The following is a 144,179-nucleotide window of genomic DNA, read 5'->3' as shown; positions in this document are numbered from 1 at the left end:
CCACTAAACCCTACGATTCCAAAGGGTGAAAAAGTCCTTCTAGAGGTTGAGAAAGAATAGATTTTCAATATTTTAAGGTTCTACCCTTTACACAACACATTTTCCACCAAACCCTTGGTTTTGGGGTCACTAATCTAGGGCTTGTTCAACAGGACCTCTAACCATATCACCAGAACAAAATAATTGCATAAACACTTCATAATTGATCCCCCCATACACATTTTATCACCAAACATCTTCAATCATGAAGTAAATAACTTTTAATATGACTAGTGTCTATCTAGGGCCTGTTCTCAATCAGCAACCAACTATCATTGTAGTTCTTTCAATTGGAATTGAATTAGTTGCAATGGCTGAAGAACTAGGACTTGAAATGGCCATTCATTCTTTGGAGCATCTCCTATAGTATGGAGAGTAGAATATTAGAAGAGCAGTCCCATTGGCTCTAGGCCTATTGTCAATATCAAATCCAAAAGTAATGTTCATTGTTTTGTCCTTCTGTTTGCTTAAATACTCAATTCTTGGCCCCTTAATTTGCTTGATTATTTATGTGATAGAAGTTTATTGCTGAAATCTGACATGTAAACATCTATATTAGGTCAATGTGATGGATACTTTGAGTAGGCTTAGTCATGATACCGATTTAGAAGTTGCTATGGTGAGTGGTATTCGTTATAATATTTCTTTGTAATCTTTCCAATTTCCACCAGATAGGTTTTTCTTATGAATTTGCTTAAAATTTGACAATCTAAATAACAATGTTTATTTATAGGCTGCAATAGTGGCTCTAGGATTAATTGGTGCTAGAACAAATAATGGTCAATGAGCTAGCATGCTATGAAATCTATCGAGCTATTATTACAAAGATCCCAACCTTCTATTCTGTGTATGCTATATTGCTAATTATTAATGTTGATGCTGCAATTTTATTTTCTAATTTTAACAATGTCTAACAAATCTTAATTCATGAAATCTGACATAAATAGATATATTGTAGGTCTGCATTTCTCAAGGTTTGGTTCATTTAGGAAAAGGGTGGTTAACATTGAGTCCATATCATTCAGACCGCTTTTTGTTGTCATAGTAAGTACCTACATATTGCATTCCTGAAGCAAGATTTTAAAATTGAAAACTTCTAAACCCATCTGCTTGTATTCAATTTGCTTCACTCTTTGCACTTGTTTTATATTGATTTGGATATGTTGGGACTTTAGCAGCTTGTTATCTATACAATTGGCCTACTAGGTTCTTTGCACTCTTTTTCTATTTATTTGTTTCGTGTCTTGCTAATCTAAAACCTAAATTGATTTTCAGCTCTATAGTAGCTAGTATTATAACTTTTCTTCATGCATGTTTGGACATGAAGTTGATTATCTTGGGAAAATATCATTATGTTCTTTATTTCCTTGTATTGGCCATGTAGGTGTGTATCATGTATTGGATGCATGTATCATGTATTGGATGCGTGTTTTTTATAATTTTAACTTGACATATAAACAAATTCTTATAATAGAATTATCTTATATTTGCATTGACACAATATTGGCAATGAAATCATTGATTAACTTGCATTGATTAAAGTATGAAATTCTCTAAGTTAGATGAAGTTTTTGCAATGAAATCATAAGCATATTGGCTATATTCTTTACACTGGTGCTGAAGCGTTGTGGTCTGTGTGATAAGACCTAGTGAAATCCATGAATACCACTAACAATAATAGTTGGCTTGCATTCTCCCTCTCACCCCATTTAGGGGGTAGGGATCCTCTTTCAAGTATAACTCATCACAGTTATAGACAAGGTGGAGGGGGACCATTCTATACTACTATGCCTTTGAGCTCTGATGGTTCTCTCTCTATCATGGAGGTTCTCAGCAGGTCCCAAACTGAAGGTAAAGAAATGGTAGCCAACAAGTCCATAACCAAAACCTATGGGTTATGTTCGTGAATATCTAAGGCTCTTGAAAAAGCTAGTAGGAATGAATAGTTCTTTTAAACATGAACTTGGATTAGTTTTAGGTTATAGAGTGATGATTTGGAGTTGGTTTTGTAAATATTATGTATTTCCAAAACCATTTTTTTTCCTTTCTTTTGGTTTTGTAGATTGGAATGATTTGAAGCCCCTTGGACTACAACCAACAAGTCTTCAATCGACAAAAATGGTGGACAAGAGGCTTTCAAGAGTACAGGCTACACAATATGATGCAGAGGTAGCGCTTTGGAAGCACCAAACAAGTCTAAGCACCTTGGAGGTATCAAGAAAAATCAAGTTGCTACTCCAAATTTCCTTAACACCATAGGGTTATTCAGTGTTTGGCTCACATCAAAAGGGACAATATTGCTATTTACCACTATCCAATAGGTTTAACAACCCAATACTCCACATTAGGTTGAACCCCAACTTCTTCTCCCTTGCACCAAGCAAGACTCCCTCCACACTCAACTTTAAAAAAAGTGTTTTCAACCCTCTCAAACCTTCTAATAGTAGTAGGGGCCTAGAAAACATCTATACCAAATAGTGATCAGATTTATGAGCAGCTTGACTGTTGTCAACACCCAAATAAGAATGCAACATTTAGGCTTGTTTCACAAAGTAGCAAAAGTGGGATTTTTAGACTTCACAACTTCCAAACACTAGAGATGGTTTAAGATACATTCATAATGATCCAAATAAGGAATACCACTGATTAGAATCTTTACAGCCAACAAATAATGAACATTGATACCACAAACCTAGTAGGCAATTAGGTCTCTCAACGCTATTTTTCACCAACCACTTAATTTTTTTACAAAGGAGTTGGCAATCTAAGACCAGTTTCAAATACCCTTTTCAAAGTGCTAAAAGACTCTAGAGTTTTTAACCCTAACTCCACTCTGGCATGCATTAACCCAACCATGCACTCAGGCCTAATTAGCAAGTTTAGGCTTGGTCTACAAGGAAAATGGCCATGATATGGGTTCATGGATCAAACTCCCAACTTTAGAGTGTTCTTCTAGTCCAAATAAAGGTTCTTTGTCTTCACACCAAGTCCCAACTTCCCTCTTTCACACCGATTCATCAAATTGCATCAAATAAGGTCTAATACATGGGCATATTAGACCTAGGGCTTGCTCCCATAAAGCCTTGCTGAAACCTCCTACCTCCAAACCTTCAAAATATGGAAGTTCAGTGCCCTAGCTTGCCCCATACAAATTTGGAAGGATTTCCAATGGTGGGAGTTCAAACTAGGGCCATTTCTTTGGCCAAACCCTTGTTTTGAGGGTTTCACAGGTAGCGAGGAAGAAAATTTTGTAACTTTCAAATGGAGATTGATCTTCCCTCCAAACCAATTCCAAAATTTTCTAAAATAAAACCTCCATCTAAACAATGCAAAACAACAACCTTACAACCATTAAAAATTTGTATAGTACAGAAAAAAGAGTGAAAATGTTGTATCAACAGGTTCTCTATTAGATTTTGGAAGCAAAATACATTTGAAAACTTCTCTTGCCCTCTCATTCAGGTGTACAAGGCCTATAAAGGCATTTTCCAATAGTTCTAAACAACTAATGATAGTTTTATGGTTATTTGCAAAAAGTTGCTAATTTCTTACAAAAATTGCTAATGCAATTTTGCAATTTTTATGCATTTTTGGAATTCCAACTAACATCCAACCTAAATGGGTTCTAACTATTCCAAGTGATCATTCTAAGACTCAAAACTACTAAACCAACCTAGAAAACAAAATCTAAATCAAATTCCATCTTTGGACTAATTGATGCCCAGGTTCATATTGTCACCTTGGACTATTTTTGGTATTTCCTTTTACAAGATTTCTTACATGCAAAATTATTTAAGACAGATTTCTTATTGTCACCTTGGACTATTTTTGGTATTTACTTTTAAGAAAGATTTCTTACATGCAAAATTAGATAAAGGAGAATAAGTATTATTCTGAGCTTTCTCAGAGATTAAAATGATGGTTTGTATGCATACACCTTTATAATTGATAGACAACACCACTTAGAAGTCAGCAATAGCCCTATATGTGATTAATTTCTAAGAATGCCCTATAGACTACAGAGAAGGCGATGCTGGTAGACTTGGAGCTCAACTCCAAGTTTACTGATCGGGGCAATGCCCTTGCATGCTTATGGTATTATTTGTTTCCTTTTATAGGTGGCAAAAGAGTAGTATATTTCTACTAACACATGTGCGACCTTACCTCGAATTGCCCCCACATCCCTCTTAGATCTGACATGTCCCCAAAGGATATATGATTTTGATAGTTAGGGGCGACTGGCACCACACCTCAATATTTATTGAGTGTTTGTAAAACTTCATGTCCCCACTTGGAGCAGCTACCTTATATCCTCAAATGAGCCTGCCAAGTCACCTTAATCAATCATGTGTGTTTCCTTTAATTTCTAAATAGTATTCATGTAGAGTGAGTGGTTTATGGCTTTTGCTCCTCCAAGTTTTGGTAACAAGATGTGTTTTTGGTGCAGGCATACTTTTGGGCCATTTTTAGGAGACAGCAAGGGATAGCTATTAGAAGATAGGGAAAATAGGGAGATAGCATTGGTGTAGTGGGAGACAACATGTGTGAGTAATCCATAAAGTAGTATTAATCAAATGTTTTAATTGATTATAGGTCAAGATGCCAAAGGACTCCATCGACTTGATTGTATTTAGAGAAAAATACCAACATTCAAAGATGTCAAAGCAAATGTTGAAGCTTCCTTGGACTTTTTTGTTGTCTGGCAAAATATATCAATGATCTCAAAGGTGTTTAGTGCCTTTGCTTAATGCCCACTTATAGGTAGGTAGTTATTTGTTATCTCTGCACACTAACAATTGTTTGAGTTTTCAATGAGAGTTTCTCTATGGGAATGTGGCCTAATTTGAGCTTGTACTTTCAAAAGAACTTCCAATATTTTATGGGTCACATTCTCAGACCAGGCTTCATTCCCCTTACACTTCACTCTTATTTCTACAAATGTGTGTTTTGACTACAATAGAAACGAAGAATTTTAGCTTCTATCAGGTTATTGATAGTCTATAGAATAATAAATCTTGAAATCCTAAATTGTTAATGATTGTTTGGAAACTTTGATGATGTATTCATATATTTGTAAGAAATGTATCTTTTATCAGAGAGATGAAGAGATTTTTGCAATCTATAATATTAAATATATAATATTTTTGTATACAATTTCTTAGCATTTATTTACTTTCTACTATAATGAATCATGAAATGTAATCTAAATAATGTTAGAAAGTTGATTCATATTTTTATTGTTGATCTTGATTTATCACTTGATATTGATATTGGGAATTTAACTAAGCCCATCTTCTATAGTCAAACATTGTTGCAATATGACAATATGTACCTAATGAAAAAAAAGCCACACCTATATTTTATCCCAAAGACATTTAACAAGTACTATTTGTGAACCCTATGAATGAGATATTTCTTCTCTACTTCAAATGGCAGTATGTTTTACACACTAATTTATTTTCAGGATTATGTGTAAGTGTCTGTTTGGTATCTAATGGTATTTTGAAAAATGTATTTCCTTGAGCTTATTGTCTACTTTACAGAGACTGAAAGGATTTAATACTATATAAATTATTTTGGTATCTAATGGTATTTTTCTTGACCTTATGTTATGCACAAAGTTTTTTTTATACAAGTTTGTTTTATCATACAATTATTTAATGAATGATTGTATTTACATTTTATTACAGTTTCTTTGTTTAAAAGCACGTTTATTTTGGGGGGCACATTAATTTTTAAAATAGTTTCTTGATAGTTGTTCTGATATGGAATTGGAAGAGATCTTGATATACAAAACTACCATACCATGAATTCCAAACCTGATCTGAGTTTAGTTTGAGTAAAATATGTAAGTCCAGTTTTTGTTTATTTAGTTTTGTACCTGATTCAATCTAAATGCTATTTTTAATTATTTAATTATGTTTCTCTAATATCTTTTCCCAAATTCCTATATTGTGAGCACCTACTGTATTCAATCTCCTATTCGCATAGTTTTCTACTCAAATTATATAGCTTAACAAATAATAACTTAAGTATTCAAGAATTCATGCATTCATCTGCTACTATTCAATGTTTGTGTGCTTTAGGAACAAGAATTTGGATTGGATATGCTGATGGGAGGGTGCATTTCATGGAACAAGATGCATGTCATGGAACGAGGAGCTTCTTGATTAGGGTCTTGCATTGAATGAGAAATTGGATCGTGTGCTAGGAAAACATGACTCCATTACTACAAGGTCTCATGTTACGTGAAAAAGAACATCAACTCATGTGGCTCCTCTTGTCAGTATCAATTCATGAAGCTTTTTAGATGTTTGATTTGTGTTGTGGAAATCAGGTAGATTGGCAGCTAATGCATTTTAGTTTGGATCTATCAAGCTGAATGGCTGAAAGCAAAACCTCTCCTTTCAAACTGCTGTATGATTTAATCAAAGAAGTTTTTTTTGGGTGAATTGTTGATGTTTGATGTTATATTCTTAAATGGGTGTTTTTTTCCTCTCCTCTTTTTTCTTGTAGGCATATGTAACTCAAGAGGTTACTCTAATTGGGACCTTGACAGTGAGAGAAAGCATAGCATACTCTGATCGTGTAAGGCTCCTTGATAAAATGCCCTGGTCAAAGAAATCAGCATTAGTAGAGTCTACACTTGTGGAAATGGGTCTTTAGGAATGTGCCAACATTGCCATAGGAATTTGGCACCTGAGGGGAATCAATGGTGGAAAAAAGAGAAGAGTGAGCATTGCTTTAGAAATTCTAATGAGGCCAAGGTTGTTTCTGGATAAACCAACAATTGGCTTAGACAAGTATGAATCTTTCTAAATTGGTGCCAAATACTTAATCCATCTTCAAGGTTTTTGTTTGTTAGAAGTTTTGTGGATGTTCCTCAGATGATACCATTGGTTCAAGTTCATCTAATAAGGAACCTTTCAACCCAACAACAGTTGGCTAAATTGGTTATATTGTGAAGTCTTATATATGTAAGAGGGAGCCGCTATTATAGATATATAAGAGGGAGTCGGTTGTACTTGAAGAGAATGTTTTGAGACTTGTTCGTGCAAGAAAGTAATAATAATTTATACAGTAGTCAGCTTCAATTTTATCTTTCCATTGAAGCTTTTAGTCCAAGGCAAAACTAACGGCATATAACAACTAGATGCTTAATTGAGAGTATACCATTTAAGCAAAACATTTTCAGATTTTGTTCAACAGTTCCACACTTTTTTTTGCTTGATAAACCTTAGATGTGAGGATGAAGATGCTCATGTTATGTCTTGCAAGCTATAATGGACTATTCCTAAGGTTTTCCAAGCTCTTAAATAGCTATGTTTTAGTGATTTTTCATTCTCAACACCTGAATCTACTTTAAAAATCTTGGGTGCAGCCTTCATTAAGGTGGATTCTAACCACTAAATGCTATTCACAAGTGTTTAGTCCTGCATATGATCAATACCAACAGCATATGATAAAGGTGATGCTTTTAATATGGATGATATAGGAATCAAAGGTGATTGAATCATAGTTAACTTGTGTTTAAAAAATTGGCAATATTCAAATTGGAAAATCATGAGCATTGTGGAGGAACATTACATGCAGGCATCTTGTCAAATAGTTCACATGACTTATCTATGCTTCCATTTTGCAAGCATGTCTCCCAAGACAAATGGTACTACTTCATCTACACTGTCTAAAAAAATCCTTTATGCTTTGATGGATGCCTATAGCTTATCCTAAAGCTCTCATTCAGCAATTATGAGATGATCAATCAAGAGGAAATAGTTGAGAGCTTAAAGTGACACAATTTTTAGAAGATCATATGAAATAAAATGGGTGTGCAAGTAGAAAGAAACTAGAAAGACATTGTGTATAGATGAAGGTATGAAATGGATGGTTTTCGAGCACTCAGTACAAACACTTAGCATTCAGTACATATCATTCGAGATCAAATGGGTGTGTGGGATTATATGCACAGTAAATAATAAAGGAGGGAATTGAACCCTCCCTGATGCTCGCACTTGTTGAGGTCCACTTTAGTAATGGCCCTTCTTGTGAAATTGCTGTCTAAAAATTTTCTAATGAGATAATTTGTTATGAGCTCTTCATCTATGGGATGGAACGTGAATCTGGGAGGCAGTTGTGCATTACCCATATCATGACTATATATAACTAAATTTAAAAGCCTCTATTATTGAATTCTCTTCCCTATCACCCATATTCATTTCCTTTTCTATTCATGCTTCACACGGGAGTCTTTTTATATGATGATTTATTGTCAATCATGTCCATTTTCTATGAAACAATTCTTATTCTACAAATTTGAGATGCTGGAACTTTTGTGGATGTGTAGGCCATCAGAACATACTGTAGGGAGGATGATGAACTTAATCTCAATTGTCAGACTCAGACAAGTGATACAAATTGTAGAATCTTAACATATGGTTGTTCAAATTATCTCTTAAATGATTTCATTTTAGTGTATAACTTGATGTGCATAGTTGCCAAGTTTGGTTATTGTATCAGGCATAGTAATGAAGAAGCATATTAGTTATTGTCAGTGATTATGACAGTTTGATTAGTTATTGTCGATATTTTTTAGGCATTCCATAAAATAGTTCACATGCCTTCCATATGATATGAAATTTTGCATGCATCCTCCACTCTCTCATCCGGTTGATGATGGATTACGGAGAGTGATCTGAAATGATGACGCTAAAAAACACACGATCAAATCCAAAATGAACTTGCATTACAAATGGATTATGGAAATCTGATATTGTTGATTTTGCATGCATGTCTACCAGGACAATCACAACTTCAACATAATTGAAGTTGTGATTTTCCTCGTAGACATGCATGCAAAATCAACATGTTGAAGTTGTGATTGTCATAGTAGACATGCATGCAAAATCAACAATATATGATTTTCACAATCCATTTGTAATGCAAGTTCATTTTGGATTTGATCATGTGTTTTTTAGCATCATCATTTCATATCACTCTCCGTAATCCATCATCAGTCGGATGAGAGACTGCAGGATGCATGCAAAATGTCATATCATATGCAAAGCATGTGAACTGTTTTATAGAATGCTAAAAATTTCTTTTACACCCAGGCGTTGGTAGAAATTTCTACCTTTGACCTTCATTGGTCAAAATTTCTACCTTTTTTAGTCAATATTTGCTACCTTCAATGGTCAAACTTTTTGACCATCATTGGTCAAAATTTCTACCTTTCTTGGTCAACATTTTTACCTTCAATGGTCAAAATTTTTGACCTTCATTGGTCAAAATTTCTACCTTTCTTGGTCAACATTTCCTACCTTTATTGGTCAAACTTTTCGACCTTTATTGGTCAAAATTTCTACCTTTATTGGTCAAAATTTTGACCAATTCTGGGCAAAACTTGCATTATGGATATTGAAGTTTTTCGACCAAAGTATTGGTCAAAATTTTGACCAACCAGAAGGTTGGTCAAACTTTTGATTGAAAAAATTCTGACCAATGAGTTGGTCGAAGTTGGTTGAAGTTTGGTCGAAAAGTGGGTAAAAATTTTGACCAATAATGGTCAAAAAATGGCCTCAGATGTAGTATTGGGTAAGGAATTACAAAATATACAATTATTTTGATGAATGCATCATATAATTTTTGGCTAAGTTAAGATAAATGATTTATAAGTGTAGGATATTTAACACCTTTGACCACAATCATGCACACTGACATGGATCGACAAGTATAAGTCAATATGCCCTATAGATATAATTTTTTATTTGCATATCTTCCCTTTACCATTGACATCAACTTTAGTCCTAGTATGTCTCTCATTTTATGGATTGTAGGTATTACCAAATAGGTATTTTTCTGAATTGTCTTCCTTGAGTGAGGAAAATGTGTAGTAGGTCTAAGATAGGGAGATCAACTAGAGGTCAAAATATTAGAAGAACATTCAATAAATAAATATATTTTTTTCTTGCTAAGGTGGGGGGGGGATCATTTTCTTATGATAATGAAAATGAAGGAGATAGTAATATTCCCTAAAAGTATGCACATCTTCAAAAAGAATGGTTACCCAAGGAACTACCTCTAGTTAACAATAATTTATCTATTAATGAAAGGATATATCACATAGCTCCATCTTCATTACATGTTGTGGGCCTATTTTCCATGGATGGCATAAAGGTTAGTTATAATAAAGTTGTTGAATTGATGGATTATGTAGGACCTTGTTACAATACAACAATATGATGTGGATTGTGCAATATAAAAAAGGTAGGTATGCATTGTCACTAAATTATATATAATGCAAAGAAAATAACCAAAGTAAAAGGCTCCCTATGTATATTGATGGAAGTTCAAAAGCAAAAGGGAATATTGCATGATTTATAAATAGTTCTCAACCTGTGTCAACTAATAAGTGGTTATATTGCATATTCAAGGCACATGATGGAAATCATGTTTTTGTATGTGCAATAAAATCAAGTGTAGAGGAAGATTTTCTCATAGATTACAATTTGAATCATGTAGATACAAAAAAAATCCTTATCATGGGACTAGTAAGTATAACATTTGAACTAATTGCCTCCAATTAATATTGACTCCAATATACAATCTACTATTTTATTAATAATTTTTTTGGGTAATTTTATTACTTTTATTTTGCTATTGATTGCTAAGAATTACTAATCTTTGTCACAGGGTGACATGGATCCACCAAGGGACATAGGTGGGGATGTTCCTCACACAAATTCTTCATCAAAGGTAAACCTTAATTAGTGTAATTATACAAATTATATAGAAACAAAATTCATATTATTATTTTCTTTTCTCTATGGCTTTGGAGATATTTTGATGAAATTTTAATGATATTGATGTCACAACTTGATACTTATTGATAGGGAAAAGCACAAATAAGAGCAGATCAAATATGATCTAAAATAGAGGCATCATTTTTAGATGACATATTATGTAGCACTAACCCCATCTTCATGGCTAGTCAACTTATAAAAAAATATAGTAATGAAATTCTTAACCTTGTCCTCGAACGAAAGAAAACTAAGGAGATAGAGTCACTCAAAGATGAATTGGTATGAAGAGTTAGTTCTTTGAAGGTAAGTAGTAATTAATCCTAAGCAATAATAAAATTTCAATAGATTTTTATATTCTATACTATCTTATGGATCATAATCTAAAACATTATGTGTTCTTATAGGATTTTGTGACACTTGTGAGACCACATGGCCAATATGGTGAGTGGTGTAGCACATAACCTTCAGGTAAATAATCCTTAAACATGTATCATATTAAAATGGTTAAGAAAATTTAACCCTCTGAGTAAGTGGTCTAGGGTTATGTCAAGCTCTTTGAATAGGCCTTTGTATGGATCTGGTTGTTTCCCACCTATTATGCTTCTTTCTCCCTATTTCCAGCTTCTTTCTAACAACTTGCTCTATGAAATTGAGGAATTTTACTTTCTAGGTCAAGGATGACCTCAAGGTTCAAGATTGACCTTGACCTTGACCTTGGTCAATTTTGACCTTGACCCTAACCTAGGACAGCGTTGACCTCATCCTTGACCACAGGTCTAATTTTCAATTTTTGGAGGTTTTAGGATATTGGGCTTTGGAATGTTTCATTTTCCCACTTTGGGGTCGGTTTTTTTTGGTTTCAAAATGGTATACTCTTAAATTACATTTAATATAGGTCCATTTCTAGGGGTTAAGTCTAATAAGGATTTAATGTTCCCACATCAACCTTCTCTAGAAGTTTGTGCCCTAGATCTCTATATAAGGAAGTCTTCTCCTCTCATTTTTTATATTCATAATAATGCATAAGAATAAAATATATTAGATGATACATTATTTCAAGAAAGATCAAGAAAGAATTCCATCAAGTGTTTTCAAGGAAGTATCCAAGCCATTGTCTCCATTCAAGTTCTCCATTGAAGATCAAGGATTCAAGCATTCAAGCCTTTGAAGGGATTTGGTTCAAGCATTCAAGATTCATCATTCAAACCATAGATCTATCCATCATGGTGGTGTGATCTTCCTTCAAAATCCTTTATTCATCTTCTAGATCTATTCATTCTTCTCTCAAGGTGGATTCCAAGTAGACAATCATGGAGGTTCTTGATTTACCTTTGTTAATTTTATGTTCAAGCTTTTATCTCAATATACTTGGTTACATTTCAAATACAATTACATATCTATTAGATATCGTAGCTTCATTATTATATTTATTATACTACTTTCTAGTATTCCTTATTTCAATTTCATTATTAGGGTTGATTCCAAACTGGGGTTTCACTAAGGCAAACCCCTCATCCAAAATACAAGACCATTTTTCTTGCAGATATAGGTGTGGAACAATGAATTAAAGTGCATATTTGGATACCCTTTTTGCCAACTTGTAGGATCCATAAATATAAATTTTTTCTGAGCAATGCAAGTCAACACTAACTTTTTGGGGTACAATTGTGCCCAAGGGTAATATTGTGCCCCAATATCTGGGTTAAGGTCAACCTTCCTTCGAAAGGACAAAATTTCTCTGGGTTTTCTCCATCTCAAAATTTCTAGTCTAGAATAGGTTCTAGAATTTCCCAAAACTATACACAAACATCAAAAATCATCATTTTCTAGATTCACTTTACTTTGAGGTTAGTATTTACCTTTTATTCATTCAAGATTTCAAGCACATACTTTCTATGATTATAAGATTTCCTCCTTTCTTCATATTCTCCATTGTTTGATTCATTGGTGTATTGATCACTTCCTTATGGTTAATTAAACTGAATAATTCCTTTTGGGAATTTAGGTTAAGGATAGGTCATATATTCCCCCTTTACACACATTTCTTTCTATCATCCATATTTTTCTCTATACATTTAGGAGAACACATATTTCACCTTATTCATTTTGGTGAACTTGACATAATTACTCTCTTTTCATTTGTGGAATTAGATTCCCTATTGTGTTTTATGATGTTAAATTTCATTGATCTTTTCTTGCATTAAGATTATATTTACTCTATGCTCTTGCATTTTAAAAATACAAAATACAAAAAAAAATATTTCATTTCATTCACTATGAACATTACTAATATTCTTTGGTGTGTGGTTATATTCTTTATTACCCTTCTTTTAGCATCTCTTTACCATAATTATGATGTTTATGAGAGTATCATTCATTTTATTATGTTCATGATCCTTCATTTTATTCTCACTTATGCTTTTGTGGATTTGACTGATACTAGTCTTCCTACATCCAAAACTTTCATTAAATATTCATGTGGTAGACTTATTTTTCTCTTGGATTATGTGAAGGATTTGGTATATGATACATCATCTCTTAATCATCTTAATCCTCATTCTATTATTCCTAATCTGATACCTAATTCTCCATCTATTAATCCTTGTTCTTCCCATACTTATGATGGAATTCAAGCTATACTTTAGGATGTAAGTGTGAAAGATTTCTTTAATTTACCTTCTTCTCTTATTCATGATGATATTAAAGGAAAGGGTAAAGACACTTCTTCATAACCTATTTTTCCACCTTATACAACCTTCTCTCATGAACATGATAAACAATCACCTCATGTTGACCCTTTACATGATAAGTAGACTATAGGATATAATATGATAACTAAATAAGGTTATAAAGGTTTAGGGCTTGGAGTTAATGATCCTGGTATTAAATATCTTGTTAATATACCCTAAACTAGATTTGTGTCATGTTAGTTGTTCAAAATCTCATTTAAGGTGGGTGATGTTAATCATTGTCCTCCTCCTCATAAACTTCTCTTTACATCTTCCTTGGATAACTCTGATATTCGTCAAGAGGTGGCTACATAGGTGTATGTTGAATTAATGAATTCCAAAAAATAAATCTTTAAACCTGTACCAAAAGATTTCTTATCCAAGTACAAATGTCCTTGTCATTATTTTAATACGCACTTACTTATTGATTGTAGACATTTTTAATTGAATGTTTGTGAAAGAGCTACTTTAGGAATATCTCACTCACACACATTTTTACAATTCCTTCATAATTTTGGTATAGGGAATTCTCCTCATTCTAATATAATATAGATCTCTTCTTCTCTTGTGTCTAGACTGGGCACAAGAGGTGTATTTTCATCCAGCCTCCCAGGATCCATTAGGTATTTTATTTGGCTTAATTGGTATTCTTTCTTCCTATTTTTTATTATGCTTTGTTCAAGATATATTTTCTAAGAATTTTTTTTTGTATGGACATCCATTGTCTTCCTCCCTAGGAATAAAGGTTCTACCTTTTTTCTCGTTGTCTAGGGAATTGCTTTCATTATCTTAGTAGCATTTTTTTATATTGCAATATTATTTCTTCATATTGATAGATGTTTTGACTATGGATAATATTTTTTGAGATGTTGTTGTCCTAGGTCATCACCTCTTTTTTATGTTTCAAATTACATTTGTTATAAATTCTTACCCTTGCATTGGTGTTAGAGTTGTTCTTTGCATTCCAAAGATTCTTTTTCCTCTTCTTTATAAGAGACTTGGTGATTGAATCTTTGTTCCCATTTGGTTTAGCTTTGAAACATGATATTTTATCTAATAGCACTTCTCTATGGTGGGAGTCTTTCTGATAAGATCTCTTTCTTTGAGGATCCTTTTTCCATAAGTGACTTCTCTATGGTGGGAGTCTTTTGATAAGATGCTCAAGGATGTAGGGATAAATATTACTCACTAAGAATAAGATATACATTGTTGTTAACAAGATATCTCCTTACCTTGTGAAGGAGGTATAATCTTCCTCTTCCTTATCATGTCTAGTAGACAACAATGATAAGAAGGGGGGCATATATTAGGGTCTCCCTTATACTATAGTTTTTTCTTTATATATTAAATCCTCTAAAGGTAATGCACATAAGTTGCTAAATATAGAAGAGATGTGTATTGCTAAATCCTCTAAAGGTAATGCATAGAAGTTGCTAAATCCTAAAGAGATGCACATTTTTTAATTTTCAATATGCTAAGTCTTCTAAAGATAACATACATAAGTTTCTAAATCTTGAGAGACACATATTTCATATTCATAGTGATACAAGAAGTTGGATCTATGGGTATTCCAAAAGCTATCACAAGATGCATTACAATTGAAAACACTATTTATGAGTGAACTATTAGGTTTGGCCACTTTTTTGGCTCTCACTCTCTATTGGTGATTCATGGTAAGGTGGGCATCTTACTTGGTGAGGTAATCACTTCTTCTCTTCTTTATTTTCTCTTTCATTTGAGTAGGACTGGATCATGAAGCTATGTTATTTATAATGTTGCTCTTATATTTCTTATGTAATCATTTATGATCTTATGATATTTTTACAAATATGATATTAGAGTGAGAAATGTTTCTTATCAAGGTTTCTTATGTAAATTGATTTGGGTTTGTTTAGTGCTAACCCTTTCTTTTGTGTTTTTTTGGTTTTCTTCTTTTTTTCACACCCTCACATGTTTATGTTGAGTTATAATCCTTATCTTGGGGGTTTTTTTCCTTATCTAAGTGTTGTTTTATCTTGTTTTGAATCCACTTCGATCTCTTCTTTCTTCTCCTTTGCCAAGAGTTCACATTGAATTCATACACTTGCTAAAGTGGGGGCTTAATGTATCATCTTAAAATGGAAGCACTTCCATGTTAAGAGTGTTTAGCCCTTTGAGTAAGTGCTATGGGGTCATGTCAAGTGCCTTGAATAGGTATTTTCATGGATCTAGTTGTTTCCCCCCTATTCTACTTCTTTCTCCCTATTTCTAGCCTCTTTTTGACAACTTTCTCTATGAAATTAAGGACTTTAACTTTCTGGATCAAGGATGACCTAAAGGGTCAAGGTCAACCTAGACCCTAACCTAGGTCATGGATGACCTTGACCCTAACCTAGGGTAGTGTTGACCTTGTCCCTAACCCCCAAGTCCAATTTTTAATTTCTAGAGGTTTCAAGATATCAGGCTTTGGAAAGTTTCATTTTCCCACTTCCATATCGATTGTTTTGGGTTTCAGAATGGTACACCCTTAAATTACATTTAATATAGGTCTATTTATAGGGGTTAATATTAATTGGGATTTAATTCTTCCATATTTTCCTTCCCTAAAAATTTGTGCCCTAGATCTCTATATAAGAAAGTCTCCTCTCAGTTTCAATTTCCATAATAATGCATAAGAAGATAATATATTGGATGATCCATTATTTTAAGAAAGATCAAGAAAGCATACCATCAAGTTTTTTTAAGGAAGTATCCAAGCCATTGTCTCTATTCAAGTTCTCCATTGAAGATCGAGGATTTGAGAATTCAAGCCTTTGAAGGCATTTTGTTCAAGCATTCAAGATTCATCATTCAAGCCCTAAATCTATCCATCATGGTGGTGTGATCTTCCTTCAAGAACCTTTTTTCATCTTTTAGATCTATTCATTCTTCTCTCAAGGTAGATTCCAAGAATACAATCATGGAGGTTTTGATTTATATTTGTTAATGTTATGTTCAAGCTTCCTTATCAATATACTTGTTTACATTTTAAATACAATTTCATATCTATTTAATATCATAGCTTCATTGTTATATTTACTTCTACTACTTGTTAGCATTCCTTATTTCAATTCCATTATTGAGGTTGATTCCAAACTAGGTTTTGACCAAGGAAAACCCCTCATCCAAAAAACAAAAGCATTTTTCTTGCAAATACATGTGTGGAACAACAAATTAAAGTGCATATTTGGATACCCTTTTTCCATACTTATGGGATCCATGAATAAAAATTTCATCAAAGTAGTGTAGGTCAAGGTCAACATTTTGCAATACAATTGTGCCCTAGGGTAAGATTGTGCTTCACTATCAGGGTCAAGCTTGATCTACCTTCAAAATAAAACAAAATTATGGGTTTTCTCTGTCTTAATATACTCTAGAATAGGTTTTAAAATTTCCTAAAATCGTACATAGACATTAGAAATTAGCATTTTCTAGATTCACTTTACTTTGAGGTTAGTAATTTTCTTTTATTTATTCAAGATTTCAAGCACATATTTTCTATGGTAGATTATAGGATTCCCTACTTTCCTCATATTCTCCATCTTTTGATTCATTTGTCCATTGATCACTTCCTTGTGGTTAATCAAATTGGGTCATTCCTTTTGAGAATTTGGGTTAAGGATAGATCCTATATTCCCCATTTACACACATTTATTTCTATCATCCATATTTTCCTCTATTCATTTATGTGAACACATTTTTCACCTTATTCAAAATCTTTGACCATTCATTTAACCTCTGGGATGCTTCTAGCTAGTATTCCATTTGATCTTTAGCCATTACAAATGTCTTTGAAAACAATGTATTATTCATCTCATGATGAAGTGTGGATGCCTTCTTTGGTAATTGCTTCGATATTTTTGACTATGTTTTTGGTAATAATGATCTTGTGTACATCTTCTATACCAAGTACAAATGGTAAAACCTTATTTTGCTATATTTTGTCATGTGCTAATCAAGGATTGTTTTTTTTGGGTTAATTTTATTCTCATTGACCTATTTTTAGCACTGATAGATACACCTACAGTTGATAAAACAACAAAGACCACTACTAGTGAAGCTCAACCATTTCCTAGAGTAGCCTATGTGACAAGTACTAGTTCATTTGTGGGGACATTGTTGTTGAACAAGAAAACTATGTTTTTGTTAAAATTACCAAAGCTTCTAGGTTCTTTAAAATTATTATTATTTGCAATGTAATTATAGTTTACTTATACATAGCTCATTTTGGAATAATAATCCCATTATGTTTTTTCTAGGAAATGATGTTTATCTAGGAAATGATGTTTTCTATGATACTCTTTTTGAAATGACATTGAAGCTATTTTGACCCACCATACGTAAAAGGTGCGTAGTTTCATATCATTACTACAATATTTTTCTTTTCTTTCATTTATTTTACTATATTAAAGTTATTAATCTAACATTTTTTATTCCTTTTTAAAGGTGGAATGAATAGGGTCTTGAATTAAAAAATTAGCTCATTACATCTTTTGAGGACATCTTTGGAGAAAATATTTCTGGTAGTTCCCTACTTCTTAAAAGAGCATCTAAACATATAAAGATTGTGAGGGGACAATATAGAAGGGCTCTAAAGGTTAACCAAAAGTACAAGCATCCTCCTATGATTCCACCAATGGAGTTGTTAGGAACCTGTGTGTTCCTTCTATTTATTTTGTTAGAGTAGTGTTGTTGGACGCATATGCTTTGTAAGTCGTCCCGTGAGTATATTTTATTATCCCACATGCATAGGTAGTATTACTTTTCTAGATCGTACTCAGTATATAAGAATAGGTTGAGGCCCTTGATGGGCACGGACGAATTTATTGTATTGAGCTTGCTCAAAGGAGGTTACCCCCTCGAAGTGGCCTGCGATCAGTAGATTCATTCTGAGTTCTGCTATCACTTTGTATTCTGTTATTTCAAGCATTCTCACGATATTGCTATAAGGAGGTTCATCACATCTGGTATCAGAGCACTCTCTTGGGCTCGCTGGGTGGAAATTACATCAAATTTTTTTTCTGTCGTGGCCTTCAGGTTCCTCTCACTTCTAATATCTCTTGTTATTGCAATAACTCTTTTCAGTTGTTCTGTCTGTGAGTGAATTTTTCTAAGTAAAAATTTTTCTATTTTTTAGTCGTAGCTTCCTTGTTTGCTTTCTGTTTCTGCTCATACTTCCGCAGAACGTCTGCAATATCATTTCGCATACTTCCTTCCTTGGCGACCCAACTCCAAATTTTACATATCAAAGCCCTAAATCCCTCATTTATCTAATTTTAGGGTTTGCCCTATCTTTTTCACCTCTCATCCAATCGCCACCAAACTGAGCCACAAGATTCAATTCCTCATTTTGCTTGCTTATCCCTCTTGGACTGTTCGCCTCATTTCGCCTCCCTACCCTTGAAACCCTCATTTTTCTGTTTCCCTTGTCCCCAGATAGTCTCCCACCACCCGTCGAACACCCATTTCCTATCTGAGTTTTACCCAAATCCAAGTTTGCCGTAACTAAAAAAGTTTTTGTTTCTCATCTTCTAACCATTCTAAAAAAAAAAAAAAAAAAAAAAAAAAAACCTTGCTTTATGGTTGTTACGCGTATAGGAGCAAAAATCATGGAAGAAGAAATGGCATCCCTCAAAATCAAACTTCAAGATCTGGATGACAAAATTCTGGGTCTTAACTTTCAGCAGTCAGCCATGAGCCGAAACCATTCAGGAGATACTGGGTCCTCTTCTGGCAATTTCCGTGGACCAAAGCTTGATTTTCCACGCTTCGATGGTTCTGATCCGACTGGATGGATCTATAGGGCAGAGCAGTATTTCAGCTTGCATAATACTTTGGATAACCACAAATTCCCCCTTGCATCTTTTCATTTGGAACATGAAGCTCTTCAATGGTTCCGTTGGTACATCAAGGCTAATGTAGGCCCAACGTGGAGAGAATTGTGCACCCTCATTTTGGAGCGCTTTGGCCCTAGTTCCTTTGATGATTTCACAGGAGCACTCACTAAACTGCGTCAAACAGGCACTGTAAGAGAATACCAGACAGAGTTTGAAAAATTAGCTAATTACACAGAGGGCTTGTCTGATGAATTCTTCCATAGTTGTTTTGTCAGTGGTCTGAAGGATGCACTTCGCTCAGAAGTCAAAATGTTTCGACCTACTACAATGATGGAAGCCCTTGGGTTGGCTAAGTTAGCGGAAGACAAGATTAGTGCTCTACAACGCTCCAGATCTAATTTTGTTCCATTTAGAAATACAGGTTCTCACAACCCTCCAGTCATACCAGCTCCCAGAACTACTCCGATCAAGCACTTGTCTGAAACAGAGATGCGAGTCAGGCGAGACAAAGGGCTTTGTTATAATTGTGATGAGAAATGGTCTCGGGGCCATAGATGTGTCCAGCAAAAGCTCTATCTCTTGGATGTGGATTCTCCACCGGAACTGGAAGAATATGTAGATGCTCAGGAAACAGTGGATGATGAGGTTGAGCCTCACCAGCCTGAACCTCCTTCACCAGAAGCTCCACCAGAGATATCTGTCCATGCTTTGGCAGGAGTCACTACTCCACAAACCATGCGGGTCCAGGGTTTCTTCAAGAAGATCCCTCTTACTATACTCATTGATTCTGGTAGCACTCATAACTTCATTGATCCACGAATAGCCAAACAGGCTGATTGCTTTATCCATCCCTGCTCTAGCTTTGAAGTCATGATTGCCAATGGGGGCACTTTACCTTGTAAAGGGAAATGTCGCAATGTGCGTCTCTCTATTGGAGATTATAACATGCGCTCTGACATGTTTGCCTTACCCTTAGGTGGCTGTGATGTGGTTTTGGGTGCCCAATGGTTACGCACTCTTGGCCCCATTCTCTGGGATTTTGCTGAACTTTGGATGCAGTTTTCAGCCGAGGGGCACCAACACACTTTGAAAGGCTTACAACCAGGGTCTCTCAGCATCATCAGTTCACACCGTATGGAAAAACTTCTTAAGAAGAATTCACATGGTGTCATCGCTCAGCTCCATTCCATTCAGATGCAGCCATCAGCAGTCTCTAGCACTCCTGCCGATCTCCAACACATTTTGGACAAGTATTTTGGTGTATTTGCTAAACCTGTGGGATTACCTCCTTCTCGTCCAGAGGACCACCGTATTCAGCTCCTTCCTGGCAGTGTTTCGCCCAACATCAGGCCCTACCGCTACCCATTTCATCAGAAGACCGAAATCGAGATACTTGTCCGTGACTTACTGAAGCAAGGTATTATTCACCCTAGTACCAGTTCCTTTTCTTCTCCAGTTCTGCTTGTTCGCAAAAAAGATGGGTCATGGCGACTCTGCATTGATTTCTGAGCACTTAATTATCTCACTATAAAGGACAAGTTTCCCATTCCAGTTGTTGATGAACTTCTTGATGAACTTCATGGGGCTCATTTTTCTCCAAGTTAGATCTTCGTTCTGGGTATCATCAAATTCGGGTTAATGAGGAGGATATACCTAAAACTTCCTTCCGCACACATGATGGTCACTATGAATTTTTAGTCATGCCCTTTGGCCTCACGAATGCTCCTTCAACATTTCAGGCAGTGATGAATAACATATTTCGACCATACCTCCGAAAATTCATTCTGGTCTTCTTTGATGATATCCTCATATATAGCAAAACTTGGGCTGAGCATCTCCATCATCTGGAGCTTGTCTTGCAACTTCTCTCTGATCATCAACTCTGTGCAAAACTATCTAAATGTGTGTTTGGCCAGGAGGAAGTGGAGTATCTCGGGCATATTGTTGCACACCATGGAGTGCGGGTGGATCCTACAAAAATAGATGCCATGAAAACTTGGCCACATCCTAAAACTCTCAAGAGCCTTCGGGGTTTTTTGGGGTTGACTGGCTACTACCGCAAGTTTGTCAAAGATTACGGGAAAATTGCAGCACCATTGACAGCTCTGTTAAAAAAGGATGCCTTCTCCTGGACCCCTGTTGCTGAGACTGCATTTGAACAACTGAAACAGGCTATGTGCAGTACACCTGTTCTCGCAATGCCAGATTTTTCCAAACCCTTCACTATTGAGAGTGATGCTTGCGGCAATGGATTGGGTGCTGTTCTCTTGCAAGATGACCATCCTATTGCGTTCACTAGCAAAGCCCTCTCTGGTAAGAATCTAGCCCTCTCTACTTATGAAAAAGAAATGATGGCTATTTTGCATGCTGTACAGAAGTGGCGGCCATACCTCTTAGGGAGTCATTTTTGCATCAGAACCGATCACCAAAGTCTGAAATACTTCCTGGAACAACGGGTATCCTCTCCTACACAACAGAAATGGGTCAGCAAACTCATGGGGTATGATTATGAGATCACCTACAAGAAGGGTAAGGAGAATATTGTGGCAGATGCTCTTTCTCGCACATTTGATAATCAAGCTTCCCTTTCCGCTATTTCTATGCCCATTCCCAATTGGTTAGCATCTGTTCAGCAGGGCTATGACAGTGACTCTTCTTTATCTCAAATCATTCACCAGCTAGCCAATAATCCTTCTGCTATACCACATTACTCTTGGGATGGTGCTTCTCTTCGATACAAGGGTCGGCTAGTGCTTCCTCAGAACCCAGCTCTACATCAGGCTATTTTTTATGAACTCCATGCTTCTCCTTCAGCAGGGCACTCAGGCTTCCTCAAAACTTATGAGCAAGCAAGGAGAAACTTCTTTTGGAAAGGGATGAAACAGACGATTCAACAGATGGTGGCTGAATGTGATACTTGCCAACGCCACAAGGGTGAAACGACCCTCCTTCCTGGCTTGCTCGAACCATTGCCCATCCCTACACGGATTTGGACTGATATTTCTATGGATTTCATTGAAGGGCTTCCTAAATCCGGTGGCAAGACAGTGATCTTGGTTGTGGTTGATCGTCTCTCGAAATATAGTCATTTTTGTGCCCTCAGCCACCCCTATACTGCCTCCTCTGTTGCACAAATCTTCATGGACCAGATATTTCGTCTTCATGGACTCCCTTCTTCCATTGTCTCTGATCGTGATGCAACTTTTACCAGTCATTTTTGGACTGAACTGTTTCAAAAAACTGGCACCAAACTGAAGATGAGTTCGGGCTATCACCCACAAACTGATGGTCAAACTGAAATTGTCAATAAATGCTTGGAAACTTATCTTCGTTGCTTCACTTCCGAACAGCAACATCAGTGGGCCAAGTGGCTCCCTTTAGCTGAATGGTGGTACAATACCTCTTACCACACTGCCTCTAAAATGACTCCATATGAAGCAGTCTATGGTCAGGCACCTCCAGTGCTCCTTCCCTACACTCCCAACAGCTCACCAGTCCAGGCAGTTGACATAGTTCTCCGCAGCAGGGATCAGATTCTTCGTACCTTACAGGATAATCTTCACATGGCCCGTAATCAGATGAAACAGCAAGCAGATCAACATCGTTCTGACCGCTCATTTCAAGTTGGGGATATGGTTTTTCTTCATCTACAGCCATACAAACAATCCTCCCTAAAGCTGAAAGGGTGTCATAAGCTGGCCCCAAAATTTTATGGGCCTTATAAGGTTCTGCAGAAGATTGGTTCAGTTGCTTATAAACTGGAACTTCCTCCTTCTTCCCGCATTCATCCAGTCTTTCATGTTTCTTGTCTAAAGAAAGTTCTGGGTACCACTATCAGAGCACAAACTACTCTCCCTGAAATGGATACGGAAGGATCCATTATCCTGGAGCCGGTGGCAATCATTGACCAACGCACTCGCCAGCTTCGCTCTCGCTCCATCTCTGAGGTCTTGATTCAGTGGCATGGCATGCAACCAGAGGATGCTACCTGGGAACCCCTTCTTCAGATTCAACAACAATTTCCACACCTTAAGCTTTGAGGACAAAGCTTTTTTCTAAGGGAGAGGGGATGTTAGGAACCTGTGTGTTCCTTCTGTTTATTTTGTTAGAGTAGTGTTGTTGGACGCATATGCTTTGTAAGTCGTCCCGTGAGTATATTTTATTATCCCACATGCATAGGTAGTATTACTTTTCTAGATCGTACTCAGTATATAAGAATAGGTTGAGGCCCTTGATGGGCACGGACGAATTTATTGTATTGAGCTTGCTCAAAGGAGGTTACCCCCTCGAAGTGGCCTGCGATCAGTAGATTCATTCTGAGTTCTGCTATCACTTTGTATTCTGTTATTTCGAGCATTCTCACGATATTACTATAAGGAGGTTCATCACAGGAGTTGAATGAAATAATGGAAAATGAAAAAGAGAAAAGCCTATAGGAATGAGGAATTCAACCAGAAAAAAAATAAAAAGGTATGTCATGATAGTATTAAGTAGAAAGTAGTCATGCAATAAATAGTGATCATTTTAATTATATAATCTAACATGTTTCAAACTTTTCATAGACTATAGGACACATCAAAAGCTACCTAAGTGAGACTACAAAAGGTTGGCCAACACAAACTTACCTTTGGTGGCTATACAAATCTTCAATCTCAACTTGTTGCCTATTGGAATTCTTTAGAATAATTCAAAGGGGGGTGAATTAGTTATCCAAGGTCCAGATGTAAAGATAAAACTTTTCATAGCTTAGTGAACTCATAAAACATTTATCATTATGCATGCATCCATAAGATAATCTAATAACTTAACACTTGTAGGTTACTATCAAATCATTTTGCAGAAATATAAACATGAAACATAACAGATTCAATAACACACATGACACAATGATTTACATGGAAACCCTAATTTGGGAAAAACCACCAGTAACATGCTACTCTTTTTTATTCTTCTAAAGTGATGCCCTATGAAAGGCCAACCCTGTTAAAGGTTACAATACACACTATTAAATGTGACCGTATTAAATGATTTCAATCACCCTGTTAAGAGTGACCTTTGTTAGAGGACTTTAGATCATTCACTTGGAATGTCACCCAATTAAAGGATTTTACAAATGATTATTAGGTCAACCTTCATCCAAAGGATTTTTCGTAGACTAATACAATTATTAGAGATTAATAGTAAGGTTTCATCTAATTACAACTTACAAATCCATTTGTAGATCATAGATCATTATTTTAGTCCTCCATTCTACTTGGCTTTCACACATTTTAGTTCTGATAGCTTGTTCACTCTTCAAGCATTCATACCCTTAAGCCTTCTTTCTTAACATGCCAATGTAGACTCTTCACTTAGGTCACTTGATGAAGCAATATACCTTGATTTCGTGTCTTCCTTAGGTTCTCACACATGACAACCCTTGCTTCTAACTAGCCATCCCTATAAATAGAGAATTAAGATCTTTTGTTGTTCATTTTCCATCATCCAATTTAGGGTTAGGATAGATTAGGTAGGATGTAATGAATCTACCCCTAATTCCATATCACTTCTAGAAACTTCTCCTTCAATCCTCTTTCAATTCTCCTCAAAATAGTTTACTATGAATTCTATGCCACCAGCTCATCAATATTATCTTCCACCTAGTTCACAAAATCCAAGAAAACAAACTTATCATCTTAGATTCATCAAATTCATGATTTTTTAATAATTTTGGCACTTAACATTAACTTTCTTCTAATGCTCATCACATACTACATTGCTTAGTACCCACTAAAAAATCACTAGGCATGAACCAAATTTTATTGATGATCGGCATCAACTAAACTTTATTCGACATCCACTATCTTTTTCAGCATCCACTAGAATAAACTTTTACTTGGCTCCAGCTGATTTTCTACTCAGCCTGTGTTGACTTTGCTGAGTAGCTACTATATTTCTAGCCAAGCTTGGTAGACACACTTAGTTTAACTTGTTCTTCTAAACTTGCTTAGTGTAGCCAACCTTTGAAACCTTAAGAAGATTATCAATGCACTATGATATCACTATCTAGGTTGATTCTTGTGCTCCTTTATATATCATAACTAAAAATTTCCTCTAGGTGTTTTTGTTACATCTTTTTTATCAAATCCTCTTCATCAATCAAACAAGTGATAGTACTTAAATCATATAAGCAGTTGCCTTACCAGAAAAAAATATGTTTGACATCAGTGCCAAAACAATGTTTCAAACACATTTATCATACTTGTATCAATCTATTTTCAACAATCTCCATCTTTTAGAAATCTCCCTCTTTGGCATTGATGGCAAACCAAATAGACTAGGTTAAAATAGTAAGACCAGAAAAATACCAAAAAAGAAAATAATTCCTTGTATTGAAATTTCTCCCTCTATTAGCAACTTTCATCTTCTTAATAGTTTACAAAAATTTAGAAAATCAGACGATCAATTCATCCTTATGACTTCCTCTAAATTACTTCTTATATCTCCCTTTTATAATTATCTCCCTCTTGCTAGGTAGATGTTATCAGCAAATACACTTTCTTTCTATCAACATTTCTCCCTCATACTAGGTGTTAGGATTTCTCCCTCTTTGTTCAATCTCCAATCTCTTGTATCTCTCTTGATCAGTAACTATCTCCCTTTTTGATGACAATGCCAAAGAATTTTCATCTTAATATGTAGGTATGAACTTGTCACCTTGCTTGTGACTAATTTTTACTTGCATCTCTTTTATTACTTTAGGCAGCTCCTAAAGTAAGATCCACTCCATCAATTTGTAACATATGGCAATCACCTTGTTTCATTCAGGGCAATACTTTTGTTACTTAAATAGTCTTTGACAGGGTATCACCCCTAGTTTACCTCTTAGATACTCATGAGCATTCTTAGGTACTTCTTTTGTGAATATATCAACAATTTTCTCTTTTGTGTTAACATATTCCATCTTCACCTCTTTGTATTGAACTAATTCTCTCAACTAATGATACTTGATTGCAATATGCTTAGTCTTTGTGTACATCACTGGATTCTTTGATATGTTTATAGCACTTGTATATTCCAAGTGAATGGTCTAAATTCCTCTAACAAGGATCACTCCTAATAGGGTGATTGAAATCCTTTAGTAGGGTCACATTTAATAGTTTGTATTGTAACCTTTAATAGGGTTGGCCTTTCACAAGGCATCACTTCAGAAGAGTGAAAAAGAGTAGCATGTTACTGGTGATTTTTTCCAAATTGGGTTTTCACATAAATCATTGTCTCAAGTGTGTTGTTGAATTTTGTATGTTTCATGTTTACATTTCTTCAAATTAATTTGAAAGTAACCTACAAGTTTTAAGTTATTACATAATCTTATGGATTCATGCATAATGATAAATGTTTTATGGGTTCACTAAGCTTTGAAAAGTTTTATCTTTACTTCTAGACCTTGGCTAACTGATTTACCCCCCTTTAAATGGGTGACATTCCAAGAAAATGGTCTAAAGTCCTCTAACAAGGCTCACTCCCAATAGGGTGATTTAAATCCTTCAATAAGGTCACATTTAACATTGTGTATTGTAACCTTTAACCAGGTTGGCCATCCATAGGGTATCACTTCAGAAGAGTGCAAAAAAGAGTAGCATGTTACTAGGTTTTTTTCCCAAATTGGGTTTCCACATAAATCATTGTGTCAAGTGTGTTGTTGAATCTGTTATGTTTTGTGTTTACATTTCTTTAAATTTATTTGACCATAACCTACAAGTTTTAAGTTATTGCATAATATTATGGATGCATGCATAATGATAAATATTTTATGGCTTCACTAAGTTGTGAAAAGTTTTATCTTTACATCTTGACCTTGGATAACTGATTCACCACCCCCCCCCCACCCCCCACCCCCCCCCCCCCCCCCCCCCACTCTCAATTATTTCTATTGAAAATTAATTACGCAATTATGAATAGAATTTAACATCTTCAATCACAATTTAATGTGTTACCTTTTTTTGAATATTTTAGAGCATGTTGAACATCATGGTAAACAAGTGGAACATGTTAAAAGTGTTCAACATGTTAAGGTGGTGATGGATCAAAATGTTATCGTACATGATGTGGCACTATCATGTAAGAAAAATTCATGTTATATTCTATTGGTTAATGAAATACTTGTGATAGTAAAAAAAAAAAGAGTATGACCATTTACTTGTTATTGCAATAGAGCCTCCTTTAGTGCAGCAACCTTGTGCTCCTCAAAATAGGAGGAGGCATCATAATTTAACATTACATGTTCCAAAAGAGGAGGAGAATGTGGAAGATATTGATACTCCTATCAACCTTTTCCTTAAGAAAGATAAGAAGAAGAAAAATATTATTTAAAAAAAAAATACTCTTTGATAAACCTTGTTTGATAAACTTTGTGGGATAATGAAAGAACATTGTTTTAAGTAATTATCTATGAATTTTGCATATTAATATTGATTTTTATGTCATGTTAATGAATATTGTTATGTGTTAATGAATTCTTGATTAGTATTGTGTATTAATGAATGTTATGTGATTGTATTGATTGAATGTTATAGTTCATAAATGGATGAATGAATGAATGAAGTATGTAACTAGATGTTAATGGAGGATTTAGATTGATGTTAGGAGGAGGTAAGGTGATTCCATATGAGTTTACATCTTCACATGGCTGGCCTTTTTAAGTAGAGAATATTAAAGTATTCTTGAAACCAAGTGAAGCTCAAACTAACATACCTTCATTAATTAATCAATTTCATTCATTGTAGTTCTAGAATAATGGGATGATACTCTATGATATATGTATGAATATCTAGAGGAATATTAGATACTCAATCTTCAAGCTTCAATAGCTTTACCACTTGCCTCATTTTTGGTCTTGCAGCTAGATCTGGAAAGGAGCACCACAACCCTATCCCTACCAATTGTTCCATTTCAGCCTTCTCGAACTCCCCATTTAACTTTATACTTGTAGCATCCAAAACTTTTACTTGACCATAGAGATCAGATATCCACTCCACAAGCCTCACATGATGCTCTTGTAAGCTCACATCTATTGCTCTCTTTCCTGTAGAAAGTTCTAAGGCCATAGCCCCAAAATTATAAACATCTGATTCTATGCTTGTTTATCCTGTCATCACACACTTGGAAGCTAGGTAACTGAGGGGTTCTATCTACAATTCTAATCTAAGAAAATTTATTTTGCTCCAAAGTTTGGGCCAAACTGAAGTCCCCAAGCTTTGCATTAAAGTTGCAGTCAAGTATAACATTACTGGATTTTACATCCCTATGTATGATACAGTAAAGATAGTTGAATGGTCTGGTTGTAAATAACCCTACCAATTGTTGTGTTAGTCAATTTATAATGAGTATTTGTACTTTTTGTGAAATGGACCCCATAGGTACTTAGATTTAGTGCCCAAAATAGGTGCACAAAGTTACATTTAGAAATTTGAAAGGCTAGGTGCTACAATTTGTGACAATATAGAAACAATAAGGACCAAAAACATTTTTCATGCTCAACTTAAAAAGGGATTTTCTAGCCTCTTTAATTATGGAACATAAGGTTTTCAAAATATTGATATGACGACTAGTCTTGCTACTATCCTAGTTTCCTCTAGGGTCATCTTAGGTCCTCCACTTGACCAAATAGGGTTTCTAGTTACCCTATTTTCCTTAGGATCCTAACAATGAGGACCTAGTCCATTCAATTAGTGCACACCAATTAATAAGAACAACTTTCCATAATCATTCCCTAAGCTTGAATCAACCTTTCCACTTCTTCACACAAAACTACAACCAACCCCAACAACTCACATGACACTCTAAATGGAGGAATGACCATCTAGGGAGGCATTTGGATTCCCTTCAAGGTCCACAATTATCACCAAACTTAAAACCCTAACTAAGTTCCAAAAGTCATGCAAGATTATACAAAAATTCTTGTAATAGGGCTATAAGCAATTATCCCTCTAAATGAGGAAAATCCCAAGTAGTTTGAAAAAATTCTTAACAAGGGGGTGAACTAACTCTTGATCCAAATACCCTTTTCATAAAAATTAAGGATTATGGTGGTCTTGAGTTCCCAACTAGTCTGTATAGTACAAACATAATTTTACCCTAAAAAGTAGGATTCTCAAGACCTTAAACATGTCTGAACAAGAATGAAGTATTACCCTCCATGGGGCCTTCATTGATGCCTCCCATAGATTTTGTGTATTCTCCACACATGCTACTACCATATAAAAACTTTTATTGAATCAAGTTATGCCTTCAATCCCACTTATAAGCTTTGCAATTGACTGTGATCCCTAGTCATGCATCACTTACTCAACTAGGGAGTCACCATAAAAATGCTTTTCTTGCTCCTAGGGCCCTTCCTTCACTATAAAATATGTAAAAGGAGTTATGTACAAAATCCCAAGAGGTTGTATAGATCCTACAGTGGGAACAAGGTAGTAGTATACAAAAATTATAATTTAAGAAACTAAAACCTCACAAAAACACAAGCTAAGATTATAAAAAATCACTAATAAAACTAATTTAACACTTTCCAACACTATAGATCAAATTCAATCCATTCAAATTCCAAGATCCTCAAAAGCATAAAATTGTAACTAATTATCTTGTTGATAGTCCATACACACAAGAATTTCTCACACTTCCAACCTTGCAAAAAGGTCAAGAATAGCCTTATAAACACATCCAAAATCCTTTCCTAACCAATTTTGATAGATATTTACACCTAACTACAAATTTTATTGAATGCAACAAAAATTTGTCAATGTTGCCAATGACAACATTGACAACTTTCGAGCAATTTTCATATCTTTAAGTGTTTGACCCTCAAACTTGCTCCAATGGTTTCCAAGCCTTGCCAAAAGAACCAAATGGATGTAAAACATGTAAGAAGTACATAAAAACACTTATCTAACCATTCTACCCTACTAAACACAAAGATGCTCAATTTGACCTCATTGAACAACTATGAGCAACTTAGGCTTCATTAGGCTTTCACACTTTAACTCACCTCAACCTAGGATTAAGTTAGTCATATTATTTGCCTAGTGGTGTGGCTAGAACCAATCCTAGGAGCCCTTGGTCTTTCACAAGCCTACCTAGGTTCCTATGTACCATACTCCCTCACAAAAGAAAACTATGTCACTCCTGTGGACAATAGGTTTTAGGGGATGCCTAACTTGTTGAAATATTCCCAAACAAACCAAGTTTATTTAGAATTAGGATATCCCTTCCACTTAACATGAGGTGCTCCATATACATTTGGTTCCTAGCGGCCTTCTTAACTTTGGAATCTAACACTTATTCAGCTTCCAACTTGCTTGATGCAGGTACTACTATAGGCTCCAGATCAGTACTAAAACCATGATTGCTTTGAGATAGTGTACCCTTGAATTCAACCAAAAATTTCATGTTGAAAATAGGAGAGATGCCCAAATCTGATGGAAAATCAATTTTATTAGAATTGGCTCCATATTTGGCTATGATTTTGGAAGGTTCCACTCTTTTCATTTGTAGCTTGGTCAGTATACCTTTTTGCAATCTAGACTTGTTCAAATGCACCATAACATAGTCACCAATAAAAATCTAAATCTCTTTCCTTCTTTCATCCACCTTGTCTTTCAATTTTTTTGTATTATCTTGGATTTTTTTCTTTACTTGTTCTTGGATTTCTTTCATGGTTTGGGAAAAATATTTAGCATGTTTAGTTCTATGCTCAATTCCTCCAAGATCCCTCAATTCACATACACCCCTTTGATGCATTCCATACACAATTTCAAAAGGCTTATGCCTACGGTCCTATTCTTATTGTCATTGTAAGCATACTGTATATGGGGAATGATCACATCATATGTTTTCCCATACTCCTTAGTCAGGGATCTTAAGATATTACCTAGCACCATGTTAACTACCTCAATCTAGCCATTAGTCTGAGGATTGTATTTTGAACCAAATGACAAGTTTGTACCAAGTTTGCTCCAAAAACTCTTCCAAAAGTGGCTCATGAACTTGACATCCCTATCAAAAACTATGCTTGATGGAAGTCCATGAATCCTTACAAAATCCTTAAATAACAGGTGTGTAATGTGGCTAGCATCATTGGTAGTCTTACATGGAATGAAATTCCCCATCTGACTGAATCTATCAACAACTACATAGATACTGTCATAGACCTATTTTTTTCTTGGGAAGACCTACTATGAAGTGCATTCTCACACACCCCCATGCCTATTTTGGGACAAAAAAGGGCTGATGTAGACCTAGATTACTCATTCCACCTTTAGCTTTTATACATATCATGCACTTCTCTACCTACCTAGTTACATCTATAACTATTTTAGGCCAATAATAGAACCTTTGAACTATTTCTAGGGTTATTCTCACACCAAAGTGTCCACTTAGGATTCCATTATTCTTCTCCTATATTAGGTTCTCCCTTATTGAGCTCCTTAGTACTCACAACTAGTTTCCCTTAAGTAGAAATCTATTCTATAAGGTAAATTTAGATAACTTACTATCAAAATGGTTCTCAAAATTAGAACATACCTCATAATCCTCTGCAAAACCTTTATCCTCATGATAGATATTCTTGAATCTCTCTATCCCAACTCTATAAAACTAAACCTCTTAGACTATTAACAACCATCTGCTTATTACATCTTCCACCTTATTCATCTATCATTTCTTATTCTTGATTATAAAGGTGAAATCTTGCAAGTACTCCATCTACTTCAAGTGCCTATTTCTCAACTTCTCTTGAGTGTTGATATAACTAAGAGCTTGATTTTCAATAAGCATAACAAATTCCTTGGGAAATAGATAGTGTCTCCACTTCCTAAGAGACTAAACTAGGGCATAGAGTTCTAAATCATAGGAAGAATACTTCTTTTATGCCTCATTAATTTTTTCACTAAAGAAGGCTACTGGCCTACCTTCTTATGTTAACAATCCCCCTACTACTAGGCCACTTGTATCACACTCTATTGTAAAAAGATTCTCAAAACTAGGTAGTTGAAAAATAGGTTGGGTAGCTACTTGTTTCTTTAGCATCTCAAATAATTTCTTAGCTTCTAAGATACATTTAAACTTAGACTTGACCCCACCCTTTATGGTATCTAGAAAAGGTGCACATATGCCACTAAAATTCCTAATGAATTTCCTTTAAAATTGAGATAGACCATGAAAACTTCTTACATCAATTGATGTAGTAGGTGGTGGCCAATTAAGGATAGAAATAGCCTTCTCTTGATCTATCTTCAAGAATCCTTTAGACACCAAAAAGTCCAAGTACATAAGCTCTTGCTTGAAGAAGTCACAATTCTCAAGGTTTATAGCAAGCATCTCATCATGAAATCTCTACAATACTACTTCCACATGCTTGATGTGATCCTCCTTGGTCTTTCTAAACCTCATTCATGAGTCTAATGAATGTGCTACAAGTATTAGAGAGACCAAATAACATCACTATCCATTCATATAATCCATCTAATTCTTAAATGTTGTTTTCCACTCATCTCCCTCATTAATCTTGATTTTGTGGTATCCACTCTTCAAGTCCAACTTTGTGAAGTACATTGCCCCTCCAAGACAATCCATGAGATCGTCAATCCTAGGTATGGGAAACCTATACCTGATTATGATTCTATTTATGGCTCTTAATTCCATACATAGCCTCCATTTTCCTCCCTTCTTGGATACTAGTACAATATATATTTCACATGGGTTTATGCTCGTCTTGACCTAACCTTAGTCCATCAATTCTTGCACTTGTCTTGCCACTTCTAAATTTTTTTCTAGAGTGAGCTTGTATGCTACATTGTTTGGTAAGGATGCACAAGGAACAAATTCTATTTGATGTCTTATGACTCTTCTAGGAGGTAGGTGTTGGAAATATAAGAGGAGTAACCAAGAAGGGAGGGGTGAATCAGTTACCACTAAAATAAATCTTAGAACCCTTTAGATGTTAGTACAAAATTGTAGGACCAGAAAAATGGTTTAAAAGCATAACATACTATGAGCAAATCACAAACTCAATAATCATATGTTAGCACCCACTAGTCTACCATGAAAGCCAAACTAAACAAAAGAAAGCAAACATAATCAAAAACTCCCTTTTCTGTTTGTAGCTCCCATGTTCTTCTTTCTTCTCCAAATGATTCTAGCTCCAATTTTCCTATAGTGCACACAAAATTGAAACAAAAGTCTATGATGTGGATAATGCCATGAGAATACTCAAAGTGTGATTTTATTGTGAGAGTGAGAATGCAAAATGAAAATTAGTAGAGACTCAAAAACTCAAAGATTCAAGGACTCAAGACTTAAGCATTCTAGATTTGAAATGAGAGGAAGGGTGTCCATTTTATAATTCTCATGAAGGGTGAGAGCATTGATTTTTAGCCCACAGACATGCAATGTGGCAAGAGATTCCTTTGACGCATATGACAGAATATGCCAAAAGTAAGATTCTATGACACATGAGAGTCAAATTTGGAAGAGAATCTATGATGCATCATAAGATTCCTCAACCCACTTAAAGCCAAGAATCTATGACAAAGAAGCCAAATAGAGACATGTGTAAGAGGTAATAATGTTTGATTATGAAAAATCTTAGCCAAGTGTCAAAGGAGGATCCATGAGGTGTCACATCCAAGTGTCATGATGATGGAATAGTTTATGGAATATTTGAATTAAAAATCCTCTTATTCCACAAAATAAGAATTAGTAGAAAATGGATTTAATGATGAAGAATGGAAATTAGGAAATTAAGAATTTCCATGGTTTGCAGATAATGAATCAATTAATTAATAAAATTAATTAATTGAGGATGATAATTGGGAAGAATAATTAGAAAGAATAGGATTAAATTATGGGTTATTTAATCCTATAGAGAAAATTAGCAGATGATTGGCCAAATTGATTTAATGAATGCGACCGTATCCTTTGATGAAAATGTGACTATGACGGATATCGAATAAGATGTTGAAAAGGTAGACCAAAACCATGGTCAAATTAATTGATAGATCTAAATTGATAACATGCCAAGGACACATGACATGAATAAATTGATATGTAACATTTAACCAACATTGTAAATGCTACAGGATTGAAATTGATTGATAAGGTTCGATCATAATAACACTGATGGACATTGTCAATATTATTAAAATGGTTGATGATGCCATGATCTAACATTGAAAGCCTCAAAAATGTCAAATATTGAATGACATGAATGATATTTTGACCTAGCACTGAGAGCCATGACAGTACTAAGGTCAGATTGATAAGATTGATAAGTTGATAGGTTTCCAAGGCACTGAAAGCCACAACAATGCCTAGGAGTGGATAAATGATGATTGATTTGAGATGTTTGATATGTTTTGGTTTGATATGGACCAATTTCAAGTGATTTTGAGTTGATTTGGGGTGATTCTGAGTTGATTTGATATGATTTTGAGTTGATATGAAATTGATCCGAAAGGGGATACAAATGACGAAATATGGTCAATCTTGCCAAAAGATCAAAGTTAGTAGAATGAGAAAATGGGAAAAATTAGTATAAATAAGTGATGAATCTGAAGATGCGAACCATTTTTGAGCATCTACATTTTGCCCCTCTTTGATACAATGTGATTTAGAGCGTTGTATCAAAGAATAACTGATGAGAAAGCCTAAACGTACCCCAATAGGGATGATATATATGGGTGACCCCTTGAGAAATTGAATAAGATAAGCATATGATAAGTCAATTTATCAACAACAAAAAGACAAAACCATAGCAATTGACGGATCGCAAATCAGAGCTAAGATGTAAAAATTATGAGGTCTAGAGTGCAAAATAGGGTCAATCGGGAGCTCGAGAGTGATTGCATAAGTTACCACTCAAGAAAAACACAAAATTATGAAAATGATATTTCATGTTTTCCACAATGAAGATATGAATCCAACACAACTGACAGATTGCAATTCTAAATTAAAATGCAAAAGTTATGGGCTCTGGAGTGCAACATAGGGGCTCCGGGAGCAATTCTGGGTATCCTAGGTCCCCAACTGCGCCCAAAAATCAACCAAGTGTGTCATTGATGAACTTAGTAAGACCAAGTGCTCTATTATAGTACCAAGTGCATCAATGATGCACTTTGGAAGTCCAAGTGGTCTTAGAAAGTGAAAAATGTGCCCAAGAAGGCCTTGGGAGCCAAAATCAACACGATGGGGGGCAACTAGGAGCCCAAGAGTAATTGAAAGGATTAACACTTCATATAGTGACAAAATAATAAAAATTATAGCTTATTTTTTTCAAAAAAAAGATATGATTCCAATGCAATTGATGGTTCATAAATCAGAGTTGAAATGCAAAAGTTATGGCTTCCAGAGTGCAACCTAGGGGTTTCGGGAGCAGTTATGGATAACCTAGGTTCCCAAGTGTGCCCAAACTCTACCAAGTGCATCAATGACATAACTGGCATGACCAAGTGCATCAATGATGCAGTTTGGAATCCCAACTACACCCTAAAAGTACAAACTACACCCTAAAAGACTTCAGGGCCCAGAATCAACCCGATTGGACTCAGAATGACCCGAAACTATGCGTGCATGCCCAAAATGATTGAAAGATGTCATAACATGAGGGAAATCAACAAAAAATTTCATATTTGGGAAAAGATGATGAGCCAAATGTCAAACTAAGGTTGAACTAGGTGGAAAGCCATAGAAAGTTGATTGACAGTGCAGGATGATGCAAGAATGCATGAATGTGAGATGAAGATGATTTGGTGAATTGGAAGACATTATCATGGTGATGGAGAATGAGATGAAAAAGAAAGATGAGATGATGAGATGTTAGTATGATGGAAAGGCTTTTTCTTCTAGAAAGTGTACTATATGTCAAATAGAGTTTTATTTTGATATGGCAAAGGGAATGCAATGCATCATGGCATAAAGGGCCAGAGCACAAATGCAAGCCTTTTGCGTAAACAAGCACGATGTAGACAGAGAATGACCTTGTCCTTTCTAAGGCATATGTACATGCTCTAGAATCTCAAAGGTACATTATAATAGATAGAAAGGGGAAAAAAATGACCATGAACCATCCCGACCAATCTCATAGATTAGTTTATATCATCGAGTAGCATAGGGACATGATCAAGGAAAAAACAAAGCAAAAATAAATCACTCACTAAATAGCGTGAGCCAACAACTATTCTTGTCCATTATTACATTCTTGTTAATGTTTAAGGTGTTTAGATGGTGTTTGACATGTTGATAATGTGATAGTTTTGGTTGTGGATTTAGTTGATAAGTTCATAGTGACTGGTTGCATTTATTGTTGGTTCATGTTGCACAGATATTGTGATTGGTACTGAAGCATAGTGCTTTGATTTTTAGTCTGCAAAGTGCAAGTGTTTATGCAAAAGGGGTGGTTATCTACAGTGAACATGTACAAGGTTTATTGCAAATTTTTGATGAGTTTTATGATTTTTAGGGTTTTGTGGGGATATTTGATGTTTTTGTGTAACTGATTTCTTCAGGACATTTTATGATTTTTAGTGCTTTTTTCAAGACATTTTATTATTTTTAGGGATTTTTTCAGGACATGTTATGATTTTTAGTGATTTTTTCAGGATCGTATTTGAATGTTTAGGATTTTTTCAGGACATTATGTGATTTTTAGTGATTTTTTCAAGATCATATTTGAATGTTTAGGATTTTTTCAGGACATTATGTGATTTTTAGTGATTTTTTCAGGATCATATAGGCATATACAAGTGTTAGCTCCAATCTATTATGCGATAGATCCAATGGATAAAATGCACTTAGGGGTATGCCCCTAGTTCAAATTCAAACTTATGCACCATGTAGGTAATATGCCCCAAACAAGATGCAAATTATGTACAGAGCCCAATGATAGAGTGTGTGTGTAGATAGGTGATACTTTAGCAAGGTAACGAAGGACATTAACCAGTTCGTGAGCCATGATAAGGAACCAAGGATGTCTTGCAATATGAAGGGTATGATCAAGGAATGATAGAGGGGGGAAAGACCAAATGGAATCCTAATAGATGGAGGAGCAATAACTGATTACACATGGTGCCTATTTGCCAGGTTTTCACCATGGTACTTGCCCAAAGCACCTGTTTGCCAGGTTTTCACTTTTGGACGAAATTTTTCTCTTGACTCAAATTTTTGTGCCAAGATGCCTATTTTCCAGGTTTTCATCAAGGCATCCATTTTTTCATGACTTTTTTTACTTTTTTCTTTTCTTTTTTCATGACTTTTTACTATTTTTTTGATATTTTTTTAGGACTTTTAGATGAAATCAACAATGTCACTAACAAATGCTGAGAATATATATGTTATTGGTGCTGCTAGCTGATGAGCTCTGGATCCATGACTAACCATAATTATGGAGGATTTGTTCCAAGCCTGTAGCTAAAATCAAACCACTAGAAAGGCCTCAAGAGATACCATCATGTACCATATGTAAGACAATGTCTGTCTCTTGTGAATCAAGGCATCTGAAGATAATTGGGTCAAAAAAAATGTCATGTGGGATGTAACTAATGATGACATATGCAAAGGCTTGTTGGATAAAGGATTGATGTTTCTTATTGGACAAATTAGGTAGCTAGATTTAGGGATAAACAAATGGGTATAAGGGAGGGTTGGGAGGGTTGAGACCAATGACCTTCCATATGAGCGCTGATTGAGAGAGCTCCAAAAGACTTTTTGGCATGTTAAATACTACAACACTGATATTCATGGCATCATATTTTTCATTTTGTATCAGTGGGAGCTGTTTAGCTTTTGATTTTTTATAGTCTAATGGCACCTTTTGATTTTCACCAAGAGACCTATGCTTGCTATTTCTTTCTCTTTTTTCTTTGTAAATAGAAGGTGGAGTTGGCTCCCCAAAATATGCCAATGTGTTCTCTTTAGAAGAAATTGCTTCTTTATGATCTTCAATCATAATTCCTTCAAAGTCTATTATGAGAGTGTCATCATCGTCGAATTGATCAAAAATTGGTGGTCCGCATTGGTCCCAATCCAAAGGTTCAGGATAACTTGAGGAGATGTCATCATCAATGTTGAATGGGCTTTGGTTGAAGGTAGATATATGGGTAACTGATTCAACTGGGTCATTGGGGTTATGCTCAGAGGCTAGGGGATTGTTGGTTTTAAGTGGGATATCCTTAGATGCCTTTTCATCGTTCAAAACATTCATAGTCTTACATGTAGGTACCGTGGTACTAGGAGGACCTATTTTAAACGGTTTAAATCCAAGCCCCAAACTAGGAGGTTGTCCTTCTATAGTGATAGGTTCAATGATTCCTTGTTTTTGAGATCCAAGACCAGTATAGCCATCATAGCCTTGTTTCTGTATGATAGTAAACCCAAGTCCATACTTGCTAGGAGATATCAAAATGGGTTCTCATTCTATTTTTGCTTTCTCAATACATACAGATGTATTCTCATTGATAGAAGTATCATTCTTTGTACTGATGGGAGAAAGTGGTCACTCCCTAATGTGAGAGACTTGAGACATAAAGTACTCTGCACACCCATTATCTTCAATCTTCATCTTTTCCTTAGCTTTACTGAGCATTATATCAGCATCCACATACTTACAGGGATTTGTGGGTTGTGCTTCATTGTTTATTGGGATTTGGAATGCAGTAGCATCTCTTAGATTAGCACAAAACTGGAAAGGATTTGGATCACCATGGATGGTAACCTCTATGTTGTGATAGGAAAACTTCAAACATTAATGATATGTAGAAAGGACTGCTTTCATAGCATGAAGCCACGGGTGTCCTAGTATCATGTTGCAATTCATTTCAATATCTAGGACATGGAACAATGTGTCTTCAGTAGCTGGACCAACTCTGACAGGTAATGTGATGATGCCCCTAAAGAAGCGTTCACCATCATCATAAGCTTTTATTGTGATTCTTCAAGAGGGATCCACATCATCTTTAGAATAACCCAAATTTTTGACAACCTTAAGAGTAAAGATGTTCATTCCTACTCCTCCATCTATTAAGACACATCTAACTTTGGGATTATGGATGAAGACTTCGAGATAAAGGGGATCATTATGGTAAGGTATCTCGGGGTGAAAAAGTGATATGTTGTGATGCAGATAGGTTCCCAACCATGGCTTGGAACTGGGCAACATCAATGTTATCTAGGACTACTGATTCTTTAAGGGCTTGCTCTAAGATATTTTGGTGTTGGGGGGATGCATGCAGGAGGTCCAAAATGGATATTTGTGCAGGGGTTTTGCCGAGTTGTTCAACAAGGCTATAATCAGCTGAAGTAGGAGCAATAGGTCTAGATGGGGGTACGGGTCTAGTAGAAGTAGTAGGTCTAGTTAGGGCTCTAGGTAGGGTAATCTTGCTATGGCATGTAGTGATAGCACAACGAGGGTCTTTAGCCCTTAATGTGAATGTGGATATGTGAAAGTCAGACTCATTAAAGAAATTGATAGTGTAGTCATAGCTGGTACGTGTGTAATTCACATTACCTTGCGAGTTTGAGTTTGAACTTGAGGGTTTCTCTTTATCATGATTACCCAAAGGATCTTTGAAAATAGTGTGATTAGAGTTGGATGCTAAAAATGATAGATCAACTATGATGACACCATCATCAATAAGGTCTTGTATTGCATGTTTCAATTGGAAGCATGATGAAGTCTTGTGTCCTTTGGCGCAATGGTAATCACAATACTTTTTGTCATCCCACCAATCAACTTTAGTCAATTGTTCATCTTTGATTGGGGGTAATTGTAGGAAGTTATTACTCAGTAACTATTGTCATGTAGTCTCGAGTGGTATTCCCTATGGTGTGAATTTCCCATCTTTGGTTCTAGGATGTCTTTTGTCTTGCATGGAAGTCTCAGTTTTCTGTTGTTGAGGTGTTGTTTGATTAGGAGTTTGTGAATTTGTAGGGTTTACACCTTTCAAAGTTAGTTGAGGTTCTGATATGCTAATTCTGTGGGCATCCACAATGCCATCATTAGTAACTTTCTTTTTTTTGGAGAAAAATTTTGCCTTGTCATTAGATGAGTTCCTTGTCATTAGATGAGTTGGTATTGGTATTGTCCTTGTTTGTCTTGAGGATTCCCTTACGGATAAGAGCATCTTCAATACTAGCCCCTTTTTTCATCAGTTTAGAAATGGTGCTTGGGCTCTTGATTTTTAGTTCATACATTAAGTTAGGGACTAAGTTTTCAATGCACAAGTTTACTTGTTGTTCTTCAGGAATGTCTAGTGATCATTGACTAACTAGGCTTCTCCAATGCAGTAAGAATGTGATGAATGATTCTCCCATCTTCTGTTTAGTTGAGCACAAATCAGAAAGTGTCACCTCATTTGTAATGTTAAAGGAAAAATGGGAGATAAACTTGTCTGCTAGCTCTGACCAAGATTTGATATTACCAGGAAGTTTGGAGTACCATTCAAGTGCAGGCCCACCTAGAGAATGAGGGAACAATTTCATAAGGTAAGTGGGCTCATCACTGAGTTCAGTACATGAAGCACAAAATTCTCGAATGTGATCAACAAGGTTTCCTTTTCCTCAGTATTTTTCAAACCTTGGAGCCTCAAAGTGTTTTGGGAATGGAGGCATATACAAACTTTTACCGAATGGATTAGGACGTAGGTCCCTTTCTATATATAGAGCCTATTTCTTTTGGACTCCCAATGCCTCAACTTGTTTGGAAAGTTGTTTGAATAGCTATAATAGTTCTTCATTGGGGTTTTTCATGATGGTCTTTCCTTCAAGTCTTTTATATCTGTAAGTAGACTGTTTGTTGTGGCGAGAACTATGTCTACTTGGTTCTGACATTTTTGTGTCTGATGAGTCTAATGAAGTGTCACTAGGTGATGGAGGTATGTTGGCACCTTGAAGACAGAAAGGTCCTTGTTGTTGGGGTATTTTTTGTGGTATTTGATATGGCACTTGTTGTGGGATTGACTGTGATTGTTGCACCATGTATTATTGTTGTGGCATGTGTTGTGGTTGTTGTTGGGATACCTCTGTTGGTTGTATGTGAGACCATGTGCGTGCTTGTTGTTGTAGAGGTATTTGTTGAGGTTCTTGTGGCACATGTTGTTGTTGGAAAAAATGTTTCTCGTATGTGATCTATTGCTCAAGGCATCTTTGGTATTCCAAATATTGCTTGAGTCACTCTTGTTGTTTAGCAAACATCATTTGTTGTTGTTGGAATTGCTGCTGAAATTGTTGTTGATAAATTGTGTGTAAGTCAAGTGGGTTCACATGGGATTCCATATTAGGAATGTTGGATGTTTTCCCCACTTGAGGTTGTTGTCGTGGTAGTTGATGTTGTTGTTGATATGTGGGATTTGTGTTAAGTGGATGTATACTTGGTTGCACCCTTGAAGTGTGGAGTTCTTGTACCATTGTAGGTTGTTGTTGTTGTGGGGGTTGACTAAGTCCTTGAGAATTGAATGTCATGTTTGGATTATGTTTTTGGTACCTTTGTGTGTTAGATGTTCCTACCTGTGACATCATATTGACTTGACTATGAGATGTGTCCCTGTTAGGAATGGGCATAATGTCAATAAGACTTTTCGTTTGTGCATCTATAGGGATGGTTGCACTTGATGTTTCACATGTTGTATTTATGAGAGGCTCCATAGTGTTTGATTTCATAGCATGGGGTAAAGTTAGAAGCAAAGGTGTACTTTGTTGATTTGCCTCCAAAGAAGTTATCTTTGGCATTCCTAGAGAACAAGTCCCTTTAGGTGCATCTTGTTGTTGCATCATGTGACTAAAATCAAGTCTTAATGTCCTTTTGGGGTATTCAAGGATTGGTGGTATTTCATCAAACAAGGGGTTAACGTTGATATGTTCAAATGTACTTTGGAGGATTTCAATTGTTGGTTCTTGATGGGACCTTATAGGTTCCATTATTGTGGTTGAAAACTCCAAAGGTTGTTTTCCCTTGTCTAAGTCCAAATTTATCATGGGTTGGATGTTTTCAATTGTTGTGTTGGTTTGATTTTTGGACCTAGGACCTTCCAAGTTTGGATTAAATTTGACAATTTCTTTTGCTGCCAAACATTTGAAGTTTTTGCAAAAACTTTTGTCTTGACATGCCCTAGCCATTTATTCATCAGTGATGCCATAATCAATGTCAGAGTCATCACTTAGGTGTATAATACCTTGTTGTATGTTTGATGTATTACGTTGGCTGAATTCAAATGCATGTGATTTTTCATTTTTAGGTGAGGTTGGTATAGTCCCTCCTCCTGGTGGCATTGGCATGAATATAGGTTCAAAGTCAGGACTCCATTGAACCATCCCATGTGTGGGGGAAGTGTTTGGAGGAAATCTCATGGTAGGTGTATTGTTCAAGGTTTGTTGTGCCATAACTTGATTATGAGGATCTTGCGGATACATATTCAAGGGGTCTACTAGTAATGGTTGTGATGCCTCGATTTGGTCTTCATCAAAGGTTTGTTGGATTTTCTTGCTCTTTCTTTGTCTTGGATGAGGTTTTGGTTGTGCTTGTGCCTTAGAAAATAAAGGTTGATAGAGTTCCTCTGGTCTCTGAGCTGCATGTCTCCTAGTAAGTGCTGGCATGATACCTAAGAGTGCAAAGAGTGGTGGGTATGCAAGATATGAGTGTTTTTTGAGATTTTTTAATTGTTTAGGAATGTTATGAAATGTGACAAAATACTAAATGAATTATGGTTTTGATGTGCAAATTGATACAACTATGTTAAGAGATTTAGATCACTACTACAATGGTTAGAGAGTAACAATGAGATGACCTGATTTCTAATGCAACTAAATTTTTTATTACATATCTCTATTATGGCTTGTACTTGATCCTTCCTATTTGAATATATCTTTTCTACTTCACAAGTATATTCTTCTTATCCTTCTAATTTTTTTCTTTGTTGCATCATTACATCTTCAAAATCTTCCATGAATTCACACTCTTGCATACTTTCAAATTCTCAACTTGACCTTATACTTATATCATTCATGTTATCAAGTCAGCTTATATATAACTTAGAGTAACTAGTATTCATCACTTTATTTAGGTAGAACCAATAGATAAATCAATTAAACTTAATATGCCAAAATAAAAAATCCTTTGTTAGTCGAGCCTACTCAGTAAACACTAACTCAAAAATGATTTTCCTATGTTAACCGAGGGAACTAGGTTAACATTGCATATTTCCAAAGTTCCTTTGGTAACCAAGTGAACTTGGTTAACACTGGTTCCATCCCATATTTCCTTCATTAACTAAGTGAGCTTGATTAACACTCATCTTCTATAGAATTTCCTTTGGCACCTGAGTGAACTTGGTAGACACTGCTATTTGAACTAGGCAAACACAAGAAGACTTGGTAGACATAGAAAACTATCTTCACTTCTTGAGTGAGCTTAGTATGCACTAACTAATAATGATATGACATTTGTGTAACATCAAAAGCAATACACAATTAATCAATTATGTCCAACAATCTCCCTCTTTGGTATTAATGGCAACACAACATGTCATATCATAATGAAATTTTTGGAACAAGAATAAAGTAAGGGACATATCCTTAGTTTCATTATGATAAACATCTATAGAAACTTCCTCTATCAGTGTGAACTCTATTTTCCATCAGTTTCTCCCTCTATTAGAAAAATTTTGTTTGTAACAACTTCTACCAAGTTCATTCTCTTTCATAGACATCTCTATGATAGCATACTTCTCCCTCTTACAAAAAAATTATTCTTCTTCTATAAAATTTCTTATGAGATATTATAGTAAACTTCTCCCTCTTTTACAACACATGCCAAAGACAACAACTTTTTTAATATCAATATATCTTAAGTACTAATTCATTTGCAATATGCCCTTGTCAATTCTACACCAAATTATTGATCTTCAATTTTCTTTGGTTGATGCATCACTAAACTTCATTTAGTGAGTTTTAGATAGGGGAATAACCCCTAGCTTGCCTCTTAGATACCAAAATTCATCCTTAGGTAATAGCTTGGTGGATATGTTTGTAATCTATTCTTTTTTATTTACATATTCCAATTTGACTTCTTTATCCTACATCAATTCTCTTAAGAAGTGATATTTTATGGCAATGTGCTTTTTTTGGTATGCATCACTGGATTCTTTGATATATTGATTGCACTATTGTTATCACAGTATATGACTACTAGATCTTTGATCTCTATCTTCATTCCTTCCAATAATTGTTTGAACCAAACAATTTTAGAAAAATTAACTATTACTACAACATATTTTGCCTCTATTGTGGATTGCAAGATGTAATTTTGTTTCTTGTTTGTCCAAGTGATGAAGACACAAGCCAAGAAAAAAATGAATGCAATAGGAAAAGGGGAATATTATTATCACAAATGATATGCTACTACATTCAACACAACAAACATAGCCTCCACGACATGCCCTATGGGTTTACAATGTTATCAGATTCTGGAGAAAACCCTTCTCATAGTACCTTCTCTCAAACTCCACCAAAATTGCCTTTACAATGCCAGAAGTGACATTAGATAAATCAAATTAGGTTTAGGGTTAGGAATAAAATTTAGAATATTCCATTTTGCATACATTGAAAAAATAGAAGGTTCTATAAAACATGTCAGAAGTCAATGTAAAATTAGAAGAATCTAGAAATGGTAGTCCAACTTCTCTGAGGCATAACTTTTGATCTGGGACTCTGATTGACAAACCATTTACATTTTCAAAAAGATCTCCAAGAAATCTATAACCCTATGGAGCATATTTTATTGTCTCCCATTATTTTTGGCCCATAAAAGGCCATTTAATGCCTCAAATCTGACTTTGAAGCAATCTTAGGAGGTCTCCAGGCAATTTAAAACTACAATAACTTTCAAACTATAAAGCCTTTTGGCTTGATTATTTTCTTGGAGTGCTTTAAATTACAACCATAATCATCCCTCTAACTCACACCCTCTAACTCATTATGATTATGGCTCAATTACAAAATAAGCTATTTTATGTATTGGCATATATCCCAAGGTGCTCAAAAACTCTAACCAAAAAGCCAATAGTGGAGCTATGAGACTTCAAATCTTTATTTGACCCAAATGGATATCCAAAAATGAAAACACTTTAAACAAAAACTAACACTAAGCATAATTTTTGGTGATACAGGATTTCCCTTACACTACTGGATGCTCCTGCATTTGACACCCTAGGTAGATTGAAAAGTGACCCCATCACTTTATAGCTATTAGAGGAAAACCCAAATGGGAAAATTTCATTGCAGATATTCAAGTTGATTCTTCTATTAGTTGTCCTTTCCACTTCACTATTCTTCATACTACCTATTTCTAGTACTCTAGCCCACACGACTATCCAAAATTTCTTCAATCTCTTCCTTCACAAAAGTAGGAATTGGACATGGCTCTAGCATCAACTCCTCATTTGCACCATCATCATGATAGTTTTTCAAGTTTATAATATTAAAAATAGGAGAAATGTGAATCCCATCTAGTAGCTCCACCTCATATGCATTCCCTGAATCATGTTTCTTCAAAATTTTGCAAAGGCCAAATTTCTTCATCTTTAGCTAGTTATTGTAAGAATTTTCCTTAGGGAAAAATCACCTAAGATCAAGGAACTCAAGCACAAGCATAGAATAGACTAATAAAGTATGATGAGAATAACAATATCAAAATAAATTGATGTAATCCATGTACATACACACTAGGATTACCTAGATATAAGGCCTCTAGACTGACTAGGAGTCAACACACTGATAAGTCTTACAATAAGGAATATGTCCACCAAGAGTGGATTATCCTCCATTAAGCATCGGAGTTAGTGCAATGATGAGAGGATAATCCTAGAAAGGTGTAGTACATAAAATTAATTTGTAGACACCATATGCTAAAATAAGAGTGCGAATAACTATGTTGTCAACATGACAACTCATATGAGTACACAAACTCCTAAGTGTCAAACTAATAAATAATAAAATAATGCATTGACTTAAGTAAACTTAAGTAAAGCATAATAAGTAAATACTTATTTACACCAACACCCCCCTTTAAGTGAAACTTAGGGGAATGCACTTAAGCTTACAAAAGCTAAAATGAAAATGTATGATGGGTCCCAACTACTAGGCCATGTTAGGTACCCATGTACAAAAACAATGCAATCTCTCATAAAGTAGAGAAAGAGGGAAACCCTCCTGGGAAAAATCCTCCCCCAAAAAGAGAGATGAAAAATCAATATGCATGGATGGATGGAGTAATCAAAACCCCCCAATTATGGCATACATCAAGTATATACAATAGAGAAGTATGAGAAGAATACTATCCCAAAAGAGGAAAAGGTCCCCCCCATAAAAGAGAAGAAGAAGAAGAAGAAGAAAGGAGACAAGGTAGTCCCACCCCAAAAAAAAAAATTGCAGAATTCCCATCAGTGCTAGCTACTCCACTGTAGAATTTGATCCATGACTATTGAATAATGTTCCTCCCCTTTGGAAGAAACAATATCATAGGTACAAATGAGATGATTCCCCAATGTGTAGAAAGAATCCCAATGATGAATGGTGTCTTTGAAACCTGTTCAACTATCTTTGTGTCGATACTAACTATCATCCCTTCCAATGCAATTGAAAAGAACAATGTTAGATCTAGCAAGCATGGATGTAGAACATATTCCAAAGAACCATGTGTCTCCTCAAATGATAAAGAGACCTCCTGTGACTATTGTACATAAGGATAAAAAATCATATCAACATGGAAAGACTAATTATGTAGAGAATGGACAAGAGGGTCAGAGTGAGCCCTCGCAACAACTGAAGAAGAATCTTCTTCATCAAAGAGAATATGTATATCATCAATGATGTCTCTTTAATCTAATATGTATGACTCCACAAACAAACTTGAAATATCTGCCATGTAGTCATCCCCTAATGTTGGAACTGAAAGACAAGGTGTACTCAACTATTTTGAATTGTATGGACCTATAATTGTAGCAATGTATACATGTGGAATGTGTTGATGTTGTTACATAATGTTGTATTTTTCAATAGGATCCCACATATCTAAATCAGTTGAATCACTATCACTACTTTCACTATCAGTTTCCACAATAAATAAATTATGGAGAGGATTAGAGAATAAGCTAGGTGAACTTTCCTCAAAGTGAACATTCCTCTTTATAAGAATCTCATGAGTCTCAAGATCCAAAATTTGATATGCCTTAACACTATCTTCATATTCAATGAAAGTAAAAGGCCTTAGTGGTGGTGCCTTGCATTTCTGTGAAGATATATTTTCCCATGCTAGACAACCAAAATCTCTAAAGTGTTTCACAACTAATTTTCTACCACAACATGCCTCAAAAGAAGTTTTTCCATCTAATACATAATGAGGAGACCTATTAAGTATGTGATTGGCACTACTTATAGCTCCAACTTCAAGTGATGGATCAAGAGACTTTGATTGAATCATGCAACTTTCCATAAACTTAAGAGTTCTAATCCTCATTTTTGCAACACTTGTCTTTTGTAGATTGAATGCTATTGGATTCTAAAGATCAATACCCTCAAGTTTAAAAAAGTCTCTAAGTCTTGAGTTCACATATCTACTTTCATTTTCCATTCAAAGAACCTTGATGGCTTTCCTTGATTGCTTTTCAACATGACTCTTGAAGGCTAGAAACTTGTCAAACACTTCATTCTTGTGATCAAGAAAGTAGACCCATGTGTAGTGTGAAAAGTCATCAATGAAAGTGAGGATGTAGCAACCCTCACTAACTGATGTTGTTGGAAAAGGACCTACTAGAACTATGTGAACCAACTCAAGTGAAACTGATGCTCTCCAAGACTTCCCTTCATCAATCTTCTCTTCTAGATGCATATCCATGGAACAAGTTTAATATTTACCCTTAGAAAAGTTGATTGTTGGTAGACCTTTGACCATATTTTTTGAGCTAAGTTGATGAAGATAGAAGAAGGCAAGATGACCATACCGATTATGCCATAATTTTCTTTATGAAATAAGATTGAGTCAACAAGGCATGTGAAGGAGACTTAGGCACAATGTGGGAGAAAGAATAAATCCTTTTGTGATGATCAACCTTACCCATAGCAACCAATAACTCATCTTTAAGATTGTGCACCATTACTGAATAAGGAAGCAACTCAACTTTATTGACATCTCCATAGTGAGTAACTTGGTAGATTGAAGAGAGATTAGAGCTAAGGTTGGGAACATAGAGAACTTCTTTAAACTCTCCAGTTGTCCTTTCCCTTCAACTTCCATTTTATATCATCTCCTACAAAGATGTGTAGTACCTTTGACTACTTCAATGATGAAAATTCTCTTTTTGAAGAGCCCATATGATAGGAGGCACCTGAGTTAAGAATCCATTCCCCTAAAGAACTTGAACCTACCATAAGTGCTTGTCCTTTTCCCTTTGAAGTGGTGGGAGTTGAATCCTTGGAAGAAATTGGTGCATTGATTTTGTTCTTTCTAAGTAAGTTTTCCAACTCATCGATTCTCTTTGTCATGCAATGATGCTCATCATGATTCAATTTTTCTCAGTATGTACAAAATATTTTGTCCTTCTTATCATTGTTTCCCTTCTTGTTGGAATAAGATATGCCTTGTTGTGAGGAGGTAGATTGTTGTGTCTCTGATTGTGATTTTTGCTTCCACTACTTTTTCTTGATTTTGGTAGAAATTTTTCCCTATTGATTTGATTGGTTTTCATTGCTAGCCACCAATGCTTTGGCCTTTGATGACTTGAGAATTCCCATATCTATCAACTTGGATTGTTCAAACATCAACATTTTTGTAAATGCATCAAATGTAGGCTTAGTGAAAGCACTTCTCATGGTCAACCTGTGAACCTTGTAACTTGACACAAAAGATGCATACTCTAAAGGTAGTCTCTTCAAGATGTGATGAATCAATCGATCATCCTTCATGGGATTACCATAATCTTTAAGTAGTGCTCTTAATTCATTGACTTTGTTGATATAGTCTTGAATTGTGTCAAAATTCTTAGGATATAAGAGAAGTAGATCATCCTCAATTTGGAATCCCTTTTCCTTATCCACCTTACCATACAACCTTGCAAGTTTGTCCCAAGAACCCTTGGCTTCTTTAAAGCATGAAATGTGGAAGAAGAGATCTCTATGAACACAACTCTGAATAATTCCTAAATCCTAATTGTCTTTAATTTCCCAATCAACTAGTACTATAGCATCAATGGGTTTGTTAATTGTACTGTCAACATATAGATTTAAACCTTTTTCCATTAATCTACTCCATATAATATGTTTCCATGTAGTATAATTGTGTGAAGTTAGCAGTGGAGCTTTAGGTGAACCCATGATGTAAAAAATTAAAAGAGCATAAAAGAAAGAAACAAAAACATAAGAGACACCCCCCTATTCACTCAATCAAAGAACCCCCCCCAAAAAATGATGCTTTTGGTACTTTATATGTGGTGCATTTACAATAGGCCACTTGTCAGAATGTACAAAGTGGGCTTCTAATTTTTCTATTTACAACTGTCTTTTGAGGTTCAAATTTGGCACTAAGCATTGTAGCTTAGATGCACAACAATTTTGAAGAGTAATCAAAGTGATACAATGCAAAAAAGGACCTAATTTTGAAAGTGATATTTTTGTCCATACAAACCTATAGTTTGATTACAAATCTGAAAAGTAGATGAAAAATTAAGCACTTTCAAGAAAAATAGAACATAAAAATGTGTCCAAATGAGCTTGTATGGAGCATTTGAAGTTGTAAAATGTAGGATTAGATAGGTACAGTAGCTAAAAGACACAATTTATGACAAATTTGTGCACCAAAACTAGAAAAGAATAGCACCGCTAAAAAGTTTAAGAAATTCTATCCAAACTCAAAAAAATTACACCTAATATGGAGTCTAGATGACTAAGTTATGGCCTCCCAATATCAAATCAAAACTAAATCTAGAGAGGGGTCTAGGCAGCAAATTGTGAGGTTAAATTTCATATTCAAATGGTCATCATGGCAATGTATTCTAAGCTACAAATGATGAAAAATTGATAATCAATTTTAATGTCGTCAATTACTAACATCAGTGAAAAAGCCCCATGGCTGACATCGTAGATGATGTGTCATACAGACCATACAAATTGGCCATGTGGCAGGTGAGTTGGTAGATGTTGATACTATGATGTAGATCTACTGCTAACTATTTGGTTGATTTGGTAGTTGACACTATGTTTGGTTGTTTGTTGTTGAATCACCACATGGAGGGGTGGTTGTGGCTTGACGTCGACATGGTAGGGGTTTTGAACAATAGCTCGAAAGTGCAAAGTGCCATGTGGAGCTAGGCATATATAGTGAAGCCTACATGGCCACTGATGGGCACTATAGTGTACCAAGCCAAAAAAATTAACAGTCAACAAATCTTGCCAGAGGTTGGTGCAATGGTATGTGTCTGTGTGACAACCGGTAGTTGAGGGTGGGCTGGTGCCAGAGTTCCAAAAATGGTTGGTGGGATATGTAGGTCACCAGAGCTATGAATGGCCAAAAATCACAATGTGGGGGCTAACAAGAATTTTTAGTGGTCAAAAAATAGAATAGTGGTAGTCAAAAAGAGTGAAGACATGTCAAAAAAAGTATGCCATGGATGTAGTAAAGTTTATCATGAGGAGCGTTTAAGTTAGTCGGCAGTGCCAGGAAGTAGTATGTTATTTGGGCAAGTTTCTACCAGTGGTATGGGATAATTATCCCACATGCACCTTGATTTGGAGTGCAATGTAATTTAAAATGAAGAGCCTGTAAGTGTAAAATAAACAAGACACTATGAGTTGGGTTGTGGTCGTCAGTCGCTATCTAGAAAGTGGTTAATCAACTCTACCATGAATGAATTTCTCTTGCTAGATTGTGAAATTCCAATTAGAAAAAGGAATATACCCTACAAATATTACCTATAAGGGCTAGGGTTTAACCTCTTGGTTCTTGCCAAAAAATTTCTCTACAAGCCGAGTAGGCCTAATTTTTTTTGAAAAATTGCTCCAAAAAATGCAGAAAAAATCTAACAAAAATTGTAAAGAAATAAAATATCAATCTAAAAAATAAAATTTTAGATCTAATAAATGATCATACCAAATTTTTAAATTGGGCCTTCGGGTGCCGATTTGCAAAAAAAAATTCTTCAAATTTGACTATGGCCTATGGTAGAAGAATTTATAGTCAAATTTCACCAAATTGATGCTCTAGATCCAATGGCAAGGTCTGCTTTGGCTCTAGATGCTCCCAATGACTATGATACTCTAGATTTGAGTCAAGGTACTCTGAGAGGTGAAGCAAGAAGATGGTCTCCAATGGCTATGTGAAGAGAAATTCCCTAAGTTTTGATACCATGTAAGAATTTTCCTTAGGGCAAAATCACCCAAAATCAAGGAACTCAAGCACAAGAACATAATAGACCAAAAAAGTACGATCAAAATAACAATATCAAAATGAATTGATGTAATGTTATGTATATACACACTAGGAGTTCTTGAATATAAAGGCTTCTAGACTGACTAGGAGTTAGCAAACTTATAAGTCTTACAGCAAGGCACATGTCCACCAGGAGTGGATTATCCTTCATTAAGCACAAGAGTTAGTGTAATTATTAGAGGATAAACCTACAAAAGTGTAGCATGTAAAATTATGTTTTAGACACCATGTGTTAAAAAAAAAGAGCAAATAACTATGTTGTCAACATGACAACTCAGTTAATTATGCAAACTCCAATGTTGTCAACATGACAACTCATATGAGTATGAAAACTCTTAAGTGTCAAACTAAAAAATAATAAAATAATGCATTGAACTAAGTAAACTTAAGTAAAGTGTAATAAGTAAATACTTATTTACACCAATATTTGTAAGTACTCATTGGAAATCATTCCTTCCTCAAATATACCATAACTATATCCCCAACTTGGAACTCCTTATGTCCCCTCTTTTGATCTGCTCTAGCCTTATACTATAGGTTCATCTTGGTAATATGTGCTTACACCTCCTCATGTAGGTTCTTGACATGTTCAGCAAAGTCTTTTGCCTTAGCATTTTTCCTCTCCCCTTCCTCCATCTTCTTCAACTCTGGTGTAGTCCTTGGACTACTCCCATTCACAATTTGGAATGGTGATTTACCAGTACTCCTATTCACAGAATTATTGTAAGAAAATTCTACTTGTGGTAGAGTCAAATCCCATCCCTTGGGCTTATCTCCTACTAAACACCTCAACAAATTGCCCAAAATTCTATTTACTATTTCTATTTATCCATCAATCTAAAAATGAGGTGTAGAACTCAAATTCAATTTTGTCTTCAACTTCTTCTACAAAGTCTTCTAGAAACACCCAAAAAAATTAGTACTCTGTCAAAAAAATACTTTTTGAGAGACCATGTAGCCTTACCACCTCTCTGAAAAAAAAAATCTGCAATATGCACTACATCATGAGTCTTGTGGCATGGAATGAAATGTGTCATCTTAGAGAACCTATTAACCACTAAAAATATTGATTCATTACCCTTTGTGTCCTTGGCAATTCCAAGAACAAAATCCATACTTATGTCTTCCCAAGGCTTTGATGGAATAGGAAATGGATGATAGAGTCTAGTATTTTGAATAAATCCTTTGGCTATTTGACATACTTGACAAATTTTCACAAACTTCTTCACATCTTGTGACAATTGAGGCCAAAAAATAATGTTCTCTAATAATAGAAATGGTCTTATATCAACCAAAGTGTCCTACCATCCCTCCACTATGCTTCTCCTTGATCAAGTTCTCCCTCATGGAACTCCTTGGAATACATAATTGACTTCCCTTGAACAACATACCATCCTAAATCATGTAATCTACCTACCTGGTCCTATCTAGAATAACAGGTTCTTTACAAGCCTTCCAAGCCTCTGCAAAGTTAGGATCCTTAGGGTATAGATTCTTGAGTTCATCAAACCCAACCACTTCAACCTACATTATTATAAACAATAACTATCTCCTACAACCCTATTAGACCTTTTGCTTCTATGTTTCGATGCAAATGTATAGCTTTACATGAACTCTACCCATTTCAGATGTCTCTGAATTTACCTTGGATATTTAAGTACTATGATGCCTAGTGATCAATATACAAAATAAATTCTTTTGGAAAAAAATAATGCCTCCATTTCTTTAAGGCCTGAACTGTTGCATATAACTCTTGATCATAAACAAAAGACTTCTTCTTTGCATCATTCATTTTTTACTAAAATAGGAAATAGGCTTACCTTCTTGGCTCAACACAGCCCCAATAGCACTACCACTAGCATCACAATCCACCTAGAATGCTTTGTTAAAATGAGGAAGTACCAATATTGGTTTCTCTATCACCTTCTTTTTTAGCAATTCAAAACTCCTTGTAGCTCCTATAGTCCACTTGAACTCTTTTCTATCTCCCCTCAATGTTTCAGTTAGGGGTGTACATATACTAATGAAATTCCTAATGAACTTTCTATAAAAACTAGCTAAACCATGGAATGACTTCACCTTAGTGGTAGACCTTGGAATAGGCCATTCCAAGATGACCTTTACCTTATCTAGGTCCTTTTTGAGACCCTTGGTTGATACAACAAACCCCAAATAGACTAACTCCCTTTTATAAAGCTACACTTCTTCAAATTAATCAACAATTTCTCTTCCCTTAACCTTTCAAGGACACTATGAATGTGCAATAAATTTTCATCCAAAGATTTACTGAAAATTAAAATATCATCCAGATAAACAATAACTAATTTTTCCAAATTTTTCTTTAGTACCTCATTCATAAGCTACATAAAGGTGCTTGGTGCATTGGTCAGTCCAAAGGGCATGACTAACCACTCATATAGATATTCCTTGGTCTTGAATATAGTCTTCTACTCATCTCCCTCTCGTATCCATATCTAGTGATAACCACTCTTGAGATCTATCTTTGTGACATAGTGAGCTCCACTCAAACAATCTATAAGATCATCCATTCTTGGTAAAGGAAACTAATACTTGATGGTTATTCTATTTATGGCCTAAGAGTTTGTACACATTCTCTACTATCCATTCTTCTTTAGTGCCAGTATTGTAGGTACTGAGCATGGAATCAGGCTCTCTCAAATCAAACATTTCCTCAATAGCTCCTGAACTTGTCTATTTATCTCCTGAGTCTCATCAGGAGTCATCCTATGAGCAGCCTTGTTTGGAAAACTAGCTCCAGGGACTAAATCTATTTGATGATTGATTTTTCTTATTAGCGGCAACCCTTATAGAACATTATTAGAGATGACATCTCCATACTCACTTGGTAGACCTAAAACTTCAAGTGGAATTGCAAAAGCATAACACATATGTTGATGTTTCATGCCATCCAAAAATTTTCTTCCATCAACAAGACATACCCTAGCACTACTGCAGAGCTTTTCATCCTCCTTTATCAAAGGCTTTGATCTATGACAAACTCCATCCTTTTTCCAAGAGTATGTATTTGCATGACAATCATGTATAGCATGACTATCAAACTACCATGACCTACCCAACAACAAATGGCAGACATCCATTGGAATGATGTCATAGAGAGCCTCATCATGGTAACTCCCAATCTTGAACTTTACCAAACATTGCTCACTAACTAGGACCTTATGATCATTCTACATTCAAGCAATCTAATAGGGTTGGGGGTGTTTCTCCCTCTTGAGCTTAGCTTTGAGAACATCTACTCTAACACCAAGTTGTTAGTCCTTCCACCATCAACAATCACATCACAAAATTTACCCTCACACTTGCACCTAGTACAAAACAAACTCCTTTGTCTAAGTTCAGTCTCACCCCTCACTAAGACCCTTTCATTAACTACAACATCTCCTTTGAATTTGATGACTATGCATCATCATCCCCATGAGCAACCCTTGCTTGACCATCAGCTCTCCTATCTATCCTTCCTTTTCTTTGAGGGTATTCAAAGGCATGATGACCTTCTTTATTGCAATGAAAATAGGTACCATAGAAGCCTCATCTTCCTAAGCTTTTTCCATGTCCTCTGACTCTTCCTCTCTAATCTCCAAAGTTTTGATCATAGGAGTGGTTGAAACTCTCATTCCTCTAATTTCATCTAGTATCCACATCTTAATTTTTCTTCTAGTTCTCATTTCAGCCTCCAAATGACTTGCCACCAACCCTTCCTCCTTGACTACACTCTCTTTGCCTTCCATCAAACTTTTTTTTTAGCTTCTCCTTAACTTGCAAGGAAAACTGGTATGCCTCTTCAATGCTAGTCATTCTAACCAGACTTAACTCCTCTTGAATGTTAGGTCTTAACCCACTAAGGTAATAGGCAACCTTCTCTTTTTTTGCTTTTACATGCCTCATCCTAATAAGGACTTAGTAAAATTCCTCTATGTATTCCTATATAGATTTTCCCACTTGCTTTAACCCTTACATCTTTTTGAACAAATCAAGCTCATAATCAATAGGAATGAACTACTTCTTTAGTTTGTCCACCATGCAATCCCATCTTGTGATTTTCTCCTTTCCTCTCCTATTTCTTTCCAACTAAATTTCTTGCCATTAGATTTTGGCATGGCCTTTCATTTTTTCCTTCACAAACTTAACACTATTAGGGTCCCCAATATCCTCAACTCAAAATATTCTTCCAGCTCATTGATCTAGTCAATCAACTTATCCAAGTTTTGATTTCCCAAAAATATGTCGACGTCAATTTTAGGTCTTTTTCTAAGCCTGGAAATGGCCCTAAAAATCCTCTCCTTCACCTAGTCTAGGACTTCTCCATCTCCTTCCCCTTCCTACCCAATATTTTCTCCTTCTTCCTTTTCTTCCTCACTTTCATCACCTATGACAACATTTATCCCTCTACAGATCTCCTCTTGTAATGCCTTGACTTGTCTTTGGAGGGCTCTAACCTCAAGAGTAACAACTCCAACCCTTCCGCCATTCTCCCTTTGTGGAGACATCTTCTTGTATCAAAAAACACAACCACACAATCCTAGTGCAAACTACTTCACAATTAATGATCTATCTACACACTCAAGAAGACTTTCTTTGATACCACTTGATGAAGGCACAATCTAAGACAAAAAAAAACACAATAGGAAAGGGGGGAATATTATTATCAAAAATGGTATGCTATTACATTTAGTACAACAAAAATAGACCCCACAACATGCCCTATGGGCTTACAATATTATTAGATTCTAGAGAAAACCCTTTTTACAGTACCCTCTCCCAAACTCCACCAAAAAATAGCCTTTACAATGCTATAAATGTCCTTAAGTAAACCAAATTAGGTTTAGGGTTAAGAATAAATTTTATAATATGCCATTTTTCATTCACCTCCAAAATAGAAGGTTAAAACACGGCAAAAGTTGGTGTAAAATTAGAAGAATCCAAAAATGGTAGTATAACTTCTGGGAGGCATAACTTTTGATTCAAGACTCTAATTGATGTACCATTTACATTTTCAAAAAACTCTTCAAGCACTCTATAGCCCTATTGACTATCTTTTCTTGTCCCTCATTTTTTGGGCTTGTATGAGGTCATTTAGTGCCTCAAATCTGACTTTGAAACTCTTTTTAGGAGGTCTCCAAGGAACTTTTTAACTGCAATAACTTCCAAACCATAAAGTCTTTTGACCTAGTTCTTTTCTAGAGTGCTTTAAATTACAAGTATAATCATCCCTCCAACTTACACCCTCTAACTCATCATAATTATGGATCAATTACAAAATAACCAATTTTCTACATTGGCATGTATCCCAAGGTGCTCAAAATCTCTAACCCAAAAAACCAATAGTGGAACTATGAGAGTTGGAATATTTAATTGACCCTAATGGGTATCCAAAAATGAAGAAACATTAAATAGAAACTAACACTAAGCATATTTTTGGGTGATATAGGATTGCCCTTACACCACTGGATGCTTCTACATCAATACCATCTTTCTTCTGCTAAATTTGCAATCCAATAAAGAATTTTATCTCACCAAACATGTAAATTTCAAATTCTTTACTCATTTCATCTGAAAAGTCTTTGCATAAGTCATCATTTCCTATGAATAATGTATCATCAACAAATATTTCTACTAATACAATCTTCTTGTCTAGTCCTTCTTTGATATACAAACTATTGTTATCATTTGTTCTTTGAAAGACAATTTGTATCAAGTAATTATGAAGTCTTTCATACCAAGCTCTGGAGCTTGCTTGAGAGCATATAATGCTTTGTGTAATTTGCAGACCATGTCTCTTTTGTTAGGATCTACAAAACATTTTGGTTGTTCAATTTAGACTTCCTCATCAAGAATTCCTTTCAAGAATGCAGATTTAACATCTCTTTGATAAATTTTAAATCCTCTATTTGTTGCATATGCTAGCAGAGTTCTAAAACCTTCTAATCTTGCAACAGGAGCAAAATTTTCACTATTATCAATACCTTTTTCTTGAGAATAGCCTTTACACACCAATCTTGCTTTGTTTTTGGAAAAAATTCCATCTTCATTCAACTTGTTTCTAGATACCCATTTTGTGTCAATTACATTTTTATCCTTGGGTCTAGGAATGAGGATCCAAGTTTTGTTCTTCTCTACTTGTTATATTTCTTCATTCATTGCTTCAACCCAACTTTCATTATCTAGAGCATCTTTAACATTTCTAGGTTCAAATTTAGAAAGTAAACATGTACCTTTTAATTTACTTCTTATCATTATTCCATCAAATTTGTCTCCAATGATTTGATCAGGTGCATGATGCCTTTTGATATATTTTTCTAACATTGGTTCTTTGGATTTGGAATGAGTTCCACTATTTTCATCATGAACTTTAGTATCAAGATTAGGTCCCACTGTCTGCAACTCGGGTCCATCAAACTCAGTTTAAACTAGCTTAGTAGCTTTTTACTATGACTTGGTTCCTTCAAACTTTGACTCAATTGCACTATTTGAAACTTGATAACTATTGGAGGCTTCAAGGACTTGGGGGATGAAGATTTCTTTCTCTTAAATAGATTTGGCAAGATATTAGGTTCATATTAAACAAATCTTTTGTAATCCCCTAGTTCTTTGCTACTTTCTTCTTCACTCTTTTCTACAAACCCATCAATTCTCACATGTGCACTTCCTATGATTTTATGAGTAGATAAATTCAAACATTTTTATGCTTTACTTGTTAGAAACTATAGTCCACCAAGATAATGAAGATAGGGGGTGAATTAGTTATCCAACAATTAGAACATTTATCTGCTTTAAACAAACTTAACAATTCAACCAAAGTAAACAAAAACCATACAAAGATGCACATAAACAATTACACCAAATGTGTTGACTAGGGAAACCCTTGATTAGAGGGAAACCTGGTTGGAATGATGCCTATGAGATGATGTACTAATATAAATATTCCTTTTTAGAGGATGGACCTTGTTAGGAGTTTATTACAACATTTAGTACAAAGAGTCCCTATTAGGAGATTCCAACTCTATTAGGAGTTGTGTCAACCCTATTAGAAGTTGTGGAAGATAGTTGAACCCATTGTTCAAATAGCTCTTCAGGATCAAATCAATGAACCTACTATCCAATTGACCTTAGTAGTATTATTTTTACAATAATAGATGTGAAAAAAACTTCTACTTCTTCCTATGTTAAGTATGTCAAACTTCTTCTTCTTTAGACCATGCTATTAGATCTAGAACTTAGTTCTCAATAATAATAACCCTTAAGGTCTCATAGATGCATAGGTAAATCACTCTAATTCTTTAGCATTTTTCTTGTTCAATAGTTTCAAAGTTGCATATGCTCTATATCTTAAACATAGAAAAACATCTTTCCTTTATACCATGCCCAATAATAAATCCTTGAGTCAACTTCCAACTTAATTATAATATGTCAATTAAATGAATACACATTTACTTAATGTTGTCAGTTCATAGTCATAATCAGAATTTTACTCATGTGACTTCCATAAATGGGCATTATTAGACGTCATCACCATCTAGTATACAATATCCAATTAACTACACAACCTTTCATTACATTTGTGATGAGCTACCACAATCACACAATAGGAATTGCTTCTCTAATACTATGTTTCCATACGGTTCTCTATAGATCAATAATATCTTCCATATATTGTCAATTCAAGTTTCATGCACTTACCCTTGTAACAAACACATATTTTAGTGTATATTAAAAATTGTGCATCAATAAATGAGTAATGTATTATTTTTAATACAAAGATCACAGTCTTCTGCTCTATCATTCTTCACAAACTTACAACTATGTTTTCATTAATGACAAACACAGTCATGAATACATCATGTCAATGTTTTGCAATGCTCCCCCATAGTGATATTATCATCATCCATGCTAACATTACTTCTGCAAGAGTATCCTAAAAATATGACTTCATCACCATTGACATCACATTTTCCTTTTCTAGTTTCTTTCAATATATAACATTTTCTACTCAATACTTTCAAGTAACTTACATTAGGTTTCTAGACATACCATAGTTGATAAGGATTTTGATTTGAATTTTTCTTCAATTGTACTATGTTCAAGGTATGAACTGCAGTGCTAATGGCTTCCTTCTAGTATTTGATTGCAATATTCTTTTCAATCATCAGTGTTTTTGCACAATCCATGATGGATTTGTTTCTTCTTTCAGCTATACTATTCTGTTGAGGAGTGCCAAGGGCTAATACTTGTCTTTTGATCTCTCTTTCAATGCAAAAATTATTGAATTTATTGGAGATGAATTCACCACCTCTATCTAATCTTTAACATTTCAATCTCTTTCCAATTTTTTTTTCTACTCTTGCTAGATACCATTTGAATTTTTGAAAAGCTTCATATTTTTCTTTTAGATACATTACAACCATCATTCTAGAGTAATCATCAACAAAAAGAATGAAAAACTTTTCTCCACTATAACTTTCTATTCCAATGGGTCCACATAAGTCAATATGCACAATTTCTAAGACTTCTTCTGACTGATAATTCTTGCTTTTAAAACTAGTCTTTCCCATCTTACCAATTGGGAAATTTTTGCATAGACCCATATCAAGCTTCTCCAAACTAGGAATACCTCTCACTCTTTTATGTTTGCTTGTCTTAACTAGATTACCAAATTGTACATGACATAATATTTTGTGTCATAACCAGCTTTCTTCCAGTTGAGCAATAAAACATGAACTTTCACTAAGATCAAGATAAAATAGATTACCTTTTGTTTTCTTGCCAAATCCAACCAGATTTCCTTTTTCATCTAGTATTTTGACCTATCCATCCATAAATTCTACCTTGAATTCAATTTTATTCAACCATCTCACACTCGGTAGATTATTCTTTAATCCTTCAACCCAATAAGCATTGTCACATACAAGTTCCTTGGTCAAAGAAATACATCCTTTTCCTTTTATGTTACAAGGTTTATTATTTCCAAATCTCACACTACCTCCATCATAATATTCAATGTGCTCAAATTTCATTCTATCTTAAATCATATGATGTGAATAGCCACTATCAATAATCCATGTATCATTTTTTTCTAACATGAGAGATAAGTGTCATATTATCTCCTTTATCATTAGATTCATCCTTTATAGCAATATATGCCATTTCATCTTCACTATTATTAGAATCTTTAGCCATAAAATAAGATTTCTTACCTTTGTCTTTGAATTTCTTGTATTTCTTGAAATCATTCTTGCCTTTGTGCTTATTGCTTTTCTTTTCATCTTTCTTTTCTCTATCTAGACACCTTGTAGCAATGCAACCAAATTCTTCACAAGAAAAATATATCAAAGGAGCTTTTCCTTTGTACTTTCCTCTTCCTTTGGAATACTTCCTTGCAAGTAGTGCTTCGACATCTTCAAGATCACTATCTAAACTCTCTTATGATTCTTCTTCTTCACTTCCTAATTGGCTGGGCTTTTCTTTCTTACTATTTTTCTTGAGTAAGAGTTTAGCTTCAAATGTAGATCTAATAAATTTTGAACTAGGAAAATAGTTATCAAAGTTATCTAACTCAAAAGATGTCAATCTTCTAACTAGAGTATCCAAAGATATTTTATTGTTCGGATCACATCTCATCTCTTGAATAGTAGACACTCTATTTTTTTAAATAGGAAGAAGAGTTCTAAGTACCTTGCTTACAACTATTTTCTCTTTAATGTCTCCTCTAGATGCTTTGATTGCACTCATACTTTCTTTGATTTTTTCCACATATTTTGTAATGTTCTAATCCTATCTCATTTTTATCTAATCAAAATGACCTCTAAGACTTTCATCCTTAGCTCTTCTTACATTTTTATCTTCTCCATAAATGTCTTTTAGTTTGGTCCACATTTTTTGAGTAGTGTGGTAATCTTTTACTTCATCAAATTCAACATAATTGAGAGCACATGCAATATCAATCATCGTGATGTTATGATTATTCTTTTTAGCAATATCTTCAACTAATAATTCTCTAGTGGGAGTCTTGTATTTAGTATCAAGATATATACAACCTAAATCACTGATGGTAGCCAAATGTAACCTCATAAGTCCTTGCCATGCTACAACATTGTCTCTTTTCAACTAGGGAATCTCTCTTCTATAAGACATATTGATCTTTAGCTTAGGTCCTTGAAACCTTCTCTGAAAGCACCAAAAATCTTTGATACCAATTATTGGAAATATAAAAGGAGTAACTAAGAGGGGAGGGGTGAATCAATTACCACTAAAATAAATCCTAGATCCCTTCAGATGTCAGTACAAAATAAACTCTGAAAATTGAATGCTATTGACAAGTCAACAAACACACATAAAATGATGTAGCTTGATAAGTACTAAATATGCTCAGTAAGTACTTGACATGCAAATCTTAGATGTTATCTATTATTACCATTATTTTAACTTATATGCAAACACAAAATAAAATAGCATGAGGACATTTGACACCAGGATTTAATGTGGAAACCCAATTTGGGAAATCTACCAAATGCAACTAGTTATTGTTTTCACTCTTCTAAAGTGAGCCTTGTTAGGAGCCAACCCCATTAAAGGTTACAAAACACATTGTTAGGTGTGACCCTATTAGAGGATTTAATCACCCTATTAGGAGTGGCCTTGTTAGAGGTATTTAGACAATTTAATAGAACTATCACCTTGTTAGAGGTTTTACAAATAGTTGTTAAGCCAACTCTGTTAAGAGATTTAGATCACTTTTACAATGGTTAGAGAGTAACATGAGATGACCTAATTTGTGATGCAACTAAATTGCTCATTACGAATCTTTATTCTAGCTTGTACTTGATGCTTCCTGATCAAATATATCTTTTTAACTTCACAAGGATATTCTTCTTATCCTTCTAATTCACTTCTTTGTTGCATCATTAGATCTTCAAAATCTTCCATGCATTCACACTCTTACACACTTTCAAAGTCTCAACTTGACCTTATACTTATATCATTCATGTTGTCAAGTCAACTCATATATAACTTAGAATAACTAGTATTCATCACCTCAGTTAGCTAGAACCAATAGATGAATCAATTAAACTTAATATTCCAAAATAAGAAAATCCTTCATTAGCTAACCCTACTTGGTAGACACTAACTCAGAAACAATTTTCATGTGTTAACCAAGTGAACTCGTTTAACATTGCATATTCACAAAGTTCCTTTGGTAATCGAGTGAGCTTGACTAACACTGGTTCCATCCAACATTTTCTTCATTAATCGAGTGAGCTTGGTTAACACTAATCTTCTGTAGACTTTCCTTTGGCACCCAAGTGAACTCAGTAGACACTACCATCTAAGCTAGGCAAACCTAGGAATGCTCGTTAGACATAGAAAACTATCTTCACTACCCAAGTGAGCTCAGTATGCACTAACTGATAATGATATGATATTTTTGTTACATCAAAGAAAATACACAATTAATCAATTGCATCCAACAGTAAGGTACCATGGGTGCCATCACTCATAATGTCTTTTAACTTTTCAAGAAATTCTTGAAACTCTACAGGCAAAGGGTCCTTGACTATCTTTTCTTCTCCCTCAAAATTTAGTACAACTACATAACTTTTCATCCCCTAGACCCATTTGAGAAATTTCTTGACAACTTAGCAACTGTTGATATTTGGGATGCTAATCAACCAACATTACATTTCATGAGTTCTAAACACTTGAACAAAAATACATACAACATTTTCATTGTAATATTAATCCTACCTTCTTGATGAGTAGCAAGTATTCTAAGAATAGAAAGAGCCTCATCCACCATTCCAATATTTTGCTCAATAAGATATGCCTCTAGTCTAGAAAAACCTAGGTTTTTTTTCTTGATAAATTGACAAATTGAAAAGTGTAGTAGCAACATCTTTTTTTTCTCTTGGTGTTCCATCACGTAGTAGATCAACCAAAGGAGGGATGGCTCTAGAGGCTCTAATTATAATCTTGTTCTTGTTGAAAAAAGATAGGTCTAGAATGATGAGATGATACTCTATGGTATAGGTCAAATGGGAAGCATCTATGGCTGTTGGACAAAATATAAGTGTGCCTTGGGTAATGTGTAAATAGGAAGATTCTCCTAATCTAGTTGTGCTTTTTGTTTCACTTCTTCAAAATTATTTCAACTTTTATCATTTTATTTATGTAAAATTATAATGTTAGGGACCTTTAGATAAAGTTTTTATTTCATTGGAGAGCACCTATAATGAAAGAGTCGATTATCTATAACACTGGCCAATAATAACTAATATGAAAGTCACTAACTATTTATGATATTTGTCCATTTTCTCTGCAATTATTATCAATGATTGAACCTTCACCATAAACCTAGCCACCTAAGAAATTTCATGTTGAACCACACAAATCAAATCCAATTAATTTAAAAATTTAATTGTAAGATATAAAAATGTGTATTTGGTTATAAAAATAATACGGTGGTATATTTTGATTACAAATAAATACTTGGAATGGTTCTAATTGTGACAGTTTTACTCCCAATTCTAACAAAAAGCAAAAAAGTTGGACAGAAAATTGGACTAGCAAGTATTTACAAATTGATTTTCAACCCTAAAACATGTTTCTTTAGATAATCAGTGTATAAGTTGTTCACTTTCATTTATGATCCATATTTTAAAATATATTAGGTAGAACACTTTTTTAACATATATTAGTGATTTAATTTATAGGTTTCAAGCATCTAGGTGTGTACCACCATATAGGCCTATGGAGGACATGGCATTTAGTGTTGCACACTTCTTTCAAAAGGGTGGCACCATGTAAAATTATTATATGGTATTAATTAGTTGTGCACATCAGAGGAATTTGTGGCTATAAAAAAACTTTTGTGGAAGAAAGCCATTTTTTGTCAAAAACAATTAAAAATTGTATTAGGTGAATGATGTGAGATACCTATTGGAGCATACAACATTAATAATTTAAACTCTTTCATAAATGTCATATTTAGAATTATTGCTTGTGTTACATAATTTGTAGTATCATGGAGAAACCAACTTTAGTCATATAGAAGGAGGCCACTTTGTTACTATAAGCTATGACTTTGATACTTTAATCAATGAAAATAGTATGTTATTTCTTTTGGATAAGGATAAAAGATTAAATCTTATCACTATAAAATAGTGTCAAATTGAATATACATTCATTTTTTTAAGAGCTATAAAGATGGTCATTCAAAAAATAGAAAACGGCACAATTAATAACTAGAAATCAATAAATTCACAAAATTTTGAATTCAACTTCTTTCTAACTAGAAACCATAAATAACTAGAAAATGGCACTTGTCACAAAGTTTTGAATTTAACTTCTTTCAAATTAGAAATCACACATGAATCAACAATTATTGTGTATGCATAAAAATTAATCTCCAAGAATTTATTAATTAGGCTCCCAACCAGTTCACGTTGCTCTTTCCATAAAATGTAACCAACAAATTGAATGCATTCACACATCTTTGCTTAACTCTACAAAGATCACCAATCAACATATTTGAACAATTATCACTTTTTCACTTGATATTTCTTCTTAGTGCACCGGTGGTATGAGAGATGCCTCTTTTGATCCCAAAATGATAAATTAAAAAATACATACCAGCATTAGTTTTTAATGGTTGTCCTCATGAATGGTGGCCATTACACATTGGCTCACTAATGCAGACAAGGAGCAAATAACTAGGGCCAAAGGCTCACCTAGCTATCTGAACCACCCTATGAGATTTAACACAATGGAAGAAAACACAAGGAACAACACTAAGGAGAGAGAGAACAAGAATATCTTTATTGAATTATCAAATATCCAACTTACAAACCAATCTATAAGGCCTTCTAGGTTATGGCCAATTACAAATAGATTCAAATCCAGACCACCAACTTCAATTTCACATCTTCTACTCGATCCTATAAGTTCTCCTCTAACTAACTTGCTTCTTCTAACTAACTACCCTCTAAACTCAAGCGTAGACCTCTTTAAATACTTGCCAAAAAGACTTACAAAAGATTCTAGAAACCCACAAGTCAGCTCAAAATAGATATTACTACCTACTAAAATTAAATGCGAGCCAAGTTAGCCCAAATTAGAATTAGACACAAACAATTTTGTAAATGAAGGCTTCACAAAAACTGGCACTCTACACCCACACGATCTTAGCATCCAAAGGAATCACTCAACAACAACTACAAACTTGGCATTCTCCAACACTTAGAAACCAAAGAAAATCACTCGACAATAATAGGATTCACTTGGCATCCAAAGGAATTCACTCGACAACCAAAGGAACTCTGTAGCAACCAAGAATGACTCAGCATCCAAAGAGTTTATTCAGTAACCACAAGAACTTGGTAATCAAAGGAATGACTCAGCATCCACTAAGAACTCGACAGCAAAAGGTAGAAAGACCAAAAGTATAGGATTACAAGGGAACCCATGAAGCTCCTAGATCAGACAGCCAAGGTTCGAGGAAATGATTCTCTTGAATCATGCAAGTGTCACAACCTAAGTTGAATCTAACTTAGATTGAAAAATCCATGTAGCATCTTCAATTGGTCTATTCTTTGACTTCACTAAATAATCATATTAATCTTTTCCTCTTGTACTTTTGCCAACTCTCTAATCCAAAATCTGTTCAACTTCGTCAAACTACTTCTTAGGATAATCATTAGTTACAACCATTTCATAATCTAACTCATGATACTTATATAAGTCAGCAACATCGAATATAGCAGATATATCCATGTCATTAGGTAACTCAACTTCATATGCATTACCACTATCAAATTTCTTCAAGATCTTACAAGGTCCAAATTTCTCCATCTTTAGCTTACTATATGTACCAACGGGAAATTTGCCTTCCTTCAAATGAACCATTACGTCATCACCAACCTCAAAAACATGATGTCTTCTAGATTGATCAGCATTCTCCTTATACTTCTAATTACTTTTTTCCAACCTCAAATTCACTTCCTTATGCAAAGATTCCATAAAATTAGTAAACTCTTCTCTTGTAGCATTTCTCTTTTCCTCACCAACAACATCTCTCAAATTTGATACTACTCTAGGATGCATTCCAATAACAATCTCAAAAGGTGTTTTCCATGTACTCCTATTCACGGAATTGTTATATGCAAACTTAGCTTGTGCCAATACCATTTCCTAATTACTTGGCTTATTCCCAACTAAACATCTCAGCAGATTACGCAAGCTTCTATTCACAATCTTTGTTTTTCCATCTATCTATGCATGGAATGTAGAACTAAACTTCAGCTCAGTACCCATCTTCTTCCACAAAGTCTTTCAAAAGTAACCAACAAACTTACTGTCTCTGTCTGAAATAATACTTCTTGGTAATCCATGTAATCTCACAATCTCTTTAAAGAAAAGTTCAACAACATGCTCAGCATCTAATGTCTTCTTACAAGGTATGAAATGATCCATCTTAGAAAATCTATCCACTACAACAAATATAGAATCATACCCTTTCATTGTCTTAGGAAATCCAAGAACAAAATCCATACTAATGTCAGTCCAAGGCTTCTCAAGAATAGTAATAGGTGTATCCAAACTAGTATTTTGACTCACTCCTTTTACAAGTTGACAAACTCCACAACTCGTTACAAATTTTTGAACATCCTTATACATTTGTGGCCAATAATACTTCCATTAGTTTCTGTTGTCACTCAGTCACCATTGACTAGTATTTGGCTAACACTATTTTCTAGCACACAACTTGGTCCCCTAGGAATTATAGCAAAACAAACTTGGTTCCTTCTCATTTCCTTTTCAAATTGATTTCTATTAACCATGAAAATTTTCATAGTAGTACAATTCACTTCATCTGAACTTTTTATCAAAGGCAGCAATATTTGCTTCTTCCCATTCACCCAAAGAGTATATTGATTCAATCTTCCATCATGTATGGCATAGCTATCATATTACCAAGGTCTACCCAACAAAATATGACAACAATTCATGGGCATAATATCACACAAAACTTCATCAAAGTAATGTCCAATCTTGAACTTCACAAGGCATTGTTCACTTACCAATATCTTATGCTCATCTTTGATCCATGAAATATGATAAGGTTTGGGATATTTCAGCCTTTGCAACTACAACTTGGTAACTAGCTCTTCTAATGCTAGATTTGTAGAACTTCCACTGTCAATGATCACTTTGTAGCACTTTCTAGCCATCTTACATCTTGTCTTGAAAATGCTTCTCCTTAAACTAGGTTCCTCATCACTTCCCTTATTGCATAAGGTTCTTCTCACCATCAAGTTTTCACCAACCTCAGGTCCACTTCGTGAACCCTCATCATCTTCTTGAATCACAACATTTCTATTACCATGTCCACTTTCAAAGGACCTACACTCAAAAGATCTATGTCCCTATTTACCACATCTGAAACAATTACCATGAAATCCACCTCTAGAATAAGAATTACCTCTTCCTTGGTAAGAAATAGTGCCTCCTCAATAAGAATTACCACTTTTCCATTCAGTCTTACCTTTGTCATCATTCTCCCATTCACATTTTCCTTTATCCTGCATAGGATTGTCAAATCTACCACCTTCACCATAAGTTCTACCTCTGCCTCTCTAGATTCTACCACCTCTACCTCTTTGGCTTTGTTCATGCTTCTTTTTCAAGATCTCCTCAAATTTCAAGGCATATTGATATGCTTCTTCTACACTTTCCAACTTCACAAAACTTATTTCTTCTTCAATTCCAGATCTCAATCCATTAATGTACCTTGAAATTTTTTCAACATCATCATCCACATGTATGGATTTGATGTCTAATCTATAGAATTCCTCAGTATATTATTTCATAGTCATGTCTCTTTGTCTCAAATTTTGCATCTTTCTCAGCAAGCTAACTTGGTAATCAACAAGAAGCAATTTTTTCTTTACCTTGTTCACCATCTTTGGCCAATATCTGATCTTCTCCTTTCCTCTCCTTTGTCTATTAGTTTGCAAATGTTCCCACCATAGTGATGCATGACCTTTCAACCTAGTAACTACAATCTTTACCTTTCTATTATCAAGAGTGTTTTCATACTTGAAGAACTTCTCCATATCAAAATCCAATCCAACATAGCATTGGTATCAAGTTTTCCATCATAAGGGACAACTTCTATAGCAGGCTTTGAATTTTCTCTAGATAATACTCTTAACAATCTTTCCTCATCTTGATCTTCTTTAGGTTTTGGATTATGATTTGGTGCTAATGCTTCATCATCACTTATATCCTCAAGATGCACTCCTCTCCTCTAGGTTGTCTCCATAGCATCTAGTCTGGCTTCAATTTGTCTCAATGTATCCAATATTGCATTATCAACATTTCCTCTACCATGAACCATCTTTACAAATCAAGTTCTTGCAAGATTGTAACCCTCTAGAAGTTATAGGTCAAAAATAAGATCTACCACCCTACAACCAAATCCAAATTAGGGTTCTACACAATCCAATCTCCACAAGGATGAGCCTTAAGCTTTGATACCACCTAATGCAAGCAATGAGTGAATAACTTGGCCCACCCAGCTATCTGTACTAGCCTGGGAGAGTTAACACAATGGAAGAAAACACAAGGAACAACACCAAGGAGAGAGAGAACAAGAATATCTTTATTGAATTATCAAATATCTAGCATACATTCGCAACTATAAGGCCATCTAGGTTATGGCCAATTACAAATAGATTCAAATCCAGACCACCAACTTCAAGTTTGCATCTTCTACTCGATCCTCTAAGTTCTCTAATTGACTTTCTTCTTCTAACTAACTACCCTCTAAACTCAAACCTAGACCTATTCAAATACTTGCCAAAACAACTTACATAAGATTCTAGAAACCTAGAAGTCAGCTCAAAATAGATATTAACTACCTACTAAAATTAAATGCAAGCCAAGTCAGCCCAAACTAGAATCAGACATAGACAACTTGGCAAATGAAGACTTCGTAGAAACTAGCACTTGACACCCACATAAGCTCGGTATCCAAAGGAATCACTCAGTAGCAACTATGAACTTGGCATCCTCCAACACTTGGCAACTAAAGAAAATCACTTGGAAACCAAAGGCACTCGATAACAAAAGGATTCACTTGACATCCAAAGGAATTCACTTGTCAACCAAAGGAACTCGGCAGCAACTAAGAATGATTCGACATCCAAAGAGTTCATTCAGTAACCATAAGAATTTGGCAATCAAGGAATGACTCGACATCAACTAAACACTTAGCATCCACTAAGAAATTGACAGCCAAAGGTAGAAAGACCAAAAGTGCATGATTACAAGGGAACCTAGGATGCTCCTGCATCACCCACACTCTACCCTTTCCGACTAGCCACTACCTCAACACCGTTGCCATTGCAGTGCCACTTAACGGCCACTACCACTATCATAGAGCCACCTAGCCACCACCTCCACTTCCCAGTCACGGCCTAGTGGCCGTTCATAGATGACATCAGCGATTAGGTCATTGACATCATCTTACCAGTGAATTTTCCAATTTTTTGACAATTAGATTTTTTCTTTGGTGACCAATAATTTTTATCGAAAACCAAATTTTTTTTGGCCGACAATCACTCTATAGTCATATGACTATCAAATTTTTTCTCATCTCTATATTTTTCTAAAGATCTCATTGTTAGGAGGAGCAGTTGGTTTTTTGGTCGTATCTTTTGCATATGGTGTTCATTTTTGAAAAATATAATACTGCCAAAAATTTTCTTCCAAGTTGGAGATGATGATGTTGGTTTCATTGTATGATTCAACCATTTGAGCTCTTGTTTTTGGATTTGAAATAGAGGCTTCTTGTTCTTACATCTCTTTATCTAGTGTCCAAATTTTCTTCTCATTTTTCTTGTGTTTTCCTTAGTTATTTCTTTGGTATATGAGGGATAGATTTATACATTGTGGGGGGTGCATCTTTCTTTTGTAATTTAATTCAAAAAATGACCCTTCTACTTTTATCTTCTTCTCTCAATGTTGGAACCCTCTATGGCCCAGTTGACACCACACAACTACCATACTTGGAAAGTACAGATGACTTAGCTTCTTATGTCATGTGGCCTATGGTCATATCTAGATGAATATCAACCTATCCTGTAGCACCCCTTTGAGGTTCTTTAGCATAGAAAAAAAATGGATGAATCCATGGGATTGATTGCACCAAACATATCAAATAGTCTCCTATTTCACATGGATGGTTTGACCACTCCTTGGACTATTTGAACCAAGTTTTCCAACTTGTTTAGCATAGTGAATTAGTTTTGAGCACTACAACTTGATGCAGAGTTGACTACTTTGACTCCTACAAGAATGCCCACCATGGAGGACTTCTTGATGAAGTTCAACTCTCTACATTTAGTTTTTTAGGGATGTGAGAAAACCAAGATAGATGATGAGTGTATTTTTTTGATACTCTCAAAGTTGAGAGGATAGTATCAAATCTTTTCTTCCACTTTCTACTCCACTATGGATGCTTTTGGTAACAAACATGTCATGCCTTCTTTTGAGACATTCTATGATTGTTTGACATAGGAACAAGTAAAGATCCAATAGATGGATGCTTTTGGCTCTTCTATCCAAGCATTGGTTGCTTAGTTGTCATAGGGGAAACCAAAACTGAAAGCCAAACTAAAGAAAGATACATAGGAAACTAATTCCAAACCTCTAGCTAACCCTTCCAAGGGTAAATCTTCTTCAAAGTCTACTGAGTTTACCTCCAAGACTAAGAAAAAATTAGTTGAGACATGTAGTTTTTTTGGAATGAACGAACATCCTATTTCAAGGTGTTGGAAACATTTGGAGGCTTTAGAAGAAGCCATGTAGAAGGATCACATTTATTCTCCTAAGTCTCCATCCCCCCTACAGTGAAAGGTTATGCTCTTACTATATAAGTAATGGCTTCTAGGCCCACCTAGATTCTTTATTCTAGTACCTCTCACCATATGACTCACACTCAGTAGTTGGTCACCTCACTTACTCCTTGTGCTACTTCATAAATTTCTATTGGGAACTCATCACATCTTTCAGTCTTGGGTTCTCATTCTATTACATTAGCTAGGGGTTCTCTTTAGGATGTTCTTTTTGTCCCTAACATCTCGATGAACCTATTGTAAATTTATTAGATTTTCCACTCTAGCTCTAGTAAGATGGTTGAATTCTCACCACATGATGTGGTTATTTGGGACTTACATGATTCTAAGTTGATAGTGGCTATTGGGAGTGTTGACTCTACATGTCACCTAGATAGATTTGATGGATTTGAGTCTCTTGATGGCACAGGTGCTTGTCTTGTAGCACATGCAAATTCAATAAGCAGACTTTGGAATGAGCATTTGGGCCATGTAAATTATAGATATCTTTAGCAGATGAGCACACAAGGACTTGTTCTTGGGCTTCCCTATATTTCTTACATAGATAATGTTTGTCAAGGTTGTGCTCTTAGAAAACAACATATGGATCCTTTCCCACATGGATAAGCTACTCGTGCTTTGGCACCATTGCAATTGATTCATAGTGACCTCATATCATTTCCCACTCATTTTTCAGTGCTAGATATGTGCTTACTTTTATTACCGACTTCTCCAAACACACATGGGTGTACTTTTTAAAGTACAAGTTTGATGTCTTTGATTTATTTCAATTCTTCAAGACATTTTTAGAGAAGAAATATGGTCTTTTTATTTAGTGGATATGCAAAAATAATGGGGGGAGTATGTGAACCAAGCTTTCAGGGATTTTTTCTCTAAACATGGTCTTCAATATTAGTCTTTAGTGCCCTACACCCCTCAACAGAATGGTGTGGTAGAGAGAAAGAACAAAACACTTTGGGAGATGGCTAATTTTATGATACAATCTAGGTCTATGGATTCATCCTTTTAGGTAGAGGTAGTCAATTGTGCCAACTATATTCAAAATTAGATGCCTCACAAGGTAGTTGAATGTATGACTCCTAAGGAGGCTTGGTCTCATGTCAAGCCTAATGTATCTTCATTCTAAGTTTTTAGTAGTGAAGCATGGGCATTTGTACTCGATTCTTAGAGGAGAGCAATGGAGTGGAAGAGTTGACACCTCATTTTTATTGGCTACTACAAGGATGTTAAGGCATACAGAATGTTTGATCCTAATTCCAGATAGGTCTAATGTCAATGGGATGTCTAGTTTGATGAACATCTTCCTGCAATTGATACCCTACCTCTAGAGTCTACTTCACTTACCACTACTCCCTCATCATTTCTAATCTCTTTTCTATATGATGAGGATGATAATCTTGGTGATCCCTATTTACCTCCACCACAAGACCCTTCATAGATGCCTAAATGGGATCATGTTATAGTTGAGGTTGCACGATCTCTAGCTGGTGACCCTTCAACTTCCCATCACACTCGTTCTCATATTATGGGTTCTATTCTTCTAAGTCATGCTATTTGTAGTGATCCTTAGACATTTTCAGCAAGGATAGGACATATTAAGTGGGACAGTGCCATGGAGGAGGAGTATTCTTCTTTGATGAAGAATCATATTTGGGATCTTTATTCTGTTCGTAAGGGAAGAAAGTTAGTGTGATACATATGGTTATATCATACTAAGTTTTTTGTTGATGGTTCTATTGATAAGTATAAGGCATCTCTTGTTGTGTAGGTTTTTTAATAGGTTGAGGGTATTGATTGCACTGAGACATTTGCCCCTATCACCAAGATGAACTCTATTCACCTTGTCTTATCCCTTGTAGCTTCTCAGGGATGGACCATTTTTCAAATGGATGTGAAGAGTGCATTCTTGCATGGTGATCTTACTGAGGAAATTTACATGGAGCAGCCTCCAAGATTTGTGTAGGATTCCTCCTTGGTTTTCAAACTTTGATGCTCATCGTATGGTCTCAAATAGGCCCCTCGACCTTAGTATGAGAAGATGGACTCATTTCTTCTTTCTATAGATTTCACACACTATCATTTTGATCCTACCATTTACATTTAGTGTCTTGAGGATGAGTTTTTGATCCTTGCGCTATATGTTGATGATCTTTTCCTCACTAGTAGCTAATCCTCTCTAACTCAGGATGCATTGATGGAATAGTTTGAGATGGCTAATCATGGTCTGTTACACTACTTTCTTGGTCTAAAAATTGTTCATTCCTCTATTGGCATCTTTGTTTACTAGCAGAAGTATGCTCTTGACATGCTTCGATGCTTTGACATGCTTGATTGCAAGTCTACTCCCACACCTTTTCAATTGGGTGTTACCTTGTCTACCTCTTGCACTTTTCCTTTAGTGGATCCTATATTAAATTGGTGGTTTTTTGTACATGACACATTCTCATCCTGATCTCTCCTTTGTAGTTGGTCTTGTCTCTTAGTTTTCACATGAGCCTCATGAGAGTCATTAGCAAGCTTCCAAGCATATTTTGAGATACATTTAGGGCACACTTATGTATGGCATTCATTACACATCAGGGACTCCTCACATTGTTGGCTTTACTAACTTCGATTGGACCAGTGATGTTAATGATCAGAAGTCTACTTTTGGCTTTTTCTTTTGTCTTGGCTCTAATCCTATCACCTAGTCACGCAAGAAGTATAATGCTCATCCACTTTCATCTATAGAGACTAAGTATAGAGAAATAGTGCATGCTAGTAAGGATATTTTATGGCTTTAGCAATTGATAACTAAGTTTGGTTTTCTTCCTGATCATCCCACTATACTATGGTGTGATAATCAGAGTGCTATTCACATTTCTTACAACTCGGTGGAGCATCAGTGCACTAAACACATTGAGCTTCATATACATTTCATCTATGAAAAAATTCAAGATGGTGTTCTCTCTTTGTAGTATATTCCCACTAAGATGTAGGTTGTTGAAATCTTGACCAAACTTATTGCATCACCATGATATCTTTAGTTGCATTCTATGCTTGGGGTTATAAAAGTTGTCCTTGGGGGGTCTTGTTCAGGCCTTCCTTTCTTCATTTTTTCAGCATATTTTTTCAATCTTTTTTCTTATTGAGGCCTTCCTTTCTTCATGTTTTTTCTATCTCTTTTTGTAGAGGGGTTTTTTACCATTTGGTTTTCTCATTTGCTTCTGGTTTACAAAGATTTCATCATTTTGGGTACCTGATCAGGCCTTATTGTCAAGACCCATTTTCTTTCTTTCATAACTGTGCTAGGTTAGCTTACCTTCTAAACTTTGCTTAAGGGGGGGGAGGGGGGGTGTTAGAGTAATTATATATTTAGACTTACTAATTATATTGCTTTTATTTAATTAATTAAGTTTTCTACTACTCTAGTTTACTTAAACTATCTCTTAGGTGCATATAATTAATATTTTATATTAATTATAATTTGTAACCTAGTTTTTTTCCTTTTTAGGGTTTTGTTCACCTTTAAGGTCAAACTCTTGTAAAAAAAAATTTACATCTTGGAATACATTATTCTCTCACTCTCTTGAGATTTCCAAGCTTTTCTTTTCCCTCTTTGGTTTCCTTCCAATAATAGGTTATTTTTCATCCATGTGTTCTTGGCAAACTGTAAAGTTGGTTTTCTCAGCTTCTACACTACTAGTGAACAACCTACTTTAAAACCTCATTATTGCCGCATCTTGTATTATTGGCTCTAATACCAAATGAAAAACAAGAGAAAGAAGTATTGTAATAGATTGAGATGTACAATTCAAAACTTGATGCCTTGATACAAAGAATATAAATGTCTGTATAAGGCCATTTATTGTTGCATATCTAACTTATGGGATAAAACTTCCCATTAACCAAGACCTAATATTTCCAATAGTTCCTTCCCAACATTTAAAATTGTTATTTTTCCTTCTACTTTAGATCTTTCATATTTGTTTTATAACTATCTTTTCCTTAAATCTAAATCTCGTCCATCAAGTAAACATCTTTTTCTTCCTTTCATAAGGAAAAGAAGGGTTATTAGGTAATAGACCTCCTCACCCATTAAAAATTTTCAAAAGGAAAATATGATTGTAGGAGAGGTGAAGGATTTTATTAGTACACAATAACAGTGAGAATGAGAAAGTTGAAACAATACAAATTGTTGACATCTCAGTCAAGTTTGTTTATTAGTGACACATACACTTGATCAGATAGCTAACAACTATAAATCTTATTGTACAATTAATAGTGTTAACCAAGTAATTCAAGATCTACCAAGTTCTATAGTTGCTACTTAGTATTAGGAATAGTATTTAACTTGTGCTAGCTAGTTTCTAGCAAGTTGTTCATTATTAGTGTAAACCAAACTTCTTAGTGTTTACCAAGTTTCTCAGTGCAAACAAAGTTCTTTAGTGGTTATCGAGTCACAAATTCAGTAATGTGAATCTAATGTTGACTGAACTATGCAATGTCAACCAAGTGATTTAGTTTATACCAAGCTATTAGTAATAGCATTTACCAAGCTATGTAGTATTAATCAAGTGATTCAATTTATATGTCAAGTTTTGTAGTATTCACTGAGTCACCAATGCAAACCGATTTTAAACTACTTGAAGTGATTAGTATGGACCAAGCTTCTACATCTACTAACTACATGATAATGACCAGCATTGGCAATGGATGATAAGTATCAGAACCTCATTGAGTTTGTCTTTTGAACTTAAGTTCCTGTAGTTATGTCGACATTATGTATTTTGGTGAAACTTGTATTGTGGCTAACTTTGATGAATTCTAAATTGGATTGATATATATGCAATCTATTGTATCCCATCAAAATATGTATATAATAAGTACAAAAGAGAAGAATTATGAAGTACAAGGCTACAAGTAGTATAAGGAGCAAAAAAGATTTATCTATCATAGCAAGGTAATCATTATGCTCAAAGGTATCTCATTCATCAAATCAAATTGTATATCAAAGATCAGCCATTGATTCATCCCAATAGGTGGAATAGTTAAATCCTTTCACAAGGTAGACTTAATAGTCTTTTGTAGATCACTTTACTAAGTGCATACTTTATTGTATGTTTTTAAAAAAATTTACAAGGTGGACCTAGTAGTCCTGGTCCTTATTGCTCCTAATACGGAAAATTGCCAAAAGTGATCATTGTAAGCCTTAACAAGCCAACTTTATACTGTAGTACTAAATCTTGTGGGTATCATCCCCACCCAAGTTTTACTTTCTATTTGAAAGGTTTCTAAGTCACCATATTGTGTATCAAAGTGGTATGACTACTTTAATGCTTTCATTTTTTCATGCATGCAATAGATCATAATACACATGAAGGATTAATTAATAAATGAGGATTAACTTTTGTTGCTTACTGATTTGCCTCTCCCCTCTCAATAACTGAACCTATCATATATTTCCAACAATTGGTATCAGAGACTCATGGTTCTTGGAGAAAAAGTTTAACAACTTGAGAAAAGATTAGAAGCTATGGAGGTATTTATACTTGATAAGGCTATTGACAATGAAAAGATAGATTTGGAATTGGCTATTTGGCAACTCAAGAAAGAAAAGGAGAAACTCTCTCAATCCTTGAAAATAAGAAAAGATCTTGGAATTTATATAAATGAAAACCTTTACATTGTAGAAATAATTGAAGACATCCATTCAGCAAGAAATTTAGATGAAGCCAATGAAGCAATTAGAGAACTATTAGAGAAGAATGGCACACTTCAAGAAGAAGTAAGAAAACTAAAAAGAGAGCAAGAAATTTAGTTAATAAGATTGTGTGAAGTCATGGAAGAGAAAATTAAGAAAAAAAGAAAAGTTAGAAAGAAAGAATAATGAAATTCAGCATCCATCTCTTCAACAAGAAGACTTCATTAATCAGCTCACTAATGTAAATAAAGAAATCATGAGTTAAGATCAAAAAATGAAAGATTGCAGAATGATCTAAACACTGAAAGGAAAACCAATGAGAGGATGATGAAATCTCAAGTAGACATGGATTAACTAAATGAGAAAATCCAATACAAACAAAAAGGAAAATTAGGACTTGGATATACAAAAGATGGTGAGCCATCTAAGTAAGGAGCTCAAAAGAATCAAAGACCTACTTGTAATCATTATGGTAATTTAGCTCATACATGAAACAAATCTTAGAGCAATGGAAAAGCTAAATTCAATGGAAAATGCTACAATTGTAATCAACATGGTCATAGTAAAGAGAAACCTAAATTTGAGGGCAAATGTCACAAATCTTCTGCATGCAAAACTAAGATATTGAATCTAGTAAAATAGATTGTAAAAGCTATATTTGGCTGGGACTACAACACTTGGTGTAGATGTCATTACTATGGAGAATTTCAACATATTATAATGAATTTTCTAAAACATCACATGAGGATAATAGACACCACTAGAAGATGTTTCATTTGTACAGAACTTGGTTATGTTGCTAAGATTTGTATGAAAACTAGAAGAATTGAAGATGAAAAGAAAGCCAAGGCTAACAACATCAAAAAGTAGATGAGACAGCAATGGATTCATAAATCTTCTAAGAATACAAGTTCAAGCAATAAAGCACATGTCACTCAAGAATTGGGTGACTCGAGCATTTCTACTTGATCTCCCTCAAGGAGAACTAGAACTAGGATTCTGAAGCAAACATCTTACATTAGTTCCAGCCAATAGAAAAGAAAGATCCATATCAGCATTCAAGACGTAAAGGGATCATCAAGTGTTTGAAGAAATTCTAGACATTATCGAGTGAGGTCAGGTTGCTTAGTTAATGTCTAGAATTTCTTCAAACACTTGATGATCCCTTTACATCTTGAATGCTGATATGGTTCTTTCTTTTCTATTGGCTGGAACTAATGTAAGATGTTTGCTTCAGAATCCTAGTTCCAGTTCTCCTTGAGGGAGATCAAGTAGAAATGCTCGAGTCACCCAATTCTTGAGTGACATGTGCTTTATTGCTTGAACTTGTATTCTTAGAAGATTTATGAATCCATTGCTGTCTCATCTACTTTTTTATGTTGTTAGCCTTGGCTTTCTTTTCATCTTCAATTCTTCTAGTTTTCATACAAATCTTAGCAACATAACCAAGTTCTGTACAAATGAAACATCTTCTAGTGGTGTCTATTATCCTCATGTGATGTTTTAGACAATTCATTATAATGTGTTGAAATTCTCCATAGTAATGACATCTACACCAAGTGTTGTAGTCCCAACCAAATATAGCTTTTACAATCTATTTTGCTAGATTCAATATCTTAGTTTTGCATGCAGAAGATTTGTGACATTTGCCCTCAAATTTAGGTTTCTCTTTACTATGACCATGTTGATTACAATTGTAGAATTTTCCATTGAATTTAGCTTTTCCATTGCTCTAAGATTTTTTTCATGTATGAGCTAAATTACCATAATGATTGCAAGTAGGTCTTTGATTCTTTTGAGCTCCTTACTTAGATGGCTCACCTTCTTTTGTATATCCAAGTCCTAATTTTCCTTTTTGTTTGTATTGGATTTTCTCATTTAGTTAATCCATGTCTACTTGAGATTTCATCATCCTCTCATTGGTTTTCCTTTCAGTGTTTAGATCATTCTGCAATCTTTCATTTTCTGATCTTAACTCATGATTTCTTTATTTACATTAGTGAGCTGATTAATGAAGTCTTCTTGTTGAAGAGATGGATGCTAAATTTCATTATTCTTTCTTTCTAACTCTTCTTTTTTTCTTAATTTTCTCTTCCATGACTTCACACAATCTTATTAACTAAATTTCTTTCTCTCTTTTTAGTTTTCTTACTTCTTCTTGAAGTGTGCCATTCTTCTCTAATAGTTCTCTAATTGCTTCATTGGCTTCATCTAAATTTCTTGCTGAATGGATGTCTTCAATTATTTCTATAATGTAAAGGTTTTCATTTATCTAAATTCCAAGATCTTTTCTTATTTTCAAGGATTGAGAGAGTTTATCCTTTTCTTTCTTGAGTTGCCAAATAGCCAATTCCAAATCTATCTTTTCATTGTCAATAGCCTTATCAAGTATAAATACCTCTATAGCTTCTGATCTTTTCTCAAGTTGTTAAACTTTTTCTCCAAGAACCATGAGTCTCTGATACCAATTGTTGGAAATATATGATAGGTTCAGTTATTGAGAGGGGAGGGGCAAATTAGTAAGCAAAAAAAGTTAATCCTCATTTATTAATTAATCCTTCATGTGTATTATGATCTATTGCATGCATGAAAAAATGAAAGCATTAAAATAGTCATACCACTTTGATACACAATATGTTGACCTAGAAACCTTCCAAATAGAAAGTAAAACTCGGGTGGGGATGATACCCACAAGATTTAGTACTACAGTATAAAGTTGGCTTGTTAAGGCTTACAATGATCACTTTTGGTGATTTTCCCTATTAGGAGCAATAAGGACCAGGACTACTAGGTCCACCTTGTAAATTTTTTTACAAACATACAATAAAGTATGCACTTAGTAAAGTGATCTACAAAACACTATTAAGTCTACCTTGTGAAAGGATTTAACTGCTCCACCTATTGGCATGAATCAATGGCTGATCTTTGATATACAATTTGATTTGATGAATGAGATACCTTTGAGTGGAAGATAGCTAGTTATCGAAGTGGAAGATAGCTAGTTATCAACCAAGAAAATCTACCAGGAATTTATGGAAATTGAAAGAGAAAATTTGATAAAAAAGGGTGAAATCAAGTTCATTTTTCACCATGAATTTTAAAGAGCTATTTGTGAAGAAGTGATCTTTATGCATCCAATAAATCTATGTGATTTGTTGAAGTTTTTTTCATTTTCTCAAACCCTACCAAGTGATGGAATCCTCTAACAACAAGACAAAGACACAATCAGAGATGTTGGTTCGAGGCATTGAATGGAAGGCACTAGATTTCAAGCTTAGTCTAGCTGTTGTAGAAACCCTTGATCCCACCGGAGCAAAATCTTAGATTCCATCAAAGGTACTTCTAATAAATGATATTTTCTCACATTTTTGATATTCTATTCAAGATATAGGAACCCTAGAAATGGATGAAACTATGGAGAAGTTGTGTGTGAATGGTATGTTAAAACCTAAACATCAACACCTTGAAGTGAAGTGTTTAACCCTTATTCCTCACATGCCCTGAGATTTTCAAATTAAGTGGATAAATTTTATCCTCATTCATGTGCACAATGGGCAGTTATAGTTAGAGCATCCTATTCCCATAATGAAGAAAATGATTCATCAAATCATAGGGCTTCCAATGTTGGCCAAGGCTAAAATAACCAAAATCCTAAGTCAGGTGGAATTGGAGAAGAAAACCCTTGCCAAATGGGATGGAATGTGTATGAAAATCAGTTGTGTTACTAATATGCAACTAAAATTTGGAATACATGTAATTGCACACAAGATATATACAACTCTAGCCATCTCAATAGCATATCATGTGAAGCTATGGATCTCACTTTCAAAGTGGTCAAGAACAACATATCATTTGACTTTGCTGAGTTGATGTTGAATCAATTCAAAAAGAATATGGAAAGCATAAGAACTTCAAAGAATAACCCTTGTAAGTTCAGTTCACTCTTAATCTATTTATTTTTCTTTGTAAAAAAAATTTTCCCATCAAAAGGCATAGTTGTATGGAGAAAAGATGTACCTATTATTTATCAAATCAATGAATATATAGCAAAAATGGGAGAAAATTATGTTAGTATCATGGATAATTACTTTGATGCATTTACGGATAAGATGAATAATAGATTTAGAATCCCAAAGAAACTTGTTGAAGAATACAAAGATGATATTTGTTTTATGGTTGATTGTGATCAAGTGCATATACAAATAGTCAGACTGAGAATTGTATGGGTCAAGCCTCTAGGTTATGAGGTTAATATTGATCAAACCAAGGACATCATTGAAGAATTATTAAATGAACCTATTGATCCAAAGGTTACATATTTTGAGACATATGATGAAGCTAAAGAAAGAAAAGAATTAGAAATAAAACTCCCTCAGGGGGTCAAAAAAGGGAACAAAAGAATTGATAAATTGAAACAAACTAGCACCACTCTCCTGTTGACAGAAGGTAAAGGTGATGAAATTAAAGAAGATGAAGTAGAACACAAAGAAAAATTAGAAGAAGAACTAGTAAAGAAGAAAGGTAAGGTTATTATAATCGAACCTACCAAGCCATCTACTATAGTGTTTAAAAGAAGGGTATATAAGAAGAAACAAAAATTGGATGAAGGAGGAGATGTAATTTTCAAATGGTCACCACCCACATTCCAAGAAAGATTAAATCATTAAGGCATGAAATAATAACTATAGATGAGAAGAGGCAAGTTGAATACATGGTTATGTCTGAGATGGGTAAATGGAAATATTCTCCTAACCACCTTGCACAACAAATTTCTAGTTAATTGATGGAAAAAATCAAGCCAAGATGGGAACAGGCCAAGAAAACTACAAAAGACATATATGAGCACACCATGAGGTAACTCATGTTGAGCTTGAGTGATAAAGAAATGAAAAAATCCATCAACCAAAATGAAGAGAAACTTACTTTTAAGTTTAACACTTGCTTGATATTAATCAATGACATTGAATAGGTAGTGAAGAATGCTACTAACACATGGAAGAATATCTATAATCTTTATAAGAAGAGTTATTTTATTGCTAATGTCAGTGATAAGTATGATGATGGCAAAGATGAAAAGGAAGAAGAAGACAAAGATGATGAAGAAGAAACAAATGATGAGAATATAGATGATGAGGAATAGGAATAGGAAGCTACCGAGGAGAATCTCCCTAAGATTCTAAGCATTGAGGAGACCGACCCTGACAAGATTGCAACAAAAATTATAGCCTCACTTCCTCACTATCTAAGAAAAGCTTCAAATCCATCCAGCTTAGAGAAATAAACTATCAAGTTGGTTGTGTCAAACATTGAAAATCCAAGAACTCAACCAATCTTTGCACCTATTCAACTTAGTACTTCATTGACTGGAGTGATCAGCACTTCTTCTACCAAGTAGTTAGTGATTCCTCCCTCATCAATTTTGGTTACTCAGCAACAAGATATTTCCTCAATAATTTCCATATCTACTTTTACTACTAGTCCTCCTATTCCTACCATTGTGTCTATTCCAAGCATGAAAATAATAAGTATGAAGGCAGTTGAGACCAAGCCTCAACTAAGTACAAAATTTTTCAGCAAAGGCAAAGAAAAGGAAGAGGACATTGATCTTGATGAGGATATAGTTATCCCAAATTGGGATACCTCCAATATAAGTCCTAATTAAATTCATATAGTAGGGGAGCTACTATAGAAGAAAGCTAAGAAACAAAGGCTTAGAGAAGAAAGAAATAGAGAATTTCAAGTTCTTGAAGATGCAAAGAACATTCTTGCAAAGGCAATCAGCACTAAAGTTGACACTTCTCACCCTATTTTCACTCATTTAGTAGAAATGGTCCATAAATTCAATGAAGATTTCAATGGAAAAGAGAAATTATTTTAGAGAGAAGAGAAGGAATTTCAAAATAAGTATTGGAGCTAATAGCACAAAAGATTGTAATATATCAAGTAGATCTATCTACTATTCTAGGCTCACTACAATCCTCTTACAAAAATGTGACTTCTCTATTTGGTAACTCTATGACACATCTATCTTCATGTAGGAAATTATATATAAACTCTCCACGATTGATGAATACCTGAAGGCAAGTGCACATCAGTTGTCACTTGACCCAAGCTATAGTTCTACTCACTATACAAAGATCAGATCTCTCACTGATATGTAGGTAGAATTGCTAAGGGAATAAGCCAAGATAAGGGCTACACTTGTAAATATACAAGGCATGATTCTTGCAAACATTGATGCATTGCAAAAAACATATTACACATGCTAAAACTCTTATCCATTATAATTACTTCTCCATTGTTGATTACATGATAGAATTTTTTGCAGATGTTTAGATTGCAATACATACATGCAAGATGTTACAAGAAAACAAGGATAATACAATAACACTAATTCTAAAGGAACTTTCTAATTTCTTGTCACATTTTGGTATTAGCATGTCAAATACTTCTTTTGCATTTATGTCAAAAAGGGGGAGAAGATATATATATCATATTGTAAAGGGGGAGAAGATATGATATAAAGGAAACAAATAAGAAATGAGAAGATATATATAATGTAAAGTATATTGAATATATATGTATGGGGGAGCATCATAATATTATACATGTACATGTAGAGACATTCAAATAAACATCTCTTACAAAAGAAATTTTGAAAAATCTCAAAAACAAAGTATATTACTAAGTTGAGGACACAAGTTGAAGACTAAGGATCATTTGAAACTTTTAGAGAATTTAGTTTTCATTGATAAATGTTTTTGTCAGTAATGCCAAAGTGGGAGATTATTAAAATCTCAGTCAAGTTTTTTTATTAGTGACACATACACTTGATCAAATAGCTAATAGCTACTAAGCTTATTATATAGTTAACTGTGTTAACCAAGTAATTTAGGCTTTATAATGTTCTACATTACTACTAAGTATCATGAATAGTATTCAATTTGTGCTAAGCAATTTCTACCAAGTTGGTGATTATTAGTGTAAATTAAGCTTCTTAATGTTTACCAAATTTCTTAGTGCAAACTAAGTTCTTCAATGGTTACCAAGTTCATAGATTCAATGATGTCAATCAAGTGTTGACTGAGCTATGCAATGTCAACCAAGTGATTTAGTTTATACCAAGCTCGTAGTAATAGCATTAACCAAGCTATGCAATATGAATCAAGTGATTTAGTTTATATGCCTATTTTTGTAGTATTCATTGTGTTAGCAATGCAGACTGAGTCCAAAATAATCAAAGTGATTAGTATGGACCAAGCTTCTATGTCTACCAAGTGCATGATGATGTCAAGCATTTACAATCGATGTCAAGTATTAGAAGTTGACATAGTGCAAGGCAGGGGAGTCCTAAAAGGAGATGTCCTAGCCCTCAACTATATAACCATACAGTGGAAACACAACAACAAGAAGAAACAATGCAAGATCTAATACCAAATCATAATAATATATTCATAAAATATAACTGATTACATGTAATGTGTCGGGTTGTAAGGCCTTCCTAGTTATGGCTAGATACAAAGCAAGTAATAGTTCTACAAGATCCCTCAAGATCCAAACCTAGGCCCTAGCTATTCTAGATCCACACTCTAGTAGAAACCTCCAAGGAAGATCTCAACTTGAGCTCACAAGCCCACCAAGCATTCTCCTTGTTTTCCAAGCCGCAGCTACTAGCCCTTCTCAAAATTCACTCTCCCAAGCTCCTCCTTTTCTCCAAAATGGATGATTAATGCCTAAAGACTCCCCCCCCAAACCCCTACTTATACCAATATAAGCTACAAGTCATCCTAGAACACAAATTAAATAAAAATACATAAATTAAATGCCACAAGTCGGCCTCCTACAACAATTAAATTCCCAAAATTGATGTCTTAGTAAAATTGTGATATCTCTTAGCTCCGAATGAATTAGAACTCGAGATTCAAACCATAGGTAGAAATATAGGCCCTATTCAATCTCTAAAATTTTAATTCTTTAACTAATTGTGAAAAATTAGTTATACTTCCTAAAATAGACACAAAATTCTTAGACCATGCCAAGCAACCAAAGACCATGTCGAGCTCCCAAGACCATGCTGAGATCCCTAGACCATGCTGAGCTTCATAGACCATGCCAAGCTCCCTAATGCTGAGCTCCCAAGACCATGCTGAGCTCCTAGTGTATGCCAAGCACTAGTATTCACCAAGCTCCATAACCCTTAACCAAAATACCTCTCAAACATGTAGGATTGCGAGCGAACCCAAGATGCTCCTACATCAGAACCTCACTAAGTTTTTCTTTAGAACCTAAGTTCTTGTAGTTGGGCCAACTTTATGTATTTTGGTCAAACTTGTATTGCAGTTACATTTAATAAATTGTAGATTGGATTGATATATATGCAATGGATTGTATCAGATCCAAATATGTATGTAATAAGTAGAAAAGAGAAAAAGTACAAAGTACAATGCTACAAGAAGTATAAGGAGAAACAAAGATTTATCTATCATAGCAAGGTGATCATTACACTTAAAGGTATATCATTGAGTAAATCAAGTTGTAGATCAAATATCAGCCACTGATTCATCCTAACACATGGAACAGTTAAATTCCTTTCAAAAGGTAGACCTAACAGTCTTTTGTAAATCTCTTTATTGAGTGCATACTTCATTGTATGTTTGTAAAACCTTCTACAAGATGGACCTAGCAGTCCTTATTTCTCCTAAGAGGGTAGATTATCAGATGTGATCATTGTAAGACTTAATAGGCCAACTTTATACTATAGTACTAAAGCTTATGGGTATCATCCCCAGCCCAATTTTACTTTATATTTGGAAGGTTTTTAGGTCATCATATTGTGTGTCAAAGTGTTATGAATGTTTTAATGCTTTTAGTTTTTCATGCATGCAATTAGATTAGAATACATATGAAGTATTTATTGGTAAATAAGGATTAAGCTTTATTATTTACTGATTCACCCCTCCCCACTTAGTAACTTAGCTTATCATATATTTCCAACAATTGCTATCAAAGATTTGTAGTTCTTAGAGAAAATTTTTAACAACTTGAGCAAAGATCAGAAGTGATGGAGGTATTCAAACTTGACAAGGCTATTAAAAATGAAAAGCTAGATTTGTAATAATAAGATAGATAAGAAATGAAGATGTATATAATGTAAGTATATTCAATATATATGTATGGGGGAGCATCATAATATTATACATGTACCTATACAAATATTCAGATAAACATCTCTTACAAAAGTAATTTTAAAAAATCTCAAAAACAAAGTATGTTATTGAGCTGACAACACAAGTTGAAGACTAAGGATTGTTCAAAACTTTTTGAGAATCTAGTTTTGATTGATGATTTTTTTTCTCACTAATTCCAAGGGGAAGATTGTTAAAATCTTAGTCAAATTTGTTTATTAGTGACACATACACTTGATTAGATAGCTAAAAACTACCGAGCTTATTGTGTAGTTAATAATGTTAGCCAAGTAATTTAGGCTCTACCAAGTATCAAGAATAATATTCAGTTTATGCCAAGTAATTTCTACCAAGTTGGTAATTATTAATGTAAACTAAGCTTCTTAGTGTTTAGTGAGTTTATATTGGAAATGTTTTAGAATAACTGAGAGGGGAGGTAAATCAGTTATTCAAGGTCCAAATGTCCTAATAAAACTTTTTCATCAAGTAAAGTGAGCCCGTCAAATTGTTCATTCATCCAACCTTAAACATTCTTACTTAGCAAATTACTAAAAATCAATATGCAAGAATAACACATGAAGAAACAACATATAACATAGTGATTTACATGGAAACTCAATTTGGGAAAAACTAGCTATAACATGCTACTCAATTCTCACTCTTTTGAAGTGATACCCTATGAAAAGCTAGCCCTATTAAAGGCTACAACACATTATTAAATGTGACCTAGTTAAAGGATTTAACCACCCTATTAGAAGTGGGCTTGGTTAGAGGACTTTAGAACATTCCCTTGGAATGCCACTCTATTAAAGGATTTACAAATGGTTGTTAAACCAACCTAAGTCCATAGAATTTTACCCTAACTAATACAATTGTTAGAGAGTAACAATAAGGGCTTTTGATCTAATACAACGCACAACTTATCTTGCAGATTTTAGATCTTTGTTTAGCTCATAACATTGTCTAGCTTTTAGTCTCTATAGCTCTGACAGCTTGTCCCTCTTTCAAGATTTGTCTCCTTGAATCTCCATGCTGAATATACCAGTGCAATCTCTGAATATACCAGTGCAATCTCTATATGACCACTTATCAAAGTAGAGTCTCTATGCTCTATTCTTCCTTCTCCTTAATGCCTTCTCCTTGACACTCTTCGACCACTTCACAATTTGGCACACTAGCAACTCTGTCTTCTTGGCTTGTGACTTCTTAAATAGAAGTCTAGAATTGCTTTTCCAGCTTGATTCTTCCCTCCTTTAATTTTAGTTCAAATGGATTAGGTAGGATTCAATAAATCTAACCCATATCTTGTTCCTTCTACAAACATCATGAAGAATCCTCCTAAATTTGCCTAAAATAGTTCATCTAAAATTATGTGGCTCTAGATCATCATCCTTATCCTCCATCTGGCTCAAAAAATTCAAGATAACAATAATATCAGCTTAGATCTGGTGAATCTGACTTTTCAAACAATGCAGCAACTTGGCACTATTGAGATTCTGGTGCTTAGAACATACTATAGTACTCAGCACCAACTACATTCTACTAATGCTTGGCACTTACTATTGATTCACTTACCATCTACTAAGTTTTTTGATGCTCAGTACCTATTACTTTTCTTAGCACATGAACTTTCTCGACACTCACTAATGAACTTACTTGAGCTTTGCAGACAGCCTTGTTACAACTTATTCTTCCAGTGTTTCTAAGTGTGGCAAAAATCTATATCTTTAACTATACTATTAATAAATCATTTTATCATTGTCTTAATGGATCCTTGTACTTCATTACAGAATCATAACTCAACCTTTCCCTTAGGTGCTTTTGTTACATCTTGTTGACTAAATCCTCTTCATCAATAAACTAAGTGATAGTACTTGGATCTTATATGTAATTTTCATTCCAACAAATAGAAAGTTTGGCATTAGTGATATAACAATGATTGAAAACATTCTTTATCAACAATCTCCTTCTTTTCAATAGTCTCTTTTCTTCAATAATGATCTTTTTAATTAGATTACCAATAATCTCCCTCTTTGGCATTGATGGAAAACCAAACTGATCAACCAAGTTATCAAAATTCTAACTAGGTTAAAATAGTAAATCAAATGCCAAAGAAAAATGTTTTACCATCAATTTTTAGATCTCCCTCTCTGATCTGCTATCTTGATTACTTTTGCTTCTCCCTCTTAATTGTTGTTTTCTTTTTCTTTCCTTTCTGCTATATCTTCCTAAACATCCTTTTTCTCCCTCTTTTCTGTGGCTTACCACTATTCACTTTGATCTTGTACTACTCCTGACTCCCTCTTACATTATTTTTCTTTGTATGCATTGATCATGTTCTGCTATTCTAGTATCAACTACTTCTCTCAGATTTCAATTAAATGTTGTTGATCAATTTCTTGGTACTTCTCCCTCTTTGAAAATAATGCCAAAGACGTATTATTTTAGCATCTTAACATGCAAGTGTAGCATTTGCAAGTACTCCAATTTCTCCCTATATCACCTTGCTTGTGACTGATTTGGAACTTTACACTTTGACTACTTCAGGCACAAATCCTAAATTAAGTATCCTCTGCATCAATTCACAACAGTTCAATGATCAAATCATTTGATGTAAGGAAATATTTTTTGTTACTTAAGTAGCCTTGGCTAGGGGTATCACCCCTAACTTAATTATAAGATATTCAAATGCATCTTTACATAATTCTTTTGTGAAGATGTTAGCAATTTGTTCCTTTGAGCTGACATAATCCATTCTCACTTTCTTGTCTTCCACCAATTCTCTTACATAGTGATACTTAATTGCAATATGCTTTGTTTTTGCATGCATCACAAGATTCTTTGATATGCTGATGGTACTTGTGTTACCACAATAGAGTATCATAGGTTCAGTTACCTCTTCCTTCATACCTTGCAACAGATATTTGATCTATACAATATTGGTGTAGTTAATAGCTACTTCAACATACTTAGCTTCTATTGTGGACTTTGAGGTACAACTTTTCTTTTTGCTAGTCCAAGTAACCAATCTTTTTCCTAGGAAAAGTGCTCCTCCACTAGTGCTCTTTCTTTCATCAATATTACCTCCCCAATCTACATCAATGTAGGCTTTCAACTCAAAATTTTCACTCCTCTTGTAGTATAAACCAAAGTCATTAGTTCCTTTTAAATATCTCAATTTTCTTTTCACTACCATAAGATGATTTTCTCTTAGATTTGCAAAAAATCTTTCCACTATTCAAACTACTAATGCAATGTCTAGTCTAATATGCACAACATACTACAACTTTTCAATCATTGATCTATACAATGTCTGATTCACTTCAACCGATTCACCATTTTGGGATAACTTATGTCCTATTAGCATTGGTGTACTAACTAGTTTTGAATCTTCTAAGCTAAATGTCTTGAGTATCTCCTTGATATATTTTGATTACATCACAAATATGCCATGCTTTAGTTGATGTACTTGTAATCCAACAAAGAATTTAATTTCTCCAAACATTGACATCTCAAACTCATATTTCATTTGGTCAAAAAATATTTGCATAGGGCATCTTTTTCTCCAAATATTATGTCATCAACAAAGATCTCAGATATCAGAATTTCTTTACCTTTTCTGCCTTGATATATAGGTTGTTGTTGTCATCTATTCTCTCAAATCCTATCTTCACAAGATATTTGTGTAGTCTCTCATACCATGCTCTAGGTGCTTTCTTCAAACCATAGGGTGCTTTGGGCAGTTTACAAATCATATCCTTGTTGTTGTCATCAACAAATCCCTCTGGTTGTTCTATATAGACTTCCTCTTCCATTATACCATTTAGAAAAGTAGACTTTACATCCATTTGGTAAACTTTGAAACCTTTGTAGCTAGCATATGCAAGTAGTTTTCTTACTCCTTCTATTCTTAAAATAGGGGCAAATGTTTCCCCATAGTCCAGTCCTTCTTCTTGTGCATGACCTTTATAGACTAATCTAGCCTTATTTCTTGTGATCTCACCTTCTCATCAAGCTTGTTCCTAAACACCCATTTGGTACCAATCACATTCTTATCAACTAGTCTTGGAACTAAAGTCCAAGTTTTATTCTTCTTTATCACATTTATTTCTTCTTCCATAGCTTTATACCAATCATCATCTTGTAGTGCATCTTTCACTATTTTAGGTTCAATCTTGCTCATTAGACATGATCCATTTCTTAGTCTATTCCTTTTCATTGGTCTGGCTTCCTTATCACCAATGATTTGTTCTACAAGGTGATGTCTTCTCACATACTTGGATAGTCTTGGTTCTGTCCTTCTTTCCATGTTTGATCTTTTAGCTTCAATGTCACTATGCACATATTTTTCTATTATTTCATTGTCTCTCTCATGTGTACTAACTTCAAAGTTAGAATGTGCATTATTTTCATTCTACAACTTAGCTTTTGAATGCAGCTCAACATTCACTGTTGTGACTTATCTAATACTAAAACTTGATGCTAAATTCCAACCTAATTGATAGCTTCTTCTTCAATAGGCATTCCTTCATAAAAATATAAAAAGGATCTACACTCTTCTAGTTTCTTGATTTCATCAACCTGAGCTTCGGTATACTCATCAAAATTTACATTTGTACTCTCCAAAATCTTGTTAGTGTTAGTATTCAAACACTTATATGCTTTACTTCTAGTGGAGTATCCAAGGAATATGCCTTCATCAATCTTTGAATCAAACTTTCCATTTCTAGTATCTTTGAAAATATAGCATTTACAACTAAATAATTTAAAATGTTTTACATTGTGTGAGTGACCATACCATAATTTAAAAGGTGTTTCATTTGTACCTTTCTTGACTTGAACTCAATTTAGGGTTTAGACTACAATACTAACAGCTTCCCTCTAGTACTTAAGTGCAACATTTTTCTCCATCATTAAAGTTCTAGCACAATCTATCGCTAATCTATTTCTTCTTTCTACAAAGCCATTTTGTGGGGGAGTTCTTGGTGCTAATGTTTTTCTTTTAATTCTCGAACACTTTTGATGTGAACTCTCCTCCTCTATTTGATCTTAGGCACTTCAGACTCGTTTTGTTTCTTTCTCAACATTGGCCAAATACCACTTAAACCATTGAAATGCATCAAATTTTTGTTTTAAGAACATAGTGGTCATCATCTTGGAGTAGTCATCTACAAACAAAATTATGTATTTGTCTCCTTGGTAGCTTTGCACTTCTATTGGGCCACATAAGTCTATATGGACTAACTCTAATACTTCTTTGGTGGTGTAGGTTTTTCTTTTGAAACTTGATTTAGTAATCTTTCCTAATTGAAATTGTTTGCACATTGTATTTTTAGGCTTTTTCAATTTTGGAAAACCTCTTACTTTCTTCATTTTGCTGATACTAATTAGATTATCAAAGTTAAAATGACACAGCCTTTTATGCCATAGCCACACATCATCAAGTTTTACAATGAGATAGGTTGCATCTTCCATATCTAGTAAAACATATTACGCCTAGTTTGATCTCCTTTTCCTATCAAATTTCCATTAATGTCATAGATTTTAGCAGTTTTATTCTCAAATTCAACTTTGCAACCTATATTTCCTAGTTGTGATGCACTCATCAAATTGTAGTTCAATTCTTCAACATAATATGCATTATCACATGAACTTTTCTCTATAAGTTTAATAGAACCTTTTTCTTTCATTTGACATGGAGCATCGTTTCAAAATCTAACACTATTTCTATCATATTGATTAAAGGTAATAAACTTATTTTTGTCTCCTATCATGTGATGTGAGCATCCACTGTCTATGATCCATTTGTCATTTTTTTTCACACAAGTTACTAGTGTTGTTGCCTCATCTTCATCTAATTCATCCTTCATGGCTACACAGACTACCTCATCATCATTAACATCAGAATCTTCTTCTTCAACAATGTAGCACGTTTTGCCTTTGCCTTTGTAATTTCTTCTATCATCTTCTCTTTTGTTTTTGTACTTGTTTCCTTCTTTGTAGTTGTTCTTATGAGTGCATCTTGCAGCAATATGTTCTACTTCATTGCAATTAAAACATATGATAGGCAGCTTAACTTTGAATTTACTTTTGCCTGTGTGAAATCTTCTAGCCAGTAATGCTTCTAATTGTTCCATATCTTCTTCATTTGTCCTGTTGTCACTAGATGCATACTTTGTCTTTTTCTTCTTCTTCTTTGGTTTCACCTCCTTAGTGTCTTTTAATGTCATCTTTTCCTTAAAAGTAGATTCAAGATTCTTAGGTCTATAGTTCTTAAGAATTTTTTATTAACAGTGTCATCCTCTAAATGACCACCCCAACTTCTTATTGCACTTACTACTTTCATTCAAGAGGCATATTGATGGGGACACAACCCAAGCACAGAATGGACATGATAGAAAAGGGGAAATTATATTAACTGAGAAAATAAGCTAGTACAAACAGTAAAGAGAAAATAAACTTCAAAACATGCCCTAAGGCTTACAATAGCATAAATCTGGAGATAATTTCTCCTTTCAGTACCTCCTCTCAAACTCCACTCCGAACTGCCTTTTACAATGCCAAGAATCTCCTTAAATAGACCTTGGAGGGTTAAGGACTAGGAATACATTCTAGAAAGTGCTAGTAGGCATCCACCAACCAAATAGAAAGCTCCAGAAGCTACGTTAGAAGTTGGCACAAATCTAGAAGAATCAAGAAATAGTAACCAAACTTTTGGGAGGCATAACTTTTGAACCGTAGCTCTGCTTGAGGAACCATTTACATTTTCGAAAAGCTCTCAAAGAGCTCTATAGCCCTATGGACCAAATTCGTGTCCCCCATTTTTCAGCCCTATTCAAGGTCATTTAATACCCATAACCTGACTTTGAAGCATTCTTAGGTCCAAAACTTGAAAAACTGTAATAACTTTCAAACTGTGGGGCCTTTTGACCTGATTATTTTTCTAGAATGCTCTAAATCACAATTACATTCATCTGGCCAATTCACACCTTCTAGTTTGCCAAAATCATGGCCCAATTGCATACTCCTATTTTTAAAGATTTTCTAGCACACTGATAGTGGAACTGTGAGAGTTGGAACCTTTATTTGACCCAAATGGGTGTCCAAAAATGAAAACACATGAAACAGAAACTAAGTCTAAGTACATTTTTTTGGGTGACACAGTATTGCCCTTATACCTTTGGATGCTCCTGCATTAGACACCCAGGGTAGATTGAAAAGTGACCCTGTCACTTTATGAATGGTAGAAGAAATCCCAAATGGGAAACCTCAGCTACTGAAATCCAAGTTGAGTCCTTGATCGGTCGTCCTTTTCATTTGACCAAATACTCTTCATATTGCCTGTTTCTGGTACTCCTACCCACACGATGATCTAGAATGTCTTCTATCTCCTCCTTCTTAGAAGAAGGAATCGGACATGGCTCTAACACCAACTCCTCATCTACACCATCATCATGATACTCTATTAAATTTGCAATGTTGAAAATGGGAGAAATGTGAATACCATCTGGCAGCTCCACCTCATATGCATTTCATGAGTCGTGTTTCTTCAAAATTTTGCAGGGGCCAAATTTCTTCATTTTCAGCTTGTTGTAAGTACCAGCTAGAAATATTTCTTTTCATAAGTGCACCATGACTAGATCTCCTACTTGGAATTCCTTATGTCTTCTCCTTTGATCAGCCCTAGCTTTATACTCTTGATTCATCTTGGTAATGTGTGCCTGAACCTCCTCATGTAGATGCTTGATATGTTCAGCAAATTCTTTTGCTTCAGCACTTGTCCTCTCCCCTTGCTCTATCTTCCTCAATTCTGGTGCAGTCCTTGGGCTATTCCCATATACAATTTGGAATGGTGATTTTCCAATACTCCTATTTATAGAGTTAGTGTAAGCAAACTCTGCTTATGGTAGAATCAAATCCCATCCCTTGGGCTTATCCCCAACTAAACATCTCAGTAAATTGCCCAGACTTCTATTTACCAGTTCTGTTTGGCCGTCAGTTTGTGGGTGATGTGTGGAATTGAATTTCAAGTTTGTTCTCAACTTTTTCCATAATGTCCTCCAAAAATACCCCACAAATTTAGTATCTTTGTCAGAAACTATACTCCTTGGAAGACCATGTAGTCTTACCACCTCTTTGAAAAACAAGTTTGCAATATGGATAGCATCATGAGTTTTGTGGGATGGAATGAAATGTGCCATTTTGGAGAACCTATCAACCACCACGAATACTAAGTCATTACCCCTTTGTGTCATTGGCAATCCAAGAACAAAATACATACTTATGTCCTCCCATGGCTTGATGGAATAGGCAATGGTTGCTATAGGCTAGTATTGTGACTAAACCCCTTGGCAACTTGACAAACCTGGCAACTTTGTACAAACTTCTTCACATCCTATGAAATTTGAGGCCAAAAATAATGTTCTCTAAGAATAGAAATGGTCTTATCTTGACCAAAATGTCCTACCATCCCTCCACTTTGTTTCTCCTTAATCAGATTTTCCCTCGTGGAACTCCTTAGAATGCACAATTGACTACCCTTGAACAACATGCCATCCTAAATCAAATATTCTAACCACTTGGTTCTATCTACAGCAATAAGTTCTTTACAATCTTTCCATGCTTCAACAAAATCAAGATCCTCAGGGTACAAATTCTTGAGTTCATCAAACCCAACTACTTCAACCTGCATTACTGTAAGCAACAACTGTCTCCTACTTAGTGCATCTGCAACCCTGTTAGATTTTCCACTTCTATGCTTCAACACAAATGTATAGCTCTGCAAGAACTCTACCCACTTCATATACCTCTGATTCAATTTACCTTGGCTATTTAGGTATTGTAATGCCTAATGATCAGTATACAAAACAAATTCCTTTGGCAATAAATAATGCCTCCATTTCTTTAAGGCCTGAACTATTGCATAGAACTCTTGATCATAAACAGAATACTTCTTCTTTGCATCATTCAATTTTTCACTAAAATATGCAATAGGCTTACCTTCTTAGCTTAATACAGCCCCAATAGCATTGCCACTGGCATCACAATCCACTTGGAAAACCTTTCTAAAATTTGGAAGTGCCAACACAAGTTGTTCTGTTGCCTTCTTCTTTAGCAATTCAAAACTTCTCGCAGTTGTTGCAGTCCATTTGAACTCTTTTCTATCCCCTCTTATTGTATCAGTTAGGGGTGCACATATGCCACTGAAATTCTTAATAAACTTCCTGTAAAAACTAACCAGACCATGAAATGATCTTACCTCAGTAGTAGACCTTGGAGTAGGCCATTCCAAGATGGCTTTTACCTTCTATGGATCCATTTTGAGACCTTCAAGTGATATAACAAACCCCAAATAGACTAACTCCCTTTTTGCAAAGATACACTTCTTCAGATTAATTAACAGTTTCTCTTCCCTTAGCCTTTCAAGGACACTATGAATATGCAATAAATGTTCTTCCAAAGTCTTCCTGAAAATTAAAATATCATCCAAATAAACAATAACAAATTTTCCCAAGAAGTTCTTAAGTACCTCATTCATGAGCCGCATGAAGGTGCTTGGGGCATTCGTCAATCCAAAGGGTATGACTAACCACTCATAAAGACCCTCCTTGGTCTTGAAGGCTATTTTCCACTCATCTCCTTCTTAAATCCATATCTAGTGATAACCACTCTTGAGATCTATCTTTTTGAAGTACTGAGCTCCACTCAAGTAGTCCATAAGATCATCCATCCTTGGCAAAGGAAATCGGTACTTGATAGTTATCCTATTTATAGCTCGAGAATCTATACACATCCTCCACTCTCCATCCTTCTTTGGTGCGAGTACTGCAGGAACTACACATGGACTTAGGCTCTCCCGAATCAAGCCCTTCCTCAACAGCTCCTGAACCTGTCTGTTTAGCTCCTTTGTTTTAGGAGGAGTCATCCTGTGAGCAACCTTGTTAGGAAAACTAGCTCCTGGGATTAAATCTATCTAATGACTAATTTTCCTTACTAGTGGAAATCCATCTGGAACATTATCAGAGATAATATCTCCAAACTCACTGATTAAATATGAAACTTCAAGTGGTATTTCACTACTACCTTCTTTATCTTTCCTAGGAATCAAAGCATAGCACATATGCTGATGTTTCATGTCATCTAAAAACTTCCTTCCATCAACAAGACAAATCCTAGCACTGCTACATACCTTTTTGCCTTCCTTTTTCATGGTCTTCAATTTGTGGTGAACTCCATCCTTTGTCAGAGAGTATGTGTTTGCATGTCCATCATGTACTGCATGTCTATCAAATTGCCATGGTCTACCCAACAATAGATGGCAAACATCCATCAGAATAACATCACAGAGAACTTCATCATGGTAACTCCCAATTTTTAATTTTACTAAACATTGTTCACTTACTAGGACCTTATGATCATCTTTTACCCAAGCAATCTGATAGGGCCAGGGATGTTTCTCCCTCTTGAGCTTCAGCTTAGAGACCATCTCTTTTGATACCAAGTTATCAGTGGTACCACCATCAATGATCATGTCACAACATTTATCCTCACACTTGCATCTGGTACGGAATAAACTCCTTCGTTGTCCTAGTTCAATCTCACCACTTAGTAGGACTCTTTCATTTACCAAGGTCTCTCCTCTTTCCGCATCCCTTGAATGTGATGATTGTGCATCCTCATCCACATGAGCAACCCTAGCTTGGCCCTCAGCTCTCCTATTTTTCCTTCCTTATCATTGAGGGCATTCAAAGGCATGATGACCTTCTTCATTGCAATGGAAACAGGTACCATGGAAGCCTCCTCTTCCTTGTCCATGTCCTCTACCTCTTCCTCTCTGATTTCTAAAGTCTTGATCATGGGAGCAGTTGAAACCCTCATTCCTCTGGTTCTTGCTAGTACCCACATATTCATTATTCTTTTGGGTTTCATTGTGGCCTCTAGATGATCTACCACTTCCCATTCCTCCTTGACCATGCCCTCTTTGTCTTCCTTCAAACCTTTTATTCAGCTTCTCTTCAACTTGTAGGGCAAACTGGTATGCCTCTTCGACGCTGGTCATTCTTACCAGACTTAATTCCTCCTGGATGCTAGGTCGCAACCCACTGATATAATGAGAAACCTTCTCCTTATTTGCTTCTACATGCCCCACTCTAATCAAGAGTCGATAAAATTCCTCTATATATTCTTGGATTGATCTTCCTTCTTGCTTTAACCCATGCATCTTCTTAAACAAATCAAGCTCGTAGTCCGCAGGAATGAACTGCTTCTTCAATTTGTCCACCATGTGATCCCATCTTTTGATCTTCTCCTTTCCTCTTCTGTTTCTTTCCAATTAGACCTATTGCCACTAGATTTTGGCATGGCCTTTTAGTTTTGCCTTTGCAAACTTAACCCTATCTGGGTCTCTGATATCCTCATACTCAAAGTATTCTTCCAGTTCATTGATCCAATCGATCAACTCATCTAGTTTCAGATTTCCTAAAAATACACCCACTTCAATTGTAGGTCTTTTTTCAAACTTAGTAATGGCCCTAAAAAGTCTTTCCTCTACATGATTTAGAACTTCCCCTTCTAGTCCCATTTCTTCTTCTTCATTGTCATCCTCACTGTCGTCACCTGCGGCAACATTTGCTCCTCTACGGAGCTCCTCTTGCAATGCCTATACCTGCCTTTGGAGGGCTCTAACTTCCTCAAGATTAATAGCTCTGGCCCTTCCACCATGCTCTCTTTGTGGAGGCATCTTCTAACTTGAACCCACAACCACACAGTCCTAGTGCAAATTGCCTCACAATCGATGCTCTTTCTACACACTCAGGAAAACCCGCTCTGATACCACTTGATGGGGACACAACCCAAGCACAGAATGGACACGATAGAAAAGGGGAAATTATATTAACTAAGAAAATAAGCTAGTACAAATAGTGCAAAGAAAATAAACTTCAAAACATGTCCTAAGGCTTACAATAGCATAAATTTGGAGATAATTTCTCCTTTCAGTACCTCCTCTCAAACTCCACTCTGAACTACCTTTTACAATGCCAAGAATCTCCTTAAATAGACCTCAGAGGGTTAAGGACTAGGAACAAATTCTAGAAAGTGCTAGTATGCATCCACCAACCAAAAAGAAGGCTCCATAAGCTGTGTTAGAAGTTGGCGCAAATCTAGAAGAATCCAGAAACGGTAACCAAACTTTCGGGAGGCATAACTTTTGAACCGTAGCTCTAATTGATGAACTGTTTACATTTTTGGAAAGCTCTCAAAGCACTCTATAGCCCTATGGACCAGATTCACTCATCCCCCATTTTTTAGCCCTTTTCAATGTCATTTAATTCCCCTAACCTAACTTTGAAGCATTCTTAGGAGGTCTCCAAAACCTAAAAAATTGCAATAACTTTCAAACCATGGGGCCTTTTGACCTGATTCTTTTTTTGGAATGCTTTAAATCACAATTACATTCATCTGGCCAATTCACACCTTCTAGTTTACCAAAATGATGGCCCAATTACATACTCCTATTTTTTCAAGATTTTTTAGCACACTGATAGTGGAACTATGAGAGTTGGAACTTTTATTTGACCCAAATGGGTGTCCAAAAATGAAAACACATGAAATAGAAACTAAGTCTAAGTACACATTTTTGGGTGACATAGGATTTTCGTTATACCTCTGGATGCTCCTGCATCACATATTGAGCAACATTCTCACCTTCTTCCATTTTCATGTCATCAAAATTTCCTCTGAGGCTTTCTCTTTTTTCTCTTTGAACATTCTTATCTCCTCCATAAATATTAGTCAAGGCTTTCCACATTTTGAATGCAGAATTAGATCCCTTGATGTCATCAAATTTAGCATAGTTGAGGGCAGAGGCAATCTCCAGCATTATCTGGTTGTGCTCCTTCTTTTTCTTCATACCTTTTGTAGTGGGTACAGTTGGGTCAACATGTTCTACTTCAATTGAGGTTTGTGCATGATGACTCATTGATCCAAGGTGTAGCTTCATTAGACTTCTAGTAAGCTTGGGAACTTCTCTCTTGGAACCTCATCAAGTTTGTCTTCAAAACCTGAGATCCTATAGTTGGGCCAACTTTATGTATTTTGGTGAAACTTGTATTATAGCCGACTTTGATGAATTATACATTGGATTGATATATATGCAAATATATTATATCACATCCAAATATGTATGTAAGAAGCAAAATAAGAGTAGAAGTGTGAAGTACAAGGTTGCAAGTAGTATAAGGAGCCAAAAAGATTTATCTATCATAGCAAGGTGATCAATAACTCAAAGGTATCTCATTCAACAAATCAAGTTGTAGATCAAAGATCAGCCACTAGTTCATCCTAATAGGTGGAATAGTTAAATTGTTTCACAAGGTAGACGTAATAGTATTTTGTGAATCTCTTTACCAAGTGTACACTTGATTGTATGTTTTACACAATTCATTCCAATGTGTCCAAATTCTTCACAGTAATGACATCTACACCAAGTTGTAGTCCTAACCAAATATAGCTTTTACAATTTGTTCTGCTAGAGTCAATATCTTAGTTTTGCATTTAGAAGATTTATGCCCATGCATCTTGAATTTGTGATATTTTCCCTCAAATTTATGTTTATCTTTGTATTCATTAGCTCTATGACCATGCTGATTACAATTGTAGCATTTTCCATTCAATTTACCTTTGCCATTACTCCAACATTTGTTTGATGTATGGCCTAACTTACCACAGTGACTACAAGTAGGTCTTTGATTCTTTTGAGCTCCTTACTTAGATGACTCACCTTCTTCTATATATCCAATTGCTACTTTGCATTTTTGTCTATATTAGATTTTCTCATTTAGTTGATCCATGTCTTCTTGATATTTCATAATCCTCTCATTGGTTTTCCTTTCAATGTTTAGATCATTCTACAATCTTTCATTTTCTAATTTTAAATTAATGATTTCTTCATTTCCATTAGTGAGTTGATCAATGAAGTCTACCTATTGAAGGGATAGATGTTGAATTTCATTATTCTTTCCTTGTAATTCTTCTTTTATCTTGTTTTTCTCTTCCATGACTTCATACAATCTTACTCGCTGAATTTCTTTCTCTCTTTTTAGCTTTCTTACTCCTTCTTGAAGTGTGCTATTTTTCTCTTATAGTTCTCTAATTTCTTCATTGGCTTCATCTAAATTTCTTGCTGAATAGATGTCTTCAATTCTTTCTTCAATTTAAATTTTTTCATTCATCTAAATTGCAATATCTTCACTTCTTTTCAAGGATTGAGAGAGTTTCTCCTTTTCTTTCTTGAGGTACCCAATAGCCAATTCCAAATCTACTTTTCATTGTCAATAGCCTTGTCAAGTCTAAATACCTCCATAGCTTCTTATATTTTCACAAGAAATTAAACTTTTTCTCTTAGAACCACAAATCTTTGATACCAATTGTTGGAAATATATGATAGGCTAAGCTACTAAGAGGGGAGGGGTAAATTAGTAACTAATAAAACTTAATACTTATTTACCGATTAATCCTTCATTTGTATTATGATCTAATTGCATGCATGAAAAACTAAAAGCATTAAAACATTCATAACACTTTGACACACAATATGGTGACCCAAAAACTTTCTAAATAGAAAGTAAAGTTGGGGTGGGGATGATACCCACAAGATTTAGTACTGCAATATAAAGTTGGCATGTTAAGGGTTATAATGATCACTTCTGATGATCTTCCCTATTAGGACCATTAAGGAATACTAGGTCCACCTTGTAAAAGATTTTACAAATATACAATCAAGTATGCACTCAATAGAGAGATTTACAAAAAAGACCATTAAGCCTACCTTGTGAAAGGATTTAACTATTCCACTGATTAGGATGAAATAGTGGTTGATCTCTAATTTGCAACTTGATTTGCTGAATGGGATACATTTGAGTGTAATGATTACCTTGTTGTGATAGATAAATATTTTTTGCTCCTTATCCTTCTTGTAGCCTTGTACTTTGCACTTTTGCTCTTTTTCAACTTATTGCATACATATTTGGATGTAACACAATACATTGCATATATATCAATCCAATTTATAATTCATCAAAGTTATCTACAATACAAGTTTCACCAAAATAAATAAAGTTGGCCCAACTTTAGGAACTTAGGTTCTAAAGATAAACTTGGTGAGGTTCTAATACTTAGTATCCATTGTCAATACTCATAATCATCATGCATTTAGTAGATGTAGAAGCTTAGTCCATACTAATCACTTCAAGTAGTCTAAACTCAATCTATACTAGTGACTTGATGAATACTGGAAATCTTGGCATATAAACTAAATCACTTGATTCATATTGCATAGCTTGGTCAATGCTATTACTATGAGCTCAATATAAACTAAATCATTTGGTTAACATTGCTTAGTCTGGTCAACATTGGATTCATATCACTGAATTTGTGAACTTAGTAACCACTAAAGAACTTGATTTGCACTAAGAAACTCATTAAACACTAAGAAGCTCAATTTATAGTAATAATCACCAACTTGGTAGAAACTACTCAATGCAAATTGAATACTATTCCTAATACTCGATAACAACTATAGAAATAGGTAAAGCCTAAATTACTTGGTTAATATTGTTAACTATACAATAAGCTCGATAGTTTTTAGCTATCTAATCAAGTGTATGCATCACTATTAAACAAACTTGACTGAGATTTCAACAATCTCCCCTTTGTAATTGGTGATTAAAACACTTATCAATCAAAACTGAATTCTCAAAAAGTTTCAAACAACCCTTAGTCTTCAACTTATGTCCTCAACTTGGTAACATACTTTGTTTTTGAGATTTTTAAAAATTGCTTTTGTAAGAGATGTTTATCTAAATATATATACATGTATATGTATAATATTATTATGCTCCCCAATACATATATATTCAATATTTTTTACATTATATACATCTTCTCATTTCTTATCTTCTTCCTTTATATCATATCTTCTCCCCCTTTGTATATTACATCTTATATTATATATTCTCCCCATTTTTGACATAAATTCCAAAGGAGTATTTAACATGGTAATACCAAAATATACCTTTAGAATTAGTGTCATTATCTTGTCCCAATTTTCTTACAACACCTTGCATGTATGTAGTGCAATTTTAACTTATACTAATAATTCTATCATGTGATTAGCAATGGAGAAGTTGTTATAATGGATGAGAGTTTTAGCATGTACAATATATTTCGGCAATGCATCCATGTTTGGGAGAATCATGCCTTGTATATTTACAAGTGTAGCCCTTATCCTAGCTTTTTCCCTTAGCAATTATGTCTACATATCAATTAGAAATCTTATATTTGTATAGTGAGAAAAATTGTAGCTTGGGTCAAGTGACAACTAATGTGCACTTGCCTTCAAGTCTTCATCAATCTTAGAGAGTTTATCTTTAATTTCTTGTGTAAATATAGATCTATCATAGAGTTTACTAAATAGACATGTCACATTATTACAAGAGGATTCCAGTGACCCTAGAATAGTAGACAAATCTACTTGGTATATTTCAATCTTTTGTGCTACTATCTCCAATACTTTATTTTCAAATTTCTTCTCTGCTCTCTGCAAAAATTTCTCTTTTCTATTCAAATCTTTGTTGAGTTTCTGGACCACTTTTGCTAATTGAGCCAAAATAGTTTGACAAGTATCAACCTCAATTTTGAGTGCCTTTGCAAGAATATTCTTTACATGTTTAAGCACTTGAAATTCTCTTTTTCTTTCTTCTCTATGCCTCTGTTGCTTAAATTTCTTCTATAGTAGCTCTCCTACTATATGCATTTGATCAAGATTTAGATTGGATATATCCCAATTTGGGATAACTATATCCTTATCAAGATAAATGTCTTTTTCCTTTTCTTTTCTTTTGCTAAAAATTTTATTACTCGGTTGAGGTTTGGTCTCAACTATCTTTATACTTATTATTTGCATCCTTAGAATAGAAACAATGTTAGAAATAGAAGGATTGGTAGTAAAAGTAGATATGGAACTTATTAATGAAATATCTTGTTGTTGAGTAACCAAAATTGATGAGGTAGGAATCATTAACTACTCAGTAGAAAAAGTGTTGATCACTTCAGTCAATGAAGTACTAAGCTAATCAGGTGTAAAGATTGGTTGAGTTCTTGGATTTTCAATGTTTGACACAACCAAATTGGTAGTAGCTTTTTCTAAGAAAGATGGCCTTGAAGCTTTTCTTAGAGATTAAGGAAGTGAGGCTATAATTTTTGCTATAATCTTCTCTAAGTAGGTCTCCTCAATGCTCTGAATCTCAAGGAGTTTCTCCTTGGTAGCTTGCTATTCGTATTCCTCATTATCTACATTCTCATCATTTGTTTCTTATTCATCATCTTTATCTTCTTCTTCCTTCTCATCTTCACCATCATCATCCTTATCACTGACATTAACAACAAAATCACTCTTCTTATGAAGATTATAGATTTTCTTCCATGTGTTAGTAGCATTCTTCACTACATGTTCAATGTTATTGATTAATATCAAGCAAGCGTTAAACTTCAAAGTAAGTTTCTCTTCATTTTTCTTGATGGATTCTTTTAGTTCTTTATCACTCAATCTTGGCATGAGTTGCCTTATGTTCTACTCATATATATCTTTTGTAGTTTTCTTGGCCTACTCCCATCTGTGCTTTATTTTCTCCATCAATTCACTAGGAATCTATTGTGCAAGGTGGCTAGGAGAATATTTCCATTTACCCATCTTAGACATAACCATGTCTTCAACTTTCTTCTTCTCCTTTTCAGTTCTTATTTCATACCTTAATGATTTAAAGTTGGCCATGTCAGCTCCAAAATCAATTTCTTTCAACTTTTCTTAGAATGTGGATGGTGCCCATTCAAAAATTACATCTCCTCCTTCTTCACCCAATTTTTATTTCTTCCTAGATGACTTTCTTTTAAATGCTATAGTAAATGGCTTGGTAGGCTTGGTTATAATAATCTTACCTTTCTTCTTTATTGGTTCTTCTTCTTCTTCTAATATTTCTTCATATTTTGCATCATCTTCTTCTATGTCATCTCCTTTACCTTCTGTCAACAAGAGAGTGGTGCTGATTTGTTTCAATTTTGCTATTCTTTTCTTCCCTTTGTTGGCCACCTAAGGGATTTTTTATTTCTAATTCTATTCTAACTTTAGCTTCATCATATGTAGCCTTTGGATCAATAGGTTCATCTAACAATGCTTCAATGATGTCCTTGGTTTTATCAATATTAATCTCATAACCTTAAGGCTTGACCCATATAATTCTTGGTCTAACTACTTGTATATGAAATTTACCACAATCAATCATAAAACAAATATCATCTTTGTAAGCTTCAACAATTTTCTTGGGGATTCTAAACCTGTTATTCATCTTATCCTTAAATGCATCAAAGTAATTTTCCATGATACTAACATAATTTTCTCCCATTTTTGCTATATAGTCATTGATTTGATAAATAATAGTTACATCTTTTCTCCATACAACTATGCCTTTTGATGGGAAAAAAATTTACACAAAGAAAAATAAACATATTAAGAGTGAAGTTAACTTACAAGGGTTCTTTTTTGAAGTTCTCATGCTTTCCATATTCTTGTTGAACTAATTCAAAATCAACTCAGCAATGTCAAATGATGTATTGTTCTTGACCACTTTGAAAGCAAGATCCATAGCTTCACATGATACATTTTTGAGATGGCTAGAGCTATATATCTTGTGTGAAATTACATGTATTCAAAATTTTAGTTCCATATTAGTAACATAACTAATCTTCATACACCTTCCATCCCATTCGGCAAGTATTTTCTTCTCCAGTTCCACCCGACTTAGGGTTTTGGTTGTATATAATGTAACATATATTGAATATTGTTATCTGTTCTTCTACTTCACATCTTTCATATTTGTTTTATAAGTGTCTTTTCCTTAAATCTAAATCTCACCCATCAAGTAAACATCTTTTTCTTCCTTTCATAAGGAAAAGAAGGGTTAGTAGGTAATAGGTCTCACCATCTATTAAAATTTTTCAAAAGGACAATATGGTTGTAGGAGAGGTGGAGGATTTTATTACCACACAATAAGAGTGAGAATGAGAAAGTTGAAATAATAAAAATAACCAAGAGTTAGGGACCTTATTTAGTAATTTACCACACTATAGAGAATTCAACCTTGAGGTTAGCCATTGCCTCCCTAACCATCTCTAGAAGCAGGGTTTGAAGTAAATTCCATTGACTGGAATTGGTAGGACATCATCGTTATGCTTGGGTAATTGGAAGGCATTAGCCTACTTATAACTAGCGATAACATAAAGCCCACTCCACATAGCATTAAATTTAGAGTGTCTATCTAGTTTGGCTTTGTCTACATCCCACTTGAGGACAATATCTCCTTCAATAAAAACCCTAGTCTTGGTCCTCTTATCAGATCACTTTTTGACCTATTCTTGATGTATCTCAAGGATTTGCATAGCTTCTTGCCTCTTTTCTTCTAGCCCCATCAATTCTATGACTTTGACAATCATGGCATCATGTTCAAATAGCTCCAATAGATGAGCTAACTCTAGGGAGGGGAACTCAAGGGAGATAGGAAGCCTTGTTTCCCTTCCATAAAGAAACATGAAAGGAGAGTTCCCAACTACTCTCTTAGGTGTAATTATGTTAGCCCAAAGAGAAGTCCTTAGTTTTAAATGCCAACACCTTTGGTTATCTTTAGTTGCCCTCTTCATGATTCTAATCAGGTTCTTATTAGAGGACTCAGCCAAACCATTTCCTTGTGGGTACTAATTTGAGGAGGTGCTCAAATATATCCCATACTCTAGAGCCCAAGAACATATATGAGTGTTGGATACAATTGATTAATTGTGTGTTGTCTTTGATGTTACATAAATGTCATACCATTATTAGTCAGAATATTTCAAGCTCACTTAGGCAATAAAGAAAAAAATTTGTGTCTACCGAGTGATCCTACAATTGCCTACTCCAAAAGGCAGTGTCTACCAAGTTCACTCAGGTGTCAAAGGAAAGTATGCAGAATGTGAATATTAACCGAGCTCACTTAGTTAATGAAGGAAATTTGGATGGAACTAGTGCTAACCAAGCTTACTCAGTTGCCAAAGGATTTTCATGAATTTGTAGTGTTGACCAGGCTTTTGTTGGTTAACAAAGGAAATTGTTTCCAAGTTAGTTTCTACTGAGCTGGGTCGGCTAACGAAGGATTTTCTTATATTTTCCATAGTAAGCTTAATTGATTTATCTATTGATTCTAGCTGACTGAGGTGATGAATATTAATTATTCTAAGTTGTATTTGAGCCGACTTGAAAAAGTGGAAGATATAATTATAAGTCAAGTTTGTGATTTCAAGGTATGAGGTGGATGTAATGCATGAAGATGTTATTGAATATTTAATGATGAGAAGAGGAAGTGAATTTGAAGGATAAGCAGAATATTCTTGTAGAGCAAAAAAGCTATATTCAATTGGGAAGGATCAAGTACAAACTAGAATAGAGATCTATAATCAGCAATTTAGTTGCATTCAAATCAGTTCATCTCATTGTTACTCTCTAACCATTGTAGTAGTGATTTAAATATCCTAATAGAGTTTGATTAATAGCTATTTGCAAATCCTTTAACAAGGTGGCAGTTCTATTGAATTATCTAAAGACCTCTAAAAAGGCCACTCCTAATAGGGTGATTAAATCATTTAATAGGGTCACACCTAATAGTGTGTTTTGTAACCTTTAATAGGGTTGGCTCCTAATAGGGTTCACTTCAAAAGAGTGAAAACAATAACTAGTTGCAATGGGTGGTTTTTCCCAAATTGAGTTTCCACATTAAATCTTGGTGTCAAATGTGTTCAATCTATTTTATTTTATGTGTTTGAAACTAAGATAAAGTAGTGGTAACCACCGATAACATCTAAATTTTATATGTCAAGCATTTACTGAGTTAAAACATTCTGTATGTGTTTACCAAGCTTCAACAATATTCAATTTTTAGTTTCCTTTTTGTACTGACATCTAAGGGATCTGGAAAATATTTAGTAGTAACTGATTCACCCCTCCCTCTCAATTACTCTTATATTTTCAAGAATTTGTATAAGAGCTTTTGGTGCTTGCAAAGAAGGTTTCAAGGACCTAAGCTAAAGATCAAGATGTCTTATAGAAGAGAAATCCCCAAGCTGAACAGAGACAATATTGCAACATGGCAAGTGTATATGAGCAATGTTAGTATGCTAATAGAAACCAAATTTAAATAAAGCTTCCTAAAACTTAAAAAAATTCATAAACTTCAAGATAGACTAAGATGAGCTCTCAATTGAGAATATGAGCCCTTAATGGGCTCTCTCAATGAGAAGCTCTCTTCTTGAGTGGCTTTATCTAAATAGATAGGATGTATGCTCAAGCTTATGCTTCAAAAAGGGCTTCAAATGGAGTTGGAATTTGGGTGTGAGTGTATGGTTTTGATGTAAAATGGCTTCTTAAAATGGAATTATGACTTTACTTCATTGATTGTGATGATATGGCTTGGGAGGGGATCCAATTTATAGGCCAAGGGTTTGAGGGATGGAGGGTCAAGATGAAAGGATGGATGAAAGCTTATGGAGGGCTCAGATTGTATGAGAGGAGAGCACATGGATTGTGCTTCCTTACAACCAATCATAGAGTGACACATGTCACAGGGTGAGTGGATGGAAGAAAGGGTAAAGATGAGTCAACAAAGGAGGCTCAAGGCCTTAAATGGCCCTCATAATGGCTTGTATGGGCTTTTAAGAGAATGTAAGAGCATTGAAGGCTTTGTGGTTGGGATAAAGTTTTATGGTTGGGATATTTTGAGGGGGGAGACTTTGGTTTGGTTTGGGAAAGTCTTAATCTTACTTAGGGAATGTGACAAGGTTAGGGGGGGGGATTAGGCTTGGGTTAGGATTAGATTAAGGATGTTAGAGATGTGCAAGTGGATGGCATTCATGAGGGTGGGTGAGTTAGTGGCTAAGCTAGGTTAGTATGGGTGGATGGGGTGGATTAGGCTAAATGGAGGATTAGGGATAAGTTAGGGGCTATTAGATTTGAGGGTTTTATTTATTAAATTGATTTTAATAAATTTGAGATTTTGGAATTAGATAGGAGAATAGGATTTAATTGATAAATGATAGGTTATTTGATTTATCAATTAGGACTATCGATGATTAATTAAATTAATTAGCTAGGGGATGGCAAAGGATTAATTAAATAAGAATTTAATTAATGATGCCTTTTAGAGATAGCTAAATAGGATTACCAAAGTGGTGTAATCAGATTTAGATGTCTACAGCAAGGACTTATGAGGTTACATTTGACTACCATCATTGACCTAGAATGTAAGTATCTTGATATTGAATACAGAACTCTCACTAGAAAATTATCCATTGAAGATATTTTTGAAAAGAAGAATCATAACATCATGATGATTGATACTGCATCTACTCTTAATTATGCTGAATTTGATGAAGTTAAAGATTGCAAGATAGCTTATGAGATGTGGATAAAACTAAAAGATATATATGGAGGAGATGACAATGTAAGAAGAGCTAAGGCTAAAAGTCTTAGAGGGTACTTTGATCAAATGAGAATGATAGAAGATGAGAACATTATGTGGAAAGGATCAAAGCAAGTTTAAGTGCAATCAAAGCATCTGGAGGAGATATTGAAGAGAAACTAGTTGTACGCAAGGTACTTAGAAATATTCTTCCTATTTATGCAATTAGAGTATCTTCTATTCAAGAAATCCAAATAATAAAATATCCTTGGATGCTCTAGTTGGAAGATTGGCAGATTTTGAGTTAGATAATTTTGAAACCTGTGTTCCTAGATCAAAGGTTATTGAATCTACTTTTAAAGCTAAAATCTCACTCAAAGAAAAGGGTAAGAAATCAAAATATAGTCATGAAGAAAAAGGAACATCAAAAGAAAGTTTAGGCAGTGATCTTGAAGTTGTTGAAGCCCTACTTGCAAGGAAGTATTCCAAAGGTAGAGGAAAGTACAAAGGTAAAGTTCCTCGCATCTATTTTTCCTATGAAGAAGTTTGTCACATTGTTGCTAGATGTCCAAATAAGGAAATCAAAGATAAAAAGAAAATAAATAAGCACAAAGGAAAGAAGGATTCCAAGAACTACAAGGATGAAGGTAATAAATCTTGTTTTATAGCTAAAGATTCTAATAACAATGAATATGAAATGGTATATATTTTTGTGAAAGATGAATCTAATGATGAAGGACATAATATGTCACTTATCTCTCATGTTAGCAAAAATGATATATGGATTATTGACGGTGGTTGTTCACATCATATGACTAGAGACAAAACAAAATTTGAGCACATGGGATATTATGATGGAGGTAGTGTGATATTTGGGAAGAATGAACCTTGTAACATAAAAGGAAAAGGATGTATTTCATTGACTAAAGAACTTATATGTGAAAATTCTTATTGGGTTGAAGGACTAAAGCATAATCTACTAAGTGTGGCAAAACTAAATAACATTGGATTCAAGGTAGAATTCATGAATGGATAGGCCAAAATATTGGATGGAAAAGGAAATCTAGTTGGATCTGGCAAGCAAACAAAAGGTAATTTATTTTATCTTGATCTCAGTGATTGTTCATGTTTTATTGCTCAAGTAGAGGAAAGATAGTTATGGAACAAAAGGCTATGTCATCTAAACTTTGATAATTTGATTAAGATAAGAAAACATAAAAGGGTAAGAGGTATTCCTAGTTTGAAGAAACCTGACATGGGTCTATGCAAGAATTGCCAAATTGGTAAGATGGGAAAGACTAGTTCCAAAAGAAAAAACTATCACTTAGAAGAAGTTTTGGAAATTGTTTGTATAGATTTATGTGGACCTCTTGGAATACAAAGTTATAGTGGAGAAAAAAAATTTCATTGTTTTTGTTGATGACTATTCTAGAATGATGACAATAATATATCTAAGAGAAAAATTAGAAGCCTTTCAAAAATTCAAGTGGTATCTGGAAAGAGTAGAAAAAGAGATTGAAAAGAGGTTGAAATGCTTAAGATTAGATAGAGGTGGTGAATTCAACTCCAAAGAATTCAATAATTTCTACATTGAAAGAGGAATCAAAAGACAAGTATCAGTTCCTGGTACACCATAGTAGAATGGTATAGCTAAAAGAAGAAATAGATCTATCATGGATTATGCAAGAATCCTAATGATTGAAAAGAAGGTTGCTCTTAAATACTAGAAGGGAGCTATTAGCAATGTAGTTCATACCTTGAACAAAGTACAGTTGAACAAATATTTAAAGAAAACTCCTTATCAGCTATGGTATGGCTACAAACCTAATTTAAGTTACTTAGAAGTATTTGGTAGCAAATATTATATCTTAAAAGAATCTAGAAAAGGAAAATTTGATGTAAAAAGTGATGAAGGCATATTTCTAGGATATTCCTATATAAGTATACCATACAAATGTTTGAACGTGTCTACTCATAAAATTATAGAAAGCGCACATGTTAGAATTGATGAGTTTGCAGAAAAGAGTGAAGAAGAAAGTATTAAGGAGCCAAAAGATTACAAAAGAGTTGTTTACTATGAACCTGATACCCTACCAAATCTATTTGAATGAAAGCAAGCTTCATCTCCCAAGTCCCCAAAATCTCCAATAGTTACTAAGTTACAAATAGTGCAACCTGAGTTGTAGTCTAAAGGACCTGAGTCACAATTAGAAACTACCAAGATAGTTTAAACTAAGCCTAATGGACCTAAGTCATAAATAGAAGGACCTAAGCTTGAAATTGAAATTCAAGATGAAGATGGTGGAACTCATTCAAAGACCAAAGAGCCTATATTAGCAAGATATGTTGGAATGCATCATGCACCTTATCAGATCATTAGAGACAAATATGATGGAACTATGGCAAGAAGAAAATTAAAAGATACATGTTTACTTGCTGAATTTTAACCTAGAAGTATTAAAGATGCTCTAAAAAATGAAAATTGATTGGAGCAATGAATGAAGAGATAGAATAGATAGAAAAAAATAAAACTTGGACTCTTGTTCCTAGACCCAAGGATAAAAATGTAATTGGTACAAAGTGGGTATTCAAAAATAAGTTGAATGAAGATGAAAAAGTTCTAAGAAAAAAAGAAAGATTGGTGAGCAAAGGCTATTCTCAAGAAGAAGGTATTGATTATGGTGCTCTTGTGGCAAGACTAGAAGGTGTTAGAACTTTACTAGCATATGCAGCACATAGAGGATTTAAATTATATCAAATGGATGTCAAATCTACATTCTTGAATGGAATTCTTGATGAAGAAGTCTACATTGAACAACCAAAAGATTTTGTAGATCCTAGCAAGAGAGACATGGTTTGCAAGTTACACAAAATATTATATGGTCTCAAGCAAGCTCCCAAAGCTTAGTATGAAAGACTTCATAATTACTTGGTACAGATTGGTTTTCAAAGGATAAATGATAACAATAGTCTATATATCAAGGAAGGACTAGACAAGAAGATTATGTTGCCAAAAATATTTTTTGATGATACTCTATTTATAGGAAATGATGACTTGTCCAAAATATTTTTAGAACAAATGAGTAAAAAATTTGAGATGTCTATGTTTGGTGAGATAAAATTCTTTGTTAGATTACAGATACAGCAGAACAAAAATGATATCTACATCACTCAATTTAAGTTTATCAAGAAAATACTAAAAAAGTTTGGAATGGAAGATTAAAGACCTGTTGGAACCCCTATGTCTACTTGACATAAGCTCTCCAAAAATGATGATTCTAAAGAAGTAGATCAAACTACATACAAATCAATGATTGGAAAATTGTAGTATATAGTACACACAAGGCATGATATTGCTCTAGCAGTTGGAATAGTGGCAAGATTCTCAACAAATCCTAAGAAAAATCACATGATGCCAATCAAGAGAATCATGACATATCTAAAAGTTACTAAAGACTATGGCTTATGGTATAAAATTGGAGGCAATTTGGATTTGAAAGTATTTATTGATGTTGATTAGGTAGGAAGTATTAATGGCATAAAAAGCACTAGTGGTAGAGCATTTTTTCTTGGTAAAAGACTAGTGTCTTGGACAAGAAAGAAGCAAAATTGTACATCTCAATCCACAACAGAGGTAGAATATGTGGTAGTGGCAGTTAATTATTCTAACAATGTTTGGTTCAAACAATTTTTGGAAGGAATGAAGATAGAGATCAAGGATCCAATAGTCATATACTATGATAACACCAGTACAATCAATATATCAAATAGTCTAGTGATTCATACCAAAACAAAGCACATTGTAATAAAATATCACTTTTTAAGAGAATTAGTGCAAGAAAAAGAAGTCAGATTGGAAATATGTCAATACAAAGGAGTAGATTGTAGACATATTCACCAAGCCATTATCTAAGGATACATTTTTGTATCTAAGAATTAAGCTAAGGGTCATTCCCCTATCTAAAGTTTACTAAATGAATCTTAGTGATGCATCAACCAGAATTTGTTGAAGATTAATCAGTTAATGCAAAATTAGCAGGGGCATATTATAGATGAATCAATACTTAAGGTACATTGGTATTAATAGAATTTTTATCTTTGGTGTGTGTTGTCAAAGAGGGAGAAGTTTAGTATAATATCTCTAAGAAATTTTTGGAACCATAATAAAGTAAGGAACCAAAGAGGGAGAAGTTTTCCAAAGAAGAAGAAGTTTGTTAAAAGAGGGAGAAAGTTATGAATGAACTTGGTAGCAATTGTTGCAGACAAAAAAAGAATCCAATGAAAGAATGAGTTCATAATCACATAGGGAATTCTCAAAGAACCAATCCAAAATTTCATTATGCTATGACATGTTGTGTTGTCATCAATGCCAAGGAGGGAGATTGTTGGATACAATTGAATAATTGTATGTTGTCTTTGATGTTACAAAAATTCCATATCATCATTATTCAGAATATGTAGAGATCACTTAGGTAGTAAAGATAGTTTTCTATGTCTATCAAATGTTCCTATGATTGCCTACTCCAGAAGGTAGTGTCTACTAAGTTCACTCAGGTTTTGAAAGAAAGTATGTAGAAAGTGAGTGTTAACTGAGCTCACTCAGTTATTAAAGGAAATTTGGATGGAACTAGTGCTAACTGAGCTCACTTAGTTGCCAAAGGATTTTTGTGAGTTTATAGTGTTAATCAAGCTTCTCTTGGTTAACAAAGGAAATCATTTCTAAGTTAGTTTCTACTGAGTTGGGTCAACTAATGAATAATTTTCTTATTTTGGCATAGTAAGCTTAATTGATTTATCTATTGATTCTAGCCAACTGAGGTGATGAATATTTATTATTCTAAGTTGTATTTGAGGTAACTTGAAAAAGTGGAAGATATTAGTATAAGGTCAAGTTTGTGATTTCAAGGTATGAGGTGGATGTAATGTATGAAGATGTTATTGAAGATTTAATGATGAGAAGAGGAAGCAAATTTGAAGGATAAGAAGAATATCCTTATGGAGTAGAAAAGCTATATTCAATTAGGAAGGATCAAGTAAAAACCAGAACAGAGATCTATAATTAGAAATTTAGTTGCATTCAAATTAGGTCGTCTCATTGTTACTCTCTAACTATTGTAGTAGTGATCTAAATCTCCTAACAGAGTTGTCTTAATAGGTATTTAAAAATCCTCTAACAAGGTCATAGCTCTATTGAATTTTTTTAAGTCCTTTAACAAGGCCACTCCTAATAGGGTGATTAAATCCTTTAAAATGTTACACCTAACAGTGTGTTTTATAACCTTTAAAAGGGTTGGCTTCTAACAAGGCTCACTTCAGAAGAGTGAAAACAATAACTAGTTGCAATTGGTGGTTTTTCCCAAATTAGTTTTCCACGTTAAATCTTGGTGTCAAACATGTTCATGCTATTTTCTTTTATGTTTTTGAAACTAAGATAAAGTAGTGGTAATCATAGATAACATCTAAAGTTTATATGTCAAGCATTTACCAAGTTACAACATTTTGTATGTGTTTACCGAGCTTCAACAATATTTAGTTTTTAGTTTACATTTTGTTCTAACATCTAAGGGATCTAGGAAATAGTTAGTAGTAATTGATTCACCCTTACCCTCTTAGTTACTCATCTTATATTTCCAATAATGAGCTCCAACAAAATATTTGGTGTTATCAGATATGATAGTTGAGGGAACACCAAATCTTATCACAATTCCATCAAGGAATGCAACTACTAAGGCCTCTGTTATATCCTTCAAATCCACTACCTTATTCTGACTTATGAAATAGGTTGTGGCTACAAAGATCTATTTTTGACCATAACTAGAGGTTAGATTTATTGGACCAATGAAATCCAAAACTGATTGGGTAAAAGGTTAGTCAACTTGAATGGGATGGAGGGGAAGGGCAACCAATCTTTTCCTTCCAAAGAAGAAAGAACATTTCTCACACTTCCTTACCTACTTATGGTAGTCATTAAATAGGTTGGACTAATAATAGCTAGACCTCATTATCTTTATTATAGTGACTCTGGCTAAGAAATGATCACCAGTAGGGCCATCATGAAATTCCATTAGCAACCTTTTGACCTAATTTGTCTATATACACCTTAGTAGTACTCCATCATAATCATTTAAGAATAATACTCCATCCACCAAGACATAAGGAATAGCCTGAAATTTGAATTGACTCCTCTTGGCTCTATCTAGGCATTAGGGGGATCTTCCTTTTGCCAAGAAGGTAGTCATTTCCTACAACCAATCAATTTTATCTTCATTCTCCATTGGTTGCTCATTTTGGATCAAGAGGGAAACCTCTTCATTTGTCTAAAAAGATGAAACCATTTGCTCACACAATCCATTATCTCTTATCAACTTGGTGATCTTAATATCAATATCATATTTCATGATTCTAGTAATCCATCTAGTTATCTTCTCATTGATTCCCTTGTTCAAGAGGAAATCCTTTAAACTTACATGTGGAACTAAAAGCTAGACCTTATTATGAGAAAAGAGATGTCTATATTTTTTGAGAGCCCTCACAATAGTAATGAATTTTTTATCTACATAAATGTATCTTTCCTCATAATCATTAAGCCCTTTGCAAAAGAAAGCAATGGTTTGTTCCAAACTTTCATTATTTAACTATGTAAGAATAGCTAAAATTCATAACTTTCCTCCAAGGGAGTAGAGGATGAAATCTTTGTCAAAATTAGGGTTGACAAGATTAGGGGCTAACAAATTTGACTACTTGATTTCTTCAAAACTAGCCTTTCCCTCTTTGGTCCAAGTGAACACCAAGTTCTTCTTTAACATAGTTGTGAGAGGTTTCACCATAGAAGCAAGATTAGAGAAGAAACCTCCTCGTGAAAGTGATCATACCAAGGAAACTCTACAATCCTTTCTTATGGGTGGGAAATGGGAGAGAAATAATTTCTTCTACCCTATCTAGATCTATTGGTAACCCATATCTTAACACAATATACCCTAAGAGCTTTCCTTGGTTAGTAGTAAATATACACTTCTTGGGGTTTAGGTACACATTGTACTCTCTACATCTTTCAAATACCTATCTCAAATGATCAAAATTATCTACTACATGCTTTGAAAAGATAGTTATATCATCCAGATACACTAGCACAAATTTTTCCAGCACACCCTTGAAGGCCATCTCCATCCCCTTCTTAAATGTGGCACCTACATTGGTTAGTCCAAAAAGAATCTTACAATAAGCATAGGTGCCCCACTTGGTGGTGAATATTTCTTATGTATGTCTGATTCTTGTACTGACACCTGATTATAGCCTTAAAAAATATCTAAGAAAGAAAACATTTCTGAACCACTAACCTTGGATAGGATTTGTTCCATAGAGTAAAGGGGGTGGTGATCTTTAAGAGAAGCCTTATTAAGGTCTCTAAAGCCTACATATAGTCTAATCTCTCCACTCTTCTTCCTAACTAGAACAAGGTTAGCCACCCATGAGGAGTGCTTGATAGGGAAAATATTATTGGTCTCTATGAGCCTTGACAATTATTTTCTCATTAATGGTTCAATATTAGGGTAAACTAGCTTCTGCTTCTATCTAATAGGCTTGGAAATATCATCTAAATCTATGGTGTGCTCAAATAATTTTTGGTCAAAACCCTTTAAGTCTTCATATGTCCAAGCAATAACATCATTGAAATCTTGACATAATTTAATAAAGAATCTTATTTAATATTAGTGCATACCTTTCCCAAGTTGAGAGTCCTTCCATTAACAACAGTGATAAGTTTGTGATCATCCTTTGTTATAGTCAAATTTGAACCCTTTCCCTTTGCTTGATCATTAAATTTTAAAATGACCTCCAAAGTGACTAGACCTTAGGCAATATATTGGAGTTTAGGTTCACTAACTTTGGAGATTAGACAAATTTTTAGCAGAGAACTCTACTTAATTTTGCAAGAAATTGACAATTTGCACATTAGAGTCAAAAACATTCCAATTTGTGCAATTATCATAAATAGTAGGCCTTACAACAATTCTAATATATTGCTCACTTTCATCAATAACATGCTCTAGTATATCATAAGAAGCACTAATTTTTGCAAGCCTATTAGCATGTTTATTTTCTCTCCTAAGGACACTCTAGATGTTGAATGCTTAAAAGCCCTCAAGAAAATCCCAAAACCTATGCTTGTATGATTTTAGAAAGTTGTTCTTTATAAAATTCTAATTTTTGATTTGATGAAAAATCAACTCACTATCCCTATATACCTTCAAAGATTTGATTCCTCTCCTTTGGGCTAGTCGAAGTCCCTAAATCAAAGCTTCATACTTTGCTACATTATTAGTGTAGCTAAATTAGAGACTATAAGAGAAATAGTATTTCTCCAATTTAGGGGAAATGAGCATGACACCAGCCCCTGAGTCATCTTTATTCCATCAACCATCAAAGAACAAACTCCACAACCTACTTGTAATTTCTTTTGTTTTCATGAGATTTGGAATTGGGGCCTCTTCCTCAAATATGCAATAGGTACCAAGGCCTATCTCTAGAGCTTCTTGTATTGGTTCAAATTGATAGGTAGTGGCTCATTCATCAAAAAGGTAGCCAGGCACCTCTATCAGGGAAGTAGCAAGCTCATTTTTTATGTCTCAATCTATCTCATGAATAGTACATGTTTATGGGACTAGGGGTGTAGGTTTCTATATGATTGAGGGCCAAGGTCTCTACCCTTATGAAATATTTTGTCCCATATCTTATTCTAAAAAATATATATGACTAGTCAGATGCAATATATCCACCTATTTGTGTTGCAAAATCCCTAGAGAGGTAGATGGCAATATGTGGTTTGACCTCAGCTACTAATATATCTTGGGTAACAATGTAACTAGGACATGCATGTAATGCCATTTTCACATTTTTAAGGATTCATATAGTCTTGACAGAGCTACCATCCAATTGGAGCACATCTCTAACATATGGATCATATTTGATGCCAAGGAAGTCAGCTACACACCTAAACATTATAAAACTACTAGCCCCTAAATCAATCATGCAATTATGGACTAGTTTATCAACTATGATTAAAGAGACATAGAAAGGAGGAGGTCTACTTTTCTTACTTGTTCCTCCTTCTTTTCTTGGCTGCACCAAGCTTGTTGCATCCTCTTCTCTAGATGACTGATCTTTTATCTCTATTTCCTCTAGCTCTTGCTATAGTAGCTTCCTCTCTAATGGTATAGCAGCAACAATATCCTAATTGGAGACATTGAAATTAGTCTTCTTCATTTGGTCTACAATATTGAGAGAAGCACCTCCTACTTTGGTTGATACCTTGGGAGATGCATGGATAGGTAGCTAAATTTGAGAATTCTAAGGGTCATTAGACTTCCTATTGCCCATGTCCAATCTCTATTGAAGAGAATTTGATTGTATATTCATCACTAGCACATGAGGAGCATCATTTGATGTTGAAGGTCGATTAGGCAGAGGAGGGATGGCATCTTCAATAGCTCTTCTCTTGATTCTAGTGTTATGAGCTATAGCATCTGGATTAGTATGCTAATTTTCCCTTGGATTATGGTTCATAAAATAACAATCACCCTGATGTTGCAAATGAGAAGCATCAATAGGCTGAATAGCATCATGTTGCTTCCCTATTGCTTGATCTTGTGTAGCTAATGCTAAGTAAGACTCTACCTTTTAGCACATATGATATCCATAGGAATAATTATAAGAAGGGTAGAAATCTTGATCTTGAGAAAGATTATTTTGAGAAACTAATGTCCTATTTAGGTTTGTATTTGCAGCAAGGTGGTACCAATAGGTCTATTCTAGATATGTGGATTATAACCTTGATTTTGATTTGGAGGCCATTTGTACATAGGACCCTGATAATGGAGCTGGAGAGGCTTATTATTCTAATCTTATTGCCTCTTTATTATCACCAACTCATTACTCTTTTTTTACATCACTGCACTATTGTTCTCCATCTTCTTTTCTTGATGTTGCAACTTATTGTCTATATTATGCATCATTGTTTGCATCATGGCCTTAACCTTATCAACTCCATTAGAAGATGTGGAAGCTATTGGGACTATAGCAAGGGATTGACTTGTAGAGGAAGTAGGAATAGAGGCTATTGTAGGTTGATGATTAGGCATGTTAGTAAGGAAAGGCATTGGGGGCCTTGGAGATAACTTCCCTCCTTCTATCAAGATATTTTCTGCCCTTATAGCAATTTCCTAGGCATCTAGCATAAAGTATCCCCTCCCATAGTTTTTTCTATGGTAGCTATTTCACTATTAAACACTCTAAGATAATGTAAGAAAGCATTACTAGGGGAAACCTTTACTACAGTGGGTATTCCATCCCATGTCTTTTGAAATCTATAATTAAAATCTATCATACATTCATGGGGTTTTCTCTTGATGGTATTTAGCTACTCTAAGAGTGATAGATGATCATTGTTATTCTTAAAATTCTTACAAAACCCTACTCCTAACCCATCCCAATTAGTAATAGAGTTATGAGGTAACCCTCTATACCATTGTAATGCTTTTCTCTTTAGAGATGAAGCTAGAAGCCTAACAAAAGCATCATCCTCTGTAATACCATGTATATTATAGACAATTTAAATTTCTTAAATATGTTTTATAGGGGAGATGGAAGTTTTACCAGTGAAATTAGGTATAATTTTGAGAATTGACACTAGAATATCATGTCTTTGAGCCAATAAGAGAGGACTCCCACCATTAACAGTGGCAAATTCATGTGCTCTAGGGTGGACCATATGAAATAGCGATCTCTTCAAATGGGAAGATGGAAACCTAGGATATGATCTATCAATAGGAGTAGAAAAATATCTTGTAGGTGTATGTGTTACTATTGCACTCCTAATTGGTGATAGAGATAATCTATTCCTTTTTCTTCTAGGGTTTGAAAGTGAAATCTTAGTGTATTGAAAATTACCTCTAGAAGATTCCCTTGTGTGAGGTTTGGGCATGAATCATAGCAACTTGCTTTGGAAACTAGAATCTATAGGTAGAGTAGAGTTTCCAAATACTTTTTAAAAGTGAGCCTCTTGAAGGTTTGAAATACTAAGAGCAACATTATCTTCTTAGCATGTATTTGAAGTTCTATTCTTTACACTAGTGAATTTAAAATGTTTCAATTTGTGAGTCCCACCAGGTATGCCAAAAATTGTTGACACAAAAGCTTGCACCCTTGCTTAAAGTCTTACCTAAAGGTGGCCTCATAGAACATGGAAATAATCTTGAAAGTGAAGGACTTTACAACTTAAGATTGAGTCTCCAAAGAAGGCCGACTTTTTTACTATCAAGGTGCACCTAACTATTCTTTGAGAGGAAAAGGGAGAAGGAATGCATGAAAGAAATCTACCTAATCTAATCTTAAGGGGGTGATGCAAAAAAATAGCATGTTCAACCTTATATCTACCCATGAATACACAATTTATCAATATATCCTCAAAGTATACAAATTAAATCCTTTTTTAATTCAACAACCATATGTATATCAAAAACTAAAAGAATGTTGTAAGGAAGAGACTTCACTTTATATCATTCAAAATACCAAGTAGATACAATCATACAGTTGAGAAATGATGATAATACATTAATAAAAAGGCAAAAAGGTATTGCATAGTATATTAATGGAAGAAAGAGATACAATAGAGGAGTATATAAACTTAGGGGCAAAGGAAATTATAATAGTAGAGCATAGAATACAATGCTAAAGAATCAAAGAAAAGATCCACCCTAAGAAAGGTTAAAAAATCTTCTTTTATAGTGCAAGCATAACTCAAATAACTTCTACCCTAAGGAAAAGCTCAACAATTGTATTTAACATTGTAGATAACAATCACTGCAAATCTGGCAAAGGATCTGATCATGGTACACATCTAGATGTAGGAAAATCATATCTATTCACCAAAAAAAACCTTGAGAAGACAAAAATGGCAGCCATTAATGCTTCAAATGAGTATATGGATAACCAAGAGGTGAGAAGAATTTTTTTTACATTTACTATGCATGGGGAATGTCAAAGAGTGGTTGTGGATGATCGAGGAGATCATATTTTCCATTTAAGAGTAATTTCTTCCTTATTATTAACACTCCAAGTTAGTCATATCATCAATCAACTAGAGTCAATCCTTAGGCTTTTCCACATGGGCCAATCATATTTTATCATACTATCACCCCACTAGCATTCAAAATTTATTTTGACCTATTGCTCCTACCCTAGTTACAACTTAGCCACCTTTTATTTTAACTAACTACTTCAACTTACAAAACTGCAAACTTAGTCAAACAAACTATTATCGTTGCTTTATATCTTGTCCCCAACATTTTCTCCTAACTTTCATGACTAGGTAACAACATAAAACTAGTATTTCACAACATCACCTTGGCTTAGGGTTTTAATAGTTATCTTACCTATGACACTACAAAGCTAGAACCTTTACTTTATTGCACCATTGCAACTTAATATCTGTCTAGCATTAGATGCCTGTGACCATCTAGAATTGTGATTCAAATTGCTACTCAAGTCATCACAACTTGAACCTTGAGTAACATGAAATGCCCATGAATTTTCAAAAATGAATTTAACCACCATTTCTTATTAACCTCCCAAGCCCATTGAGACATGTGGCATGCAGTTGTTACATCACTATGAGTATTTGTCATGTAACTTTTGATAGTGTTTGTTGAAAACTTTGAAAACTTGGTTTAGTTGCAGAATGACCAATTAAACATGAACACCTATCATCTCCTATGATTTCCCTTCAAACTAAAAAAGGAAATGGCCCACCTAGACATGTGTCACATTGTCACTATGTCATTATGGAAAATAATCATGCAACTTTTGGTAGCGACAATGTGATGGTCATAGATTCTAGAAGATCATATGGATGATAAGATGTGGGCCTTTTGGGATCTTTATGAAAATTTGACCTAAAACTGTGAAAATGAAGGAAAGTGTGGCTTCTCATCTAGAATTAAGGTTAATTGATATAACCCTATGAACAAGTGATAGAGAGAAATCGTTATGTCACTACCTTAGTCATGGTCAAACCCTAACTCAACATGACCCTGTGATGAAGCCAACCTCAAACCATGATCTCTTAGTCACAACTAAAAATATGGATGAGCCTTGACTATGTGCAACTAGATGATGAAGGGTAGTCACATGGTCATGACTTAAAACATTCACCAGGATATATCATGAAAAGCTTGAAACATAGGGATATAAGGATAAGCTAAGGTTTTCTTAATGTATCCCTATAACATTAAAATATTTGAATATTTAAAAAGATATGAATGTTATACATGTTTGACAAACCAAACCTAATTTTTTGGTGGGGGGGGATATGGCTAATAGGTATTCAATGCATCCATTTACTACTCAACTAGGTATACATTTTTTAATGAGATATTTATGTAGATACAATTGGCTATTAATATTCAAGGTAGATACAATGGGTTATTACAATTAAAGGGCACAATACATTTTGGTATGAGATATTTACGGAATGATGAATTGATGTTGCATGGAATTGTGGGTTTTGACTAGGGTTATTAAGAGGGGGCTGAATTAGGAACCAAAACAAAATTAACTTCTATTCACTAATTAAACCTTCATAGTATAATTTGATCTAATTGTATGAATGCAAGACTAAAATAAATAAAACATTCATAACACTTGACACAATATTTGGTAACCCAAAAACCTTCCAAATAGAAAGTAAAACTGGGGTCGGGATGATACCCACAAGATTTATTATTGCAGTATAAAATAATCATGTTAAAGCTTACAATTAATCACTTCTATTGATCTTCCCTATTAGGAGAAATATGGACTATTAGATCCACCTTGTGAAAGGATTTACGACATACAATGAAGTATGCACTCTGTTAGGAAATTTGGAAAAGATTGTTAAGTCCACCTTGTTAGAGGATTTGGCTAATACACCTATTAAGATGAATTAGTGGTTGATCTCTAATCTACAAATCAGATTTTTGAATGAGATCTCTTTAAAATATAATGATCACCTAACTATGATAGATAAGACTCTTATTTTCCTTATACTTCTTATAGCCTTCTAAATTCACACTCATACTACTTACTTGATTCACTTCTATATTTTCTACATAGGATATGACACTAATACATTAGGGGTCAATTTGCAATGTTAATTTGTGATGGCAAGAGAAGGTAATGTGGTTTTGGCTTTTTTTTTTCAATTTTAGCCCGATGGCGTTGCAATTGCGACGTCAGGCGTCGCAATTGCGATGCCAGTGAGATATAAGAGAAAAAAAAGCCAAAAACCCTCATTTCAATGAAATTGTGTGACACAGCTGGGTTCTTCTGAAAGGAAAGGCACACACGTGGGAGAGGCAAACTCAAGGCATTCAGAGGGTCGGGCAGAGATGCACATCGGCAAGGTGTAAGACAAATAAACCCATTATTTTTTAGAGATGCACATCGACAGAGACGTTCTCCATGTTTTTCAGTGTTTCCATGTCTTAGTCGCTTAATATCATATTTCTTTTGCCTACTCTTTTGCTATTATTTTTGTGTTCAATGTCTAGCTTTCCAAAAGGTTTCAGGGCCCCTTGAAAACATATTTTACCCATAAAATCAAAAACTTTCATTTCCTCGTCCTCTTTATTATGGAAATTGCTAGCCTCAAAGAATGGAGAGCGAATCTCCTTCAATAGGAAGGCCTTTCATTCTTTAGCCTCACATTTCTGTGAACCTATATTAAGAGGCTTCCACAATCATTTTAGTGTGGATCACTTGGAAAAAGGTTACCACAACTCATTCAAAGCGACCTCCTATGGTGTTCATTATTCTTGCCTGCACTGAATTACTTTTGGACACTCCATTAATATTGAGCTTGTAAAAGCCTAAGGGAGGTGGATCCTAGTTTGTATATTTGCAAAAGGACAAATAATGCTATGGGCAGTAGAAAGGGATGTCATACTATTGGCCCTTGGAGAAATGGGATCTAATTATTTTGAGTAATTAGTAGTTACTTTACAGATTTATAGATTCCCAACATCATTGTCTCATTCAAAGGGAGAAAGAAAATGTCTTTTCCAAAAAATATATGTAAGAAACTTGCAGTTTGAATAAAATTGTTAATTTTTATTTTTATACTCAACAACCAAAACGTGTCTCATAGCCTTTAAAGCAATATGGAAAATCCATAAACAAGATAACATGGCATTATTAAGATATTATTCAAACTGTACAATGTTACAAACACCTCAACCCAACACTGACTTGAATAGACAAATTTTGTCACTATTTTTAATATGAAAAACTATTGCTCTCTTCCCTCAGTCATGAATATTGTTGATTTTGAGACTTTGCACTTCAATATTTCGGTGTGTCATCACCATTCATTATTGCTTTCACGTGCTACTAATTTTAGGCTATAGAAAAGTGCCATCACATCTCAATATATTGCCATGAACTTCGGTGTGCAAGTTAAAAATTAGACCTGTACAGGAAGCCCTCTAATTGCCGACATTTAAGATGCAATCATACAATAATATCCATCGCACAGCTTCGCTTAAAACATGAATCTGCATGTCGAATAAAGTATATATTCTGCAGAATTGATATCTAATGAGATATATCAAACCTACGAGATTATACCAATAACGAATTTTGAAAATAATAATTGAGAAATTTTCATTCCAAGAAGACCTACATTATGTAAAAAGCTACATGACATCAGGCATACAACAGATTTAAACATCAAATACTTATAGAATGGCATACAGCAGATTTAAACATCAAATACTTACAGAATGGCCTCAACCAAGAGACAATCTTCCAACTCAGAACCCAAAAGAAATTTTCATTTCAATGTGGGATTGTATGGACTAGGAAATGGAGCTATAGCAAGATCAAGTAATCGATCAATAATTTCATTAACTGCTTCTAGGCACGTGTTAAGCATTTTTTTCTCTATTCGTACCAACCGTGTTGCCACCTGCCTTTTGGGGTCCGTACTTGGGTCTGCAAGCTGATGTAGGGAAAATATGTTGTAAAAAATCACTTTGAAACATATGTTGGTTGAAAAAGTATAAGGATATAGTTATCCCCAACATGAAGGGAACAAATTATTACCACTCTTTCATCTTCACTAGTAGTTGATGGATAGCCTGCAAGTCGTTCTCTAAAGTAACTAGATAACTGATCTAGAACTGCTCTTTTTGTACATGGACTCACCTGCACTCATATTCTAATTGGTTAAATTGACTTGTCATAATAAAGGCAATATATAACCAGTAAGAATAATGAAACACATAAATTACCAATACAGCGAGGTATGAACAAAGAGGTGGGTGATAACAAAGAGCTCATGATTTTTTCACTGTGTTATCTTCTGGCTACAAGTCTACAGCATTCTTCACTGTTTTTTATTTATACCTAATACAATTTTATTTTCCAAAATGTTTACCACTGCCATATTTTTTGATAGTTGGCTTCTTTGTATTAACGCCTATAAGAAGCCATTGGATATTGGAAGATAAAGGTTATAAATCTCAAGTAGTTTGTCTGCGAGATTTCTTTTGGATTTGGCTATGTTACATGAAATGCTGAAGTAAGATGCACTATGCTGAAATCCTCACACATTTTCTTGGACTTACACAAGAACTATGCTGCCCTGCAGCTCTTGTTAAATATGTCATCAACTTGACTTTTCTATTAAAGGCTCTCATGCTAAATTGAAAGCCAGGTAAAGAAAAAGATATTATACACTATTTTGTTGGTACCCTATGCAGCACAACAAACTTGTTCTTACTATAAGAAAATTTTCTTTTCTTTTCTTTCATTGTAGATCTTCTGCTTGCATGGAGGTCTCTCCCCATCATTGGACACACTTGATAACATTCGAGCTTTGGATCGCATAAAGGAAGTGTGTCTATACACATAAGTATAAACTTCTTCTTTTCTCGCAACACATATAACAACAATTTTAAGTGCTTGCAAGGTATATACTTATGAATAAATATTACATCCTGATTTAAATGTATGAAAACAATTTTCATTCCTTTTAAGCTTCATTCATCTTGAGTTGCAATTCACAAACTCAAGAATAGTGGCTTTTGTTCTTCAGGATACCTTTAGGGGAAGAGTATGTGAATGCCCCCTCATGTCTGGAGTCCAGTTTAGAGGAGATGGCTATTTACACTGCTAAGGTTTGTTGAATCTAATTTTGAATAACATTGCTTGCTATTGTTGAATCTACTCTAATGTATATTTTAACTAGACTTGTAGCTTATATGTTTTGAAATTTTTGTTAGGCCTTGTAGTTTGTATAATTTCATTGCTGGAGAGCTTCTACAGATAAGCAAGAAGGCCGTTGCACAAGTTATAGCCATGCGCTCGGGTATGAAAATTGTTTTTTTTATTCTAATGTATATTTTAACTAGATTTTTAGCTTATATGTTTTGAAATTTCTTTTAGTGGCTTAATGTTCTAAGGTCTCTTGAAATAAGACCTTCAGGCGGTTGGTCAAAGTTTTACAAATAATCTTAGGAATAAATTCAAAGAAAGTATTTTTAAACTATTAAAGTATTTAGCTAGGTCTAAGAAGATTTGTGTACTTTCGACAATTTTTCTTAGTTTGTGAAAGTTGTAGACCAAAGTTTTCATAGCCTGATTTTTGCTTCCTGCAAAGAACGATCATGTTAGATAATATAAGTGAAGAACAAAACAGGGAGACAATCGCTAGATTGTGGTCTAACTTGAAAAGAAAAGGTGATGGAAAATGTTATTGTCCTTGCAATATTTGTAAGGGCTTAAACTGTAGAAGACTGCTAATCAAAACAATTAAGAGACATTGTAGGGAGAATGGTCACATTGAAGGGAGGCATGACTATCATCCATTGGTAAGTCGTTCATTATATCATTTTAACAATTTATATATATACATATGAAATCACTTGATGATGAGTTGATGATCATGGTTTATTTATGTTAATCAATTTTATATAGGTTGATCTTCCCAGGGAAGTACATGATATGAACCACAACAATCTGAAGAATATGGTTTTCAAAGTGGAGGAACATGGAGGTGCAAATATCCAAGGTGAAGATAATGATCCCATGGAAGATGATGATCATGCGCCAGAAAACACAATTGAAGAGGATGGTATAAATACATTGATCCATGACACATCTATTCCAAGCATATCTAATCATGATGATGATGATAGCCTTGATGTACCTCTACTTTAGAAGGCATATGAGCCCCTATACAAAGACTCCCAAACAACTCTTCTCTCTGTTGTATTGTTGTTGAACTTGAAGGTTATGAATGGTTTATCCAACATAACAATGTCACGTATGTTAAGGTATGTCATATATGTCCTTATAGTTAACAAAGGGTGAATAATGTACCACTAATATTGTTTATATTAACAACTTATATTTTTTGCTGTAGATTGATAGGCGAGTTTCTATTACCATCATCAAATATTCTACCTCGCTCACATCAAGAATTAACTATTTTTATGAAAGATATTGGAATGGAGTATGAAGCAATACATGCTTGTCCCAATTATCACATTATATATTATAAAGAACATCAATTTGCAACACAATGCCCTGTATGTCATACAAGTAGATATCGAACAGATCGACTAACAAAAAAGGTGCCTCAAAAGGTTCTTCATTACATCCCCATTATTCCACAGATGCGACAATTATTCAGGTGTAGTAGCTTGGCTCAATTTATGGATTATCATGCATGCAATAGAAGTCAAGATGACATTATTCAAATCCCTGCAGATGATTCAGCATTTATGCACATAGAGGAAAAGTGGCAACACTTCAAAGAAGAACCTCATAATCTCAGGCTTTCATTGGCAGTGGACGGTGTCAATCCATTTGGAGAGATGAGATCTATTTACTCGGTGTGGCCTGTTTTTGTTATCAACAATAACATTCCTCCGTGGATGTCAATAAAGAGGGAGCACATTATGTTGGCAATGATTGTTCCAGGTATCTTATCATTTGATAGTTATTAATTTACATGTACTTACAAATCTTGTAGTAAAATGGTCACAATAATTATGTAATGTTACTGTTCATTCAAGTAGGTAAATATCAAGTAAAAGATATGAATGTATATATTGAGCCTCTTATCGACGAGTTGGTGGAGTTATGGAACAGTGTCACTATGTATGACATGTCTAGACCAATAGGACAAAGACAATTTCAATTCCATGCAATACTTCAAACAACTTCAAATAGCATGTCCCCAAGGTGACTAAGCCCTCAACTCATCAACTGATACAAAAACCTAGTTTTAGCCCTTCACTAGGCCTATTTCCCTAGTAAGCTTATAATGTGAGCCTGATTTAAGTGTTTTATTGTGTACCTTTTAATGTTTTTAAATTTTATGTGATGCTAATGATGGATGTGATTATGATTATGATGTGATTATGCTCATGATAATTGAATTACATTTGCAGGAAACTGAACCCCTTTTAGGAGCATCTCGCACAGTCTCATGGATCGACAGGTATAAGTCAATACTCCTTATAAATAGTCTATTTAATACACTTATCAATAGTAAGATTGATTTCTTCTAAGATCTCTCCCATTTGTAGGTACCAGCGAATAGGTATTTGTCAGAAGTGTCTTCCTTGAGTGAGGGAAATATAGGAATAGAAGAGGAAAGTGAGACATGCAGTTTATTAAGAACAGGGAGATTAACTAGAGGTCAAAGGACTAGAAGGAAATTCAATAAATGCATAAAATTTTTCCTTGCTCAAGGGGGTTCATGTTCTTATGATGATGAGATGGAAGGTGACATCGAGGTGCCCTTGAGGTACCAACATCTACAGAAACATTGGGTACCCAAGGAACTTCCTCCAATAAACACTGATTTTTGTGTTAACGAGAGGATATATCGCATAGCACCATCATCACTACATGGTTTGGGCCTATTTTCTATGGATGGCATAAAGATATCTTACAACAAAGTTTCTGAATTGATGGAGTATGTTGGACCATTTTACGATTACAAAAGTTGGATGCATATTGTTAAATATAAAAAAAGTATGCGTAGGTATGCCCTCTCGGCAAATTATATACAACAGCAAGATAATAATCAAAGTAAAAGTGTGGCTATATACATTGATGGAAGGCCAAAAGCAACAGGGAATATTGCGGGTTTTATAAATAGTACACAACCTAGGTCAACTATAAAGCAACCCAATTGCATATTTGAGGTGCGCAAGGGAAATCATGTATTCATCTGTGTGATAAAATCAATACGTGCAGGGGAAGAGCTTCTTATTGATTACAATTTGAACCGCATAGATACAAACGAGGCTACTATCATGGGGGTGGTACATACTATTAAACCAACTTCTAATCAATGACTCCAACATACCATTTAGTCAATAAATTATTCGCTAACATTTTTATACATGATCTTTGACACAGGGGCACAATATGGAGCAACTGCCCGAAGGGGATGCTGGCGATGTTCCCAACTCATCTACACATGAGCAGGTAAAACTCATTGTAATTGTGCAAAATAGATAGAAGCAAAATATTACTTTTTTAATGTTGTTTTCTTCATTGTTTTGGAGTAATTTTGATAATACTAATACTATTGTTGTTAGAGAGGGCCAGTGGTCAGAGGGAGCGAAAGGAACTTGCAGTCCCTAATCAGCAGCCCCCCCCCTGAGGAGGACCCTTTTTATATTGATTTAGTAGACATCGATGACCTGATCGGTTCGAGTAAAAAGTTGCTAAAGAAAATTGGCAGAGAAATTTTACATTTGGAAACCATAAAGCCTACTACTCAAGAAATAAGAGAAAGGGGAGCTGAATTGATGCACACCTCTGAAACCTTAAATGTAAGTATTAATGAAATTTTTAATTATAACAAGAGTTCAATAATGGTTTTTATGTTATTCTCTTTTATGGCATTAATTAAAATATGGATGCGTTGTCTTTACAGAGTTTTTTGCATGATTTCGAGCCTCGTTCCCATGATGAGGGTGCTACAGGTGGTTCAGATAGATCGCATGTTCCATTCCCCACTTTTGTTTTCCACTGAATATATATAGGAATGATCATAATTATTGATAATACATGCTCGAACAATCCTTTTTTTAATGCTCTAACAATCTTGTCCATGCTAGTCCACACGTTCTATATTTATGCATGCTCTAACAGTTTTATTCTTCAGCTTCACATTAATTGAATCCTATGATGACGCTGCCTCCATCCAAGACAACCACAAATCTCTTTCTAACTGCTAAGTCAGCAACATGCAGCTTATAGGCATCGACTATTGCACCATCTGCTAGAACACAAACCCCTCTTTTTCTCTCTTATGACAGCAACAAACAATTTTTTTTTTACAAATTTTTAACATCAATTATCATTTGTTCTTTTATACTTCATGAAAAAGACTTATGAAACTTATGAAACTTTTTGCAATAGGAGTTGTAGCATCATTTCCTAGATGTTCCTATGTTCCTAGTATGGGAACAGTGAAGGATGTCATATTGATCGTCAGCGACGATGAAGGCATTCCATTAAAAGTAGCCAAAGTTCCAGGTACTTTAAAGTTATTATTATTCTATAGTGATATAATAGTAATTTAGTTTTTGATCACTCTTCATCGACTAATGATCCCATGATTGTTTTGTAGGGAATGATCTTTTTTGGAGAAAACTTGGTGATGAGTGTTTGCAAATATTTGGGCCCACCATGCGTACCTAGTGGAACATCATATCCTAACTAAAACCCCAAACCACTATTTTGATTTCATATCATTGCTATAATAGTTTTCCTTTTCATCCATTTCTTGAACTATATATATTAAAGGTAGCTTCACTTCATTTATGAGTCTAACATGTTTTTTTTTACTTAAAAGGTGGAATAACCAATGCAAACCATTGAAGGATGATCTTATAGAGAGCATGACCCAACTCTTTGGGCCTCGTGCATTCGAGAGAAACAAGCTCCTTGAAAAAGCTGGATTATGTTTGAAGTATATTAGGGACTAGTATAGAAAAAAATTACGAGATAACCCAAGGTACGAGCATCTGCCCTATATTCCTGAGGCTGAGTGGCAGGCTCTGATTTTGGATGGAAAGTATAAAGCTGACAAGAAAAATAATATTACAGTAGTGGAGAGTATAGCAAGGTACATGATACTATTGAGAATCTAATTGTGTACTAATTAACCTCTATATTTATACTATCTAACATATTTCAAACTTTTCATAGATTTCCTGACACATCAAAGGCAACAAAGGCAAGACTAGAAAAGCACGGGACACACAAGCTCGGCTCTGGTGGTTTTTTGAAACTTCAAGCAAGAGTTGTAAGTATTAGTAAATGAAAAATTGTATCAAATTTTTTATATAATGTGATGGGAAATGCTAGGATTCCCTTATTTAGCTCATCAATTATAAATAGGTCAATAGAATATAATAACAGTAGTGGATTTTCATATTCAATATAAACAATTCAACAATTGAAGTCAGACTCTGCAATCTAGATTAGTGAAGATTCCTTCATTTACTAATATGACATTATTTACAGCTGCAAGAGCAACAAAGCGACCAATATAACCAGTGGCTCCAATCACTAATATTTTACTTTTCTCTTCATTCACAAAATCCTCATATGAAGAAATCTCACAAATGGAGGCCATGGTTGAGACTAAATTTTCCTCCAATAGTTGAGAATAAAGGCAGTGATTGAAAGAATGAGGGAATGTAGAAGCACTTGCAGCCATTTTTCTTTCCAAAGAGTTGAACTAACTCTTACCCAACTTAAGAAGTTGGAGAAAATATGTTGGTACAAGCAAAGGATACAAACACGCAACATTTATATAGTAGATTGCTCCATCAAAACTGCTCGATTTTTCTCCTATTATATTGTGATGGACATAGATGATTTGTTGTTGATATTTTAACTACCCTCCATTACTTGATGAAACAATGCAAGTAAAATTCACCATACCATGCAAAAATGTAGGGCTCAAAGTTCAAGAGATGCCTCACAGAAGAGGATAAGAGAATTGGCTTCCAACAAAGCTATAGAGTCGTGGCTGAATCGCTACGAGCTGAAATCAATGTGGAAGGTTTTAATAATGATGCATCTGAGCCACAGGTAAATAAGCTAAATGAAATTTATTTCAAATTGAATACTTTAACAATTAGTCTATTTGATGTTAAGTTCCAATATAAAGTGAGTATATTTGTTTTAAGCAAGCAATGATAACAATGCGTAGGATGTTGGAATGTAGCCTGACAATCCTTCTACACAATCTGTGGATGCCGAATGTTTGCATGATGTGCATCCCAGTGGTGGAGGTATACATTTGCTATAAAAATTTTAATATGTAATTACAATTGGTGTTTGGATTAAAGTAACATTTTGTATAGCAGCTGTAGAGGATCGAGGGGTTGATGTTCATGACCGTGTTGACGTTGAGTCCAAAAAAAATGATGTGGTCAGATCAGGTAAAGAGTGCCACAGTTATGTTATTTAAAATAATTAAATACTTGTAACAATTATAATAAATTAATTTTAATTTAACTCTTTTATTTGTTATTGTAGAGGACCCCCCTTTGCAACAGCATAGGAATTTGAGATCATCAAGAACAGAGAACATAACAACTGATGAGGGAGGAATTGATGATGACACTGATGCTCCTCTTAGAGCTTACATAGAAAAAAAAAATAGAAAGAAAAAAAATAAATGATTGTTATCTACATACCTTAATTGATAATGAATGAATTTAATGTCTCAATGAATTAAATTATGTGCTAATGAATGTTCATGAATTATGTGTTAATGCAGAATATTGATGAATGTTGCATGTTAACGAATCTAATGTGTTAATGATGTTATCATGTGATATTGATTGAATGTTATCATGTGATATTGATTGAATGTTACATTTTATTAATGGTTGAAAGAATGAATGAATGTTAGATGTTAACGGGGAATGTAGAGTGATGTTAGGGGGAGGGGGTGGGGCCAAATGAGCTTCCACCTTCACGTGGTTGGCCCTATTTAGTAGAGAATATTAAACTATTCTCGAAAAAAAGTGAAGTTTAATAAGATACTAACAATAGGTAGAAACAAGAAGCAATAACAAGCTCCTTCTAGAACATAACTCTTACCAATTATTGCTATCTTCTCCACACTAGGAATCTCCATCATATTCTCATATGCCTACAACAAAATTATTTTTTTGTCTTCATCAGCATCCTTTCTCTTTACCTCTGCTACAACCTTTTGAACCTTTTTGGTGTTAGGTTCTCCTTGCTCTTCAACATTTGATTGCTGCTCATTTGTTATTTGTCCTTCAAATAATAGTAAATCTATAGAGGAATCTCAATCTAAGAGAATCTCTAAGGTATTCTTTTGGTCAATAAATAAGTTTTGTTCTGGAATTATGTTCATCGTTGAGGTTGTACTAAGATTTGAAATGATCTATTGTTGAAAGCATTATCCCATTACACGGCAGTGGAGCAGTTAGATGGGGGTGTGAAAAGAGATCAATGTGAATGATGCAAAGTAAAAGTGAAGGCTCTAGAACAACTCAAAATTGATAAAGCACCACATGTTCTTGCAATTCATCTCAAGCGCTTTAGTGTAGTTGGATCTGGAGGAAAAATTGACAAAAAAGTAGACTTTGGTTGTACGTTGGATCTCAAACCATTTGTTAGCAGTTCACATGTAAGTAGCCCTTACAATATTATTTGCCAATGGATAACATTTTTAGTGAAATCTAATAATATAGTTTTTGTAATATCTACTGGTTTTTTAATAAATATTGCACATTTGAATGATATTATAGTTTCTCTGTCTATTGATCAATCATAGGAGGGCAATTTTAAGAACACTCTTTATGGTGTTCTTGTTCATGATGGCTGGAGCACACATTCTGGTCATTATTTCTGCTTTATTCATTCATCCATAGGCATCTGGCATGCTTTAGATGATAATCGGGTATACATTTGCTACAATTGTGAAGACATGTTTAATTTGCAAAGTGCTTGGAGCTAATTCTTTTAGACTAAGGTATTTGGATGGAACCGAAATACCTGTCTTAGAATGGACAGGATTTGAAGCTTTATCAGTTATGATTTTTTTCCAGGTTGGGTTTTGTTGTGTCTTAGCTTAGTCTTTTCCTTTTTGTTTTTTCTCAGCTCAATTTTTAGTCTAGTTTGTTAACTACATTTAGCCAAATGATGCGATTAGGTTTGAAAATATGGCCTGATATACAACTCTGACGATTAAAATAAACCTCAATGAGTGGAGCTAAAACTGTGATGGCAAGCTGGGATCAAGCTATCTCCTTGAGTCTAATGCCTGTGATCAAATTCAGATTGTTAAGAAGTGGCCCCTCTAATTCAAAACTAAGGTCTTCAGAAAAGGTTGATATCAGACTTGCAATCAGATTTAATTTACTGGTGAAGGCCTCACTATAATCTAAAATTAGAATTTGACAATGGTGTTAGTCTGAAGTCAAAGCCTATTTAATTTTAATTGATTTGGGATATAATCTTCTTGACAATACCAGCTTGAGGATGGATTATCATGATTGATACAGGCACCAGAATAGTCTTAATTTGCAAACGCAGGTCATAATGATGGATCAGACCTCTACTACTCTCAATAGTCTCAGTAAAATGAAACAACTTTATTCAAATTTGCCTCTGAAAGTTCAAAATTTTTGCCCTTGTCTTGCAATTGCAATCAAGAGATCTTCAAAATAGAGCCCTGCTGCCCTACCTTCATAGCAAATGTCTTGGTATATGGGGCAATTATCAGTGCAACTTAATCTTAAATGCTTGCAAATTTTCATTAAATGAAGATTGCCTCAAGTTCTGAGGGTGAGAGACATGGAATTTAATTCATTTCCCTTTGAAATCTGAAATTCAAGATTGTGCATGGGGTAGAACCTAATAAAAGATATTAAATTTAATGCCTCGATTCACAAAGGTTAAGGTAAGACAGTGATAGCAAGGGTTGCCATTGACTTTTGGGCCCAGATCTGCATGTATTTAATTCAATTAATCCTCCATACCCCTACTCGAGTTTAATGCCCAAGATCTAGCTATTTGGATTGAACTAGGGCCTAAGCAACTTAAATTTAAATCCTTAAGGCCAGATGCTACATATTTAGGGCCTAATTTGGCCAACTAATGTTACATTCTGGGCATAAGGGTTCATTTCATTGGTCTTTGAGCACAGATCTGGGCTTAATTCACCCTAATTAGTCATATGGTAGACCCCATTTCAAATTACAAACACATTTTGATGCTCTCAGCCCATACATTTTATCTAGGATAGGGCTTAGCTAATTGAACTCTCTGATCTGATCATAATTTGGGCCTATATTAGGCCACACGTCTTATACATGGGTCTTAATTAAAAGCCTTACATCCACACACCTCAAATAGGGGCAAGTTTCAATTCATTTCAAGTATAACTCCACTGTCTTAGGGCTTGATCCACCTTGAAATTGGGCCCAGATCTGGCATACATTCAATTATTTGTTCTTATAGTAAGGCCTTAGATCCCCCCCATACTTCATATAGGGCTACACTTTGCACAAGATGCAAATTTAAAATCCACTGTTATCAAATTTAGATCTGGCCTTCTACAGTAAAGGGCATATTTGAGTTGTAATTACTTTTCAGATTGCAAAGTTCAAGGCCATTTGGAGCTTATTAAACTCGAATCTTGGCTTAAGCAAGCTTTTAAGGTCACAACATTTCATTGCCAGACCCTGATTATTAAGTTTTAGGCCTTCTCAAGCCCATTCACCAACCATAGTGCCCAATTTTAAGCCCCATTCTTATGGAATTGTGGCTTGGTGTTATTCAACCCGGCCCCCATGTTTTACCCCCAAAGGCTATCTATATGCATTAGATGTTGCTCATAAGCCTAAGTTTACATTCTCAGTTGTAGGGCATTATTACTAATACTAAGAGTTTTGAGCCATGTAGGATTGAATTTTGGGCCCATAGGATCAATCTCAGGCCTTATCCGCTTCTCCCTTCACATCTCCATTTTCTAGGAATGAACAAGATTCTCAGCTCCATTTGCTAGCTGGAATGAAGAAGAGTCTCAGTTCTATTTTCAAGGAATGAAGAGGAATCTCATTTGCTAGGAATGAAGATTAGTCTCATCTCCATTTTCTAGGAATGAATTGGAGTCTCATTTCCATTTGCTAGGAACAAAGAGGAGTCTCAACTCCATTTACTACTTCAGCGAATTTTACATTTCCTTAGCTCAATTTCTATCTTTACTCCCCCTTTTAGAGTTAGCCAAATTTTCTCAATTTTCATACTCTATCCAAACACAGCCTTTTGCACCCCAGATTGCTACCAACCTACTCAACTAGCCATGCTCATCAAAAAAAGAGGAGCGGGGGTCACTATTTGCAATGGGGTGATGTTGTGAAAACTGCTCAACAAGTAGTACATCTAAAACTAGACTAATACATAAACCTAACTAGGTACTTTTCTCTAAGTTTTTCTACATATAGTGATGCGCCCCCCTTATCTCAAGACATCAACCGATAAAGTGCTTCATTATCTATGCATCCAAGAGAGAAAGTATGCCATCTACTATCTCTTTGAGGAATATGGTGATTTATCTCAACGTGTACCTTTTGAGAATAAACATTTAGATGCTTTCTCTCCCACTGTTTGATGTCTTTTTATAGTTTTATTATTGGTATCCCTTTCTACAATCTTTTGATAAGAACACTATATTTATTTTTGAAAGTGTAATTTTAATCTTATAATTCATTCCGAATTCACAATATCCTTTTCATCGTATGTGACAGAAAACATGCATTCTTTCCAAATGAATGCATGTTTTCTGTCACCTGGGGGGCATATGAAAATCCATCTGCCCCATGATGCATGCTTGTTGCAGGGCCACTATGGTGGCGATGGCAGTTGGCATCGCCGCCACAGTGGCCCTGCCATATTGCTATTCGCGGACGTCGCAATTGTGACGCCAGCCCAGGCATTGCAACGAAATGTGCATCGCATGCGTAGCGACGCCATCACAATTCTTGACTATGAGTCGCAAATGCGACACATTTGGAAACATTGTGATAGCCGACGGCATCAACACTAGTGCTATCATGCCGCTAGCACCGTCGCGTTGCAATTTTCCAAAACCATCGCAAGTGCGATGCCAGAGGATCAATGAACATGGCGGCAGATGCCGATGACACCCCATCGCAATGCATGGGGAAGCCGTCAAAATTGCGATGGAATCCACAGGCATTGCGATAGAAATTATGGCAGTTTAGTATGGTGAGATTGCGACGAATGAGCGTCATAATTGCGATGTCCAGGGATAGACATCGCAATTTGCAACTAAAAAACAACAATGTCTGCTACCGTCACAGTGGCGACACATTTGCGTCACAATTGTGACACTTGGCCGTTGCAAATCGATGCCAAATGTATTATTGTGAAAAGATATATTGCATATATATACCAATCCAATAAATTAGCTTTTTGAGTCAGTTACAACACCTAATTCAAAAAATGTTCACTAAGTTGGCTTATTGTTGTAACTTAGGTTTTGAAGATAACTCATCTGATATTCTAACACTCAACAAACTCTGGCATTCATTTGACACTGATGCAAAGTCCACATTGATTACTCAGAATAGAAGGAACTCAGTTATCATTGGGCGACTTGGTGAATATTAAAGAACTCAAGAGACATGACTGACACTGAATGGCTTGGTTAGTACTACCTTCGTTCACTTTGTTAACATTACCATTTTGGTAGACACTGATTAGCTACGGTAATACTTGTAAGACCAGAAAATGGGCTAATATATAACATACTATGAGAAAATCACAAAACTCAATAAATATATGCTAATACCCTCTAGTCTACCATGAAAGATAAATATAACAAAGAAAGCAACACGAAGTAAAACTACCTCTTTTAGTTGTAGCTCCCATGTCCTTTTGTCTTCTCCATATGAAGTAGCTCCAATTACCTATATTGCACACAATTGAAAGCAAAAGACTATGATGGGATGGTTATATTGAGAGTGCTAGAAGTATAATTTCAAGCCTAATGGATGCTAAGATGAAGACTCTAACAATATGGCTCTTAAGAATTGGAAATGGGAGCAAGAAGGTTCAATTTATAGCCAACATGAAAGAGGAGAGGATTCAATGAGAGGGTAGACACTTGTCACCTTGAATATGCAACTTGACATGAGATTCCTTAGGATATCTATTAAACATGTGACACAAGATGCCAAATGTAAGATTCTAGGATGTGTAAAAGTCAACAAGACTAACAATGGATGAGAATCTATGACATGTTATGACATCCCAATGCCACTTGTAGTCAAGAATATATGACAATGGAAGCTTATTATAGCCATGCATAAGGAATCAAATATATCAAATATTGACATGTTTATCCAAGTGTAAATAGATAATCTATGATGTGTCATGATGATGTCAAGGTTGTGTAAAAATTATGTAGAATATTTGAATTAAAAATTCATTAGTCCACACAAATGGATATTAGTAATGTGGCAATTAGAGGTAGAAGATATGACTTAGGAAATTTAGAATTTCCATGGTTTTTGAATGATTGATCAATTAATAAATAATATTAATCAATTTGGGATGCTTGGTTAGTGAGAAAAATTAGTAATGTGTGATGAAATGGATTAGAATGACATCGGATTAAATTATGGGTTATTTAATCCTATAGAGAAAATTAGTAGATGATTGGCCAATTTGATTAGATAAGTACAACATGAAATGTGATGATTATGTAGATCAACTAGGATGATGTTTGATAGATCAAAGCCATGATCAAATTTATTGATTGATTAAAATAGACAACATGCCAAGGACACATGACAAGGATATGTAACATTTAACTAACATTATAAAATGCTACAAGATCAAGATTGATTGATAGGGTTTATCATAATAACATCAATGACTACTATCAATGTTATCAAATTGATTTGATAAAGCCATAATCCTAACACTAAGAGACTCAAAAATGTCAAAGATCGGATGATGTGAATGATAGTTTGACCTAGCTCTGAGAGACATGACATTGTTGAGGTCCTATTTGACAAGTTTGATATATTTTGATAGGTTTCCAAGGCACTGAGAGACATGACAATGCCAAGGATTGAATCGATTGTGATAGATTTGGGGAATTGGTACATTCTAGGTTGATCAAGACTTATTTAGGGTGATTTCAAGTATATTTGGGGTGATTCCAGGTTGATTTGATATGATTTCAATGATTTTGAAATGGTTTTGGGTTGAGTGGATGAGGTTCCAAAATGATCTGCAAATGATGTGAAAGGGGATATGAATGATGAAAAACATTATCAAAACCTACTTGGGTGATATTCAAGTTTTGCCAAAATATCAAAATTAGTGAAATGAGAAAATGGGATGAGTTAGTATGAAAACATGATTAAACCATAGTTGTGAACTATTTTTTAGCATCTAGATTTTGCCCCTCTTTTATATAATGTGATTTAGAGCATTGCATTAAAAAACACTAACAAAAAAGAAGTAAAACCATGCCCTAGTAAGGATGGTTCATATGGGTTCCCCCTTAATAAATTGACCAACATGGTCATATGATAGGTTGACTTGTCAACAATGAGAAGACAAAGTCAAAATAGCTGACAAATCACAAATCAGCACTAAAATGTGAAAGGTATAGGGTCTAGAGTGCAAAAAGGCATCACAACCAACACTAAAAGTGCCTCTTACATGTCCATCTAGATAGAAATAGACTAAAAAAGTTCTTGGAGAGGGTTTGAAATTCATTTTCACCCTCGCATTTGGTAGAAAAGAGCTCTAGAGCAAGAAAAATGGTTCAGTTACCCAAGGAGCAACCCCATGGCAAATGAGTGCATACCTATTGAAGTCAGGGAGATGTAGGATCTCTAATGAGTACATCAAGTTTGTCTTTATGTTATTTATGCTATGTTATTGTCTTCATGCATTTAGGAGTTAGGTAGAGGTCAAATGGGGGCCTTCTGAGGTCCCAAAGGTAGTTTAGGACATCAAAATGCCCCAACTACACTCAAAATTATGCCAAGTGCATGTTAAGAACACTTGGTCATGCCAAGCACACACTAAGCACACTTGGTCATGTTAAGTGCACTTGGTAATTCCAAGTGCACACTGAGTGCACTTCGAGGCCCCAACTGTGTTCCAAGATGGTTTAGGTCTCCAAAAAGGGTCCAGATAAGCTTAGAATGACCCAAAGCTTGTAACTAAGATCAAAACCATAGGAAAATGTTAGAACATAGGTTTAATTGGTCAAACATGGTTTAAAATGGTCAAAGTTTATCAAACTTAGGTCAAATTTAGGGCAACTATGTAAAATGCTAACAAAGAGCAATGCAAACGGTCAAAAAGAGTGCAAACAAACTTGGAATGACCTCAAACTTGGACCATATGCTCAAAACCTTAGGAAAATTTCAAAACATAGGTCAAATTAGTCAAACATGGTCAAAATTAGTCAAATATAGGCTAGATATTGGTGAAAAGTGATAGATAGGTAAGTAGAAGGTCACAAATGATGCAGATGAACTCAGAATGACCTAGAATTTGATAGACATATTCAAAACCCTAGAAAGAGTTCAAAACATAGGCCATACTAGTCAAAAATGTGCAAAATTAGGTAAAATCAGTTGAAATGAGGTCAAAATTGGTCAAACCTAGTCAAATTTAGGTCAAACTAAGGTTAGACTTAGTAGGAAACCATAGAACGTTTAGATCAAACATGTGATTATGCAGGAGGATCTACCTCTATTGTAGATGAGGGGACATAGACCTTAATGATTTTTTTGTGGCACCAAATGACTAATAGTGAGTGAGAGATCCTAGCAAGACTTGGATTATACCACATTACCTTCATGTTGGAGGTGAGAGGTAATAGGGAGTTGTTGATGGTACTGACAAAGAAATGGCACTCAGAGACTAGTTCATTTCATCATCCCATGAGAGAGGCAATGGAAACATTAGAGGATATATGGTATATCCTCTAGATATTGATCCATGGAGAGCTGGAAATGTATGACCTAGTAACTAGACAAGCAGCATCACATCAGATATTTGGTTGTGGAGATGTAGAGCTAGGGATTTGTGACTATGAGATTGGATGGGAGCTGCTAGTAGTGTGTCATGAGTAATTGATAACTATGATCTATTGGGTTGTAGGAAAACTACTGATACTAGATAGATGATAGCTTGGATTCCCTATTAGATGGGGTTAGGTGTTAGAGAGCATGGTGATGGATGGGACCATGTTGGCATGGGAACCTTGCATGTTGGGGATGTTGTACTACTATCTGCATCAAGTGGCATATAGAGTCGGACTAACATTTAGTATTGGAGGGACATTACTACAGATATGGTCCTATGAACACATTGTTTTCTTCAAGCTACTTGTAGAGAGAGAGCTAGTCGAGGATATGCCTTAAGCATATAGCTAAATGGGGTTATTAGGCCAAGGGCCAATTAGGTACACTTTTTTCTTCAGACACTAGTTGGATACTATGACATAGTTTGTATGGAGATCCTACAAAGATTACAAAGATTACACGAGGTGGGATGATGATGAGATCCACCTTCCATACTATAGGTAGGAGCACTATTTGATAGGGTGCACAATGATTGGACACTTGGTGATCGATATGTACTTGCTAGATCGAGTACACTAATAGTTGGTGAGAGCTAAGATATGTCGACAGGTCTTGCATTATTTTCTCAATCAAGGGGAGAGATCAAAGAGGGGGAAGAATTAATCAAGATATAGGTGGCATATGCATAGTTGGAGGATTTGTAGCCTAGGTTATGGGGGGTAAGCATTGGATGTGTTAGATGGAGGTATGATGCCAGCGTATGAGAGATGGTTTTCTTAGAATTGACTAAGACCATTGACAAATTCAGTAGTGCTAGTACTACAGGCATGACCACAAGAAGAGAAAGGTGGAGAGGAGGAGGTATAGGATGAGGAGAATGAGGGTGAGGAGGAGGGAGATGAGGAGGTGGGGGAGGACAAGGATGGAGAGGATGTGAAGGAGGGAGAAGATGATGAGGAGGAGGGTGGAGATAGTGGGGGTGGGGATGATGATGGTGGAGAGGATGACAAGGATGATGGAGGGGAAGATGAGGCTAGGGAGGATGATGATGGGGGGGAGGAGGATGATAGAGGTGTGGGTGTTATAGAAATGGACATGGAGGATAATATAATGGATGATACTCGGGGAATACCAATTCCAATATAGGTAGGGCATAGCTAGTTGGAGATTATGGAGGTGATCCAAGGGCTCTAGAATCAGTTAGACTAGGTTGTAGCATATAGAGATGTGGTGATAGAAAGGAGATATGTAGTGATAGCAGAGAGAGATTAGGATACTATAGAGAGGGATGTAGTAGTGTGTAGGGAAGAGAGGGTAGTATAAGAGTCACAAGATTTTATTAGTAGTTTTAGGGATCCATCATTTCAAGAGATTTCCATGATGATGGTTGCATCATATGTAGAGGCACAGTATTGAAGGGATCAGTATGAGACAACAATGCCATCAAGGCAGAGAGCAAAGAGCAGAGAGCTATTAGTTAATGAGGTCTCACTCTTGATGGATACACATTGCAGAGAGTAGTGAAGGGGTGATGGGCCCAATGAGGCCACCATAGGCAAGAGAGGGGTCATCCTCAAGGCTAGATCTCTAGAGGCTTTGAGGCTCAAGAAAGCATAGGTTGACACAGACATTCTCTTGTGTAGAGGGGCTTCTTTTTCTTTCGTTATGTTCTTTTATGGTTCATGCCCATGGGTAGTTAGTATTGATGTAAAGCATGATCATGTACTCTGATACTTTTTTGAGATATTTACGAGATACCACTATGTGAAGATGATTATATGAGATGGATTATTCACATGTTTGTATTCTTTATATGGATACATTTACGCTTTTCTATGTGGACTTTATATGATGACATCATCTGTTGGTTTATCACATGTTATACTTAGGAAATGACATATTTATTGTTGCCACATGTTTTTCTTGTGAATGAATACCAATGAAATGTAAAATGATATGGAATTCATAAATGAAATGAAAAATGATATGAATGCAATTTTTATGCATATATATATAGCTTTGGATGTTTTTAGACTTTTGACATATGAAATAATGTAGGATGACATGGTTTTGGTATAGCAGAGTATGAGATCATGGTGGTGAATCAAGTGGATGTCAGAAGATAGAGGAGACAAGATGAGGACTAGTTAGGATGATGAGGTGAGGACATTTTCTTTCATAAAGTGTACTATATATCGATGGAGCTTTATTTTGATATGGTGGATGGAATGCAATGCATCATGGCATAGAGGGTCATAGCATAAATGAAAATCTTTTGCAAAGACAAGCATAATGCAAATAGAAAATGGCCTTGTCCTTTCTGAGGCATATGTGTATGCCCCAAACTCTCGAAGGTGCATTCAATAGATAGAAAATAAAAGATGACCATGAACTATCTCGATCACTCTCATAGGTTAGTTTATATCATCAAGAGGCATAGGAACATGACCAAAGAAAAAGAAAAGAAAAAATAAATCACTCACTAAATAGCATAAGCCAACAACTATTCTTGTCCATTATTACTTGCTTTTTAGTGTATTTAGGTCTTCAAAGAGTGGTTGATAGATTCACAACTAGATAGGTTTGTGTGTTAATTTGGTTGATAGTGACAAGTTTTGATTGATTTTTGGTTCACATTGCTTAGATAGTGTGATTATCATTCAAGTGTAGTGCTTTGAATTTCAATCTATGAAAG

Source organism: Cupressus sempervirens, chromosome 4, assembly GCF_028749045.1.
Source record: "Cupressus sempervirens isolate cs-2001-9-10 chromosome 4, ASM2874904v1, whole genome shotgun sequence".
NCBI lineage: Eukaryota > Viridiplantae > Streptophyta > Pinopsida > Cupressales > Cupressaceae > Cupressus > Cupressus sempervirens.
This window is presented reverse-complemented; position numbering follows the sequence as displayed.